This window comes from Notolabrus celidotus, chromosome 1 (genome assembly GCF_009762535.1).
Source record: "Notolabrus celidotus isolate fNotCel1 chromosome 1, fNotCel1.pri, whole genome shotgun sequence".
In the NCBI taxonomy this organism is placed as follows: domain Eukaryota; kingdom Metazoa; phylum Chordata; class Actinopteri; order Labriformes; family Labridae; genus Notolabrus; species Notolabrus celidotus.
In genome coordinates this window covers 33,176,463-33,308,728 of record NC_048272.1, presented here as the reverse complement: position 1 = coordinate 33,308,728, position 132,266 = coordinate 33,176,463, and the positions used below count along the sequence as shown (strand labels likewise).

Below are 132,266 nucleotides of genomic sequence, written 5' to 3'. Positions count from 1 at the left end.
CTTAATTCTGATTGGTCAAAACCACTTGACAACGGTTATTAACTTCCACTAACATGAGCAACACCAGAGCCAAACTGATCACACGTCATGTCAAATAAATCCACGGAAAGGAGTTCCAGCACATTCTGCTTCTGCTTGTTAACACCATAGAACGTAAGGTGAGGTAAAACCGTTAGCTTCCGTTAGCATCAAAACAATGTGGCTAAAAAACTAGCTTCAGTTAGCATGTTAAATTGGCAGGATATGGACATTTTCTTATTGGATCCCGTCCGGCAGTATTAGCAACAAGCGGAGCAGGTGAGAGAAACTTTAGGTTAGGTCTCACCCTGTCTGGATTCTATTTGCCATAACCACCTGCTAACCAGCCATACATTATCCCTTACATATGAATCACTTTCTGGTCACATCTCCGGACTTTATCATCAACAACATGTAGAATTGTGGATCATACAGTAAAGCAAGCCGTGCATGGAAACACAGGGTAGACCCCGTCTCAATGAAGAAACATTGACATCAAATATTTAGTATTTCTGTGCGTCTGTTACTCCATGTGTGCCGAGAGAGTCCTTAATGTTTCCCATGACTGTTCACACTGCCGGACCAACATGGACAAACATGTCTCCGTCCACCTCCTTACGTGGCCTGAGTGATTGGATCTGGATCTGTCCTCAGGATGCATCGACCTGAAGTTAAGGCCGTTCACGTTTGATCACGCATGGTGGATGTTGAAGCCAGAATCACTAAGGCTGGAGTGTTTTCTCACTTATTGAAACCCTCTACCCCCTTTACCTTAGCATAGCATTATGTTACTCTCAGTACCTGCATACATGTGTTGACTAAGCTCTAAGCTTGTTCGTACTTTAAAGTTTAATACTCTTATAACTTCTTGCTAAAGCCCATGCTCTGAAAAAGTACTCTTTATCTTTACTCCCTCCAGAAGAGTCAACCTTTTTCTCGAGGTTCAAAGTTTGGTGACTAAATAAAATCTGATTCTTCACTCCTGAAGTTTGAGGATTTAAAATAAGAGGCAGGATGAGGCAGAAGAATGTGGACTGAATTCCTCTGACAGATTTCTCCTCCAGCGACTGGCTGGTTGTTGCTGTTGATTATTCAATTACTGCTACAGGAGCACAAAGAGGGACTTGTGCTTTAAGCTGTCATCATCCCTTCCCACATGGATCCAGGAAACATGTTTACTGTACACACAAGCATCACGTTGAGACGGTCCTCTGGTTTTTCAGCTTATCATGAGTGTGCTTACCGGGGTTTTATTTCATGCTGTACAAACAAATACAAATCTGCCTGAAGTGGGGAGATTACAGATTGATGAACAAACAGTACCCACACTAAAAGAGATTGTCCTCTTTTTATTGGGACATGTGGAAATGAAAGCTGGTTAATCATTCACTAAGACTTTGTACACTGACTTCTGTTTCTTGTGTTTCAGATCACACACTACAAACAGTACCCTCCGAATATCAGCAAAATCTACTCCTACTTCGAATGCAGACGCAAGAAAGGCTCCCAGTTCAATGAAGTGGTGTTCTTCGGTCTGCAGTACCTGATGAAGAAGTATCTCACAGGTACATTCACATCTCCTCTGAGCCAAGAAATAAACACAATCTGTGCTTATTCTCACGCCTAGAAGAAACCAGGGACTACTTTTAAACTAGGTGTTTAAACTTAAAGTGTTTAGTGAATCCAGCAGCATAGCATTGTAGTGACTTGCTGTGTTCCCTAAAGGCCAGGTGGTCACAGAGGAGAAGATTCAGGAGGCCAAGCTCTTCTACCAGATGCATTTCAAACAGTCCGTGTTCGATGAAGAGGGCTGGAGGAAAGTCCTGGAGGTGAGCATGTTCACTTTAATTCTGTCTAGATGGATTCACAGAGTGAGAGAGGAATTCATGATCAGCTAATCTTGTGACAGATTCATGATGGCCGTCTACCCGTCCGGATCAAAGCCATCCCCGAGGGAAGGATCATACCGAGAGGAAACGTGCTCTTCACTGTGGAAAACACTGATCCCAACTTCTACTGGCTCACCAACTACATCGAGGTAAAGGATTTTAAACACTAAGAAACAATCAGACTAAAAGTAAAGAGAAGTTTGACTGTGTGAATTATTTATATACAATTTATTTGATCAAAGCACAAAAAAAACACACCCTCCTCTGGATGCGTTTTGTGCCTGGGTTCATATTTTCACCTAAAGAAGCGTGCAGCCCAGTTACTTTTAACGCCCTCCAAGAAGACTTGACTTTATTCACTCTGATGGATGAAACCAGCCATGTTCTGTTTTAGCTGATGAGCATCTTTCTGTTTATTGTATTTAAGTCTGAAATTTCCATGGTTGCACGAGCCCGGTAGTCACGTAATTTGCTGTGATTTAAGAGTAAAAAATAAACCAAAGGAACTAAATGGTCCCTGATGCCCCATTGTTGTCTGCGTTTCGACAGAGGGCTGAATTCCCGAAATGATTATGCAAATCAAGCCAGTGACGTATGGGGAGAAAAAAAGAAGTAATTGCACTAAACCATCAAACCAGTAGAGGGCAGTAAAACAAAGACAAATGCCATTTATCAAAGATGACACCATAGAAGGAGGCGGACAACAGTTAGCCTGTTAGCATTTAGGAGACTGAGCTCATGCTGTTTCACATTGTGCTGTATTGCGGATAGATTCACTGACTAAATGTGGAAACTCTCAGCCGTTTGTGACTTCATGAGTCTTTGCATTAACTTTTAATATGATTGCATATTAATATGATATGATTGTCTTTGCTGTTTGTCTTAAAAGCAACCCCGGTATTTTCCTATATGATCAATGTTTGTATCAGCTATATAAAAACGATAATAAAATCTCTCAAAATATCTTAGTTTGTATAAAACTGGAAAAAATATTTTCACTCGTAGGCCGCCATTGTTCTTTGCGTCGCAATGATGTTTGGGTAGTGACGTCATTTGGTTGCAACAGACTGTTTTCTTCATGCGTGTCAGCTGAAGCATGTGATTCCTGGGTGCTCTGTGAAGGCTCTGATGAACTTATGTTATATTCCGGATCAGACTGTACAGTGGCTGACTGCCCTCGCTGAAAAAGTCATCGTCTGAGAGGAAAAGATCCAGAGACTGGCTGTCCTCCTGAAACTGTTTTTTCAGCTCATTTTCACAATTAGCAGCATAAACGTGGTCTTGAGTAATAAGTTGGTGCGCATCAGCTGGTCACCTTACCGCTGCATCAGATGTGTGTTTTTCCGTCTGAGTTGCGACATCACTCTTATTTGGAGAACAATGTACACTTACGGACTGCTGTGTTGACTGATCGGGGGAGTCGTCGTCAGCTTCCTCCGTGATCGTGGTAGTGGTCGTGGTCGGAATCGTTCCCGATGGTTCGCCATCAGAGGCTACATCTGCAGGTGCGGGATGTTGACATCCCCGCAGGAGCACATCCAGCGTCTCCTGCCTATGGCGTTTCCTCGAGTGGACCTCACTCTTTTCCCGAGGGCGTTTTGTCTGTTTATGAACGAAAACTGACGGCACAGCATTTGGCTTCAGTCTCCGTTTATAACTAGCAGCACCTGTGAGCTCTTTCGCCAGCGTGGGTCGGCTAAATGCATCAAATGCATCTGGAGTGAAGTGGCAAGAACATAGCCGCGGGTCCTTCGGAAGTTGTGTACGTCCACAAGCAATTTCCCACTCCTTTCTTCTCTTTTTGTCTCTTGGAAAGCTGTATAGACTTACACCAGTCCCCTTGTTTCCCTCCGACTGGAAATTACACCCAAACGCAGCACAGTGTGTCATTTTTATGGTTTTCGCATTCCTGAAAGCCAGCGAGTAAACACGGCGAAAACCAGAGGCTCGGCAAGACGCAACCATTACACGTCATCAACCCAGCTTGCATTGCGCTAGTAAAACAATGGCTGCACCCCTAGGTTAGAATATGTTATAAATTTCGCTCTTTAAAGAAATAACAATTATTCATGTCTATTTAACAAAGCATTCTAGTATGAGACAAACATTAAAGCAGATTTATGCCTATTAGTCCCCACAGTCGGGGTTCCTTTTAACAAACCGTGTGACTTCTAAAATAAAATGTTTGAATAAGCTTATTAGTCAGACAACATATTCCTTAGTAGCGCCATCAAAGAATAAACAGCACAGTGTTTTTCAGAAGTTGCAACTGGTCAGTGTTTCTGTTGGGAGTTCTTTTACAGGTTTACACAATCTAAGATATTTGCCTTTAGATTTAGAGATCATAGTGGCTGCTCTTTTGAATCAGAAAAAGAAAAAAAAAAAGCCTTCAAATAATATTTTCGCTAAATTCTGTTATAACATAACTACAATGTAAACATGAACAAGAACATTGTTTTTGGCTGCTTATGCCTGTTGTTACCCTGCTGTAGCTTTAAAGTAACCTCTTCACATTTTCACAAAACAATAAAAACCAATGCAAAAACTAACACTCCTCTTCTTCTGCATCTTTCTTTGTTGTTTCTGTAGACGATGCTGGTCCAGATGTGGTATCCCATTACCGTAGCCACCATATCCAGGGAGTTCAAGAAGATCCTAGCCAAGCACCTGAAGGCCACGTCAGGGAGCCTGGAGGGCCTGGACCTGAAGCTGCACGACTTCGGCTACAGAGGCGTCTCCTCACAGGAGGTGGGGAGCACTTTTATTCCCTCTTAAAGTTTAATGAAAAACACGCACCGAGGCTGAGGCAGCAGCACTAATGGAGCTCTGCAGCCTCGTCACTGCTTTTGATGTTGTGCTGCATCTGAAAATGCTATGTTTGAAATACTAAAGATTATTGAATCACCTCTATCCCGAGAAGTTCATGAAACTGTTTTCACTGAAGATCTGAAAGCAGCTAATCCTCCTCTTGTGATGTCTCTTTTGTACATTTGGCAGAGTCCTGCTGGTGTTATCACATTATTATATGATGTTTAACATAAACTGATTAGATGCTTAAAGGTTGATTTCTGAGTTTTATAAGAGTCAGAGGAATTAGCAGTTTAATACAGTTCTCAGAAGCTCGGGGATAGCTCCATTATTTCTAAATCACAAAGCTTTAATAAAGCGTGCTGTTTTATTGATCACATAGTGTGGTGACATCAACACAGGTTACATAATCCCACAACAAATTAGAACCAGTGCTCATTTCGTTAACGAGAATAATGACGATAAATGTTTGTCAACGACTCATTTTTTTCATGACGAAAACGAGACCATGACGAGCTAAACTGCATCACTGATAATAAAAACTCTGACGAACGTATGTTTTGATTTTTTTTTACGAGACGAAAACATTAGTGGCTGTCCACCGGACATTCCAAATCCATGTTTCCCCTTGCTGTGCGTCTAATTTTTAAAGATAAAAGTGATGCACCCCTGTGACAGGCTGAGTTATTATTTAAGGGGCGCAGTGTTAGCTTGGTCTCTACCTGCAGCAGGAGTGCTGTGTGAACCAGCTCTTCCCTCCTCCACACATCTGTCTCATCTTCATTGAGGATTTTTACCTCTGGTGTACGTTAGTGACCAAGACACAACTGGGGAACGTCTGTTTAATCTTTGATGTTTTTGCTGTTATTACCGTAAAAAGCTCTGTGTCTACAGCTTGATTTATTCCAGTTTGGTGATACATCAGACACATTTAGTAAGTTTTGATCAATTCCTTGGCATCAAAGATGCAGATGCATTTCAGAGTGCCATGAACAGACTGTCTGTCCAGTGCGCCTGTCACTGCAGGTGCATTCAAGGACCGTTGTAAATGTGCAATAAAGCTCTTTCATGGCATTTTTCTGTAAATCAATAGAATCAAAATACAGTTACAGGGACAGGCTGAATTATTTAACTTAAGATATTACACAAGCAAAAGTGTTGAAAGAGGGAAATGTTGACAATTTTAACACTTGGAAATACCCTGTTACCAATATCTGAACACTGATTAGAAACAAATGCAAACATTCTGTAAATAACACCAGCTGACGTGTATTCAAAGAGGTATTTCTACTTCTGTGTGGCGGTGACATCACTGTCTTACCCGTCAGTTGATGATCGGGACGTCCCTGAATGTGCAGACACAAGAGCAAGAGTTCACCTGACAGTGACACACATACAGATGATCTCTAATGACTCAACATAACCAACCACAATTAAACTGAAATGGAAACTTGGACTAAAGGAAAGTGAAACAAGTGGAGCAGTCTCTTGTTTCAAGGACACTGTGTATATTTATTGTCATGTGACTTGAAGGAAACACACATTTCCATTCTCTCACAGGTCTGATTCTCTCAAAGTGAGCTCTCACAGGTCTGACTTTTAAGACAATTAAAGTGTTGTTTTGATCATATTTAAACAAAGCAGCGTTGGCAGCTCCTAGATCGTAAAGAAAGGCCGTTATTAAAGTAGACTGGGAGCCAGGTCCAAACCTCAGGATGTTTTTTACTACCTTTTTTTCACTAGTATTTCCAGTTAGCCTATACCATGGGCCATCCAAAGATGATAATGAGCACTCTCAACTCTGAGCCGTTTGGTCATGAGGGGCCAAAAAACCCCTTTTTTGAAAAATGCTCCTGGCATGATAATGTAAATATAGAAAACAAGGTGTTAAAATTGCATTCTTTGATATCCAAGTATGAAATTTGGCATAGAGTATCCTGACACATAGGGTAAAGTGGCAAAATAAGAATCTGTGGCTTACTGATTTTAGATTTTAAATTATCACCCACAAAATACACAAAAAGACTATAAAAATAACATCTGTTGGATGAAATCTCATACGAAATGCTCACTTTTGAGCATTATACGGTCAATGTCACTGCCTCATTTGTATTTAAAAAACTGCCCAACTTTGTAAGCTTCAATTAGAGCTCTAGATGACCTCTGCATCTTAAATATTACACTTCCTATGGCCATAAATACTTCACCATACCCCAAGTCGGAGATCAATCTGTGTGTGGGACTTTGCAGTGGAGTTTCATTGCATAAAGAAACACATCGCTAACACTCATTCTTCAGCCTGAACAGAAAGCAGTGAATCATGATTGTCAATCGCTCCTCTCACTGGTAACTGAACGCCTCATTATCAGCTCAGCTCGGCTCTGATGGCTGTCAGAGGAAGCCAAATGTTTCAATCATTAGTAAAGACGCTTCAGAAAATGTTTGCTGACAGAAGTTCTTCACAAATAATGATCTTCACTGGATTGATAACAATCCTGTAAGTCAGTTAGGAGACAGAGAAAACCACACCAGGCGAATGTTGAGTAACAGGAAAACAACATAGTTGTCTTTGACCCAGTGGGAAGGACTCCAAGATGATTTTCTCTGCCATCTGTGATCATAAAGAGTTTTGTATGCAGCGTAATGTAAGTCATCTCCTCCTTGTCAGGAAAGACCATGTTTGTTTTGTTTTCCAGACATGTTTCAGATCATAGTACCAGACCGGTGGTTGTGGATTTAGAAACATAGCCTGTGTCTGCTTTTGAACTGAACTCTGAGAAAGTGTTTGCAAAGTGACTCAAGATTTCCTCTGTGTGCTCTGCAGTCTGCAGCTTTAGGTGGAGCGGCTCACCTGGTTAATTTCTGCAGCACAGACACGGTGGCCGGGCTGCTGATGGCTCAGCGGTACTACAACTGTCCGATGGCCGGCTTCTCCATCCCGGCAGCAGAGCACAGGTATCAAACACAGCGCACACACCTCTACATGCCTTAAACTGCTGCTGCAGGGTGGATGTCCGAGGAAGTGAATGTCCTTTTTGTACCTTGTCCATGGCAGAGGCTCTAGCTTAGTGCTTGTATCTTCACACATTATAACCTATATTAATAACAGTTATCTCTTTCCTGCGCGTCGTGCAGTACCATCATCTCCTGGGGACGGAACCGGGAGAAGGAGGCGTTCGAGCGAGTCCTGGACCAGTTCACCTCAGGACCGGTGTCGGTGGTCAGCGACAGCTACGACATCTTCAACGCCTGCAAGCACATCTGGGGGAACAAGCTGAAGGAGCGAGTCATGGAGCGCAGCCAGGACTCATATCTGGTCATCAGACCGGACTCTGGAGACCCGGCAGAGACTCTTATTGAGGTAAACAACAGGGCTGGATTAGTCTGGATCTTACACACAGTAACCTGATATCATCCTTTACTTCTTAGATTTACAACTTCTGTGGGTTTCAAATATAAACATTATATACCTTTCCACATTATTTACTCTTTTGCTTTAAGTCACTTTTTTTTTCTCTCTTTCATCAGTTTAGTTAAACTTTAGACTTTTTTCATGCTGAATGTTTTGTTTCGCACCTTTTAAAGCACTAAACTGTAGGCACTACATGTGAACAGCTGTCCTGTACACTCAGTAAACATGTGAGTGAGTGCACAGACTCCCAAAACTGCATCTTACTCCCACTATTACTGACACTTTTGGTAACCTCCCCCGCAAAGCCTGATCACATGCACTACTTCTGTGAAATAAAAAAAAACATAATGTGGTCTCATATTTGGTTCAGCTATCAGGAAGGTGTTTTAAGTTTAAAGCATGTTTGGATGGGAATCAGCTGACTGAAGGTGTTGCGCACAGCGGAGACGCTCAGCTGGGGTCTGCAGCTGATTGACAGGTCTTCACAAGCGCTTTTTTTCTCTGACGCCTGACTGATTCTGACCCGGTTCCACTCCCAGCTGACGCCATGTTCACATGCTTATTTTTCTCAATAAGAACAAATAGACAGAAAACTGGACCCCGTGAGTCTAAAATATGTTCCTGTTCAGTTCCCTTGTTGAAACCTGAGCCTTCACTTTTATGACTGTATGTCCGCGGAGATCATGAGCCTCCTCCACACGTTGATATTCAGTTTGTTTAACATTTTGAACACCTCAATATGATCTGTAGCTATTCAATACTGTCAGTTATATACATTGTGTCATGAAGGAAAATTTGATTTAGGGGAAAAAACGTAGCAGGCATTGTTTTTGACATGAAAACGTTTACGTCTTTTTTTTAATGATTAATCGATAATTGATCGTTAACATTTCCAAATATCAATCACAGAAAATACATGAAATTTACATCCCTACTGCAAACATTTGATTAAAGCCTTTAGCCCTTATTGATAATTACTCATCTTAAGTCAGTGATTGTAAACAGCTGGTCCTGGAGTTCCTCTGTCATGAATCTCCTGTAAAAGACGTTTTGAAACTGTTTCTCCTTCATGACTCTTTGTTGAATTATTTACTATCAAATGATTTCATGTTAGTTAACTAAGATTGTAAAAGCCTCACACTTCTCTTCTTGGTCGCTACACGTCTGATCCTGAATCATTTATTTGTCACGTGTAGGTCATCAAGATTTTGGAGGGTTGTTTTGACTGCTCTCGGAACTCGATGGGGTACAAGGTGCTGCCGTCTTACCTGCGGATCATTCAAGGAGACGGCATTGACCTCCGATCGGTAGATGAGGTGAGAAGATGTTAAACTTCCTTACATCATTATTTAACACGGAGCATTTATGTTACCCTCTGTTGCAGATTAAATGTCCCTATACACTGTCTGTCATTAACACAGCAGCTCCAGGGATATTTAGAATCTTCATGTTTAAGTAGGACAGTGGTGATGTGACAAAAGACAAACTACACCAACTTTCACAGGGATTTCAGAACAAATGTGCATTGTCAGGAGAGTTTGAACATTCCATATGTATCCATAGATCCTTAAGAAGCTGAGTGATGAAGGTTGGAGTGCGGAGAACGTCTTCTTTGGCTGTGGCAGCGCTCTGCTCCAGAAACTCAACAGAGACACGCTCAGCTGTGCCTTCAAGTGCAGCTACGTGGAGAACAACGGCAAAGGGGTGAGTGGAGGGACTCTGACTTCATGTGAAGTCAGATACTTTACTTTTATGGGAGATTTTTAAATTCAGTTTAACAACGTCTCTGATTGTGAATACATTATTGTTAATGAGTAGAACCTGCTGAGTGATATAACCAAACCCTTCATAGACTGAATGAAGGCTGCAAGCTTGAGTGATGCTTTTGCAGCTCTAACTTATTACACAGAGGGAGGGGAGGATTGATTAAACACACTAAATAGATAAGAAGACCAAACGTGCTTTTTGTAGGACACAGATAACACATGCTTTACAGCGTCCTGTTTCAGCGTGCTTATGAGCATTTAAAGCAGATCATTTCACTCATTTTGCTTGTTTGTGTTTTTTCAGATGGACGTGTACAAGCAGCCGGTGACCGACCCATCCAAGGGGTCAAAGAGAGGTCGGTTATCACTCAGGAGAAACTCTGATGGCTTATTGGAGACGATAGAGAGAGGCGCTGGCAAACCTGAGGAGGTAAGAACCTACATTTTAAAGCGATAGCTTGTTACTTGTAAGTATACATATCACTTTCTGCACTTTTTCTTTAACTCCCATTTAACTGCCTCTTTGCCCTCCATGTTTAAATCTACTATAACCATCCTATTGTGTGTGATTGAAAATTGATCAGTGTGCGCTCTCCGTTCCTTAGGACCTGCTGGTGACCGTGTTTGAGAACGGCAGCCTGGTGAAGGATTACTCCCTGGAGGAGATCAGGAAGAATGCTCGGCTGACGGATGACGAGTTGAACCCCGTCCTGCACAACCACGACCAGGAGCTGCTGCACAATCACATCATCAATGGCGTTCATTAGAAGGAGCACAAAATGTCTCACAATGCAAACGATACGTCAGTGTTTAACACGGGTAACCTGGGACGAGGACTGCAGAGGTTCTTAAAAAGGCAAAGGCAGAGCACTGAACCAGAGTGGAAAACTGTCTCTTATAGCAGTCTCCACCAAGCACCACCACCCACACATCATCCTGAGGAGATTCATTCATCTTCATTTTTCACTAACACTCAGCCAGCAAACTGTCATGACCAACTCTAAGGATCAGGGTCAAAGATGATACTCTAGAGAAGGACTTAAAGAGTGTGACACTGCGGTATTTATTAAACTACAATATGTAAAGACAGCTGCTGATATGCTGCAGCCAAAATTAGATTTATTTATAGTGCCTCAATTAAAGAAGACAAACAGCATTTAAGACAACACATATATTAACAGCCACAGACATGAGTAGAAACAGTGTTATCAGTTTGAGTAACAGTGTTACATCATCAGGTGAGGGTTACATTTAGTGTTTGATAATATTTCATTAAAGAAGTGTTGGCTTCATAAATCTAGTCCTTAAGTTTGTTCAGTAGATAAATTAAACTATCCCAACGCCGACCAGTCATGCATAATAAAGTTTGTGGTTCAGTTTTATTACAGTTTGGACTAAAACATAAATATAAAAATTTAAAGCCATACCCTGTGCTTCAGTTTTATACACAGCTTTTATAATCTAACAGTAAGCACAGATGAGAAGCGCTCTGTATTTGAAGGGTGCTGCCAGGAGTGGACACAGGCCCGTATTGATAACACCACACAGCTCGTGTCCACGTCCGAACCTGCTTTTCATCCGTGCAAGTTATTATTAACTTTTGATAAAGTCAAACATCACGTACACCTAAACATAATTATGTAATCACATTGAGTTACAGATCTAATATACATAAATAGATCAGCACATAAGCATTATATTACAAAGCATATCGCCCACAGCAATGATATATATATTGAGCTCTAACACAGACTTTCTTTTGTTATCTTCGTTTCCTGTTGAATCAGTTCTTCCCCAAACTCTGGTGCTTCTATATTAATATGCAGTAAAGGCACATTGCACTACACTGCCGTCTGTTTGTGTATCATCTGTCAATTTTATGCTAAACGAGAGCACAATGAGTCAGTTAAGATTCTGTAATGCAGAAGCGATGCCATACAACTCTCTCATCTGAAGAAGTGACAACGTTTAGGAACACCTCATGTGCTTTTAGATAAATCAGATGCCTTCTAGGTCATAAGATTGAAATATTATAATTCTAAACACAATGATGTGTTGATATTCATTCAATTAACAAAATGTTTAACTGCAATTTAATGGATATTTCATCAAGATTTACTTCAAGCTCCTGAGAGGAGATTTCAGCTGGCTATGAAAGAAAAATTGAATGTTGATGACCTTCAAAAGCAAACAAGACCTGCGGGGAAAAGAGGATTATTTCTTTCTTGTTAGTTTTGATGCTTGAATCTGCTGCAGGGAAGATGATAGGTGGAGTGATTAGCAGCATTCTGCAGAGACCTTTTAATAAGAGATAAGAGATGCTACTTAACCAGAGGGGGCGCCAAAATTCACACAACCTGAAAGTTCCTCACAGGTGCTTTAATTTGATGTATATGCACTGCTAGATTCTAAATGTGTCGGTGTTAGATGTTCCATCTATATGTAGAATATTACACATAGATAGTGGAAACTAAGACGTAGAGTGAATCATTTTGTTGAAGGTCAAGTTTGATCGTCTGAGAATTTGTGGATTGATTTTGTATCTTTATGCACAAATAACTCCTCAACCCGCCTCGTCTACTTCAGCTTGAAGAATTGAATTTCCCAGAATGCCTTTCAACAACCTCTACACCTCTATTGAGACTGATGTAGCGCATGCACATGGCCAACCTGATTGCCAACCTTATACATAATGTATGATATTCTGAAATGTATCTGTTTTGTTTTGTTCTGGGATTTCAGCGATAGAGAAAATACTGCCGATTCAACAGCAATGTGCCAGTTTGTCCATCACAATAAATGCAAATGATGACAAAAGTGCTGATTAATGCAAACACCAGCCAGTTGTTTTTAGGGTTTGAATAAATAAATAGATGCCGGCTGCTTTCAGATTGATTGTGAGGAGAATACGTAAATACTAAGCTTTATTTTTATGCATCAAGCGAATAACTCCAAAACCACTGCTGCTGTCGTCTGGCTCTTCTTTTAGTTTGTGAATGTTCTCATGCTCATTCTTCTGTTAACACGTCCACCCAATGTTTGAAATATTCAGAAACAATGTTCACTTTAAACAGCTGAGTGTTCAGCTTCAGCCTGTATGCTTCATCATTGTGTTGATGAGCAGATCTCACAGATTAGGATTAAATTGCTGATGCAGTTTGTCACCATCATCTGACCCCACGTGGTCTGTGTTCTGAACAGTCCTGGCATGAATCATGTATGTAAGTATATTTTTGTAAATATTATTTTGGAAATGATTTGTTTCTGACTGATCTGTATCTTTTAAATGTTCCATAGTTTGATTTTGTTCATTTTAAAAACAAATCTTTTGTAAGATTAAAAAATACCTTTAACCCTTTCAAACTGACGTGAGTTATTCTTATAAGATTAGACCTTTTAAAGAAGCTGAAGTTGATTCCCTGAAGTGACCGTAAAGAACTTAAACTGTGTTTTCTTGTAGTTTGAAATGCAGGACAAACAATAGTTTTCACCCTCTGTGCAACAAGTTTATTTTAGTAGTCCCTTTTTGTCTTCTTTATTTTTTAAGTTATATTTTTGAGCATTTTCACCTTTAATGGATAGGACAGCTGAAGAGAGAAGTAATGTGAGGAGCAGAGAGTGGGGGAAGTCCTGCAGCAAATGGTTGAGGCTGAAATCGATGAATGAAATGAAATTCAGTTGTTGCAGCAACCCAGACATAAGTACAATCAAGAAGAAGTTTAAATTAGTAAAATAAAATAAGTGACAGGTTGACCTGATGAGATCATGGTTTGGTTATGACAGATGAGCTGCCCTCCTCTGCTGACCTCTCCAGTGCCGGAAGTCAGAAAGGTAAAGCGGTGGCTCGATTTTTGGCTATTCTAATGTTGAAACAACTTTTGGAGTTTTTCAAGTTGCTCTTTCCTTTAAATTATGAACTCCATTAGATCTTTTAAAAATTCATTTTCTGATCAAAGTGTTACTTTTTAGGCATTCAGTGGGTCAGGTGTGTTTTTTTTTTTACACTTATACTTTTACTACACTTATACTTCATACAAAATATATATACAGTATATCAAAAAAGGCACAAACGGAAAGGTTGCTTTTTTATACAACTAATCCCAGTAAGGTTTCCAGTGCCCTAAATGTTCAAACTAAACCTCTAAACAAGTCTATCTACAGGTAAATCAAGTCCCAGCAGGCACCTCGGATTACAACTCCCATCCCAACTACCGTGGAAGCATTTGATAATCGTAGATGTGTGTGTGTTTGTGTGTTTGTATGTTTGTGTGTGTGTGTGTGTGTGTGTGTGTGTGTGTGTGTCTGTGTGTCTGTGTGTCTGTGTGTCTGTGTGTGTCTGTGTGCACAGAGAGTATGAGGGGATCTATGAGTTCACCGTCATTTCTACAACAGAGGTTTGGTGTATCATTAATCAATACAGGCTCCACAAGTGAACAACATGGTTTTGTATTAAGCTACTGATAAAAGCAGGTTTATAAGATCTGAGGGGTATACTACGAAGCCGGATTTGCGGTTATCGAGGTAACTTCAGGGTTAACTCTGGATTTTCAGTACTACGAAGGTGTTTCCCGTCTTACCAGGGTAGATAACCATGGTTACTCATGCTGAACTCCTAACCTGCTCCGGAGCAGGTTATGGTCAGGATCAGAGAAAACTCCACCCACTAACCAATCAGCCCGCTCCATCACGGAGCTCTGTGGGCTGATCGCGAGGGGAGGGGGGAGAATAGACCGGCAGGACACTTTGTCTACCTGTAGGATTATATATTATATAAAATACTGATGACAGTTATTGTTTATCTTTCCTTACATCATATATAAACAGTCTGAAGTCAGATTATTCAGATTAAATCGTTTTACTGCATTAAATATAAAACTGCTCGGTTTTATCACTTTGAATCATGTTCTCATTTTTATTAGTCCTTTAACCACAGCGCTCAGTTTGATACCGTCAGGGCTGCAGCTGAAATATTACGCCTAAAACTGTCACACACGAGACAAGATGAAATCAGAGAGAGAGAGATCACTGTCAGGAAATAAACAGAATTATTATTATTATAGTCAGATATCTATCTGCACTAAGATGGGAAATAAAACGTCATTAGATAATTCACTCTGTGTTTTTGTATTATCCCTCAGTTCTTCCTTCATGTTTCAAACTCATCTGTGTTGAAGTTAATCTGGATTATGAGTTTAACTTCTTCATATTTTTCTAATATCAGTGCAGTGTTTGAAATTCATTTCGATGTGCTGACGACAGACTGTCCGTGTCTGTGATTGGTCACATGTTGCCTTCTCCGCCCCGTTCATGTGAACGCGCTCAGGGTAATTCTGGATTGACTCATCATGTTGATAACCAGCTTCGTGTGACAGATTAGCGCGACCTCCTCTGTCAAGTTCAGTGAAGCCGGATCAGGAGAAGATATCTAGGATATGCTGAACTCGCTTCGTAGTATACCCCTCAGGTAGTAGAGTAAATTAAAGCTGCACTTTTTAATTAGGCCACAAGAGGGAAGCAGCAAACAAAGCTTGAGTTTGTGCAGAAACAGGATAAAACACACTACAGTCCTCAAGGCAGTATTTTCCAGTCAATATGTAGGCGATTGTATGAAAAAATATATAAAAATCTAAATCATGTTAAGTGCTCACTTCTGTTAGTGAGTTTTTTTTTCTGACCTCTCCCATTTGACATACAGTGATCTGTTAAATGGTATCGTCACTGACCTTCCTGATTCCTGATTTTTCTCAGAGCTGCTGAGTGTAACAGGACTGTGCTGTTACTGATTTTTTACACCTGCAACTGATCATCTGCTTAAAAAGCTCAACACTAACCCAAGTTTTAAAAACTGATGGTACAAACACCTGAGTGTTTTATTGAATGTAAAATTGAATGAGCTGAGGTGAGAGAGTTTGTAGACACACAGGTGTTTGTGTGGTTTGGTTGACGTCCACTCCATGATAGAGTAACAGAAGGAGCTCTGATCTGTGAAAGTGAAGACAACAATAAATTAGTCTTTCAGTTCATTCAACTTAAATCATTCACCTCCCATCCAGTCCCCGTCACCACAGGTGTGCCACAGGGCTCTGTCCTGGGGCCCCTGCTGTTCATCATCTACCTCCTCCCCCTTGGTCACATCTTCCATAAACATCATATTCACTTCCACTGCTACACTGATGACACCCAGCTCTACCTCTCCACTAAACCTGACTCCTCACTTCCACCTTCTTCCCTCACTGATTGTCTCTTTGAAATAAAATCTTGGTTCACCTCAAACTTCCTCAAATTAAACAGCAATAAAACTGAACTTCTTCTAATTGGCACAAAATCTACATTAAACAAACTCCATAATTTCTCTATTTCCATCGACAACTCGCCCCTCTTCCCCTCCCCTCAGGTTAAGAGTCTGAGTGTCATCCTCGACAGCACCCTGTCCTTCACCTCCCATATCAACCACGTCACCCGGTCTGCATACTTTCACCTCCACAATATTAACCGTCTCCGTCCTTCACTCATTCCCCACTCCACTGCCATTCTTGTTCACAGCCTGGTCACCTCCCGTTTGGACTATTGCAACTCCCTTCTGTTTGGTCTCCCTCACAAAACCCTCCATAAACTTCAACTGGTTCAAAACTCAGCCGCCCGTATCATCACACGCACCGCCTCCTTCCACCACATCACACCCATCCTGCAACAGCTCCACTGGCTCCCCATCACACACCGGATCAACTACAAAATACTTCTCCTCACCTTCAAATCCATACACAACCTCGCCCCTCCATATCTCTCTGACCTCCTCCATACTGCCACACCCGTCTGCACCCTCAGATCCTCCTCCATCCACCTCACCGTCCCCCCTGCTCGCCTTGTTACCATGGGGAGCAGAGCAGCTGAAGGCTCTGCTCCCCAGCTCTGGAACTCTCTCCCACCTGACCTCCGCAACACTGACTCACTCACACATTTTAAATCCAAACTCAAAACTCATCTGTTTAAACTGGCTTACTCCATCTGACCACAACTCCTCTGTCCATTCACTTAAAACGTTTTAAATTGTGTTTTATTTACTGTTTGCTATTTAAACTCTGTTTGTTTTTAATGTTGTAAGGTGACCTTGAGTGCCAAGAAAGGCGCCTATAAATAAAATGCATTATTATTATTATTATTTCAAAACTTGGCAGAAGAACTTTTTTTAAAGTAAGATGTTTGATTCAAAGTAACAGCCGTTACGTTGCTCTCTTCAAGATCACCTCCAAAAAATGTACCCCTCAGAACACAGGAACTTGTAATCTCTGCCTTGATTGGTCTTATCTCATAAAGGCAAACAGTGTCAAAAAAGAACTTTAAAAAGAAGAAAGTAACTGTTTCGGACAGAGGTAGAGGAGCAACTCCCATATTTTGAACCTACAACTAAACCACTCATACACTGAAAAATAACATTTACTTTCCTAAAATATGATATTTCTATTCACAATAATAATATCTCATAACTTGTGTTTGAAGAAAATTAAAGATTAAATGTGCTGCTTTTGCATAGATAGTTCATGCGTACAAGTACAATTATTCTCATGGGTATGATTATTATTTTTACTGATAAGACGAGGTTGGTGAGAGGAATATTTTTTACATTAACATTTAACACATGTTCATCAAAATGAACAAAAAAAAAACAATAAAACACAAGGGATAATTAAATAACAATACAACAAACCAAACAAACAAAAACAAGATCAACTAAACAGAACAAAAAATAGAACTCTACAGACACTAACTCACTCATCAACAGACAAGCTCGACCTCGATCATTTCATAATTCTTCTTTTTTAAATAAATGTTATGTGATCAAAAAAATAACATCAAATCTTTCGACACAATTCAACTGTTGCACCATTCTAACAAGTACATCCTAGACATGCTATTTAAAAAAAATCATCATCACCTCGTTGAGTACAGTAAAAGGAAATTCCAAAGAGAAATTATGAACCAAGTGCGTATAATACTTTACCCATATGTTTTCAAAATTAAATACTTTGGCCTTTTCAAAGACTTGTGTTTTTTTCAATTCTCTGAAGCATTTGTGTCATACTTTTTCGATTTTCTCTCTTGTTCAGTAAATTCTACACATTATTTTCTATTGGATTAAACGCAAATTTTCATTGACTGACAAAAAGTGATTAACACATTAATGCATCAGTTATTGTGACAATTACTTTTCCATATGGAAGTTAGGCCTATAGAAAATGATCAGTTATGGAATTATCAAAAAAGTATCTGTTTTCTATTTTCTTCCCCAAAATATTTGTATTTTCAAACATCTGACTTCTTTTTTTCAGAGAGGAGAGATTTCCTCTACATCCTGACAGCTCAGAGTTTAATGTTTAGTTGCCTGCTACCTTTAAGACTTCGTGTGGGATATGTTTAATTCAAAACATTATTGATTTACTACACTTTAATCAAATCAATATCTAGAATATAAGATGAACATGTTTCCAAAATACCTGCTGAAAAAAAACAAGCTTTGGCATATGCCTCTCGTGTAAGTTTAGGATAAATGAAGAGTTTTTCATGAGTTGAGGAAATTCTTCTTTTCAGTCTGCTCTTCTCTGATTGGTTGGGTGTTTCCATGGAGATGACGGGACACTTGGACGGACGGGACCCAGGGGAGCTTCAGCGGGACTGAAAGTCACACAGCTTTATGATGGAGAGCAGAGCAGTCGTCCTCAGGGACACTTAGACATTCCTCTGTGTCCTCTGGTCTTTATGAAACAGTTTTATGAACTTGGACACCTGATGTGATCTTAAACGTGAAGTTTCTGTCCCTCTTATGTCTCCTCTGTGAGTGGACCGGACTTTCTCTCTTTGCCTCTGAGCCTGGATGTTGGAGATGGAGGCGGAGAGCTGTTTACTCAGGCTGTTCGTCCTGCTCTGCTTCATGGTTCTCCACAGCTCGGCCATCGATACCGGTAGGATCATACACACTGGAGACAACATGAACACTTCTCACTCTTTATTAGCGTCTCATGAACGTGACGTTAAAGAGACGCACACGAGACGAGTGTGCGCAGGGAACGTCTCCTTGCGTCAATGCTCATTTTGACGAGCTCGTGGTTCTTGTTATGTTTTCTTGAGGGTAGTAGAAGTTTTGGTAACCAGTGTTAATCTAAATGTAGGCAGTACTTCTTTAATTATGTTTCAATTAATTTGCAGCCTAATTAAATCCAGATCTGAAAAACGCTTCAATGATGGAAACGATGGGCCTACTTTTGGCAACTTTAGTTTTATGAACTACGAATATTTTTGGCCATTAAAGCTAAAGAAAGTCTAAGTTCAAGTTAGATATTGTTTTCCTTACTTAATTCCTTCATTCATTCGAAAACAAAATAACGATGCATCTCAGTCTTTGCAGTGTGGTTCCTCTGGATTGTCACCTCTATGAAATATTTGGCTTTAAATTCCAGATTGGGAAGACCCATATTGTTTGGGGACAGTGTATCACAATCCCTTTCAAAATGTTCAACACATAATGTAGACTTGATCTAAATCAAAGCCAAAAATGGAGTTGATCCTAACCTTTTCTCCTTTTGGATGTCACCTCATCTGATGTGGGTTTTACTTTCCCTTTGTCTGATGATCTTGTATTTTTCCAAAATGAATTGATCTGTCTTTAGCTTCACAATAAATCCCAGTAACCCAATGATGGAAACAACCTGAACTGTGCAGAAAACTGACAGGGTTTATGCCAAATCTGTAAGACATTGTATCGTTTGGTTGCTGCCTTCTCTTGAATTCTTTAAACAGGATGAAGCCAGTTTGTTTCTGCTCTCCTGATACTTCTGCTGCTCATGTTTATAAGACTCTCCCTTTATGGTCCCTTGGGTGTCTGCATTGTTCACACATATTAACAGTTACATCCAGACTTCTTTAAACTGTCTCTTAAATGCTCTTGTTACTCAGCCCTGCATTGCTTCTTAAACATATATTCTTGCTGTAAAACGTCAAGTGCAGTCGGGAAAACGGTTCTTAATATTTTTAGTTTTCTGTACTGATCACCAGGCTGATCATTAATCAATACAGGCTCACATATGCTGAGCATTTTAAATTTAAGTTTGTACTTTTACAGTTTCTTAAATGATTTTGTCTGTAGCACCTAACAGACATAATTTTCTTTCTCTTCTCTTCAGAATCATGAACTTATTCCAGCATGCTTAAGCTGTGTGAGAGTTTCAAGGTTACTTTAATTAAGTGACATTAATTAGGGGGACTGAAAAGTCTTCATTGCTTTAACATTTTGACAAAAGAACGTTAAAAACTCAAACAGGATAAAGAGTATGTTCAAATATCAGCACGTCATAAATATCTGCTCTATCTAAATCTGTACAATTCATGGTTTTGAAAATGAGCAGCTACTGATAGCTGTGATGTGAACTCTCAGAGATGGAGTCAGTATGCAAGAACTATAAGCTCTGGTGCTTCTATGCTGTCCATATTTATGGTGCTCATACTTTATTACCTACTTTTAAATATTAAAACTTGTATCAAACCCTCTGAACTCTGAAATTTAATAGGTCCATAAAAATTGTCCATGTTGGAATTTAACGTATTGTTTTTTTCTTCCAAACATTTCATATTCATCAAAAATAAACTTTCAAACCCAAAATACAAATCTTTTCTTACTTCATAAACTATAGAAGAAAAATATTACTTGATATTTTGTCAAATGTTCAAAAATGTTTGCAAGAACTGTCTTTTATTCCATATTTTTTCCCCTAACAAATTAAGAGTGATTCACATCACTACATTTTGTAGAAAGTAAGCTCTGCCTTACTTCATTTTTAGATTGCATCATATTCTCTAATCACTCACAAACCAAGCACAGCTCATTCTCACAACAAGGCGGTCCATTTAAACTTGTCTTCTCTCTTATTACTACATAAAGCTGCTCATACTCTGCTGCTGTTTGTAAAGCGTTGCCTCCACCCCCCCCCCCCCCCCCCCCCCCCCCCCCCCCCCCCCCCCCCCCCCAGCCTCCTCATTTCCAGTCTCAAAGCTTTGTTTTTAACCTTCATGCTTTTGAAAGCGATAGCATGCTGCTTGGCTAACCCGAGGAGCATCCTAAAAAACGATCGCCATCTAGCAATTAATGAAGGTTTGTGTTAGTTCATGCAGGACATGGAAGTCATACGCCTCAGCTGCTGTCAGCTGTCAGGCTCAAGTTTGAATCATTGTTTCCACACAACCAATCACAGCTCATCCTAACGATGAGGCCATCTATTAAAACACTTCTTCCCTCTCGTTAATCCCTGCAACAACTTTGCTGCCCACACTGCTGTTGCTGTTGGTTAAACGTTGCCTTCTCCTCTTTAGTCCAATTGTCTGTTTTACCCTTGTGGGGGATTTTTGCAATGTACTCCCTGAAGAGCTGAAGCAGACTGCTTGGCTAACCAGGGGAGCGCTAAAGCAGAGCTTATAGCGACAAGCAAAACTGTATTTCAATTTGGCGATTAATGGTTAAATCAATGACGAGAGTGTTCCTGACTTAAATGCTGATGTGAATGCTCCCAAATGAAACTGAAAATGATGTAAATGATGTAAGTTATGCTTTAGCTATCCTGGTTTTTATGTTGGATCAATATGAGTAGGGTAAAACAAACGATCTTTCAGGATGAGATTGTGAGCGCCCCCTGCAGCCTGTGTGTTGTTACAACATTTTACTCAGAGTTATATAACTTTATGACATCATTAGTGAATGGAGGTCAAGGCTGATGTTGTTTATTTTACACAGATTTGAGCAGGACTCTGTAAACGATCACACGGCTTGGTTTAATGGTTGTAACTTGTTGCACAGCTGTGATGACGTTTGTTAACTTTGAGTCTTTAATTCTGATTTGTGTGTCTCAGTGTGTGTGTGATATGAGTTCGTCCCATATGGCCCCGCTCCTCTGCAGCCTTCTCAGAGGAGATGTTTGTTTTTCTTTACTGTAACGTCCATAAACCATGTCGGCCTCAGGTTCAGTGTTCAGTGATTTAATGGAAGCGTGTGTTGAGTCACCAGTGTGAGGAGAACACATGGATGTACAGTGAGGCTGCTGCCCTTTTCCACACAATACTCCCTCAGAGCTATTTCTCACTACAGTCTGTCACCCTGGACCCTCACCCTCTCTCCTCCCTGACTCTCCTCTTTCAAATGGACTCCTTTTTATGGTGAGCGTGTTTAAGAAGAATTGACTTTTCGGCCTGCAGTAATCTTTACAAGGGACTTGGTGTCCTCTGGTCACCCATTTTTTGGACGGTGTCCCCTGAGGTTTTTGTATTTTCTACCTCGATGCAGAGGGGCTGAGCCGTTTCCCACCAACAGGGGCTCCGGGGCTTTAGGACATTCCTGGAGGTCAGAGCGGGAGGATCTGGTTGTCTCCCCGGGAAACCAAGCTAATAAACTCCAGGGGTGGTCGTAAATTTTCTCATTATTTGGCCTGCAGCCCGGAGGCAGGGGGTGGTGGACGGCTGGGTGGGGGATGCTGATGCCGGATCTGCCCACCCATCTGTCCGGGTCCTGCTGTGGATGAGCTTCAGCCCCCTCTCAAACAATAAACGTGCTCATCACGGCTGGGTTGGCAGAGCAGGTTTACACGGAGGTGAACCAGGATATTAAAAAACATGTCGAGGAACTTTCTCATAGATCCAAATGGCACAGACATCTATTGTTGTGTTATGTGGTGTCTTTGTGGGATGTCATATAGTGGTTGGTGCTGCCCCCTCACAGCAATAAAAGGTTCCTGGTTCTGCCATCAGGCATAGCAGAGGCCTCTGTGGAGTTTGTATCCTCTCCCTGTGCATACATGGTTTTTGTCCAGGTACTCTATTGAGCTCATAAAGTAGCAAAACTATTTGAATGCATAAATAGATCCACAAATGTCTTTGCAGATCTGCAAATAGGACAAAGATTCAAAGTATTATGGGTCACATGCCAACAAGCGACCAGTTGGGTGGCCCGTTGTAGCAGTTTGGACTGATGATTTGTGTGTATTTTCAGCTCTTGGTGTAAGAACACTGATAGCTATGTATGCATTTTACAAATGTGTGTACAAACAGTATTTCTATATATGCATACGCATTGGTGAATATCTTGTGGATCTACATATTTGTGGATTTCAATGCACATTTGTAAACAGTTTGGCAACAATTTTATATCCATAGTACTCTGGCTTCCTCCCACAGTCCGAAAATATGACCATTGTGCCCGTAGGTGCGAGTGCATCTGGTTGTCTACATGTGAGCCCCGTACCTGCGATTGTCTCCAGCTCCCCATGTAACCTTGAGCGGGATAAGCATTTAGATAACTGGTGGATGATTGATGGGGAGGTTGTAGAAGAATAGGAAGACGGATACATATTCACTAGCCTACTGTTCTGCCTGCACAAACATAAAAGGGGGAACATAACAGAACACAGTTACACATTTTAAATATTTTAAAGACCTGCTCAACCTATAATGACAGAGTAGAAATAAAACTGTTATTGTAGCTGAGAATACAAATACTGACAAAACCCACCAGAATTATTCAAACTGAGCCGGTCTGAAAGTATTCAGTGATTCTGTTTGAGATCCCCCGCTCGGGACAAGATGTTATGGACTTTCATTTCCAGTTTCAGAGTTACAAGTTTCATCAAACTGTAACTCATCACTCGGGAAGGTGGAGCAGTTTATTCATGTTCAAAAATGACGTGTTCTGAATCGACCCACAAGGTCCAAGAGTAAGAACAATGAATGCTCATGGTGGACCATGTTGTACCTCTGTAAATAATACAGCACAGAGTATGATCTTAACCCTTCTCTTAGTCTCTTGTGATAACTTGATTTGGCGCTGAATAAACAAACACTGATTGATTAAAATCTAAATGTGCACATTTCAGAGTCTCATTGCAGAAATGCTCCATGTTTCCTTCTATCTCTGAGGGATCTGTCTTTGTCTTTTCAGTGAACGTGGTCGACTTCTGTGGTCAGACGATCCGCGGTGATGGTATGATTGTCAACTCACATCAAGAATCCAAGAAGTATTACTTTGTGACCATATCAACCGACTGCCACCTCACCATGCAGGCCAGCTCCCCCAAAGACAAGGTCCAGTTCCACTTCCGCTTCTTCCTGGTCTACAGTTTACTGCGAGTGGCGCCTCTAAGCCCCGCCCCTGTCTTCCCAGAGTCTCCTCGTGCCTCCGCCCCTTTGAACCCCAGACTGGAACCTACGTCTGGTGAGAGCACGGGGGACCCGTGTCATGCTGGCTCATATGTCCAGTTCTATGATGGACGGGACAAGAACTCTCCTCCCCTCGGGCCTCCCCTCTGCGGGAAGAGCCCACCACGTCCTGTTCTATCCACAGGAAACTACCTGACCCTAAGGCTGGTGACCCGAGGGACGCAGCCCAGAGTGGACTTTGTAGGGGACTTCACCTCCTTCAGACTGGGTAAGAAGACGTCATTCATTCCACTGATGCTTCGTTTTTTACGGGGGCTTAATGAGATGATTGTCAAAAGACGTAAAGAATGGAAAATAAAAACAAGCTACAGTTTGAATCAGCTTATCTATTTCTTTATTACCCGGCTGTGTTAAATACTTAATATACATACACATACATATACACATGCATATACACATACACATACACATACACATACACATACATATACACTTACACATACACGTTCCCCCTCTGCCTGTTGACACTGTGGTAAAAATGTTAGTGTGGTCTCAGGCTGGTCTTGATAGTGGGGAAATAATGACTGTTAGCAGGTACAGATGTGAGAGCAGCCTGAGGAGCAACTGGACCCAAACCATCTCTGAGAGGGAAAAGTGGAGCAACATTCTGTCCTGTGATCCAACTGGACTGCAGGACAGGATGACCCAGCTCGTGCTGGGTTTTTGCTCACCCTGTCAGGATTCAAATTTGCTTAACCATCTTTTCACTTCACATAATTCCTTACTCCACGTGAAATGATTCATTAACTTTTGAACAGTGCTCACTATCTGTTGGAGTTCTTTCTTTTGACACACATGCCTGTATAGATTATAAGGAACTATAAATGTGTTCTCCACAAAGTGCATGAAGTTGCAAATGTGATTACTGCAAAAGTCTTGCTCATGCTTCTATGCATTCTCCTAAAGACCCACCATTGCACCAGAAAAAGAGAGGGAAGATGAATAGTGATAACTAGCTAATGTAGATGTTGATATTTAAGCTTTGATGTTTCTTAAAAAGGTTGGAAATGCATCTTGAGTATTTGCTTTACCTAACAATAAACTCAAAGAGCAGCCATATTTTCTGCTTTCTTCAAATACCAATCAGAGATTATTTAATTTTCCTAGAACTCTGGAAAGTTGTTGTTTTTTTAAAGCTATATTTTGGGCTTTTGTGCCTTTATTGATAGGACAGCTGTAGAGAAACAGGAAACATGGGGAGCAGAGAATTGGGGGAAGACATGCAGCAAATGGTTGCGGCCGGGAGTTGAATTGGCAACCTCTGCGACAGGGACTATAGCCTCTATATGTGGGGCGCTGGTGGCCTAGCGGTCTAAGCTCTGGATGCTGTAAAGGTTTGATGGTTCACTCAGATCCTTCTTCTCCTACATTATCCCCTCCACTTTTATCTGTCTTTTCAGGTTTCAACCAATCAGATTGCCGCAGTGAGCCTTACTTCACCTGCAGGAATGGGAAGTGTATCCCTCTTGGTCTGGTGTGTGATGAAAATGGCATCGACAACTGTGGGGATGGAAGTGACCTGGAGGAGAATCTGACTACAGGTTGTAAAGGTCAGTTAGGAGACACAGAGACACTGAGATGAAATGTTTATAAATAAATTCACAATATCATAATCTCTGCAGCATGCCAAAAATCTCTTTAGTTTGAACCTGTGTATAAACTTGTAAAGGAAAAGCTGGATGTTTATTCCCATTCATTTATCAGTTCACCTGAATTTGTTTTCTTCTTCAGAGGGTCAGCTTCTACCTCCTGAACCTCCTACCGAGATTGAAACCCAACCCCCACCTGTTGTGACTCCACCCACAGTGCCAATTGCTTCACATATGAACTGTGGCATGCTAGACAGCACACCCAGTCATGAGTCAGTAGCAGGTGAGCGACCATTTCAACGCAATGTTTCTTTAAACAGCCTGTAGAAACTAGCTGTAGTACCCCCTGCTTTTCTCCTGCAGGCGGGTTGTTGCTAAACAAGTTGACTAAGCGCTCATTTGGATGCAAAGTGTCCTGCTGAGCAGGCATAAAACTAATGGAGCCGTCCATTGAGTTGTTAATTTCAGCTAAATACTCGTAAACCAATAAAAGTTGATGGATTGTCAGGGCGGAGAGCAGCCTTTTGAGTGATCCGTCTCTATTCCAGTGTCAGAGGAGCAAACAGAGACTGACTGAGCCAGACTGTCAGAGTTTGATTGCTTTTAAGACCCAACCAAGTTCCCTCTAAGAAAACAGCTATTCTTCTGATCCAACTGTTCAACAGAGAGCAAGAGGGCAGGATTCACATTCATCTGCTGTGCAAATTGGCAAATGTTTATTAGCTGAGAGCCATCACAATGTACCCCAGTCTGCCCGGAGAGAGTGAGGCACCACAGGCTGCAGGAACAGACTGATTCTCTAGAAAGCTGCTTTCACAAAAACTGTTAACACTGGAAATCCAAACAGTAATTGTGCTCCAGACTAATCCATATACAGTAAGTCATTACGAAAAGACCCAACATCATGACAGGGTTAGATCCAGTCCCATCTTACAGACAGGATTCAGTCTGATCTCATCTTAATCCACCATGAGCAGAGCACTTTGCAGCATTTAGCAAGTTACAGTGGCAAGGACAAACTTCCTTTAACAGACAGAAACCTCCAGCAGGACTCATGTTAGACACACATCTACTGAGACTGAATTGGATCAACAATCAAGAATGTCAAAAGAGTAATAAACTCTGCTGCTGCTCTCTCTGCCTTGGCTACTCATGTATGCACATGAAAGTGAGGGGAGGTATGCTCTCCCCGTCTCAGGTTTTGCTATTCCACGTACGTACATGGAAGGGCAGGGAGCTTTCAGAACAGTGCCATACAGTCAAATATAACTTATTGCATGCAAACTGTATAAATGTCTTTGATGAAAGTGGTCTTGACTGAACTGTTATTGTTGTTGAAATAAAAAACATGCATAAGGCTTTTCAGTATTTGCAATTTAAACCAAACAGCAATACTATATATTATAGGCAACAAGTTTGAGTGAAAAGAGTAATAAAGTCAGCTTGGAGTTGTTATTTTTACCATACTTTATCTAGCTTTAGCTTTAACCTTACAGTACAGACTGTTTGTCCTTCAAAGTTTGAAAAAACAGGCAGAAAACAGTGAAGACTGTGACAAAGTATCAGCATTTTACAACATGGAATAAAAACATTTTGCAGCTTAAAGATAAAAAAGACAGTTTTAGTTGCACATGAGGCATAAATAAACAAATTACTGTGGACTTGTATTAGGCATTGGAATAACTGGGTCTCGCTTTGGGTCACATGGCATCGCAGGTTGTTTGACCTAAAATATTGGACTGCTGGTGTTTAGAGGTTCTTTGCAGTTGTCATAACCTTCTATTCCTGGGGTTAATATCAGTGCTAGCACTAAATCCAAGGACCAAGACTTGACTCAATAAATGATAACTGCTGCACAAATGCAAAACACCTACACAGTTTTGTCCTAAGGGAACAGAAAGAATGAGACAGTCAAAATGTGAGGATGCCTTCATACTCTCAGCTGTGTTGCACTACCCCATGTAGTCATATTACTAAACATTAGGCACTATTTAGTAAGCAAGGGCTCTTCTAGTGGTTGTCAAAAGAAAACAGGAATGTATTTTCTCAGGGAATGGCTGTCTAATAAGATCTAATGACCAAAGTTTTTTTTTCTATGAGCAAATCCCATCCAAAAATGTGTAAGTCTATCTCTGGTTGCTCCTGACTTCCTGTCCTCTGTGGGTCTATGCCCAAAACTCTGAAGTCATAACTCTTTGTGTAAATCTAAAAACATGTATTGATACAGGATTAAGTTTGCATTTTAGGATAATGACTATTCAAAGATCCACATTTCCTCATGTTTAGTTGTAACGATTGATTTCGGTCATTGGGAGAGATCCTTTTGTTGAAGTTGGTGAGCACCACTGCTGACACTCAGACCAGAGCCACTGTGGCTCGTTAGAGACGGATGTAGTAAAAAGTTACAAAGGACTGAGCACTCCCTCTTGGACTTCTCTTATTTAGACAGTAAGAAATCAAAGCAGAGAGGGCACCAGAGGAAGGCAAACACAGAGGAGACAAGTTAGATATCAGGCAGACAGACAGTCCTCACAAAGTGAGTAAAGTTACTGCTTTGTCTCAAACCTGTGTAAAGAGAATTGTATTTTTCCTCTGCTACCCCCAGACTCCCCGGCCTCCCTGCCCCTGCTGGTCCTCTACATCCTCCTGGGCGTGGTGGCAGGCGGCGTGGTGACCTGCTGGTGCTGCTGGTCGCCCGGCTGGTTCCTTTGGCGCATCAGTATCTGTCGATTCCTACCCTGCTGCAACGTTCCCTGCTCGTCCTGCCAGCTCTGCGCTCAAAGCTGCCTGCACGGCAAGGAGCACCGATTGGCTAAAGTCACACCACACACACCGGTCAACGGGACCTCGGCAGGGGTGGCTGCAAACGGCAACAGTGCAGAGGAAAATGTTACTGTGGCCACTGTTTAGAGGGACGCCAAGACGTGAGTTTGTCATGCTGATATTGATCAGAGATGAACATGACCAGACAACGAAACAAAGACTCTTCTTCAGTTGTGGTCAAACTATTTTTCTGTGCTTTAAACATTCTGCATGAGAGAGACTGCTGTTTGTTTGTCATATAAAGGTGAAGCAGGGTACAGTGTGACTATGAACTGTATAAAAGTGTGAATGTATCTTTAAAAACAGTGAAAAGGTTTCTCGTAATCTCTTCAAAATGTTCACAGAACATCTCGCTCCCGTTTTCTGATGGCAGGACATTCTGTGAAGACACTGATCATGAAGTCTGTGCAGACTTTAATGCTCTGCAAGTTTGGAAAAGTGACAAATGTTTTTAGTCATGTACTCTGTTCATAAAACAAGACAACGCTGCTTTCCTGCTCTTCCTCAGAGTGACTGTTTCACAGAGCAGGCCAGTACAGAGCACTTTAAACCCTCAGCTTTGACCAAAACTGTTCCTCAGTCGCCTGCTGAGACGACGGACTCAGAGTCACCCACCTGGTGACAACAGCTGCTCTCTGTGGGAGAAATTCCTTCAAACTTTCCACTCCCCTCTCAGCAGTCCTCTTGGTCTTAATGTGAAGTTTGGATAATGGAGCACAAAGTCTCTGCATGTTGAGGCAAAAAAAAATGCTGTGGTATCATTGTATTGTCTTTTACTTTAAAAGAAGTGTAAGTATACCTGAGATTGTTTTATAAACTCTTACTGTAGCAACTATCGATCTGATCTACATTTCAAAATATAAAATATTTATTTTTCAATGTGCGACTAAAATGGTGAACTGGACTCAATATCAGATCTTTCTTGTATGAGCATATAATAAACCTAAAATGAGCATAAAGTCATTGTACCTTGAAAATATTAACAATTTCTAACACCACATTTTACCTTTCCTTTGTTTCACTGTCAGCTTCTCAAGATGAGAAGAAGTGTGAACTGAGTATATTTTTTGTAAAGTATGTGAAGTGAACAAGTCGTTTCTGTTTCATACTGTACATTGTAAAGAAGTAATACACTAAGTGACAGAACTCTATCTGTAAAGTGCTGCCAGTGTTCAACAACAGGTCAAGTGTACATGGTCTTTGGTTCCAAGTGTGTAAATGTAAATTCTATGTTTGGTTATTTTACTAAACTCAATGTAAATCAAGCATTACATTTAAAATACTCATGAGCTGATTCAGTGTAGCTTCTAAGCAGAAGAGGATTTACATCATGAAGCCATTTAAGTTTTCCTCCATGGCTGCTGTTTGTCAATAAAACAAGGAGATGTTTTAAACTTTGGTGTTATGAAATGTTAGAAACATGTTCATGATTTCATATTCAGCACAAACAGCAATAATTCTACAAGCTTTAACAGGTGAAAAGTAGGAGTTACTTTGTTCATTGTGTTTATAATTTTGAAAATGAGACTACAGATTGGACATAAAGGTCTTGTTTAGTGTAACAGACTGAAATTTGGATGTTGATGCATGCTGATAAAAATTTTATTTTGTATCCTTCCTTCTTTACTTACGAGCACTTGTTGTTATCTGTGAACTGTTGGGTAGTTAAATCATTGTTTTCTGCTTGTGTTTTTCCCATAGACTGTATACGAAATAGACGTAGTATCTGTGACGCCACCCATCTGTTTCTGAAGCACTGTTTAAAAGCTGATCATTGGCGGTGCCATATTGGAAATGTTGAACTCAACCTTACTTCTGTTGAGCTAGTGGAAGGTAAAGAGGAGGTCCTTCAGTCTTTTCGCTAACAGCTACAGGGTGCCCGCCTGTCAATCAAGTCAGCCCTGTCCTTATTTTGACAAACTTGTACGTTCAATATCTTAAAAAATAATAAGTTATAAAAAATCCACCCCTGTACAGTGTGTGCTGATAGAGAAATAAGTTATTCCGACCTGAACTAAATTTACTAGGCTGTAAACATTTTTATTATAGCTGTAAAGATTGTCGTTTTTGAATGGGTGTTTATTTGGTTTCCGGTCAAGCAGTCGCTGGATGAACTGCAGATTTTAGCATCTCCGCATGGGCTTCATATTTTAAGACCAAAGGTTGCAGCCTGGATTTACCCCACTCACAAGTGTTGAAGCCCAGAGTACCTCAGGGCAGCGTGCTCAGCCCCCTCTGGTTCACCCTGCACAACCACAGCCGGAGTTTGTGACATTGAGAAGTGACTGTGTGCAAAAGTTTGCAGATGACACCATCTTTATATCTGGAGATAACTAGTCTTTGAGAGTGGTGCACAAAGAACGACCTGCTCGATGTCAAAAAAATGAAGGAACTGACTGACAATAGGAGGAGGAGGTCTCTGTTGATGATTTAAAACCTTCAGTAACATCATTGTGTCCCAACTTATCTGTTTGCTTTTAAATATATGTTATTATTTTCAGAGTTTATTCTGTGCATATGGAGTGCTTGGTGTGTTTTTGTTCTCCACCCGCCCTCTGTCTTCTTTACCCTCTGCTCACCTCCCTCAGATCTGCAATCAACACACCTGCCTGCCATCCATCTATCACCTTCTCTCTACAAGAACCCCGCCATTCAGAGTTTGTTTGTGTCTCAAGTCCAGCTCAGTGTAGCAATTTACCTGTCTTTAATACTTCTCTTATTGGTTGTCTGGCTTGCAGCAGTTTAGCCCACAAGTTGGCCACTTCCCCACAGAGCACTCCCTCACAGGCTTGAACCTTCACTATCTCATGTAAGCCTTGTTCAATAAAATATACCTTTTTAACACTTTATACCTGTCTGTGTCTGCTTCTGATGGTCACACAGCTTTAAGGTTTATTGTTATTTTTATGTGTATGTGTTTATTGAAACTGTGTCTATTTTGAAGTCATATCAGGCGCCTGGCTTTAGGGACTGGAAGTATCTTAAAGCTGCATTCTACCAAATGCCCAAAAGGGGGGTTCCCTAACCAGCAGTGATATCTCATGATTACATAACGCCAAGGACAGACGGAAAACTGAAGACCTAACAAAATGGTCTTAAAACGCTGCAAGAGTTTTGTAGACAACTTCCTGACAAGTTGATGGTCCCAATTTCTGGTTTCAAGTCTTCATTAGTCCATCACTTTGTAAAATCTGGTCCTGTTTAGAGTGAAATTGAAAAGAAAGTGAGGTATGCATGAGGCTGCGGCTATCTTGTCATTGACAGGGAGATACCACAGAGATCTGGCATCAATGACATCTTCCACCCTCTTCCCATATAGAGTACATCAGACTCACTACATCTGCCTTCTTCTTCATGCACTCAGATTGATGCTTGATGTTTGGGGCAGCCTGTGCTCATGCATCTACCAGTCAAACTCCTGGATGTAGGAGCTACATAACCTCTCCTCCCTTCCTCTGAGTGGCTTTCCTCAGAAATCAGTCCATATGCTTCGACAAACTGTGTTTCTGAACTGCAGGTTGCCGGGCTGCCGCACATTAAAGTATGCAGACTACTTTATCAGTCTGCTCTATGCTCAGACTGTACAGGAACACACGTGCAGCTGTACATCCATCGCACACACAGCAAGTCTGTATACATTTACCCAGCCTACACACACTGAGACAGGCATGTATGTCACTTTGTGGAGAAGGTCAGAGCTGCAGATGGATGGTCTGCCAACAGGACCTCTCTCACATGGAACTGTTCATTTACATTTTTAAAAAATGTTTAATTAAATTGTTGCCTAACGATACAAGACGGGTGAGAGACATGACAATACCATACACAATATACAAAAAGGGGGTTAAATTATTAGAGATACCCAAAATTAAATAATTATAATAATAGGTAAATACATTAAAAAAATAAAGATAAAAATAAAAAGGAGGGGGGGACTAGTTCACTAGTTCAGTGGGCAAGTAAGAAATTGAGTTAATATAGATAAAGAGATATAATACTACAACTACTACTACTAACAATAATTAAAAGTATTAATAGTAATAATAATAAAATAAATTAGTTCGATTTGATAAAAAATATAAATAAATACATAAACAAATAAACACAAATATTTTAACTAAATAGTAAATAATTATAGTCATGATAGTAATAATGTAATAATAGTACTAATCATAATTCTTAGTATCATTTACACCTTAACCTTAACCATTATCAACTCTGCTTCTTCTTTTCACCCTGAAGTCCCTCTGTTCCCCTAAGTTCAGTGTTTTTTTTTTGTTTGTTTGTTTGTTTGGGTTGTTTTTTTTAAGATTTCTGTGGCCCTGTTCTTCTTCGAAGACTAACATGCACATACTGTACTTCTTAATTATAAAAACCCTGTTTTATAAATGCTACAGACAAACAAACTACTTTGTCTAGTTTGTCACACTTGCAGTTCATTTGTAACTCTTAAAGAGAGACCCATTCATAACTGGCCGAGAGACAATTAGCTCTCTGTGTGATACATGCAGGTACTGCTCACAATTCAAAGCAGGATGTAATCACATTGTTATCTGCAGGTCTTTGCAGCCCGTTGTTCCTCCCCAGACTCAGACTCTGGTTGGTTGGCTGACTCGGAGGAGGACTTGGCAAAGATTCAGCAGCTTCACACTGTGTGTGTTGCCTCTAGTCTCCACTGGCAACCTTTCAAGTCAAACTTCTGTTTCTTTGAAAGAGAGAAAAACTTCAGCCACTCTTTTGTCACTCTGCTTTGACCTTCTGGTATCGACCTTTTGACCCCTGGTTAAACCCGGAGGGTTCATAGTTTTGTCAAAGGTGTCCACACAGGGCAACCTTTCAGCAGCTGTGTCAATATCGGGAAATGATTTTTGACCTGTTTTTAAGTAAAACACTATTTACTTTTTCCCCCCATGTTTGCTGAACATATTTAAAGGGGATTCTTGGATTTTTGAAAGGGGGTCCATTTCAAAGTTTTCATGTGTAGATGGAGCGATGCATGTATGGAAGTTAAGACAGGCAACCAAACTAAATTCACACTTGACATGCATCATTATCACAATCCCCTGACCCTCTCAGTGTGGCCGTCTATTTAAACTAACTGCCTCCACTTTGTCATTACCACTGCTGCCCTGCACAGGTTCCAGCAAACCAGTTCCATATGCTCCATTCAAAGAGTTGTAGTTCCTGTCACTGGTGAATCTACTAAAGGCTCTTCGTTGCCTTTATTCTCCGTCTGAATCACCCACGGTTACGGCCAGTTTAGGGCATCTAGGATGAGAGGTTTGAACCGATTCAGCCGCCGTGTAGTCCATCGATCAACCTATTCTTGGCTCAGAGAGTATCGTGTTGACTCAGGGTTATATTGGCCTCCCACTCATGTTCACGTGTCACACTGCATTGTCCCTTTGTCTGTGTGCTATCTCAGTGAACCATGCTGCAGGATCTGTGGGTGACTCAGCTGAACCGTCCTGTAAACCCATAAAATCTGCAAACCCCAGGAGGCTCAGGGTCAGGGTCAGAAAACACTGAATCTGAGTGATGCTTTCTAAACTTGGTGCACAACTGGAGCTCAACGATAAAGCTTTCACAAGCTCATGTTTTATCTCATGCTGTTTCTGAATGAGTTTTTACCTTTACAGATAATCCCAATCCTAACTACCTCACAGTGCAATAACAGCATACTAAAATAACAATGAGCAAAAATAGAACGATAATGTACCATGCAAATTACATATATTTCTTCTGTAGTCTCGTAACTTGTTTTATAATGTGTGTATAGTGACTCATGTAGTGATTTTGTAACCTGTGGACTTCTGCATTGTGTTGTGATTGGAGTTATTGCTGCTGTGATATTGGGATGTTCATTCTGTCTGTACCACTTTTCATTCTGCTAAAAGTTACAGTCAGACAGGAGCTCAATGTAAACTCCACAGGCCACTCTGACTCCTCTCCCACAGGGGGATGATACAAAGGGAAAGAGGGGAGGGGGCAAAATGGATAACCATGGAAGAATAAAAACACATTAAAGAGGGGCCTGAGAATGAATGCATGTCATGTCTTGTCTTGTCTTATCTCATCCTCTATTCTTTTCTCTTCTCTTCTCTTCTATGCTATCTTAACCTCAGTAAAGAAAAAGTGCGCGTGAAGAGGATTTTCCCTCTGAAGGCCATTAAATGGTCAGACTCAAGAAACAGATGCAGCATAGAGCTGATCAAAAATGAACTTCAAATATCTGTAAACTGTGACTGCTTGAGTCAGTCAGGAGCAACAAAAGGTATGGAAAAAGTACATTTGTTGAGTCATACTCCTCTTTTGGATTTTTTCCTTTTGCCTGTTTTTTGATGTAAAGAGACAAATTGTGGTTTCTTTTAGGTTTCTTCATATGAGGTTACATAATGATACAGTAAGGATTAAAGGGAATTTACACACTTTCTGTATTTCCAGTTGAATCAGAATATGAATATACACTAAATTCACACATCATGCTCACACCACAGTCATGGCACCGTGCACCTGTCCAGTCCTTATTTAGTAGTGAGAAAGTTGGCAACCCTGATCACTGATGACACTGCCCGCTAGACAACAAGTAACAGAATATTTAGAATAATTTATCTTTCCACCAACACATTTAAGGAGAATTCAACAAGACCCTACCACCTGATACTGGAAACAGACGTGACTGTGTCCTCCTAGGTAGCATTTAAAGGCATTAGCACCTTGGTATCTTAAACAAGGACTATCAGAACAACAGCAGAAAGCGATGGCAATAAGACTTCGGGATAATCTTGGTTGAAAAGGTTGTAGAAAACTAAAAAATGAGAGATACGCACACCCATGAGATGTGACAAAAATAAAATAGAGCCAATTAATGTACCACTATATTCAACCATATCAGATGTTACCAGAGTATTTGTAAAAAAATAAATTAAAAAAACCCATCATTTTAGTAAAACAAAGGTGTCTCTAAGGACTTGTTTACTTCCGTGCTCAATCGAAGGACTAATTAAAGTAGGCAACAGTTGAAAAAGAAAAACAACCGATAGGGAACACAGACTTTGTAAAAAATGAAATTTATTGGTATGAAAAAAACATATATTTACAATATTTGCTCATCATGCGCAGCACAATATTTACATCAATCTTCCTCTACTTGAACACAGTACGTAGGTCAGATCAAATACATCCGTCAGACATTAGGGGGCGCTACACAGCAGCTTACCACAGCCACAGAGACTTTAACAACATGCTGCATTCAGGTACTCTTCAAACACTCTTGAATACATAGATAAAAGTCCTGACTTGTATGAAATATGAACAAAATGGACCCTGAACACACTCCCTTTCATGTTTTCCTTTCAGCCAGCAGAATCAGAGAAGCTTGTTTTGTGGAGATGAATAATGAGTGTGTCATTAGTTTGAAGCTTGTTCAAGTTTCACACTATTTGATACATACTTGATTTCTTAGTGTTTGATTGAGGTCAAGATGAAGGGTCCCCGTAGAGCTGCAACACCCTATTAGAGTCAATGTATAATTCATCTCTGACATTGTATTGCTGAAGTGACTTCCATGCTCTGATGACAGTTTTAGAGCCCTGAAAATAATCTCACTTTTGATGCGTACCGAAGGCATAAAGCTTACAAAGACATTTTCCACTCGCACTTAAATGCATCATTAAGAAGCAGCAAAGGCAGGTAGCTTGGCAACTTTGCATGTAGCTGTCTATGAAGCTTCAATCTACGTTGCATAGCTCGGTGCTCTGGCAGCAGCAGTCGCCTAATAAATATCTCAAGTCATTTGGGGTCAACCCTGTTAGCTTTAGGAAGCGTGCAGTCTGTTGGAAATGCTCCTTTGGCTGAGTCCTTGATTCTTGGACAGAATCATGCTCTTAGTTGTGACACCCTTGTCTTCCTCCTCCACCTCCTCCTCTTCCTCCTGGCCGCCCACACCGCGCTGTAAATCAGCCTTAACAGTTCTCTGCTCCTTGGCCAGCATTAGGAGCATCTCTGCGTCTATGGGTTCACCAGAGGAGAAGGGGTGACACACGGTTTCCACCAGGCCGATGACCGTCCCCAGGACTGCAAACACAGAGCCCACCAGGTAGACCTTCAGCAGACCCCGGCTGGGTTTCTGACTCAGCATCTCTTTGGCGAAGGGGATCAACTCCTGTAGACTTCCCATTTTTAGTAGTGCTGCTTCAGTTGAGACACAGTGGTGGTGGCCTAAAGTTGGATCAAATCAAAGAAAAAAGATATTTGAGAAACAAGTCTTTTAAAACCTGCAAAAATAGAAAGTTCCAGTTGTTTTCAAGATGCAAAATATATTGGTTATCCATCACCGTGCAGTGCACGCAGCACTTTTTGGTTTCTGAAGTTGAACTTCAAGTTTTAAGTTCAACTTTTAATTTTGGGTTCAAGGAATAGTTGATCCACAACTAGGCAAAATATAAACTCTGAGATTTGAGACAACTCTGCAGCTGGTTAAGCACGGGCCATTTAAAATGCAATTAAATACATAAGACAAAAGATTGATCAAAAAGAAATGCTAACAAGACAATATACAAACTAAAAAAGTCATGCAGTTATCAGGTGTTTTACATGCAAGACCTCACTATTCAAAAAAAGATCCATATTCACTGATCTCAGATTTTTAAGCTGAACATAAGCACTTTCAGAAATACTTCTTCAAGACTAAAAATAAAATACTCACTGTGATGTAGTTTGTTATAGTCACAGGTTCTTTGCACTCATGAGTTCCAGTCTGTGAGTTCACACCTTTACTGGAGGCTGTGGTCATTTATAACTCTGCTCCCTCCGCCCACTCAGTGACAGCAGCTGAATATTCAGTCACGCAGGCACGTCTCAGTGAGCCAGGACGATCGGGCTGTGAGCCAGAAACTTTCACCCAGTTGTGTGCAGGCTCACTGCACAGTCAACACTTACTTTTGTTCTTACTAAAATTCCACTCAGGCTTCATTAGTAGGTTTATATTTGCCACCGTACTTGTAACAAAATATGCATTAGTCTCATATATCATGCTGCTAACTGGTGAAGTTGTGCTGAGGTCTTCCTGGCTCTACTGACTGCAATAACTTCACTTGAACAACTTGTCTTATAGCATTTAAAAATAAAACACTGTGTGTGAGCTAAGCACTAAAAACCAGAATCAAACTAAGTCGTTGGGCAGTGATCTGCAGTTATGTTTGTTTCAACCAATCAGGATGCTTGTAGTATCAATAAAATTCAATTCCAAACCTTTATTTATTCTCGAAAAGACAATGAAGTTTTCTTTATTTCCAATGTCGTTGAGATCACAGGCACATCAGAAACAATGAAACACACACTCATTCACAAAACGATAGATTAATTAAAACAGATACAATTTGAGACACAGTGGTCGGAGATCAAGTCAAAAGAGGGAATAGATATCAACTTTAAAGTCTGTTGGGGGGTATTCCATGATTTAGGGGCATCAATGGAGAACGCTGACCTACTGAGTTCAGTGTAAACTCGAGGGTCTTTCAGAACGAGCCAATCAGAAGACGGAGTTATGTAGCCATAAATCCTCTCCAACAAGTTTGTAATGTAGGTGGATAGCTTTAAGGGCCTCAATAATACACAAATAATAATGTTTGTTTCGCCTCTGCTCAAGAGAAGGCCAACCAACCTTCTCATAAAGCAGGGGTTCCCAAAGTGTGGGTCGGGACCCCTTTGGCGGTCGCAAGAAAAAAATGGGGGGTCGTGAGATGTCTTCCAGAATGTTTTTTTTTTTTAAGTGATCTAAAATTACTGTATTTTACCAATTCTAGTAAAAATATTGAAAAAAATAGGAGCTAAACTTTTAATAAAACCTTAAAAATAGAAAATGTAATGAGTTTTCAGCCTCTCTTTTTGCCAGATGACTCCTAAGTATAGGATTAAGCAGTTAATTATCAAATGTAGCAGTAGCAGAAGCTACTTGTATGTTTTCTGCCCACGTCCCCATAAAGGCTCTGTATTAAGGTGGTTTAGATAAAAGGAGGTTAACTAAATAAGAGCACAAAGAAAAAAGAAAATGAGAACAAGCTCATTTTGATTATTGATTTCGAAATATGAAAAAGAAATGTGTTGGCACTTGTGAAACACTACTTTGAAAACAAGAGGCACATCTTAAGTCTGATGTGTTAAGTCCATGTGAATCCACCTCTGTTTCACACACCTGTATGAGGATTTCACAGCATTTGATCACATGTGAAGCTCGATCATTTTCTCTCTACAGATAACCAAAAAACAAAGTTCGATAGTCTGAATGCCCATTGAATTAAATAGTGACTTTAAATCTCCTTTCCAGGAGAGTTCCAATAACTCAAACTGAGTCCATTCACATTTAACTTTCACTTACTTTTATTGACGGCACGTAAAAGAAAAGAGAATAATGATCAGACTACTTGGTCAAAGGTGAAGGTGGTATCAGACATCTAAAAAAAGCACAAAAGTAAACACGTGCTGTTCCTCTGTTTTGTTGCCAGGTTGGTGCATTGTGGGTAAAGTTGGATTAAAGCCATTCAGGTGACCGGTCTTTTGTGCTCTGGATGGTGGATTCCATATGAATCCTCCACATCGACAGTGAAAAAATCAGGGGAAAGGTTGTGCAAACCTTGTCACCCTGTAGACCGTCTGCAGCTGCAACACTTCCTCTGTGATCTGTGGTCAGAGGGGAGACAACGGTTTAGGACGGAGTGATACCCGAGCGTACCACACGTTCTGAATCATCACTGTGTGCAAGCTGGATGAGCATGAGGACATGTGGGGGAACAATAGTACGTGATTCTTTGAAGGTGTCCCAGACTAACACGTTGTTTGAATGTCATCATCTGACTCTGATTAGAGGTCGTGCATAAACATATAAAAGAGGGACTGTCCACCATAAAACTAAACTCTTTACTCAGAACTATCCTGCTATCTTTGTCAGCAAATTCAGTTCCTTTTGTTCACAATGCCATTGGAACCTTTGATATGCTCTGTTCAGTGCAGATTTACACCAATACATGTAAGATTTCAGAGAGTTTCTGCTGTACTCAGGCTCATTTCCATCAATATGTGTCGTATCTGTGCATTTTCTGCTGTGACGAATCAAACTGACCATCTTCATTCAGACCGTCAGAAAGATGTCTGAGTAAATTTACCTCCTATAGGCCAAAACATCAAACACCTAGACTCAGTTATATCCACTGCACATGGACAAATAGAAGGCAAGATACTGTAAAACACAGAAACATAGAAAACAGGAAGGAACAGTTGGCAGAGGATACATAATTGAGTCATCACTGAAGACACAGGGTGGGAGTGTTACAGTGAGGAAACATCCATACGATGAGTTTGTGGTTGTGATCAAGGAACCATGCTCTATGTAAGATCTCATGGTACACACACATATGGAACAATGAGTATACTTTCTCATTAATCCAACCACACAGTACTCTGCAACAACTGCGCCTCCATGGATCAGACTTGGATGTCACACACAACCCACAAACGCTCGTTTGGATTGAGATCTGGAGAGTTTAGAGACCACTTCAAGACCTTGAACTTGTCGTGTTCCTCCTTGCTATAGTAACGTGAGGGCTCGATGTGTGGTGGTTGGGTCACTCTATTAATAAGACACAGCAGGATGGGGACGGATAACTTTCTCAGGAGCACTTTACTGAAGCCACACTGGATCGTATAACATCAATCACATGTCACAGAACCAACCAACCAGAGGCTAGGATGACCAAGCTCCAGGTAAACATAATAAGAACCAGACAAGAACATCATAAATACACACATAATAACTTTAGTAAACTTGTAAGTAAATAGTCCACTGTATAAATAATATAAACTCATTTTAGCTCTAACTCAAATACATGAATTAACTCAGATTTTGAAAATGACTTTCCTGTTAAAGCTTACACAGCTCCATGGTCTGATATTCACATGTCCATTGTGGGCACTGTCAGTGGTGGACAGGGTTCAACATGGACACCCTGACCAGTCTGAAGCTACACACCCCCACACACAACAAACTGTGATACTCTGTGTGCTCTGACACCTTTCAATCAGAAGCAGCATTCACTGTATCAGCTCCGGTAGCTCTTTTGTTGAATCAGACCACACAGGCCAGCCTGCACTCCCCAGGTGCCTCAATGAACCTTGGCCACCAAAGACCCTGTTGCCGGTTTGCCAATTTTCCTTCCTAGGACCACAGACTCCTGCACACCGGAAACAACCCACAAGAGCTGCAGCTCTTCAGATGCTTTGATTCAGCCAGCCATCACTGTTATCAAAGTCACTCACACCCTTACACTCACAGATTTATCCTGCTTCCAACTCATCAAGGACAAAATGTTCAAACACATCCCACCCACTGACAAGTGTGATAATCCATTTTATTCTATTCATTTATCAGTGTTCACAATTTAATGTCTGATTTATACCTCCTAAATTTCCTAGTGCTTTTATTCTGTATGAGCAACTGCACCGCTCAAATTTCACCTTAGGTAATAAGAAAGTATTTCTGTTCATTAAAAGCGTTAAAAGATGCCCTATACTTGGGAGAGATATCTTAAGAATATAAATGAATCTGTTTGTTTCCACAGTTGTAACTGCATACATAAAGATGCCACACTTTTTGGTTTTAACAGCTTTTACCTTGACAAGTTGTTGATGTCAAATTTACTAGAAATGTCTTTAAAGGTTGATATAAACATCCTCCAGAGTCTAATGTCACATGGAAGCTGTAGTTATTGTGTTTTTATGGCAGCAGTCTGCTATCCAGGAACAACAGACCTTTGAACGCTGCAATAAACTAATTATTATAATTAAGTTTTAATCAAGATGTATAAAAAAATTACTGAGATCAGCCATGGAATTACAAATCTCTGGAGGTTGTAGTTTTTTAGGAGGAATCACATTTTTATCTGGGGAAAAACATTTTAATCTGGCATGACTTGTTCATATTATATTAGTATCGTCCATGACTCCTAACCTACTCAAAGCTTATCATCACATCGTGTCATTTCCTGCATTGGCCAACTTCACTGTTTAACCTCGTTGTTTGGAAGCAATGCCTGTATTCCTCACAAACCAGCACATCGTTGTAACTAGGTCATAAGAGAGAAAGTTTCTGATATTGATCTTATGGTTTTAGAGAGCTTAGAGAAAGGAGACCCAAAGAGCAGACGGCTACAACCTTTGACAGACACTTAGCTCACGTGCTTGTGCTCAAAGTTTTATTGATCTGGGTTTGTAAACAAAAACAGTCTTTTACAGAGTATTTAGTGAGGGTTGGTTCCTGCTGGGGGAAAGGTCACAGCTGTTAATTTAATAAGGCTATTAGCTTTGAGGCATTGCCAAAAGGGCAATAAGTCTAAACAGATACACACATATTATACGTTAATTATAAGATAAGTTAGTCCAGAAGTCAGTAAATGCTTCAGGCAGACTCTAAGAAACTATACGGCCAATAAATACTTAATGATGCAGGAGAAGTGCAACAGTGGGCGAGTGTTTTGTTTAAGGAAACCAGAGATTATTTAAGAAGTGACAGTAGCCACCTTGATGTCATCATTTGGTTTGGTGGATAGAGTTTGAAGGTCTGTCTCAGAGGCAGTATATAACCATGGACAGATCAACAGCTACACCGAGTGCAGCCAAAACTCTTAGAGCTCCCCCTGGTGACTGGCTGAAGTATTACTCTTAAATCCAACCTCATCCATTATAGCAGAAGAAAACTAGAAAATGAAGATACATGTGGAATACATTTTTCTCAGGCATGCTATATGTGAAATCAGCATGTTGTTGTCTTGCTGGTTTATGTGTAGGTGTAGGTTATTTTTCTGAGAAGTTTGGCTTTCATTTGTAACTTTGTGTTAAAAAGATGATGGATTAACAACAGTAAGAGAAGGCATTGAACTTTCCATAACTGAGTATCTGCTTAAGACCCACACAAGAATCAGTTCTGCTTGTCGGTACCCACCTGAGGGATCTCCAAATAAAAAGTGTGCTGCATGTGTGTGCCTTGGCTCCACCAGCACAATATGTCAGCTCCCACTGAGGAGGTATTTTGGTTTCACATCTCACAATGGGAGGAGATAGACACACAGTCAGTGGGCTGTCTCTGAATGTTTAAGAAGGGGGAACCAATGGGGGACATCACTGAGGCCATGTCCATGTTTGATACAGTCAGTTTGGATGGACTCTTATGAGTCAGCATAAGTGGCCTTGTAAGGAACAGCAACGTTTTGCACGTCCCTTTTTTTTCTGATGCGTGATTTCATGGGACCACCAGGACCAAAGTATGTTTCCAGCAGGTTAAACACGAGCTGTTCAATGCAGCTTCTTGCCAAATTAAAGTAACTTTATGAAATATAGGTGTTTGCTAATATAGCTCATTTTGTTTTACAACTAACGAGGAATAATGTTTAGTTTTAAGTAGTGCTTGGCTGTAATTTGGCAAACAAAATAATCTTGGTAAGGGTACCAGTGACGAGTAAAAGTGTGTTTGATGGGTTTTGCAGAATCTAGCTCATTAGATATATAAACTATTGGACAATAACGTAAAAAAATATAAAATAATATATATGTAGCTTCAATATAACAAAGACAATTACATAGGCTTTCTCTTTTTATCATGTATCAAAATAACTTTGGATATGATTTGGTGCTTTAAGAATAAAAATGTAAGAAGTCTGTATTGTGGAAAAAGTACAAAATACTTCTGAGTACCCAGAGTCGCTGTTATCTCCTCCACCCTCATCGTTTTATCTCAGAGAGGTAGTTTACTCAAAGAGCTCCTCCTTGTCTGGACGGAGAATAAGTCACCGAGCAGTTTGTAATATCTGGTTACTAACCACCAACATGTTGCCAGATGGAAACAGCCTCTTGATCAGATCTATCCCTGCTGTCCTCAGTTTACACAGGTGTATCTCTACCTTTAGTGTTAAAAGAGAGGAAGCACCAGGCAGCTACCTGGAAATAAATCACAGCTCCATGAACAATCTGGAGGCATGATTGTACTTGTCTGAGGCTGTGTGTGCTCTGAAGCCTTTGTATGCGTGCGTGTGAGGTGAGTCAGTAGACACACCCTGTACTTGGACTTAGTCAGTGTGTCTGTAGAGAATGGAGAAAAACATAAGGTGTGTGCTCAGCTGGCCCTCAGGCTACTATTTCTCCTCCAGAGGTGACGATCAGGAGGACTGCTCACAGTAACACACAGCCTAATGGAGCTGAAACACTGCCTGCAGGGCATCGAATGTCTGTGTGAGGAGGGAGGAGCAGTGTGTGTGTGTGCATGACACCATTTAACCACAGAAATGTTTTTTTTTTACTGTATGGAAAAGACCATAAAATAGTGTTTAATTAGTGTTTTTCTAATTTTTTAAGCAAAATAAATAACAAAACTCTTCATTCTTCTGCTCTCTGTGGTCATTCATAAGTAATATGACTTTTTGGACTTTGTTGAGGCAGACACGCTCAAAATCTGTGCCAAATCTTTATCAAAAACTCTAAGAACAGTCTCACCTACTACTGATACTGTAAAAATATATACAAGGGATGTGTTATCAGTTTTGGCCGCAAAAACACAAGAACCTGCATACTACTGGTGAACACTACAAAATGTATGCACTGTATGGGTAAACATCAGCCTTTCATAAACAATTAAAACCCTTTTTGTGGGCTTTGTTGGTTCTGATCTCTAAAAACAACATTCAAAACATGGTTGCTATTGTTATATCATTTGAATTCAAAGTATCAAAAGTATTTATTTATTTATACCAGTTTTAATTGATTATGGCAACGTTTTAAGAGTGACCCCTGTTGAGTAAATGTTTGGAGTTTAAAGTTCAGTTTTTTGCAAGTTTCAATCATTTTTTGACAGTGGTGCATTTTGTGAAAAGACAAACTTGACGTTTTATAGTCCAGGGAGTGAGTGAAATTTCATGCAGAAGACGTAATAAATTGGGTGCACTAAACACAACTCATATATATGAGGTGTTTGGCCATAATTATTTGAGAGGTGTGACAAAGTAGAGTTTTTAGTAATTGTTAATTTCACATATATTATGAGTGCAATGTAATAAGAAATTAATACTTCCAAAGCTTGTTTGTCTAACACAAATTACAGGTTCTACACGTACTCAACATGAACAACATGTCGATGTTATAGCTTACAAACATCAATATCCTTTACTGGTGATCGACTAAATGACTAAACATCATCATCCTCGCAAGTCAGCACCAGAATTACTGGTTGGTCGAACAAATTAAAAATATCTTTATTACTGCAGGACCAAAATGCCAGTCATATGTTCTGTGTAAGCTGTAGCAACTATAACTCCAGTAAATGCCACCACTATAATGCTCTACTACCTGGATGTAAACAAGCACAGATAACAGATGTCATCTTGTAGCGTGGCGTGATTTGTCAGTATGTTGATCCAGTAATTGGAGATAAAGTTGTATGTCAGCTGTATCTGGTTAAACTGATGTATAACCACTTGACCAGAGCAATGTGTGACCAGTACAGGTATGTGGACGTTAACCTGCAGGGGAGGACTGAAGGATGGTGGTGCAAGCTCTGCTAACGGTAGTCACACGTAGCAAACCAATTTGACATTGTTTACCTGCAGACTCAGGTATCCTGTGGTAAGCAATGTTAAATACATGGTGCTCAATGTAGACTATTTTCAAATGTTTTCTTACCTTAAGACGAGTAAGTTCTTCAAAATTTTAATTTCCTTTAAAACAACCAGGAAACACCCAAACCATTTTGTAAATGACACAATGCTTGTTGCTGTCAACTGCAACATATGGAAGCTGTGTGATAAACTTGACAACAACAAAAAACAAACAAACAGAGAACTCTCCCAACATCTACTTTTTGTTTTTGAGCAGGTACACCCATCATTCATCAAAATGTTTTTGGTCATCAGCAGCAACTTTTTCCTGTGCATAAACATGACACTCATCTCAAGGTAAACTATAGTTTGTCATTTATATACATACTTCAAAACTTTTAAATTAGAACTAAATCAAGTCTGAAATTACAGTAAGTGTGGTATAAAGCCAAGTTTTACACAGTGAGCATAATGCTAACATTAGCATGCTAAACCAATGATAGTGTTACAGCATCCAGTAATTAGCAGGTTCAATGTTAACCAAAACAAACCCCATGGTGTTGTAGTATATTAATGATAGTGTGGTGTTGTATGTGTGTTTCATGCTCTTTTGTTTAACTCCTGTAGTTTTGTGGCTCATTAAGCTAATGGAGAAAAACAATGCTAACAGAGTTCAGCATAAGCTAACAGGAGTGTCAGCAAGTTTGCAGTGAGGTCTTATTTAGACAAACACTGATAAATGTTGACACTCTGATTATAAGAGATTATAACTATCAGGATGTATCCTCTGAAACCCCGAATGTCTTTAATACAGGTTTGTTTTATGTCTATCCATCAACAGGAAACATGTGACTCAGGTCATCTGAGCTCAGTTGTAGTTTTCGATGTGAGATCAAGAATGTGTTTTATCACACCTAATTTAGTTTGTTTGTTTGTGGCTCCTTGGTGTCAGTGAGTGTGTGTGTGTGTGTGTGTGTGTGTGTGTGTGTGTGTGTGTGTGTGTGTGTGTGTGTTGTGTCTCCATGTCTGTATGAGGGTGTGTTGATTCATGAAGTGAAGGGAGTGGAGGGGAAGGGTGTGACTCTGACACACACTGTATCATACCGTCCAGGTGAGACGGCGTTTATAAAGCAGCCGCCAGCCAGCCAGCAGCACTCACATTAATAACTGCGATAACAGGGCTGATAATATCACAGACCTACAGGTGAGTGTAACGTGGAGGAGCAGTCAACCAGCTGGGATTGTACCTGAGTGATTCTACCTGCTCATTTACCTTTTTTTTATCTCTTCCAGAACTTTTCAGAGGAGGAACACAACATGAGAATATTTTTACTTCTAGCTGGTAAGATTTACTCCTTTTCTTCACTTTTCTTTGAGAAATAACAGAGCATCTTACACCTGATCTTTAAGTCTTTAAATCATGTGGAGCTGACAGTTTGCAGCTTTATTATCACAGTTTTCCTCAGGGAACAGGAGACTAAGCTTACAGGAGAGTCTGCTGTGTTTGTTTGGAATGAAAACCGGCATACTCTTGCTTTCTCGGGTCATGATTGTACACGTTTTGATAGCCCTGAAAGGATTTCAGTAGACCATGTCTGTATTAAGCTGCTCCACCCTGAGTAGTACGCTACTTCAGGTACAAATACTAAACACTGGGATTTATTCAAGTTTCGAACAAAGCAGTACTAAATATTTTAACTTGTTAAGATTACATGTGATAATTCACAACGCGGCATCCTGTTTGAAAACTTTAGGTCCATCAAATTGTTCAACCTGAGGAGTCAGACCACGCTGAGTTTTAAAGCTGACATGGGAAACTTTTATAGAAAGGATTTGAGACTGATAAAAAAGGATGTTTTCTGCCTCTTTGATGGACTGTCATTGCTCCATCCTCCAGTCGTGTGTCTGTGGTATTTGGCCCGCTGAGTATGCACAGTAGCTAACCCAGCTGTTACTTCTCACTCAACTTCGCATTTTAAAGAAATCACTGTTTTTTAAATCAGTTTTCTCTGCTCAAGGAAAATTAAACTACTGTATACCTGATAAAGCTGATACAGATTTCACAGCCACAAGAGTCATGTATGACCTTGTTCTAAGGTCGAGATGTCCTCCTGCAGTTCATCTCTTTAATTGTAGCCTCAGGGAAAGTTAAAATCAAGACTGAGCAGCGACAAAGCCCTGTCTGAATAATAAGCTGATTGTGTAAGTGAGCTAACCTTGATGAAGTTAAAAAAGAGCCTTCAAACTAGATTATTTAAGATTTTAAGATTTTAAATACATTAAGAGTTATGTGTTTCGCGTTTACATACACAGAGAATTTGTTTCATAATGCCATAAATGCGCTGACTTTAATCCCACATCAACTGGTAAAAACTCGGCTAATCCCACCTTTTCTAACCAGTAGTTAAAGGATTCATACTCTGCTGTATTTTGACGGAGTTTGACATTTATGATGGATGTGTGCACTGATGCTATTGATGACTGATGTGATCGTATAGTAATATTTTCTCCCTCCTCACAGCCATTGCTGCAGTATCACAGGCCCAGACGGACTGCTCTCGAGGGGCTTGTTATCCACCCACCAATGACCTGCTCCTGGGCAGAGCTCACCGGCTCCACGCCACCTCCACCTGCGGCCTCACAGGCTCCGAGGTCTACTGCACCCCGTACCAACAGGTAGGAAACAGTCCTTTGATTAAGAGTGTTTAGCCTCTGGATTTCCAGATGCTCGTAGACTTTTGGCACTGAACATTAGATTATTACCTTGTTCAGGGTTGTTTTACTGCAGGTGAAGGCTGCTCAGTTAATTCCTGGATTCAAACAACAGTTCATAAGAGCGGCAAAGAGATAGAGAATAAATTTAAGTTATTGATATTGGCTTATAAAAACTAAAATCAGCCAGATCAGATTACAAACACACAGTCGCTGCCTCAGCTGTACACCCGCACCATGCATGGGTCTGTACGTGAGGTTTGCCTCATGAGGAGGTGTGAAGGTCATGCTGAGCAGGCTGATGTGCATGTGTCTGTGGTGGTTTTGGCTGGACCATCAATTTATGAAACAGTCTGCTTTTAGTGCCAGAGCATCGTGTTGCAACTGTACTCTTTGACCAAAGTCTGAAAAACCACCACAAGCTGACCATCTGCAGGCTCAGCAAAAAACTCTCCATGCTTTGTTTCAATGCTGATTTTGAAATCACTTTTTAACTTGGGAAAGAGGGGCATGCAGTAGGCGAGAGTTGAAGTTCATATTTCTGCCGAGAAAGGGGAGAAGAGTTCCTCTGATATCAGATAAAAATCCTGTGTTTGAAACACAGACCAATAATTTATCATCCGGGGAGCCCTGAATTTACTGAATCTGTCTGGATCGTCCTCACCAAATTTCTTCTTTTTATTTTTTACTTCTTTTTTTTTCTTTTTATCAAGTTAAAATTCCCTTTTGTACCTCTGCTTTGCAGTTTGAGTTCCCTGAAGTAGAGAGCTTTTGTTGGATGTTTTTAAAAATAAGTCAACAGTACAGCCTTTCAGTTTTGTCATGGTTAAAAATGATAAGAGGAATGGTGCAACCTGGACCAAAAGGGCAGCTGAAGTCAGGAACTGGACCGTCGCCCAGCAGAGGCAAAAACTGCTGCACGTAGACTTTGATGTTTAATGTTAAGTCCTTTTTTACAATTAAACTTTCAGTTCAAATGAATGTTGTAGAAGTAAGGAATAATTCTCATTTAGAAATAATAAGTCTATCAAGCTGGAGGAAAGCAGAGATTCAGAGTCTGTTAGTAATGTAAATGTTTTGCACACCTTTGCATTCAACACTTTGAGTGCCTCTCATTAAGATCTTCACTAAACCACACAATCCAAATCTAACCCAAACGAGACAAAGCAGCAGTGATACACAGGAAGGATCACCTATGTGTTTACGTTACATAATTTCCATTCCTGACAGGGTGTGTAGTGTTGATTACGCCTCAGGGCATGGATATCTCACCCTCCGATTGATCAACACTTTCCCCTTACCTGAGCCGCACCTTGTCCAGACAGGGAGGGGCAGGAAGACTCAGCAGCACCTCAGAGCTGACACACAGAAACAAACACACACGCATGCATAAGTGGCGATAAAGAGTAAGCCTTACACAGATGAAAGCTCGCTCAGAGCTTGTCAGATCTTGTTAGGTATGCTTCACCGCTGAGCCACTTTTTGAAACAAACAATCAAACCAACACTTTTAATGAAAGACTCTCAGACAGACTCACTACTCAGTTCAGAGCGCTGGCTGCTTTTGGTTTTCATATCCTCTGGAGACCAAGACTGTATTTGATGTGTTTTCATAGAAATGTGGCCGTCGATGTACCACATGTCCTGAAACTCCTTTGGTACCTTTTGAGTCCTGTTGATTTGGGAATTGTAATGATTTATGTTTAAAACCTTCAACACAGTCCTGCCATTGTGCGGTGAACCAGGTCAGCTTGTTGCTTAAGTAAACATGGACTTAAAGAATTATGGTATTACTAATCCTTGGTCCTAGTTTTACCACATATTTCCACATCTGCATGAATGACAGGCACTCAAACGTTTTCTGATACTTCCATTTTGCTACTGAGAGGCTCCGATTGTTAGAATTTCCAACATTAAAAGTACAGTCTAATCTAGCTTGGTTTATCTATAAAGCTTAGTTATAATCAGAGATCACATGATTGGTGTACCTTGAGCCTTGTTTGAAGTTTTGTTTGAAACATTGAAGGTTTGCAGTCTCTGATATTAGTGGAAATTGAGTAATACTTTTCCTTTGTTCTCACTAAATCTATCTTTAAAAGGTCGATAACAGAGATCGACTTTTTTCTTTTTAAAGCAGAAGCAGCGTTTAGTTACACAAATATCTGCAGAGCCACCAGACTCCACCGACAATTAGAAACTTATCTTAACATTTTTTTGAGTGGGTGTGTTCACGGCTTCCAGTGCTTATGCATTCAGCCTCAAGTGGACACTCAAGGAACTACAGTTTTAAACACTTCAGCAACAGCTTGTGAAATATTGTCCTGTTTATGGGATCCAAGCTTAAACAGAATATACCAAAGTCATGTAGCAATACAGAGACACTAAATGATGATTGCAGTGATAGACAAGTATTCTGCAAGATAAAAGAGGTTTGTTTAATGGAGTCATCTAGCTTTGATGAGAGTGATGTAACAGCTTTTTCAGGGTGAAATAAATCAGCTTTCTTTGAAACACAAAGGCAGAGACAAATGAAATGATTGTTCAGTTGATGCAACACTCAGCCGACCATGACCTCAACGCAAACAGTGTGTGTGTGTGTGTGTGTGTGTGTGTGTGTGTGTGTGTGTGTGTGTGTGTGTGTGTGTGTGTGTGTGTGTGTGTGTGTGTGTGTGTGTGTGTGTGTGTGTGTGCATGTGTCAGAGGTGATGCTGCGGAAACTTTGAGAAAAAGGCCACATTGAATCACTTTTAACCTACATTTCTAAAGTCAGGGAGCATCTCACTGTCAAGTGACAGACTGAGGTGGTTACATGGACACCAAGACACTGTGTGACCTGAGATAAGATAAGATTCAGAGTTTTGTAATGAGTAAAACATTTACTTTCAAAACTGAATGCATTGAAGTTGAGCTGTAGTGAAGCCTGGTTTGAGATAATTCTAAACATAAACTACATTATTATTAACATTATTATAAACTACATTATTGTATGGCTGAATTTAGTACAGGACTCAGTGAAGCTGTCCGTTCGATGAGTTATCTGTGTGTTAGTTTATCTTCTGGCCATTATCTTTCAACCATTGTCCTCTTCTCTTCACCTAAGAGGGTCACAGTCGTGTCAGTCAGATAAAGTTTCTCTAAACCTTTTGACCAACCTTTCACACCTTCAGCCTTCATCAGAGTCACGTCATTTAAACCAAGGGCTATTGTTTCCTATGAAACACGGTCACGCCCCACACTAAGATGGCCCAAACGAGCAAACACCAACCTATAAACCCATCCAAAATGAACCACATGAGACATCATCAAACAGCAAAAACCTGAGGATTTATTATAACAAACACGTGAAACAAAGATCAACTTCGGACTAAATTAACAGAAAATGACGACACAAAGGAATCACAAAATCCTGATCTGAGCGGTCAGAACACAGCAGTCCTCACTCCAGAAGCCTCCCTCTCTGACCCTTTGAACTAAAGCCTGAGTTCACCTTGTTGCTTATCACCTGAAGAGAGCTAAAGAGAGAACAAAAGGAGAAACAGAGCAAACTGTAACGACATGAATTCACATAAGAAGATGCTCACACTCAGTACATGATGTCACTCAGGACTTAAATCACGGAGAAGAGTATAAATCCTTTTCAGCACTAAGTCAGTTGGATTAAATAAATTAGTTAATATCTATGAACAAAGAGCACTTTATTCTATCAGTAATTCACTCATAAGCATTAAATTATATTAATTTGGGACCCAGGTTAAAGACAATTGAAGTTTCTCTGTCAGGGATTCTAAGTAACCGATAACTATTGTGTCTTCTTCACGGGTAACTTCAGTTTGAGCAGTCTAAGCCGGCCGCTTTCATTCAGCTAAATGCAAAATGATGCTATCATGAGTGAGCAGGAACTTCTACCTAGTGTCGTAATGTTTGTCACAGATGGGTTTCTCAAGAAGCTGAAAGAGAAACTAATTTAAGAGGCCACAGACTTTTCATGGACAGGGATAATCAAATCAAGGACAGGATGGAGTTTAGTGAAGGAAGCTGAAGGATCCAGCTCCATGAGGGAGAACAAATCTAAGAAATCCTGAATGTCACGTGGTATCTGAAATGGAGGAATGTGTTAGGACTGAAAACAGTCTTTTCCTCACATAGGCTGCTGTCCTATCTGCAGGAAAAGCCAACAACCATCTTGTCTCAGTTATATCTGCTGCAACAAATAAAGAAATGCACGAGGAACACTAAACAAGCACATATATGAGCAACATGGAAATTCAAAACAATTAAAGGCAAACTTAGATACTAATAACAGAAAGAGCTGGAGCATAATGGTCCTCAACATGGTCCTTTATGAAAATCGACTCACTTTTGAAGTCAGCCTCAAGTGGCCACTCAATGAACTGCACCTTTTCACACCTCAGTTCTGGCTCTGTTCCTCTCTCGGGGGGGGTTGTCGCTGGATTAATGCACAAAGCTGGAAAAACTGTATCCAGGCCAAATTTTTGAACAGCAGCCCAGGGAACTTTCCCCTACAGGGACATCAGCCAACCTGTGCCCGCATGGCAGGCATGTCCAGAGTGCCCAGGCTAGTGGACTAGCTGTCATTGCATATAGACTCAGTGTCTCATAATTAGATAAGAACTCATCAGGAGAGAAAACAGCTCAATTACTGACTAAAAATCCACCCCAAAACACAGATTGGTCTCTATCTGCTCACTTCTACTAATAACTGATTGATTATCTGCTCATGTATTAAATTCAAAGTCTGAATTTCCTCACATTTGGTGGAAAATTAGGAGAACACTGTGTTTCACAATAAAGTTTTTTTCCCTGTGGTCCAAAGTCAAACTACTTTGTGTCCTTTACACTGAATGTATAAAACAACAAAATGAGATTTAAACTAGGCCTTGGTCTTTGTTCAATGTGGGTAAAGTTCCCCTGAGTTGATGACTAACTTGATCAAACATGGTAACATACAAGGATTTTCTGAGCGACCTGTGCAGTGACACAGCTTATCTACCTGGCACAGAGACCAGGCAGAGACAGATTTAGAAGTCAGTCTTCAGTCCATGGGTCAGTTTCAGAACAAATATTTGATACCAAAGTTACATAACCCCAAACTAACATGCATCTTATTTAAACATTATAATTAATTCTGTTTTTCTTTCTGCTTTTGTCTCTTCAGAGGAGGATGAAGTGCTGTCCGTGTGACTCCAGGGACCCTGACGGTCCACTCGCCCACACAATCAAGGAGGCCCTGGGCACTGCGGCACCAGACAGATGGTGGCAGTCCAAGAAAGGTGGGGTTATCAAATGATACTTTATTAGTGTCAAAAAACATATGCATTACATACAGTCGGCTACATTAATGCATCACATCCTGCACGTTTAGATACATAGATTTAAAAATACTTTGAAATACTCCATTATGATGTCATATTTTTACAACAAAGATAACATATTACAAGCTATGTTAATGATAACATATCCAGACCCTATGGCGAGCATTTTCCCTTTCACAGTGAAATTAGAAAAACACTCAACACATCTATTTCAGCAACAGGTGTACTGGAGAAGAAAACGTCTTATAAAATAGATATAACTTCTGCAACTTGCAAAAAATACACAAATACTGGTGCAAGGTTTTGGTACTAGAACTTCGATATGCCTGATAAAGCTCATCGCCAAAATGATGCACCAATTGATATATTTTTTGTGAGTTAGACAGTTAGATTTTATCCAAAAACATTGAAGTGACGGTAAATACAGAAGCTTTTCTTTCAGTTTTAAAGCTCCTGTGAGGAACTTTTGGTCTTTCTTGATTTTTGCGCCCCATGTGGACACAGCAGTCCTGTTAATGTGTAAGGGGTGTGTTTTTTTATTAAAAATATAATCCTGCTGTCTTTTAACAGTTGATATTTCTCTTACTCTGAATATTTGCTGCAGAAAATGTGACAAAACTAACAACCTGTTAATCTCTTCGTTTGACACTCATCAGGCGGCAGTGTTTACAGGTATTTAAAAATAAATATAGAGACATAGACAGTCTTAGCACTGACTGTTTTATTTGAAGCTCATAAAGTAGAGAGAATATTAATTTTAGAGTGTTTCATAACCAACTCCTCACAGTAGCTTCTTCTTTAAGTCAGGGTTTAACATCTTAGTTCCTCTGAGTTTCGTGGAGGGAGGAGATCAGCCATCACATTTTGGGAGTGTGCCGTTGAGACTGAGACACAAGAGTATTTGTCGTAACTTGTATGTCAGAAATATGTATTCTGTCATTAGTAAGGTTTGTGGATTGTGAAATATGTGTCAAATATTTATTGGGGTTAATGAGCAGATCAGTCCTGATCTGCGCTGATGTTCAATTCTTCTTCAGACTCAGGACTCAGACTCAGCCAGTGCACTCCTGCACTTAGAGACTAAAATACAGAAAATCTATCAGTGAAAAAAAGAAGGATTTTCTTAAGGAGTGGAAAACTATACGTCATAGTTTACATTTTCTCCTACACTCCCTGTTGGTTGAAATACACTCTGAGCCACTCTGTCCTCAAAATCAAAGACCATGTAAGCTTCAAACTGAACTGAGGAGCGCCCTCTGCTGTCAGGACACAGAAAAACATCATACTTATTCAATGTGTTTCCTCATTAATGAAGCAGTGAGTCTCAGTCTCATCATCACAAGTGCTGAATCTGATGGAAATGTTTGTTTTGTCTTACAGAGGTGGAACCAGTCACTCTCCAGTTGGACCTCGACAACCTGTTTCAACTGGACAACCTGGTGCTCAGTTTTAAGGTGTGACGCTGATTAGAGTTTGATGAATTTCATGCTGTATCTGTCGCTGTATAAAAAAAAGCTAATCACATTTAGACATGTAAGTGGTAAATCATCTCAACCCCTTAAATCTCTTCATCAATCATCTTCCTCCCTCTGCAGGGTCCTCGTCCCAGTGCCTTCATCGTAGAGAAGACTCTAGATAACGGAGCAACATGGAAGCCTGCGCTTCACTTGGCTGCAGACTGTCGAGAGTCTTTTCCTGGCATACCAACAGCAACCCCTGTTGACCTGGATCAAACATACTGCTACACACTGCCCCCTATTGGAGATAATCCGTACCAAGACCACACAGTAAGGACGCCTAAAAAACAAAAAAACAACAACGCTATTTTTTTATTTGCATATTTATTGTCATTAATACATGGGAATTGTTATTATATTATAATTTTTTACTTTATTATTATGTATCTAAAATATTTTCATTTATTTTATATGAACATATAAATTTGATATGTTTCCTTAATTTTGTCATTCCTTTGTTATTATTGATTGATATGAAGACAGTATCAAATTATAACGATTATTTATATATTTAAACATATTCATTTATGTTTGCATAAAAGCACCAAGGAAAAAACTATGTTATACAAAAATCTATAAAATTAATGTAAAAAAAAATTATTTTGGAATATATAAAACCAACAAATAGATATACATTTATCAAAACCAATGCCTAAGTACACAACAAAAAACAATTTAACTGTGCAAGAGCAAAGAAAAAGGTAAACTGTGACGGAGGAAAAATAAAGAAATCTGAAAATATGTGCGTCTCTCCTCTCCAGGTCCAGTTCAGTCCTCTGCGTCAGTACGCTTATGTTCCAGTTCCCAACAGTGAAAAAATTGAAGGTAAGTTTCTTCAGTCTACTTCCTGATCACGACTGATAACAGACCTCCCTGAGACTGTGACTGACAGCCCTCTCTCCCACAGGTGTGTCAGGGATCACAGGGCTGAGAGTGAAGCTGCTGGAGCTCGGAGAAGTCCCTCATATTCCAGGCAGAGCTCTCAGTAAGTTTTACGCCCTGAAGGACATGAGGGTGATCGGCACCTGCATGTGCCACGGACACGCCAACAGATGTCTGCATGAAAGCTCCGGCTACCCACAGTACAACAGCATAAAGGTACGTAAACAACAACATCTACTACTTCCAAAATGATTTCTGTGAACAGGGTAAAACCATGGGTGTTCAAATGACGAAGGTGTGTCGTCGAAAGGAGAGAATCATCACGAGTAAGCTTAGCGCCAACATTGAAAATGCTGTCAGGGAGAGCTCTGGGGTGTGAAAGTCATGCCTCTGGTACCAAAGTGAAGCAGCTATATTTGTATTTATCATCTTCTCACAAACTTTTTTTCTTCATTTGCAGGTGAATCATCAGTGCGACTGCCAGCATAACACAGCAGGTGACCACTGTGAGCGTTGTGCTGACCTCTACAACGATCTGCCCTGGAGGCCTGCAGAGGAAGATGACACCCATACCTGCCAACGTAAGACTTTAACAAACATGTTACACAAAACTTGACCTCAGTGACCCACGATATCAGCTCTCCACTGTTAAAAACTAACATTTTTGTCCTGTAAGAAGACGTCATTATTTATTTTACCTTCCCTCTCCCCTCAGGCTGCGAGTGTAACAACCATGCCCAGCGCTGTCACTTTGACCAGGATGTGTACGAGGCCAGTGGACGCAGGAGTGGAGGTGTGTGTGAGAAATGTCTGCACCACACCACAGGTCCAAAGTGTGACCAGTGTGCCGAAGGATACCAGCCGAACCCCCGCAGCCAAATGGACCGCCCTGACGCCTGCATACGTGAGTCACAGGAGCTCTGTGAACTTCTTAATGTTCAGAAAAATGAAGTGGATCTAACTTCTGATTGGTGGCTTATGTTCATGTGTCTGTTGTGCTTCTTCCAGGTTGTATTTGCAGTGTAGAGGGGACGATAAATGGAGGCCAGTGTGATGACAGCTCAGGTGACTGTCTGTGCAAAGCTAATGTTGAAGGTCCCCGCTGTGACCGCTGTAAGAGAGGATACTACGGCCTGAGTGCCTCCGACCCTCTGGGCTGCTCCAGTGAGTCATCAAACTCCTTTTTAACCCCACAGTCTGTCTCCTGAGACTTTTATTGCTCAAACTCAAGCTGTAACTTCAAATAATCAAACCTTGTCCTAACTTTGATGTACCCTTTGCTTCCCAGAGTGTTCCTGCTCAGAGGACGGCTCGCTGTCAGATGCTTGTGACCCGCTCACCGGACAGTGTCTCTGCCGTCCCCACTTCCACGGGCGGACCTGTGAAGTGTGCTCTAGAGGCTACTGGAAACCAGCCCTGTCTGGAACCTGCGAACCATGTGGCTGTGACCCCACCAGGGCATATGGTGACATCTGTAACCAGGTATGTACCCACGCATAGCAAGGTTCATGCATGTTTCTGCTTATTGGATAAAACCTCCAAAAGACCCTCCTATATGGAGACTTTGGACGGTTGCACCACATAGCAAATGGTGCAAACTGTATTCAGCAGTCAATCGACATACGCTTATGTTTTGCCTTTTGGCTTCACTAGACAATCCCAGCACAGTGGAAAAAGCTAATTATAGCACAGAATGAGGACAATAGCGTCACTCTCTCTAGAAAAGATATAAGACACCAGCATTACATGTTCATATTGGTTGTTTTTCTTCTGTTTTCTCACTGAAAAAGTCATCTGATATCATTTTGGTTTTCTGTCTCTTCAGGCGACGGGTCAGTGCGAGTGCAGACCAGGTTTTGGAGGCAGAAGATGCACCGATTGTCCACCCAACTCCTACGGAAACCCTCTGGTTGGCTGCCAACGTAAGTGTGATTAATTCATCTAGTGTTTAAATGCATTTCACTAGCAAGGACCACAACATCAACAGGATTGACAGTTATCTATTGATTTATTGGAATGCTGCTGTCGGTTCAGGGAACATTATTAGTTGATATGCCTCAGCTCCCAACCATGACAAACTCCTCCTAGGGCCCTATGTATAGTAGTAAAGGAGGAAGGAAAGAAGTTGCGAGAAAAAGGGTGAGAGGAGAGATGTGGAAGGTGAGAACAAAAGGGAAGGAAACAAAGCGTAGTGGAAGAGTGGTCCTGCTCCTGAAACTTTGCTTTGCTATGTAGCATCACTTAGTGGCTTCATCAGACACATACAGTGGCTCCATTGGGGGTTGTAGTTTGGTTCACTGTATGACTAAAGTAATAACAACTCAATGATTACAATGATACCGTCAAGAAATTATATACAGACAACTTTGTCTCTACTTTCACCCAGTAGAACTGGAGTAGTTGTCTTGATGAATGGAAAGTCTGGGATTTGCACACATTAGAAATAGTGCCATCCACTCTCTAGAAATACAACTTCACAATGCATCGGACCATCAGCTTGTAAATTCAACTCTTTTTGAAAGCAGGACTACTCTGCATGGACGGACAAATGAATATGCATTCAATTTGAGTACATTTCCAAAGCATGTAGCAACAAGACACTGTCAGCCTGGCAGTGCTTTTAGGTTGCATTTCAGCCTGGACGGGCGCTTTTAAACTCCACTCCACTTTTTTTATTGCACATGTGCCCTTTTAGCATTCACAAACAGCTTGCAATTCTCAGGTCATGTGCAATATATCTCTTCAGTGAAGTGATAATGTAAGAGTGCACATAAGATGCAATCTAAACTGAACTATAACACAGTTCTGATCATAATTTTTGTCCCGTGTTAGTATGATAGAGTGCTTTAGGTCATCACCTCAGCTAAATGTCAAACAGTCTTCATCTGAATACTCCAAGAATTCTTTAAACTAATCTTAAACATAAGCTTCTGTTTTGCTGTTCTTATATATTTCTTGTCCTCTGATTTTCTCCTCCTGCAGCCTGTAAGTGCAATGCTGAAGGAACCATTCCAGAAATGTGCGACAAGACTGGCGCCTGTTTGTGTCGACCCGGCGTCACAGGGACTCGCTGTGACTCCTGCAGCAAAGGACACTGTGACTCGTTCCCCGCCTGCGAGTCCTGTCCCTCCTGTTACTTCACCCTGGACTCTCAGAGACAGAACTACAGTTTGCGTTTGGAGAAATTCACCCCCGGCTTCCCTTTTCCTCCTGGAGGCACTGGTGGTGGTGACCCTGCTAACTTTGGGCCCCGTATCCGCACCATGGAGGCCACTCTGAACCAGATCAAAGACTCCCTGGCACTTCCAACTGTTAGCTCTAAACAGATTGATGATGCTCTCGCTGAACTGGACAAGCTCGGGTAAGGGAATACCTCAGAAATATAACCTGTTTGCAGACTTTCCACTGTGTTGTAAATCATTTCTGTCAGATCAAATCCTGCTGAGTCAGAGTTTCATTTCTCATTCTTTCCCTAATCCCAAAACCTTTTTCTTTTTCTTACAGGGCCGAGCTGGACAAGATTAATGATAATCTTCCACCTCTGGAAAAGACTCCTGGTCTGGACTCAGAGCTGGACAAACTGAAGGCTCTGCTGGACCGCCTCAATGTGGAGTACAGAGACAAGAAGGCTGCCGTGGACAACACCATCAGCCCTGACAACTCAGGTGAGAAACACAGACACAGCAGTCACAGTATGCAGGACTAAGATGGGGGCACAAATCATGAAAAAGCACTCTGAATTTGTTCTTATCATAGCAAAACATCTTATCATCTTTCTGTCCCCTTCAGGAGCTTTCAACGCCATCAAGAACGCTTACGACGAATCTACAGATGCAGCTAAAAAAGTGGACGACACCAAAGACCCACTGAAGGAGTCATCTGATAACAGAGACGAGACTAAGGATCTTTACAACACGGTGCAGCCAGCCAACACCAAAGACCTGGACAAACTGAACAAGGACATGGCCACCAAACCGAACCTCACGCCTGTGGCCAAAGAGGTAAGCACCAGGACTCATGAGGCTGTGACATGTCCTTTCACAGGGAGATAGATACGGTCATGTGGTGGAAACGGCTGCTTCAAAGATTGTTAAATATTAAAGTTAAACAGGAAATAACATTGATAAATCCTTCCCGCAAGATTTTCTTTGCATCAGAGGCATCCTTAAATTTACTGCAGTCACTCACTGATTCTTAACTGCTGAGGGAAGCACAGAGGTAAAAATATATAACACCATTAGATATCAGTGAAATTATTTATGTCCGTTTGAGCCAAAACTCTGACATTAAAGAGGATGAATATGATAGTCCAACCTCAATCATACGACAGAGTATTAGGGCCACGTTGTAGAAGAAAGAAAACATGAGAATTTGAGAATAAAGTTGTTTTTTTATGATATTATGGGACATCATTTCAGTCCTCAGTTTGCCCGTATTTTATTTTGAAGGGGAAGATCAGAGAGCAGCCAGCCGCCTGCACTAAAACGAGGAACATGGAGCATCTTTGGAAGTTTTACTTACGGTTTCATAAATGACTGAATACATCTTAAAGAGCATCCGCACTGCACTGTCATAAAAATCACAAAGATTAATCACAAACTGAGTCCAGTATGAAGAAGAGCAGGCTAATATGCAGCCTGTTCATGCTTCTGCATCTGCATCAGTTGCTCATGAAAGTTAAGCAGGATTAGTTAATACTTTTAATGCCCTTATACTGAAAATGTTGAGTTATTATTTAACAGAGATTCTGCTGCAAATACACAAGAATTGTACCGCTGTATCCTGTACGTGTCGTCTGTTAAGCCGGACATCGCTGCAGTACATCACCTCCTAATCATGGTGCATGTGTTTGTGTCTTTCAGGTGTGTGGCAGTGTCCGCACAGAGCCCTGCACCCCTCTGAGGTGTGACGGCGGAGACCTGTGCCCACCACCGGGGACGCCTCTGTGTAAGAAGGGAGAGAAGTGTGTTGGCGCCCTGCCTCTGGGCAAGAAGGCAGACGCTGATGCTGATGACGTGAAAGACAAAGTTGACAAACTGACTGAGAAGATCACAGATGCGGCAGAGAAGGTGAACACACACTCTGACGATATATTTTATGTTTCTGAGAACATCAGAGATAATCATGCAGTTATTTAAACCAAGACTCTTCAGCATGTATCTCCTTTTGTTTAACAGCTCCAGGATGCGCAGGAGAAAACCAATCAGGTGCGAGAGACCGTAGAGAAGCTGTCCAATGGAATGAAGAGGCCAGAGATGATCTGGAGGGAGACTTACAGGAGACTCGTGATGTTGTGAAAGAGCTCAGAGACTTCCTGGAAGGTAAAGGACTGATTTCACATTGTTTGATGTGAAGTCAATGCCTAGATCAGTCACCCGTTTAGCCGCTAACTATTTCTGTCTGTATCCTCATAGACCCGGCCTCCAACCTGACGCACATCAAGGAGGTGAGCGACTGGATCCTGAACACCAAGCCACCCCAGAGCATCCCTGATCTGAACAAAAAGATGGAAGAGCTGAAGAATCTGGCAGATAATCTGCCGGACAGCACGTCTGTGTTAAATGACGCACAGCCTCAACTGGACACTGCCAAGAAACTCCTGGACGACGCAAAGAAGGCCAGGTCAGACCACTGTTCCTCATGCCTTGTGCAGTTTTAAGCTTAGCACATGGAGAGCTTTAGAAGAGATGTGGTCATTTTCACAAAACCCATTATTCTTGGGTTTTGATAAGAATAAGAAGTCCCAGTTTGAAGTGTACATGTTTTTGAAATTGTATTTAAGTTGTCCTAAAAGTTAGTACTAAATGCAGCAAGGAGTAATATTTCTGGGATTCTCCTCTGACCTCTGATTGCCCTGTGTCTTTTTTTTGTCGCACTCATTTGAATTGTTTCTCCTCTGGTTGCATTCACAGGGACACGGCACTGGGAGTAAAGGGAGACGTGGACAATGTGCTGACAGGTCTGGGCACAGTGGAGAACTCGATGACTGACCTGGAGGAAAAACTGCAGGACAGCATGGACAAGATCGACGACCTAAACAGAGACCTGTCAAATGTAAGATGCTTGAAAACATCACACAGTGAATGTCATGGAGACTCATCGTCTGCAGGGTGTTATTAAACTTTAAATTGTTCTCTTCAGGCTCAGGACCAGATAACTCCAGCAGAGGAGACACTGGATGATGTAACAAAACTGATTGCGCCATTAAAACCTCAGCTGGACGACCTCAAAAAACTGCTGGACAAAATACGACCGACAGCAGAGGGTGCACAGGACGATGCACAAGACGCTTTAACAGAAGCAGAGGATGGGAAGAAGGTGAGCGGCGTGGTGGAAATAGGAACATTACTTCTGCAGAAGGGTTGGTTATGAACTAGGTCTACGTACACAGAACTGAATTTTAAAGTAGCTATCAGTCTTCAGTGTCTATAAAGTCACTTGAAAGAGCCTTTTTTTAAACCAAAAATCAACCCCACCGTCTTTTTTATGTGCTTTAGTGATTAAAATGATTTGAAATAAAAGTAAAGACCTGATTCAGGAGTAGTTACCAAAAATGTAAGATTTTATGGCACAGCCTTTTGTAGCACCGTGATTATTTCTAAGGTCAAATGATGCATAAAATCAAAACAGAGAGCCAAACTTTGAATGAAACTGCGAGAAAGAGCGTCTTCATGAATGTACTAATACAGTTTCCTCTGTGTTTCAGGACTTGGACCCTCTGGAGGATAAGCTGAAGCTTCTTAAGGATAAGGCTGCAGGCACTCTGCCGGGTGAAGAACTGGGGCTGGTCGGGGATCGACTGGCGGCGCTGAAGGAGAATGCTGGAAATTTGGCCAACACGACCAACGACATGTTGAAAGATCTTGAAGGTAAAACACTCTACAGCTCTGTCGCAGCGTCCACAGAGATCACAGAGTGTCAGCTGACAAATCATCAATCGCATATTTCTATAAACTCAGTTACATTTCCTGTGACATGTAAGAAGCATGATGCCTTTTGTTATTTTTCTTCAGCAAACTATCACAAAAATACATCTGATCAGGAAACATAATGTTTCTTTCTGATATGCTGGTTTCTTAGTCTTCATTTAGACAAACACAAACATACAATAAAAGAGTAATTTCAGGTACTGACGCTCTCAGACTAACTTTATCTCAGTGGCTGCTGGTGCTATACCTAAATCCAAAATACATGTTGTACATGGGCCAAAATAGCCCTGTTATGACAGCGTTAGACTGAAGATCTAGAGGTCCCTGATTCAATCCTGGGTCTCTGCAGGAAGTTAATGTTTGCATATGTGTAACACGGGGCGGCTGTGGCTCAGTGGTAGAGTTAGTCATCTGTCAACTGGAAGGTGTAGGGTTCGATCAAATACTCACTTTTATTGGCACATTTGACTTTTGAAAGACAAAAGTCAGAAAATACAGATAATGCCATGTGCATTATGAGGATGAGGTCAGCAAAGATGTAAAGGGTGTCACTTTGTCCACAGGGGGCGCCAAATCTGACACAAACATACATTTCTTCACAGTAGCTTTTGAAGCTTCAATTATGAATATGAGGGGTAAAAGAATTTGACCAACAGGGAAATAATCTAAAAGAAGAAGTGTGTCCAAAATAATAAATAATAAGTAGCAGCACCAAAGGCATCACAACTCTAATGTGCTCTCATGTGTCACAGCCAGCAGTAGAGTATCTATTAATAGCCACATGCCATTACAACTTTGGTATTTGTTTGTGTGTTTGAACGCCAGGTCACTCACTCCACTCTTTATCTTTTTACAGGTAAGGCAGATTCCCTGAAGACACTGCAGGACGAGATCCTCCAGAAGTCAACAAAGCTTGAAGGACTTGATACTAGGGTCGAAGAACTGTTGGCAAAAATTCGAAAGAAAGCCCACGACCTTAGGACCTGCCAGGGCTAAGAGTCCCGTCAGCGTCTCTGTCCTCAGAGCGTCATCATCAACACAAACCAACCTTCAACAACATCTGCTGTTTGAGCAAATCTTCATCTTACTGCTGGAACTCTTAAGAAAACAGCTGTAATTATATGGGCTAGAACAACATAGAGAATGTGCTTAGTGACGTAAATGCTGCTCTCCTTTAAATATTTCTCATATGTTTATTCACCGGTGTCCTACACATTTCAAAACATACATTTCACTTTTCAGACTAAATTGTAACATTTCTTTGTAGATTGTTCAGAAAGTATTAAAGATTATTGTTATTTTTTTTAATTAAAAGGATAAAAAATAAAACTTTTTAAAGGTATATTACATTCTAAAACTTTCGTCTGTTTCTTTTCCTGTTAACATCACAACATTTTTAACTCCTACATGTCTGGAAAAGCTTTGGTATTTGGTTATTTGTGATGCTTAAATATGAAACTAGAACAGAAAACATGAATCATTTTTACATCTTTTTCTTTTTTTTTATTTATATTTTTGGAGTATTTTTTTACCTGTGTGAGAGAGGACAGCTGAAGAGAGACAGGAAATGTGGGGAGTAGAGAGTGGGGGAAGACGTAGCAAATTATCAAGGCCAGGAGTCGAACCAGCGACTGCTGCGACTAGGACTATAGCCTCTGTACATGGGGTGCACGCTCTAACGGATAGGCTAACCAGTGCCCCAACACACTTCCTTTATTACACACCTTAAATGCACTATTTTCAATTCTGCATAGGAACCCATGACAGCATTAAATCATCTTTTCATCCTGCTTTTGTAAAATAACTGGTATTATTAGATCATTGAAAGTAAATATGCACAAACTCTGTAGACAAAAACATTGTGATGTTGTGTTTTTTGTCATTTTCATTATTTTTAGTATTACTGTATGTGTATAAAAGGCCACTTAAGGCCTCTCATTCTCTGACAGCTCTGCAAAGACTCCACATGCTCCACTGTGAATGTTGCACCAGAATTTTTTTATTTGTCACAAGTGCAGAAAGGGTGAATGTTACATTATTTATTTGTCTGTTTGTCCAGAATCCACAGTATTTAAATAAAGCCTTGTCAATACTTTCTGATTTCTGTGTAAAGTTTTGTAAGAGTCCTGCATCGTTGTGATGGCCAGACTCGACAAATACCTTGAAGACTAAATAAATTTGTGCAGGAAATAATACAAAAAAAAAAGATACATGTCTGTCACTACATTTGTGAATTCAGAATCATATATAACATCACCATTGTTGACATCAGTTTGTGGCACTTAATGAGTTCAGTTTTTTTGACAACACAGCAGCTTTAGAGCATGTCACAGGAAACACAGCAGACCCCCGGTCGCTGCGAGTCAGTGACTCCCCCTCACAGTAAAGTTTAATCTCTTACACAAAAAGAATTCCCACCCCGGGTTGTGTCACAGTGTCCAGCAGTGTATACAAATACAGTATCTTAATGCAGCAATACATACAACAAATTAGAGCCGGGTCAATCTCAAAACACCTCAAGTATATCCTTAAAAAGCGTTCACACTGTATTCCCAATGTTAGCTACCTCTATGGAAAATAAATACATGGTAAAGTGTATATAATGGGATATATATGACTTGTTCAAAGTAATATACAATACACAATTGGAGAATATAGATATCACCTTTGGAACAGCTTTTTTTTAGAAAGTGAATTCCTTCATGTGCCTGTTTATGTGGTGTTGACTGAATAAAGACAGACATTTTTTACAGTGTAGATAGCACGTGTCTGTCCGTGGTGTTCTCTGTAGCCAAAGACCACAAAAGACATGAAAAAGCTGATCCGTAGATGAACAGACGCCTTCATGCCAAGACGGATGAGGGCCACACATCCAGGAGATTGACTGAAAATAGAGGAAATGTCAAAAATTAACAACAGATCAATTTGAATCCTGTAAAAAACATCTTAACTTACTCTGAGGTAGAGCTATCTCTTTACCTGCATGAGATTCACCTCAGGTCAGACAGCCAATCACATGACAGAACACACTCCAGACTGGATAGCTTGGTCCTTTCCCTCAGCCACAGCATTCACACTACAAAGCAGGACACAACAAGGAGACATTTCAGCTACGCAATGAAGAAGAACAGGAAGTCACAACAGCAGGTTTCATCCAGCTAAAAATAGGGCAAAGGTAATTGCTGAGACTGAAAAAGTTATTGTTTTATGAAAAATATATGTCCTCTTTCAGTTTGATGCAAGAAATACGGTTAAAGAAGTTACGACAGGGACAACAAAACACTGAAAAATGTATAATACTAAAAAACTGCTGGAGGAACATCTCAAACTAATGAGGTTAATGATCAACAGGTTAGTAACATGACTGGGTATAAAAATGACACTCCAGAGAGGCCGAGTCTCTCAGAAATAAAGATGGGTATAGGTTCACCACACTGTGAGAGACTGTGTTAGCAAATAGTTCAACAGTTTCAGAATAAAGTTCTTCAGAGTAAAATGACAGAATGGGTGGATTTCATCGTTTACAGTAATAATATCATTAAAAGATTCAGAGAATCTGGAGACATCTCTGTGCAAAAGGGACAAGGACCAAAACCAGACTGGATGCATTATAAACAGACATAACTCTGTAGTGGAAATTACTGCATGGGCTCAAAATCTCATGCAAAACCATCCTCTATGAACACAGTTTGTTGCTGCATCCACCAATGCAGGTCCAACCTTTACCATGCCAAGAGGAAACCACATATAAAACTAAAATGAGGACGTATTAAAGATAAACTGAAAAAGAAAGGAGTTGACATGTTTTGCTTTGAGCACAGGGTCCATAAAATCAACACAAAATCAAGTCTTTACAGTTTCTTTACTCAGCTGCTCGTATTATTTGTTGTTTGTATCACAAAAAATTATGTATGTTGCTTTTTAAATGCACTCATGTGGCACAGACATTGTGCAATCACCTGTGGGGTATCTCAAGGCTCTATCCTTGTACAATGCATGATCTGCTGAACGCACCAGATAAAGAACTGCCAATACTTTTCTGAGAGATATTAATCTCATCGTTTCACCATGATTTAGGAATATTTGAGTTTAAGAAAACATGGAATCAATAATCAAGTCAGTTAACTATCCTGGTTTTCAGGGGTGCTATTTGATGATAAATTCATGGGGAAGTGGCCCCCTAATTTAAGGTAAAGAGAACCTCTAGAATCACCTTGACTGAATTTACCTTTACTGGTATTAATTACTACATTTTTAAAACATCTCTTATTTAAAGTTCTTAATTTCCCTCTCTTCTTGCAAAGGTGTTGCTGTAGCTCTCACCTCTTCGATGGCCTGAGAGAATCTTCACTCCCCGAGCTGACTTCCCTCGAGTCATTATCTGTGAGATCAGGATTACTGATGGGTACAACAGGATTCCCATTAGGGTCAAGAGTGTCGGGCTCATCGAAGCAGGGTTCCAGCACATCCAGGTCGTCCTGAGAGCCTAACTGTACAGCTAGGTCGGGCGTGGAGCAGGGGGAGGGCGAGGAATCACTCTGGGACAGTTTCTTCATGTGATGGATCACTGTGGCCGCATTGAACGCTCGCTGTGGGAAAATGTCACAGAGAAAAGAAGGTTATACCGCTGCAGCACACTGACTTGAACTTGGAAGGATAAAAGTCTGACACAACAATAGTTTACTGTTTTCTAGGGATGGGTTCTCGTGTAAACAGCCTCTAAAACTGACCTCAAGTGTTTGAAATCTAAATTAGAGCCTGCAGCGTCACTCACCTTCCACTTGGATTTGGCAAAGTTCTTCCCCAGCTGTTCACAGACAGACTGATAAATGTCGATGTCCTTAGCTGTGTTTTCAGCAATCCTGCAAACAAGATAATAACATGATTTAATTTGAGATTGAAAACATTCTGCATAACAGTGTTTGTATGAGTGTGTAGAGAAGAAGTGACTAACCAAGGATGCCTGAGTGCCTGTTCGGTGAGGAAGCGTTTGCTGGGGTTCTTCTCCATCATATTTCTGATGAAGTCTTTGGCTGTTGAGACATAACATGAACATCTCAGTACTACAACCTGCTGCAAACATACCATAAACAACACACACCTGCACCTACAGGGACATTATAGACGTTTCCACAGATGTTTCCAGATGTGTACACAGGAGCCCTTATGTTCTACGCTTTGAATATTCAGGTTCTGACAGCACCGATAAACACTGAGGTACCTCTGCTTCTTCTACAGCTTTAATAACAGTCCTTAATGCTCACATTAAAAATGCAAATCATCAGCAACAAATATTAAGAACATTAAATATAAATAGCTTAATATTTAATATATGAATGCCTGAAACAAACAGAGATACTTTGAGACAAAATGTAAAGAGTTGTACCAGATAAGGCCAGTTGTCAGAAAATGTTGTGTTTGAGGGACGTGAGGGTTAAATCATTCTGTCGTTTGGAGTTATTACAAAAAACAGCAGTGACACGGATATTTGTAAACGAGGGCAAAGCATTTCAACGTTGCTGTTTTGGTAAAGGTCATCGCTAGAGTACCTGTCAACCACAGCTTACAGTTAAATGAACCTGTCTTTATCTGTTTAACTTTAAGGGGGGCATTATTTACGAAATGAGCATCATGTTATATCTTGGACTAGAAACTATCAATCAAGGCCGGGAACTCATTAAGATAATGTTCATTGGGTTAAAAAATGAAGTGATAAGTAGGGCTATTTATTCCAAGTTTAATTTAATCTAACTGCCTTTTTATAACCAGCAGAGTCGCCCCCTGCTGGCCATTAGAAAAAATGAAGCTTTAAGACATTTCCACTTCTTATGTTTTGTTTATCTACAGTCTATGGTTTCTTCTGGACTGGACCTGTAGCAATGGTTAGCAACATCATGGTCATGGTGCAGCCACACTTAAAGAGAGGTTTTCTACATCTCCTCATTAGAAGTTAATTCATCCTCCAAACTCTTCCAAAAGTTTCCAATACTGTTGCATTCTTATTCAGGTTTTTTGAAGAAGTATTTAAATCCTAAATGTTCTCTTTAGGTAAGGAAGCCTTTTACTTAATGCCTTCGGCTTTAATCCCTCAGGCAGGCGAGAACTGAACTTTCCCCATTTAGTGCGGACTGTAACCATAACTGACCTGATCCAAACAGGTCGCACCGATATAGCTTTCCTGAAGAGGTGATGTAATGAGGCATGCTGGCCTGAATAAGGTTAAGCTCATAGGATAATGAATACTGATCTATACTTAGCCCAAGTTGAGGTTCACTGAAGCAGTGACTCCTTTTTAGTGACAATTCATGACAGCATCCTGTTACTGTAATCATATGCAAGTCCTCTGTTAGGTCACATTGCAAAATGCACAACGAACTCTGTGACAAAAATAGCTGAATCCTACCAAAGCTATGTTGACGCATAAAGACTATGATTCATTCTTAAATAGAACATTACATTTAATCTCATAGTTAATCTGTGTTGTCTCTTACAGAGGGGTATTGCATCCACTTAAATGGCTGAGATAATTATCTCGAGACAAGTTTCTATGAAAGAGTAAAAATCTGTGCTTCCAGCTGTTGTCTTACCTGACTCAGAGATGTCATCCCAGAAAGGTGAATGAAACGCGTACTCCGCTCTCATAATCTTTGAAAACAGACGAGTCTCGTTATCTTCGAAGAATGGAGGGTAGCCGCAGAGTCTGTGACACAGAGACAGCAAACATACTCAGGTAAACACCTAAACCTTTTGTAGATCCATCACATTTACACCTTTATTGTAAACTGGATGTCTTTACTTCAATGTTTTGACAGCTTCACATAGCAAGAGAAGAAAGCACCAAAGAGACACGAACAATGTGACAAAATCAGAAGATGATATAACTTAATAAAAAAAGACAGCACAGGATGACGTGGCAAATTAAAGTTCTCTTGGAAAAATTTTTACAACAACCACCTAGATAAAAATAAATACAAAAAATGTTTTGATTATTTAAATATTAAGCCAATACTAACACTTTTTAACTGACCAAATGCAGTGCATTAAATGTATAAATTAAATCAATGTCACATTTTTGAAAGTAGTGCAGCAGTATAGTAGCATCATTTAAAATCATAGCAGTTTGAGTTTTCTTTCCCTTTGCTCATGCACTGTAGTTGATGTTCAGTTTGTCAATAACATACTGTACATGTTAGTTTAGGTACATTAAGGTTTTTATTCTAAATAAACGTCACCATGAAGGCTTAAAGGCGGAGATTTTATCTAGAAATACAAGTTCCTTTCAGCACTCCGGTTTGTGACACAGCCTGTTAACAGAAATGTACTCACAGGATGTAAGTGATGACTCCAATGGACCAGCAGTCCACTACTTTATTGTAGGGTCTCTGCGCCAAAACCTCAGGGGCTGCAGAGAGATAAACAACAGTGGCTTTAATGCAAGTGCAACAATTCACTGTCTGAACAACCATACATGTGCACTGCATCGCTACAGATGTAGAATGAAGCCATGAGGGAGTGTGAGGGTGAAGAGCATGGTGCATTGTGGTCACTGTTTAGCATATCGAACTATTTTACTCTGCTTTTCTCTGAGGAAGTGCTGGACAAAGACACCAGCTGAATAAAGTTTGAATTTCATAAGCTTCTTGGTGTTATTTAGAGAAAATAATCATTCTGTAGCTCTAAATCTACAAATTAAACACGATTCAAAGAGCAGGAGAACTGTCTGAATACAGGTGAAAAGGTCCTGGTTTACTCACCTACGTATCCTGGGGTCCCGCACGCTGTGGACATCACGCCGTGCTCCACTGCCTTAGACAGACCGAAGTCACTGATCATGATCTTTGCATTCTCATCATCGTTATAGTACAGCAGGTTCTCCGGCTGCACAGAGACACAAAGAGAGAAAGAAAGGTTGATTACACTGCATTAGATTAGATTAAATATACTTTATTGTCCACAGAGGTAAATTTGCCCCGGACAGTAGTGCAAAAGAGGCACAGCTCAGTGCAACTTGATGCAACATGCCAACAAACATAACAGACAAAACTGGTGACCATACAAATAAGAAGAAAATAGAAATACTAGATAAATAAGATTCTTAAATATGCACAGAGATGAAAAAATTATAATAAACTTGATACTAAAGGTTCAAAGGGAAAAAAGAAGAAGAAATCTCTGTTCAAGTCTTTTCCTTGTTAAAAAGTATGATGTAAATATCACATAGTCAATCAGATTATCAGCTACCAGATATATTTATTCTCCATACAGTGTTTGCATCAGTGTGTGTGCATGTGATTGTGACTGTATGTGTGTGCCTTACCTTTAAGTCTCTGTGTACGATGCAGTTTTCGTGCAGGTAGCTGACGGCCTCCAGCACCTGTTTGATCACTCTGCTGGCATCCTTCTCCGTGTAAACCCCTTTGTCTATAATACGATCAAACAACTCCCCGCCTGAAACCCTGCAAACACACATGAGTGTACAAAAGACAGTTTAAAATGAGATTTCCTTTCATCTGGTATGACAGAGGGATACACTCACAGATAAAGATTCCTATCATCTAATAAATCTTATCTAATCTTTTGGAAACTCATTCCAACATCACAAACTAACTTTCCTGTCTGTTGCTTAAAACTCTGGAAAGTTATATCAAGTAAATAAACTTCCAAAGGGACAGAAATGTAACAACCGGGAGAGGAAATATTGTACGATATATTGTTTTTGGCAAACGTTACAGCCAGGCTTACTTCAGTGAGAACAAGCAGTGAGAGCTGAGATGTAACCCCAAGTCTCTGCAGGCATCCAACATGTTAGCTAACACTGCGTGGCAGTGAAAGGACAGCTAAGCGGTTCTTCTTAGTTTAGCCTCATCTACTTAGGAAGAGGGGAAGTTTCTAAAAACTTTACAGATCCTAAATCAGGATCGGATCCTTAACGGAAGAACTGTGGTTCAGGCTTTCTTCCTAAAACAGGTGGCATTACCCTTCACTGTTACCATACACTCAAGGTAAGATCTGCAAGCTGGGACATTTCTGTGAGACAGTATCAGACTCACAGTGGCATCAAAAAGTAAAGGAGGCACAATCTATATACTTGTATGTTATCATCAGATCTCTTTGCACACATCATGAAACCAGTCATCAATATTTTGTTGTGCAAAAGAAACAATTTGTGAAAAAGACAATATGATGACGTGAGTCCACTCACAGTTGCATGACGAGGTAATAGTGTGTTCGGGTCTCATAGAAATCCTCCAGTCCCACCACATGATCGTGCTTTATCCTGAAATAATAGGAAAGAGTTCGCAGTGTTACAGCTCTTATGGTGAGGATTTTAGCATATGCATCAAAGAGTGATCCTAATGCATCTTTGATTTATCATTCAACTCATCATGTTCGTTTCTAGTGGGATTAGTAATCGTAGAGCTCTTAAACTTTACATTTTAAACATATTGCTCAAGAAATGCACTTAAATCTTGCTGTTCTATAACAGAGGACAAAAACAAACATATCAAAGTAAAATAAAAGTATTAGAATCAACAGAATCTGTAGCAAACAGCAACAGACTGATCTATCGTCTGACAGCAGCACCACACATTAAAACATCATCCAAAGAAGTGTGTAGCAACTGTGCCGTCTTTTTTCTTTTAGTGTTTCAATGATCAGATTTTTTTTTATCCAATTGTGCAAATGTGCTTTTGTCATGCTTTGCGTACAACTGTGTTATAATCACAGCCCTTAATACATTGTTCCGATAATAGTTACAGTCTGGTCAGACTTCTCTGGACCTGGGCTCTTTAAAGACAGACTGAAGTAAAGTGGAAAACTGTCCTGTGGTCTCTAGATTAAAAAAAACATTCTTTTTGGAAATCATGGACACCTTGTCCTCTGCTCTAAAGAGGAGAGGGACCACCCGATTGTTGTCAGTGCACAGTTTTAAAGCCAGCATTCCATGGTGGTAGGGGGTTCTTAAGAGTCCATGGCATGGGTAGTTTACAAATCTGTGAAGGCTCCATTAATGCTAAACAATATATACAGGTTTAGGAGCAAAATATGCTGCTATCAGAAAATACCTTATTTGGGAAGATGAAACATATTTCACAAAGATAGAATTTCACTTTCAAAACTCTAGAAACTGGTCTCTTTGATTCTCATGCTTAACAGTGATTTTTAAAGTTGTTGCTCTCTGTAACAAACTAAAAACCCTCTTTATCAATGCGACTGAGTATATCTGTTTGTGTTTTACCTTCTCAGAACATTGATTTCATTTTCCAGATTGCTATGAATGAGGTGTTTCTTCTTCAAGCATTTCAGGGCGTACAGGTGTCCAGTTGTCTTCTCTCTCACCATGTACACCTCTGAAAATGTCCCCCTGCAGGAAAACGACACAGAAAGAGACGTGTGTAAGAGACAGTCAAAGTTAAGATGTCAGCCAAAACAAATGCCCCAAAACACATCATACATATCAATAATAATGCAGCAACTCGACTACTGTATGTAGACTGTATATCAACATATTTCCCCTTAAAGTGCAGAGAACGCCTCTGTGCTAAGACTTATTATTATGCTGACTCTTATTGCGATGGTCTTGCCGTACATGCAGACACCAAAAGTAGCTCTTTGAAAGTGTTAACATTTATTTGGCCAAAAGAAAAATACTTTATCGTTAGTTAAATGTAAAAGATGACTTATTTACTCTGGTGAATGTTTTGAAAAGTGCATACCCTCCTCTACTGTATACAAGTGTATAGAGCTTTAAATCATCTCGCTAGTCATGAGACATTCAATACAATTAAAGCTTCTTCTTATCAGCCTGTCCCATCAGTATTAATGTGCATTTAATTATTTTAAAACCTTATTAGTTGGGGAAAAATGCCTCTGATATTATTGTCCACCCTTTGATTGAGTCAAGTTCAGGATTTTTTCATTGCTTGTTCTTTGACATGAAGTGAATCAATAAAATGTCTTCATCTTTCTTTTTTATCTGATTTTCAGTGTCTCATTATTTAATTCATTTATCCTAATGTAGATGATTATGTGTGTTATTAGTCGGGTAAAACAGTTTAGGTCTGTTGTTTGTATCAAACAACCTACAACATTAGATCAATAAGACGGCCGTTAGTGTCTAACACAGGCTTTCTTCACATTAACCCTGTGTAACCCAGGCGGACCAGGACAGTGTTGGCTCAGATTCAACATGACATCTTGTTAGGTCTGCAGCCAAAAAGCAGTCAGGTCATTTCCACATCTTCGTCACTTTGTCCAACATTTGAATCAGTGTGTCAATGTGATTAAATTCTGTCATACACTAAAATAAACCCCTGTGCATATTCTGGTATGTGTTATTTCATGTTAAGTTATAACTGAGCAACAGTTCAGAAACTATTTTCTGATTCAAAAGTTGTATAATGGATTATATGTGGGTCTAATCATTTTTGCCTTAAAACACTCGACAATAAAACAATGAAACATTTCAGAAGAAGAAATGCATCACATGAAAAAGCAGGTGATATGATTATTACATTAATCTGATTTGCCTCTGCTGTAAATACTGGGTGTACCTCACAGATCTAAAATAACAGATGTGTTGACTCAGACACGTTTGTACCTCATGTTTGCCCGAACACACACACCTGCACCTGCTTCTACCACCACACCTCCTATACATGAAGAACACCCTTACACCAATATAGTCAGTCAGACTCCTAATCCTATAACGAAGTGGTGCTAGGATGTTCCCGCACTGCTGCTCTGACGTAAGTAACCTACTCAGACACACACACACACACACACACACGCACGCACACACACACACACACACACACACACACACACACACACACACACACACACACACACACACACACACACACACACACACACACACACACACACACACACACACACACACACACACACAGGAGCTTGAATCATTCTCATGCAGTCAGACAGAGAACTTTAAGTAGCTTTCAGGCTGCAGTATGGCTCTGTGGAAGTGACACCTTCAGTTAATGAAGCAAACACCTGTTGCAGGTCAATACACTGAGCAAGGATATGCCTACAGTAGATCTCTGGAAACTATAAAGTTAAGTTTAACATGACCTCTTGATAAAAAATCTATGGAGCCCCGGAACTCCTGCAAATTTGATCATTTTTATTCGTGCGCACAAGAGAATTAACTTGTGAACACCAGATATTGAGTTGTGTGGGATTTTGGTCGCTGTCTCTCGCCATGTAAGATGAACAAGGCAGAAACATTCACTCTTGACTCCAATACAACATTTCCTCTGATAAAAACAGAAGCATGATATGTATCTTACAGAAATCTTTGGAGTGGTAAGAAGCTAAAGAAAACACAGAAAGGAATAATTCAGCCAAAATAATCACCTGAGCTAGCTAGTAAAGCATAAAATTGTGAGCCGTAGTAACTCTACAGCAGATCCATGTCATCTCCAAGTGTTTGGAGGTTCTCCCAAACATGATTAAATAACAGTTTCACAAAGATAACATGTGTGGACAAGATAATCAACTTGGATGCACAAAATAAATGTTATAACTAAGGCTGTTCTACGTTAACTCAATGACACGATAACACGATAACATGATAACGTAATTTCCTTGAACACCACTGACAAATTAACGCCACATGTTCTGTGATTATGACCCTCAACCCGCCCCGTGTGAAATCAGGAACCAGTAACATTGTAAGCAGGCAAGCAGAAACAAACATCCTTACGCAGAAATGGATAAACAGGTCTTTTGATCGTCGAGCCCTGCCAGATGGCTCTCCAGTCAAGACCAAAGTTGTTTGTTTTTACCGTCAATGTGAAGTGAATTACCACCAGAGTACATCGGGTCTTAACTACCACTTGAAGCTGAGCACACAGATGATGCTGAGAAGAGCCCTCCTGTTGCAAACTATCCAGCGTGGCCTTACTTTCCCCGATGTGAGGTCAGATACAAACACACTGTGTGAGATTATCTACTTTGTGTGCGAATCCTAGGAAGGATCTTTGAGTGAAGGGAAATATAACTGATCAATGTATCTGTTTGTTGTTGTGATACATGAGGTCTATCGTTTGTGCTAAGCTGCTAAAATAACAGGGAATGTTTAGTTGACCTTTACAGGTGTACAGTTGGACACTGCCATTTTATTAGTATTAATAAGTAATGTTACATTTAAGTCGGTGTGCACATCTGTTATTGCTTCTTGGGCTTATGTGTATCATGTTGTTCTCTCAGCAGGTTTTTAAGCATGCAGAGCCTTTGAGGTTATTCTGGAGAGTTTTCTGGATAGTGTTTGATACCGTTTTGGATTGTTGCAATAATGACACATATATTCTCATAAATCCAGCATTTCATCCACTCACATGTTGATAAGAGTAATAAAAACTCAAAAAATATCCCTCTAAAGTAAATTTTGAAGAGATAAGAAAAAATGTGCGATTAATCATGAGTGAACTATCGACAATCATGTGATGAATCGTAAAATTGTAATCATTTGGTTGTTAGTTATAATGTGAAGGGGCTATGTACAAATAGGTTTATTATAAGTATTACAATTTTTGCATTTTTAGGGAACCTACTCCAAATCAAAAAACAAGCATGATTGTTTAAACTTACCAAAATTTTTTTCAGTTTTGCTTACTTTTTCATATTCATATAAATGCTGAAATTTGAAGGTGATTTCATTCTTGATTCTGTTAAAACATACCCTTAACTCAAGTTAAATAAAAGTTACTGTGAAGACATTTCAATAGCCAAATTTTTCTTTTTTTGAGAACACCAGAAAAAGATTATCTTTCCTCATATGTATGTCAATTGTTTCATGTGCCAAAAATACCAGGATGTCCACATCTGAACATTCACAGTGTGCAGTTTGCAAGCCAACATGCTTATTTTGCTGTTCTCACCCACTATCCTGAGTGCATTGGAAGACAGACTGCATCCACTCAGCTGATAAGATGTATATAAATGTCCAAGGCATGATGTTCTGAGAAGAAGAAGATATTCTTTATTAACCCCAAGTGGAAATTCAATTTTGTTCTCTGTTATTGATCATGCTTTACACAGACCAAAATACAAACCCATATGCACAAACAGGACCCTATGAGCATGCACTGATGGAGAGACATACTTCGACTTTAACCATCCACTCGCTGGTTCCAAAGCAAAGTCCCTGACAGACTGAGTTACTGCAGACCCCATGTCCATAGAGATGGAATATGATTGGAGGTAGCACCAAGAAAAGATTGGCTTTTTGTTAAAGGGGCATTTTTCAACAAAGAATTGCACATCCATAAGGAGGCGGATAAAAATAAACCTTAGAGGCTCGAGCTGAGAAACTGTCAATTCAATTTCCTCAGTCAGACTATAAAATGGACTGCACCCACCCTGACCCCGGTCTAAGACATTGTTTACATTTGCTGAGAGATGTCTTTCATGACTGATAAATTGACTTTGACAAGTTCAATCAGTGGAATGCCCCTTTAAGTAGAAAATTAAACGCTTGAAGAAAACAAGGTTTGTTCTCAGTAATCCATGGTGATGATAGGTAAAGCTCTGAACTTTTACAAACCATCTACATACAATGTCAGTATTAATACAGCAGCAGATTGAGGTGAATTAACTACATACTGTCTTCCAACAGGTTAACAATGTCATGTCCCTCATTAGCGGGCTCAGCTGTGAGTGGATTACACAGACAGTGTAAGAGGCCCCATTGACAAAACAGTTTCAGTGAGCTCATGAGAGGCTTATCCTCACCATGTAGACCAACCTGAGCAGGACAGACAGCGGCTCACATCACTGAATTTAGCACGTCCACGATCATTCTCCACACTCTGTTCACATAACATAAGAGCTGAGTCAAAACTTAAAGCCATGTAGTCCTCCATGCATGACTCATACTTCCTGTGGTCATCAGCTGTTCCCATCCCCTGGTCATACCTATCCAATACCACTGCAACACACCCTCATTGTTAACCTTATTTTGAAATATGGCTTTCTCTTCCTCAAGTTCATTCATGCCACCTCCTTCCAATCGCCGCCCAGCCTTCACAGTTTCATCAACTTCTCCCTCAGCCTGAGATGATCTCATCAGCCAACACCTGTCGTCTAGACTGCACAGGGGATAGATCTGCTGCAGCTCAGGGCAGTCCGCCTGTGATCAACGTATCTCCCTGTGGAAATCAAGCGCCAAAGAGGCTCTGATGAAGAGACTCTGCCGCATGATTCTGGTCCTGTGTTACTCAGGAGATCCAGAGTTTAAGGGAGACAATGTTACAGCAGCAATATTCAAAACAAGGAGGAGCATGGGGTCAATTGTATCTTCAACAATCCAGGTGTAGCCTTATGCTAGTCCCAAGTGGGACTGTGCCATCAAGCTGGTTGCACAGTGGGATCTGACTGAGGATTGAGGAACCTTTGGTTTGTATCCTCAACTTTCCATGTTTCATTTTGTCCATGAGGAGTGACACCCAAAGCCACACCTACAAATGGAGCCACCTGTATACATGTTTCAGGATGGGCCTCCTGTAAATGACTTCAGTTTAGGGACTGATCCTCCTCTCTGGACTCCACCATGTCTCCCTGTGGAGGTAAGAGAGGCTGAGAGGGCTGGTTTTGGACTACTTCCAGAGGATAGTTGTGCTAAGATGGCAGACTAGTGGGCTGACACATTGGGCATCATGGCCCATAGTTCATATTGGCCAAGAAGGACCGTTTGTCAATATGGATCTGTTGCTTTGCAATAAAAAAGAAATCACAGGAATATGAAATGTCTATGACAAGATTACAGCCACTCATTTCATATAAAACCACAAAGGAAACAACATATTTTACAGTTTTAAAGCAACCAGAAGCACATGCTTAGCATCATCTGTGTCTGCTGTCTGTTTCTTTTTACATTTGACATCTCACAGATCAAGTCTCCACAGGCCTGCTGACCAAAACTTCTGGAGTCTGGGCTCCAAAAGAGATATTTTAAATCATTGATATTCCTTAATTGTGATATTATAGTTGAGGTTCTAATCTACTAAGGAATACATTTCTGTGATTGTTACATGAAGCACAGATGTGTACATTTTTAAAAAGGAGTCAATGCAGCAGAGTTACTCCCCTGTTTTAGTGATTGACAAACTAATTGAAAAAAGGCCCTAACTCAAATAAGAGTCTATCCTAGTGTCACAAAAACATCAACTATGATTTGTAACTTGTTGTGAAATATCAGTTTGGTGTAGCACGGTACGCAGCTGACCCCTGCACCATCAGGTGTCAGTCAAAACCTGGTTCCTTGTCACTGAATTTAAAAGGTTCCAGCATCATTTAGATTGAACATTAGTTCCTTGTAGATAACAAATCTCAGTTTCCAATTGAGATTATTTCTAAAATATCTCAACATACAGCGAACATTTTATCATGACAGCCTTTAAGGTGCAAACTGATGGTTTCCAAGAGTACCCAGAGTGCCATTTTCAAGTCCCTTAAAACCTTGCAAGCTGCAATTGACTGCAAATCTCATTCACTTCCATTCCTCAAGCACACAAAGAGCAAACACACTTCTCTCTCTCTCTCTCTCTCTCTCTCTCTCTCTCTCTCTCTCTCTCTCTCTCTCTCTCTCTCTCTCTCTCTCTCTCTCTCTCTCTCTCTCTCTCTCTCTCTCTCTCTTCTGTCTCTCTCTCTTCTGTCTCTACATTATTTTAAAAAGCAGTACTTACGATCCCATCTTTCCCATGAACTCGAACACTTCCTTGATGTTACTCGTGTTTTTCTTCCAGCTGCAGATGATCTCTTTCCGCCCCATCTCGGCTCTGACGTTACCGTAGACTCCTGAAGGAAATAAGATTGGAAGTTATTTGGATTCTTTAATAATAATAATAATAATAATAATAATACATTTTATTTATTAAAGCGCTTTAAAAGATTCTCCAAGCGCTTTACAGGAAAATAAAATTATACAATAGAAAAGCAAAGGAAAACAGTGCAAAAAAAAATAGCAAAGAAAAGCAAGGCAGCAAAAATAAAAACAAAACAAGAAAAAAAAAATCAATCAATTATAGTTTAAAAGCCTTTGTAAATAGGTGTGTTTTGAGTCCGGATTTTAATTTGGTAAGTGAGGGAGAGAATCTGAGGTGTTGGGGGAGAGAGTTCCAGAGGGTGGGGGCAGCAACAGAGAAGGCCCTGTCCCCCCAGGTTTGGTGCTTGGGTTTGGTGAGAGGGTATGAGGAGGTTGGCGTTGGTGGGTGAATGGATGGGGGGTTTAAAATGTTGTCCCTGTTTAAGATCCTGAAAAGATCTAAAATGCATCAGTACCATTATTACACAGCTCTATGAAAACCAAACACTTGATATTTCAGATCTTAGTTAATCTCATTCTGTGACCTGTAACATGACCAAAGTCCAACAGAACGCAGGATAAGGCTCTTTGTCAGAATATACGACCTGTCCTACACATGCACAAGACAACATCAATATAGACCACGGACTGTATAAAACATGGACGTAGTCAACAGCAGTCGCCATATTGGAAATACTGTCTCAACCTAACTTTCGGTCGACCTAATGTGAGGCAAAGAGATTGAGCTGAGGCGGGCCTTTAGCCTCCTCGCTAACAGCTACAGTGTGCCGACCCATCAGTCAAGTCATGCCAAACTCTTAACCTTAAAATCGTAAAAACTACTGAGGTATAAAAAACCTTCACCCCCCTGTACAGTGTGTGCAGTTATAGAAATTAGCTATTCAGACCCAAACGTTTTATGCAACAGGCTGTAAACATGTTTATTTCTACTGTTAAGATCTCCTTTGTTTGAATGGGTGTATATGTGGCTTCTGGTGTTTCTGGAGACAGCCTCAAGTGGACACTCGAAAAATTGCAATTTGTAGCACCTCTGCATTGGCTTCATGTTTCAAGACCAGACTTTATCACTTTGCAAATACATTAAAGGTACCACTTTATCCAGAGGGGGTGCCAAAATCAACACAATCAGAAAGTTCCTCAGAGGAGGTTTAAATCTTTACAGCTGTTTTCAGACATGCACTCTGGAAAACTTCAAATTTCAGGAGAGCTGCGGGTAGAAGAATGCGTATGTGTAACGTTGTTTAACAGAAACATGAATTGAGAAAGACTTTTAAGAAAGTAATTGTGTAAAACTTAGACTGGTCTGATTTATCTTCTGTTAATTTGAGTCAGATTGTATTTGGGAGAGATGTCAGAGTTTCATCCTGACTTCAGTCCAGACCAGTATGATCATAAATACAGTGAAAGAGTTTTTTTTTTTTTACCTTTCTCTGCCCCTCACCTTTCACTGTACCACCCTTTAAGATGTGTCAGCCACCATCCCCTCATGTCCTGGTTACATAAACTGCTGCATGTTCAAGACTGAGGTCAGTGCTCACTCGGTAGGCTAAAGCTCGTTTGTACCTATCAGTTACACAAGCCTCAGAAAGGCAGAGGATTAGAGAGTTAAGTAGCCAGGTTAATCTTAATCTTACAGCCCTCCTGTACTCCTTCCTTGTGTCTGTTGTGGGAACAGATTAGCAGGTGATTTTCAAACGGGACACAAAACTGGGTCGTTTTCTAATCTGAGCCTCAAGGGGCCGATGCACTCTGGTTTCCAGTAGTATTTCATAAATGCACCTACATCAGGCAGCACAGTCACACAAAATATGAAAATGATGCAGTCACTGTCTACAGAAATCATTGTCACATTTATTTTTCTAATTTAGATAAATTCTATATAAGCCAACATTAACAGGTGTATATTCTCAGTTTCATAACATGAATCCAATTTATTGAGACAATGAAGAGCAGAAAAACGAATTAAGTTCAATTAGAAATCTCCTTAACCCCATATTCACGCCCGCCCCTTCTTGTCACAGTTTTAGATTAAAATAAAGCAACAATGGGATATTTCACAGCCACAAAGTTCAGCCAGTTTACTGGATTATTTGCACTTTTCTGTTTCAATATTGTAAGCAAACAAGTTCAAGTCAAATTTCAACTTTTGTTTCTGCTCGGTGGCAATAAAAACTCTTTCTTGAGGTCTTAAAGTTAACATTATCCATTTCAAATTGTAAAATAGAGATGAAATGAAACACTTTAAGAATATCTATGATTAAAGAGGGATTCTAATGATACAATAATATTAGTACATTTGATCATTTGATCTGTTTCTGTCTCTTACGTGACTCCAAGAAACATAATCAAATCCACCACTTTGTAGATGTGTCAATTTCCAAACTTTTTTAGGTTAAGTATCATAATAACAGACTAATTTGAAGTGTTCTCTTTTAAAAAATACAGTAAACTGAAGATATAAACGGAGACGACATCAGTGAAGGAATTAATGTGGAAACTGGAGCACCAGACGAGAGAGCAGGTGCTAGTTTTCCATCTCTGTTGGTTCTATTTAAACATCAATTACAAAGTGAGCAAATACATTAATTCAAATAAGAAACAACCTTAATTCATGTTCACAGCTTAATAATCCAACAACAAGACTACATCTAAATCTGAATCTGGGGCTAAAAAAGTGATAAATGTGTTTTTTACCTGAGGAGCGGTGCAGAGGTGTTGGAGTTGAGGTATCTTTGGATGTACCTGACAGCTTCCAGTGAGCAGCCGCTGTTCACGAGCACAGGGGGTGGAGCTTCATCCATTCATTAGTCTCATTAGTCTCACGACTTGTTGCATTCAATGACACTCTGGAACTGCTGGAAATCACAAAGAAAGACGTTTGAGCTATTTGGTAAAAAAGAACTAAGCTCTTATATTATCATTATTGTTAAAAACAGATTGTTCTTGACCGTTTGGTAGATTTTTCTCAGTTATTTTTTTTTAAATACGATTTTTATTACAGGCTGTACCTCATTGTATTAAATGTGAAAGAATATTTTTAATTAGGCAAAAATAGATAAAGTAGTCTTCTTCTTTTGAATATTCCCCAAAGCAGTTTAAATAATTAACATTTAATTTTACTTCATTTCACTTTTTTACACACCAGAATAAAAAAAACACTGGAGATATCTGTCAGTAGATATTCATTTTATTATCTGTTCTGATTAAACTTCAGTTAAATCCCAAAGGCAGCCTATATTGATCAATGCTACAAGTCCTGTGTACTTCTCTTACTAAAAAACGTTGTGTTTATTGTTTATAGCTTTATTTCTGTTTATTAATTTATTTAATTTTTTGTTTTAAAGAAATGTTGCAAAATAGAAAACAATACTATCTTTGCTTACAGAGACAAATCTTGCTATAATGAAATCTTAATGACTCTGAGTTTGACTGCAGATTATCTGAAAAGTGTATATTACCAGTCTTGTAATAAAATACAAATATTGGTAACTTTTTTTTGTCTGCTGAGTGAATACTTTGAGTATTTCGACATTCACATTCATGCAACTACTTTTGACAACAAAGTCTGATGTGAACTGTTTTTTTCTGTGGTGCACATGTTTTCCATTTACACTGCACAAGGACACGCACGATCAGTGTGATTATCTCGCACACATGCAGACAGCATAGGCCTATGTGATAATGATTACAACACCTCAGCATAAGGCTTTAGCTCTACGGGTACAGCCTCTTTCTGATGATGCAGAGAAAGTAAGTGCTTTGTTTATGCAGACACAGACGCTCAGCTGTTCAGTGTACGTGTACATATGCTGTTAAGTCTCAGGGACATGCAAACTTCCCATCTGCTTCAAGCTTTGGAATGACAAGATATAAATGTCCAACTCTTCACATTGAACTGGTTCGTGTGTAACATTAAAATCTGCACAGTCAGTCTAAGGTGTGCAGTGCAGCAGCAAGGGTATTAAAGCACAGCTAAGCTAGTTATATCAGCAGCTAATGCAAAGACATACATCAGGCCATGCAAGCTAATTATCACTTTCCCTATTTATATTCATACTCATACAGACATTATGTGAGTGCAGACTGGAGCCTATGAACATATCATTGATATAAACATTAGAGGCAAGAGTTTGGTCTTTATCAAACAATGCTGGGCTGCATCAAATATGAAAACTGTGAATCTAAAATAGACACAAGATACTTTTGCCCGAATGAAAAGGGTAAGATCTCGGTAAAGAAACCCAATACATCCTAACCTCTTCACCAATATTGATGATAAGTTACATACATAACATATCACATTGTTTCCATCAATGAACACCACAATTTGTACAGCACTGCCACACATGCAGAAACCTTTTTGGGATCAGAAGCAGAATCAAACATTAAACCTCCCCTCCATGTTGCTTGAAATGGGTTGAATCATTTTGCAAACTATATTTGTGATTCCTAAAACTGAAATCATGAGGATTAGAATAAGAACAATAAAACTTGATGTGCTTATGTGCATGCACCCCTGCTGCGGTGAAATGTTCTTCATTTACCTTCCAGCTTGATATGCGTTACATCATGAGTCACTGACATAACATTTAGATTAAAAGCACTGACCTGATGACTTCACTGACACGATCACAGCTTGAAGGGAGCTTCAGATGTTAATGGACTTAACACCTTTTAATGTAAGCCAGAGAATTATCATCAATTGATCAATATAAAATTAAACATTTAAATAGTATAACAATAATAAACAGTGCATGGCTTAAAGTGCAAGCTTCACCAACGATAAAAAATAATTGAGCTTCACTTAAAGCAATCAAGACAGTTCCAAAACTTCTGTTTAGAATATAATATAAAATAATATAATATAATATAATATAATATAATATAATATAATATAATATAATATAATATAATATAATATAATATACAGCATATAATATCTCCTGCAGGATTTTGAAGAACATTTCATTTCTTAAATTAAATCCAGGTACGTGAAAATGAAACTGAAGTTCTGTGTATCTTTAAAGTTTCTGTCTTCGAGCCTCCTGTATGAGGAAAATATGATCTCTTATGGTAGGAGGTTAATAACTTCAAGCCGCTGTGAGCAGTTTTAAATGGTTCCTCGCGGGAGCTTTAAATTGAAGCAATCAAAATGTGCCAAAGATCTCTGTGCATAACTTAAAAACAACTCACTGATGAAATGTCAGAAGGCTCCTGTGACAAACTTTGTGTTTTGTTCAGTTTGGCCTCCCCTCTGGACAAACTGGAGGGATCTTCTGACAAAACTAAAATAAAATCCTTTTTCTTTCATTTAAATGCCCTTCATACAACTCTCTATTTAACTTGCAAAAAATAAAACACTGTTCTGCAGTGTGTTGTTTTTCACCTTCCTGACACCAGCTACTTGACAGTACAGAAAAAAATTATATTTTCCTGATGGTATCATTTGCTTCTTTAGGTCATAAAGAGGTGTCATTAATAATTTCAACATGTTTTATAACCAGATAAAAAATTCCTCATATTAGATTTTCTTGTAGGGATTTTTTTTGTTTTTTTATTTACCTTAATTAAATATACCATTCTTGTTTAATGATTTATGTCTTTTCAGTTTTACCTCTTTATCCTACTTCACAGCATGTTATGAATGTCGTGAATGTCTGCCTATTTACAGTTTGTGCATTTTAATTTTCTAATTTTTTGGGGGGAAAGAACAAAGATTGCTTATCAATTACAGCAAAAAGTGAGAATGGAAGCAATAGTAAAAGTCATGAGAGAAAAAATAATCATAGAAAGACTAAGCTTAAGACACACAGGGTTAAATAAAATGATGCACTTAATAGGAAAATTGATTAATCAATTAATTTATTTCTGTTGGGACCCCTTGAAAACCCAAAAGTACATCCCAAGGGGATCTGTCATAATAATAATGTCCTTAAGGAAACATGCATCAGGTCTGTGCCAATGTGGAAAAAAATGTTGAACGCGTAATCTGTTATTACCAGGGATACATTCATTCAGGTTACTGTAATCAAGAAGCTTTTTACTTTTCTGAAAAGTGTCTAAAATCAGTTATTTCACTTTTACTTTGGTATTTTTTGTGAGAGGTATTATACTTCCTTACAGTTAACATAGCATCAGTTACTGAGTAAATAAAAAGGGCAAGAAAGATACCAGCTTTTTATCAGCTGTGTGGCTGTCAGCTGATGGGCTGCCACCAAGTGGTCAGGTGGACTAACACGAAGCAGAGGAGCAAAACACATGCTGACATCACAACAAGAACAGCCTGCTCTTGTATGGTTGTAAATACGGACACAGGTAAGTTCTTTTAATGTAAGCCAGAGAATTATCATCAATTGATCAATATAAAATTAAACATTTAAATAGTATAACAATAATAAACAGTGCATGGCTTAAAGTGCATGGCTTAAAGTGCAAGCTTCACCAACGATAAAACACCTCGTTCCAAACACAGTAAGGGGATCAGTGAGACACAACCTGATTTACATCAGTATCCAACCTAAGAGTCTACAAACTGCAACACTAAAAAAAAAAAAAGATGCAATAAAAATACACAACACTCTCACCCTCAAGTTGTCGTTGTCAACACATTACAATCACACCTTATGAGTCTCCTGTTGATAATGCCTCAACAATTATCTTAGGAAAATATTATTTCACACTATTCACTCCCCAAACCCTGGAGTTAAAGGAAAGTACTTAGTCTTTCAAGTCAATCTCAAATAAAGTCCTTTTAACTTTGACTTCATAGCATTACTGAAAAAAACAGAGGTTTTAAAATACAAATGGTTGGTTATTTTGGGTGAGAAAACTGACAACAGAATTATCATAATAAGGTTAGTTACTGTATCACCATTACTGATGCATTAATGTGTAAATCACTTTTTTGTGCACTCTCACCAACCTCGTCTAACCGATAAAAGTAATATTTCTACCCATGATAATAATAGTACTTTTATGAATTCAGAACTCAAAGAAGCACATTTCTTTTTTTATATATTTTGTTGTGCTTACAAAAGTTATTTGTTTTTATTGTGAATAGAAATCTCATATGTAGGAAAATAAAGGTTGTTGTTAAGTGAAAGGGATTTAGTGGTTGTAGTAGTTTCTATTCTTTTTTATTCTTATCTTTATGTATCTATTTTTATTTTTCTTATTTTTACTTATTTTTACTTATTCTCGATTGTGCTTATGTCTATGTTTGTGCAACCACCGAATTTCCCCCGGGGATCAATAAAGTAATATCTTATCTTATCTTATCTCTGCTCAAGTAAAATGTAATCAAAGTAAGTGTACTTTTACCTGAGTAGATTATCTTAGTATTGCTTCCTACTCTGTTTATTGCAAGAAAGGGAATTTCATAAGGTGTTTTCCCTCTTTTGGGGGTTTTATCCGTCAATAAATATTTTCTTCTGATAGACATAGGTACCTTTTGAAGTTCTGGCACCCACATTGTGGAACTCTCTTCCTGTAAATATTCGTTCAGCTGTCTCTATTGTCCCTTTTTTAAAACTCTTAAAGACACATAAACAGGCCTTCGACTCACCTTGTACAGACTAATGTTTTAATTATGCTGTTGTCTGTTTATTTCACTGTTTTATGATTAAATTTTGATTTGAATCTTTTTCCTGTGAAGCACTTTGTGATTTTATTCTATGAAAGATGCTATACTAAATAAAATGTACTTACTTACTTACTTCTTCCTACCCTCCAGTATAATGAGTGGCAGTAACGCACCTTAAACGCCAGTCGCCGTCAGCCATTAAACCTTCAAGAAGAAGAAGAAGACAACAAAGAGACGTCGTTGACGTCACGAATTGACGTTGTGTTGATTTTGAGCGGAGAAATAATATATTTATTAACTGACGTAAGGCGCTAAATCTAAAATAAACCGTGAATAAAATGTGAAAATTCATGAAATATTTTGATGAAGCAGCAGCACGTATGAAAGGTTCGATGATATTTGACCTTACACAATAAAGTGTTTCCGCAGCGTCAGGTAGTTAAAAGGAAAAAGCAGGAAAAAGAGAAGCTAACGCTGCCGGTCGAGCTAGCTTAATCTGAGCTAGCGAGCTAACATTAGCACGAGGCTAGTTTGACTCCTGATGTGACTCTGCAAATACATGTGTGTCATAAACTGGTTTATAGTGGTCTGTGTGGGTTAGCGAGGTGTATGTGCCGCGTTTACGTTTAATAGAGTAAGAAATAGACTGCCAGTACGAGCTGGCTGCTAGAGGTTGCTTCGTAAGAACACAGCTATGTCCTGGTAATGCTCAGCCCTTGTTAGCAGACTATGTTAGCATCATGGAAACAGTCTAGGGTAACAGCAACACTGCTTCTGTTTTTAAGACTCAAACATCTGCCTGTGTGCTTCACGTTGTAGGAGTATGGCGCCCCGCTTGCAGCTGGAGAAAGCGGCTTGGCGTTGGGTGGAAACGGTGAAACCAGAAGAAATCAGACAGGAGCATATCGAGCTAGCATATCGTGTCAATCTCCCGGCCTGCAAGAGAGGAGCCTGCAGGTACGATCTTCTCGTGTACAAGACTAATGTTTCTCATTGAGGAGTATCAGCTACACATGCTGAGATGTACTGTTGATGTAACTGGCTTTTTGGTCAGCTTTACAGAGTGATAAAGTGTGCATTAGCAGGCTGATTTGTTCTCTTACTGCTGGACAAGCTGTCATAGTATACAGGTCAACACTGGGGTTTCCATAAAGGCTCTTTAGAATCCATCTTAGTATTAAAGATGATTGAAAAGATGAATTAAACAGTATTTGTTGCGCTACCTTGCACAGCAGAAATTGTAGTAATATTAAGAGAGTACATAACTTCACAAGTTGAGCCAGAGTAAACATACTCCTGGTCAAATATTCCTTCAAAACAAGTGAATGTTTCTCAGTCAAATTATTTCTAGAGTTAAATTACTTCAGTATTTTCTCAGCAAAACATTTCAGTATTCAAATAACATTTTAAAAATCTCATAACGTTGTATTTTACAGTCGAAAATACATGGGTGCATATTCTGTTTTGTTATGTTTATTTAAAAAACAGTAATGACATTTTTAAACTCGCATGCTACAGCTCTAAAATATTAGGAATGCCCAAGAGTATGTGATGACAGCCAGGCTTTCCACAGCAAGAAAACTGCCAGATTGATACCAGTTTGCATCAACATGCTAAAATGTTAAACTTAGATATAATTAAAATGTTGAAATCCTGTAGGCGCTCTGTGGGATGTGTCATACAACACTACTGACGTGATCATATCAGAGACTGCCCCTCTTAAGGTGTAACATGTAGAAAAAAGACCGTACATTACTGTCTTCAAAACCACCAAATTTGATAATTTGCTGTTCACAATACAAGCATACTTCTTAAAGTGTGGACACTGTGTAAAATAATTGATAAAAGCAGAATCCTATGGTTTACAAATCATTGAAAACGTATCTTTAATTGAAAATAGTGTAAATACAACATAAAAAAATGTTGAATCTGAAAAGTTGTATTGTCTTCTGAATTATTTTTTTTATGTTTATTTAGAAAACATTATTTACATTTTTTAAAACTCACATGCTACAGATTTACTACCCCCCAAGAAAATAGGACAAACAAGCCATAGAATAAAAACAACAACTAAGTTACTACAAGCAAAGACAACAAGTCATCAGCTGACTTGAGAGCAAAAGTAACAAGAACGTTCATGGAAATGTTGTGGAGTCAAGAGTATGATATTTGATTTTCCAATTTAGTGGAGTTCATAAAATTACAAAAAAACCTGCACACTGTCAGACATGCAAAAAATATTCATTGGCAACTTTTGGACCTAGACCTTCATCGGGCAAAAAGGTTTAAGTCTGAAACGCTGCCAAATTTTATGAGCTTCTCACTCCACCTGTCCCATGAAGTAGATGTGTGAAGCCCTTTCTTCATGCTTCATATGTAGTGGAGGTAAAGTAAAAAATCTCCTTAAAAAAATAAGACTTGGGTAAAGTGCAGATACTCAAAAAGATGCACTTACATTAATTTGCTGCTGTTCATCACTGGTTATGTGCAGTCAATAATCACAGGTCAATATCATCTAGATTAAACTTTGACAATACAACCACCGGTTTCAAGAAGGTTCATATTTTATTTTCCTCATCAACTCATCAAAAAAAAAAGTTTATTAATATGTTATTCTGTCAGGTCTTTAGACTGTGTTCTGTAAGACTTGTGTCTCTGCAGATGAGAGATGTTATAAAAATGTCACTTGTTCTGTAAATATAAGGTTTTAAATTTTACAAACTTTATTGATCTCCATTATGGAAAGCTTGTGTTTAAATGTTTCAATGGACTTCAGCCTTTCTGCAGACAAATAAAAAGACAACAGAGCTGCCTAAGATCCATTAAAGCAGCTTTATGTGGCTTTATAAAGTAAAATTCACTTTTTCTTTTTCAACCATTTTAATCTTTTATTCTCATAAAGGCAGTACACGTGTTACAAATTAGTATTCTCTATAAACACCTTAGTATTTGCACCAGGTGGCTGGTTTCAGTTTGTCTGTGCATGATGTATCTGCCCCTGACAAATACACAATAACTAATACCAATAACAATACGTTTATATCTTATTCTGACTGAAACTAAAGCTACCGCTCCGCTCTCTTCTCCAGAAGGAACTGCAAAGGAAACCCGAATTGTCTTGTTGGTATTGGTGAGCAGGCGTGGCTCGGGGAGATCGATGAAAATGCTTTCCATAATATTGATGACCCAAATTCAGAACGTCGAGACAAGGTGGGTCAAAAGTTTTGACTTCTGTGGAGACTCGATCATTTGAGCGGGGATGGAAACTGATCTAAATGTCTCTCTTTTTCTGTCTCTGCTCTAGAACACATTTGTTGGTCTAACCAACCTAGGTGCAACATGCTACGTCAACACATTCCTGCAAGTGTGGTTCCACAACCTGGAGCTGCGGAGGAGCCTCTATCAGTGCCACAATTCCCGAGCCCAGGAACACAACTCTGACTCGGGTACAACGAGAATTTAACTACTTTGGATGCATTTAATTAAAAACAGTTCATAAAAATCAGCTACAGATATTATGGAGTTTTTGTTGTCATCACTGGCAACATTCAGTCTCTCTTTCCCTCTCTCCCTGTTTGAAGTACTTGTAAGTGTAAATTGCTGACATAAATACTGCTTATTTAGGAGCAGATTTTTAGTATAATGAAAAAAAATTTTTTCTCTTCTGTGTCTCTCTCAGATTATGAGCCTCAGTCCATCTGTGAGCATCTGCAGTATCTGTTTGCACTCCTGCAGAACAGCAATAGAAAGTACATCGACCCTTCAGGGCTGGTCAAAGCACTGGGCCTGGACACAGGACAGCAGCAGGTAAACCACAACATGAAACCCTGCAAAGTGTCACAACATCACCTTACGTTACCTGGCCATTTTCCCAGTTTAGGCTGGGATAGATTATTGATATTTATTTGCCAAGCGTCAGATTTTTGTAATTTCCCCCTGCCGAGAGGATTATGCTCAGAATTGCTCACTGTCTCTTCTCTGAATCCATACGCTATATGTCATTGATCACCTGCTTTCATCTTCTGTAAGTGATTATCTACGTTTTGCTAAGTACAGTAAACCCAGAGATATTGAGTCAGCACCTTTTTCATAGTCTATCTTTTCATCACCATCCATTGAATTCCAAAATGTCTCTTTCAGGATGCCCAGGAGTTTTCAAAGCTTTTTATGTCTCTACTGGAGGACACACTGTCCAAACAGAAGAGCCCCAGCCTGCAGAACGTCATCCAGCAGCAGTTCTGTGGACAGTTCTCCTACGTCACTGTGTAAGTCTGGCCAGAACTAAAACCTCATAAAGGTTTATCCCTAAGGTCCCACTGAAAACAAACAATCGCTTGATATTCCAATGTGCTTCATAGCTCAAATCATTTACAGCCAAGTCAACCAGAGACTGCTGTTTTAGCAGACAGTTGCATCAGTTAAAATAGAGATGGATGACTTTAAAGTGTTAGGATGGACTTTTTCTTTCTTGGCGCTCCAGATCTGACATGACTGTCATCCCTCATCCTTCATTGTCCTTGGAGTCAGAGTCCTTGTTTGAACCTTTGTAAATAACAACAGATCTCCCTGTCGTCAAACTGGCTTTGTGTAGTTCCAGTTTGACTGTGATTGTTGAGCATCCTCCTGAGGGTTTTATTACCTGTGAGTTCTATGTTTTCACTTTTCTGTGTCCTTAAGACCTTTTATTGATTTTTTAATAGATTTTATAGATTTATAAAATGCATAGTTAAACTGCATATTGTACAAACTTCTTCCCCCTCTGTCCTCCTACCTGGAAGCCGTCTGGGCATTGAGATCCAGCTACTGCACCACAACGAATCCCACCATCCCTTTACACTTGTAGTCTTCATTGAGCCCAGCAACGGCGTATGTGATTTTGCATTGGCTGTGGTGTTGCAGAAGCACAAGGGGCATAACGTGTGAATAAACTGCATATGCTGCACACTCACATACAGCACTGTTCCACCCTGCTGATTCAAACTATTACAGTGACTCTGTTACGCCTCTGTCAATGCCGGCTGAGTAACCATTATGCCTCTGCATGTTATATGGGGCAGATCAGGTGTAACAGAGTCTGAACAGTCCTGTTTCCAACATGTATTGTAAGAAGAAGGGCTAGAGTTTCTTACTAATTTAAAGATATACATTTTGTAATGACAAAGCAAGAGAAAGCGAGTAAGATAATTAGGCAAGTAAAAAAGGGTGGCACCAAGCGGCAAACTCCGGTCTCAAACGATGAAGCCAATGCGGAAGTGCTATAAACTGCAATACATCGAGAATCCGCTTGAGGCTGGCTGCAGAAACACCGGAAACTACATAGATATGAATGGGAAAAAGACGATCTTTGCAGCATTAATAAACATGTTTACAGCCTGGTTCAAAAAACGGCTTGGCCCTATGAAGCTAATCTCTCTAATGGCACACACTGTACGGGGAGTGAATTTTTTTCTAACGTGACGGTTCAGAAGATATTAGGATTACGAGTTTTGCCCAAATAAGGACATGACTGACGTGACTCCCGGTCGGGAACACACAGCCATTGGCTAAGAGGCTCACACTACGTCACACTCTGCCTGTTTGAGTTCCGCATTTCCAATATGGCTGCCGCCGTCGATTTGCTTCAAAACAGCTCTCAGGAACAGATGAGTGACGTCACGGATACTACGTCCATATTTTATACAGTCTATGGGTGGCACATTAAAAAAACAAACAGGAAAACATTAGGTTTATGTGATTGACAACTATATACATAGTAACGGTGTTACATTGGAAAGAGAGAGAGGGAGGATGCTTCTTTAAGCCTAGGACTTCTGAACTTACTCCAGATAAGGTCTGAACTAGGGATGTAAATTTCAAGTATTTTCCGTGATTTATCTTTGGAAATGTTAACAATCAATTATCGATTGATCATTGAAAAAACGTAAACGTTTCCACGTCAAAAACAATGCCAAATGCGTTTTTTCCTCTAAATCAAATTTTTCCTTCACAACACAATGTATATAACTGACAGTATTGAATAGCTACAGATCCTATTGATGTGTTCAAAATGTTAAACACGCTGAATATCAACGTGTGGAGCAGGCTCATGATCTCCGCGGACATACAGTCATAAAAGTGAAGGCTCAGACTTCAACAAGGGAACTGAACAGAAAAATATTTTAGACTCACAGTGTCCAGTGTCAAGCATGTGAACATGATCAGGTGTCAGCCGGGAGTGCAACCGGGTCATAATCAGTCCGGGGGCAGAGGAAAAAAGCGCTCGTAGAGACCTGTCACTCAGCCACAGCCCCCAGCTGAGCGTCTCCGCTGTACGCAACACCTTTAGTCAGCTGATTCACATCCAAACATGTTTTAATGTGAGACAACATGATGTTTGTTCCACGTGATAGAAAATCGGGAAAAAAAATGTGTTCGAGTAAGTTCTCAACAATCAATGAATAGATACTCGATTCATTGTGGACATCCCTAGTCTCATCATTAATACTGAGATGGATTGTAAACACACTTTATGGAAACTCCAGTGTTGACCTGCATGCAAGGGAACAATCAGACTGCTAATGCACACTTTATCACTCTGTAAAGCTGATCAAACAGCCAGTTACATCAACAGCATATCTCAGGATGTGTATCTGAAACTCATGTTTTTTTTTGTGGGATCCAGTGAGCTACGAGGTGATCTTTGAAGGTTTCATTAATTTTTCATGGCTCAGGACTTAATGTTCCTCCACCATAGAGCGTGAGTAAGTGGGGCAGTATCCCTCTCTGTCAGCAGTACTGCACGCCTGGTCAGGAGAGAAGTGATCATAGCCTGCTGCAGTGTTTTGGATGTTTTCTGCTTTGGAGATAAAAGTGAATTCTTTCTTTACATAGAAACGAGGCAAACATCCCTGGATGTCCTCAGATTACTCCAGAAGAATGTCTCTATTTCTTCTCCTCTTACATTCCTGCTCAGTGACGTCCAGCATACTGTACGATGATTAATGTCACACACCAGACAGCAGACTGGCTTTGTGTCAGAACCTCTTCTTTTCATTTCGCCCCATGACTTCTTTTAAACCATCTCTATGTCGGGCACCTTAGGAACCTTACAGCTCTACAGAGCTCCGTTTTGAGTGAGGTGTCAGGCCCCGGCTCATAACTTGGAGCAGTGAATAGGTCTGTCGTTCAGTTTTTCACATTAAATGAGTAAGTGATCTGCATGAAAAGGACATTCACTTTCAGATGCACCTTTTCAAACGTCACATATTTGACTTGTCTGTGTCAGAAAATGCAATAAGATGCAGCAGTGAAGAAGGTGAGGGGAAGTCTTCTTGTTGCTCAGAGAGATTCGCTTTTTAAAAAGTCACACTGTCTGGTAAATAAATCAGACGTGGGGCCGATGAGGGGTGAGAAGAGGTTTTACAGCTGCTTGCTTACATTTTTTCACGGAGCAATCAGCCTTCTTGGTGTCCAGTTAAAGGTGGAAGTAAGATCTCAGGTATTTTAACAAGGCTTGGTTCAGTGGAAGTAAAGGTTGTCTCTTTACTGGAGTCTATTTGGACTTGGACTTGGACTGCAGTGAGCCCCAAATAATCTACTGGAAACAACAACAGCATGATTCTAGCAGAGATGTTTGAGGCTGCAGTAAAATCTGTTAACCTGCTTGTGTTGTTTCTTTCCAGCTGTAACCAGTGTGGGCGATCTTCTGCACTGCTGTCTCGATTTTATGAACTGGAGCTGAACATCCAGGGCCACAAGAACCTCAACGAGTGTGTCACAGAGTTTCTGAAGGTAGCTTTCACATTATTAACACAAACGCAGCATCCTCACCTCTGACAGAAACCCTGTGCTCGTGCATAAAAGCAGTGGTAACTCAAATAGTTCACAGCTTTGTTTTAGGAATGCTACTCAAACAGCTCTTCTGTCCTGTAGGTGCATTGTTGAGTGTGTTTGTTTGAATGTGTATTTTCACAATGGTTACCATGTTCCTTCTCTCTGCTTAGGAGGAGAAGCTGGACGGGGAGAACCGCTACTTCTGTGAGAGCTGTCAGAGTAAACAGAACGCCACCCGAAGGATCAAACTGCACAGCCTCCCTCCAACTCTCAACCTGCAGCTCATGCGCTTCGTCTTTGACAGGTTGTTATTCACCGTTTATAAAAGTATAGCATCAAAAATAGACCTCAGAAACAAAATACTTATCTTAATAAGTAGCTATTCAGAGTGCTTTTTACTTCAAAGCAGTATTTTTATTATTTGTGTTTATGAGGTTTTAACTAACTTTTCTCTTCTTCTGCAGACAAACAGGCCACAAGAAGAAGCTCAACACCTTTATCAGTTTTCCAGAGCAGCTGGACATGGGGCCTTTCATGGAGGGAAAACAAGGTATCAACAGCATCATTTATAATACACACACACACACACACACACACACACACACACACACACACACACACACACACACACACACACACACACACACTCTCACTCACTCACTCACTCACTCACTCACTCACTCACTCAGGCACATTGTGCATTTTAGTAGATACCGTCCTCTTCGTATCTGTCTGTTAATGCAACAACCAAAACCAAGTCCTTTATTTTGAAGTCAAGAGGAACATTTGAAACAACTCAAACCCAGAGAAGGTGTCAGATTAGATGATCTTTCCTGATGATGAACGACAGTCAAAACAAGTTTTCTAAATCCACACACTTATCTTCAAACAGCTGCAGACTTTTAACTCTCCTTTTATTTGTGTTTCCAGACCAGAAGTTCGTCTACGAGCTGAGTGCGGTGCTCATCCATCGGGGCATCAGTGCGTACTCTGGCCACTACATCGCACATGTGAAAGACGCTCGCACGGGCGACTGGTACAAATTCAATGACGAGGAAATCGAGAAGATGGAAGGAAAGAAGCTGCAGCTCGGCATTGAGGAAGACATCGGTGAGTTGTGCTTAATAGACACTTTGTAGTTCTGCATTTTTATAATTTTACTAAAACGTTCCTGACATTTAAAAAGGAACATGGCATTTGTGACCCTCTTACTCAAAGATGTTTCTGCCACTTGAAGAAAAGCCAGCGTTAAGGTGTTGTGTTATGAACTGAAAGGGAGATGCTAATTATTATGTGCATTACCTTGCTAACTCTTCATTTTGACCATAGTCTCTGTCTGAACCTGCCGTAGTCTACATTTAATTCACTGTTAGCATCTCCCTGAAGGGCTGATGTTAAGCTCAGGCTCTGTAAGGCTCCACAGGATATCATGAACCTCTTGCACCAGACAGGTGTCTAAGTTGTCTCTGCAGCCTGCTCTGAGTTTTCCTCAGACACCTTTAGACATTTCTGGAAATTGTGCTTTCCTATCAGTACCCTTGTATATTTCATCCAGTGTTTTATCTCAGTTTCTTTTTGTTTTACTTCATTTCATGTCTGTTTCCTGTTTCTTACGTTGAGACATGTTGTGGCTTTTGTCATGTTTGTAAATATAAACACTTTCTGAAAGTTTTGGCTCCTCCCTCTTCATGTTCTTTGTCTGTAGCTGAGACAGTAAAATCCCAAACACGAAAGCCAAAGTGCAGTAAAGGCTACCACTGCTCCAGAAACGCCTACATGTTGGTGTATAAAGTCCAAGAGGAGGAGGGCTCCGATCCCCCGATGACCAATGTCGAGGTTCCAAGTGAGTATGACAGTTTTAACTAATTTACTATTTTACATGTGTGTGTATCGTGTTATTACAAACACTGTAACCACACACTGTCGCTGTCCTTCTCCCCAGCCTTCCTTCAGAGGTTGGTGGACCAAGACAACCATAAATTTGAGGAGTGGTGCTGTGAGATGTCTGACATGAGAAAGCAGAGCGTGGATAAGGGCAAAGCCAAACACGAGGAGGTCAAGGAGCTGTACGAGCTTCTGCCTGCAAGAGATGGTAAGTAAGAGCAGTCCCTGATCACCCAGGGTCCAAAAACAGAGCGTTGTAGTTCTTCTGACACCACATCATTGTTTCCAGATAATCTGTGTTTCAGTAATAACGTGTGAGGGATTTAGTGCGTATTACATTTGTATTACTCATGTTGTATGAAGGTTATGTACAATGTTTTCACAGAATAATCCTGGTCCCTGCAGTCGGTGGCCCTGTGCCTGTTTCTGTCTGATATCCCTCTCTGCCTTTCTTCCTCAGGTGAGCCGTATGAGTTTGTCCCCCTCGAATGGTTGAAGAAGTGGCTGGACGACTCCACTGCCACAAAAGAAATCGACACCACCCTCTTCTTGTGTTCTCACGGCAAACTTCACCCGGACAAGGTGGCTGACTCCAAGAGGGTTTCCATGAAAGCTGCTCAGCTCCTCTACGAGCGCTACGGTGGAGGGCCGAGACTGGACGGTGAGTCAAACGGAGGCTCTGAGGTCATTCTGCAAAAACAAAGTAGTGCAACCATTTCTGATTAAAGAGTTACACAGCTATGGTATCTTCCTGTCAGGAATGTCACACACTGACTGTATTTGTGACATTTTATGAAACATGTGTTTGCAGTAAAATGTGAAACTTTGTGCTCAAACTATTTAACTGTAGACATGTATAGGATCCAGATTGCTTCTGACACGGCATCGTTGGTCTTCTACTTTGATACAAATCTCCCATCTGTGTGTTTGTTCAGACTCTTCTCTGTGCAGAGAGTGCGTTAGTCAGAGGTGCAGAGTGCTGCGGCTGAAGAATCAACTCAATGAAGACTTCAAAGAAGTCTCTAACCTGGTCAAACGAACACTCAGGTAAACACTCACACTGAGTCATGTTGGGATGAAATGTATGTACAACACTTAATATCTCTCTGATTACAAGATAAATGTCAATTTCATTTATGAATAAATGTCCCTTGAGTCTTATCTTAAAGTCAAAACAGCAGTTTGACTGTCAGACAGGAAACATTTAAATCAGGGCCGTCAGACAAGTTTTTAATCACAAAGAATCACAAAATATATAGAGTTAACTGTGATTAATAACACTTTAAATGAAATATTTAAATTTCCATTATTTTGCATTTTAAACAGGTAAAAAATATTCTTATTATTTATTTATTATTTTTGAACATCTTGAAAAACAAATTTAAAAAATAAAGATCTATGTGCAACATAGGATGAAGTACAGAACTTTACGAGTCCTATCCCTTTCTCCATTTTAAATTAGTCCAGTTAAATCCATTAAACACAGACTGAGGCATTCAAACAACACCAAAGAAAACGTATATTTATAATTACAATAGCAGTGCAACAACAAAACAAATATACACTACCAGTCAAAAGTTTGGAAACACCTTCTCATTCAAGGGTTTGTATTTAATTTAATTATTTGAAACACTGTAGATTAATACTGAAGACATCAAAACTATGAAAGAACATATAAGGAATTATTTAATGAACAAAAAAGTGTTAAACAAAGCAGAATATGTTTTATATTTTAGATTCTGTAAAGTAGCCCCCTTTTTCCTTCATGACAGCTTTGCACACTCTTGGTATTCTCTCAGTCTGCTTCATGAAGTGGTCTCCTGGAATAGTTTCTAATGAACATAAGCCTTGTCAAGAGTTCATTTGTAGAATGACTTGCCTTCTTAATGTGTTTGAGACCATCAGTTGTGTTGTTCAGAGGTAGGGTTAGTAGCCTACATAATGGATAGCCCTATTTGATTTCTGTTGTAATCCAGATTATGGCAAAACCAGATTATTTCATAGTTTTGATGTCTTCAGTATTAAACTACAATGTTGAAAATAATTCAAATAAATAAAAACCATTGAATGAGAAGGTGTGTCCAAACTTTTGACTGGTAGTGTATATCTTGAGTAGGTCATTACACAGAGCAACTACACTGCTAGTATTTCCCAGTGTGATCAGTTAAGCTCCTAAATTGACTCAGCTGTTTGCATTAGTGATAAATATCTGTGAATATCTACATGTGTATGTGTGTTTGAACTGAAAGCAGCAGAGACTGAGGGGAGTGTGCTGTCCCAAAGAGCAGTGGTGTCGTTGTTTTCCATCACAGCAAACAGAGACAGTGGCTTTACTACGGTGTGCTGAAAAGGACAAAATGGGATTTAAAATTATTTTTTATAAACATTGATTTTCAGACTTTAAGTGCGTCACAGTCGACAAGTTAATGACAACCCTAATTTCACTCACCCTTAACGACTAGTTTTAAAGGCTGATTCAGGAGTTACACGAGACGATGAGACAGTGAATTTCCCCTCACCATTGTGTGTGTTTTCATGTGTGTGTTTTTTAGTGATGAGGGGTACTGGGTGGGTAAAGCGTCCCTGCGTAGCTGGAGGCAGTTGGCTTTGGATCAGCTGGAGGAGGATGAGCAGGAAACCAAACACAGTAACGGACAGACCAACGGACAGGGACCACACACCAACAACAGCAAAGGTATGAGGAGCGGATGTGATGTAGTGTCCCCTCTCTGTGTCCTGAGTTTGACTTCATTTATCTTATTGTTTTTTTTCTGTCTGTCGTTTGAGTACAGTTTGTTATGTTTTAATATTCAACATTGATGATTAGCATGATTTTCTTTAGGAAACCTGATGAAGTGAATATTCTGAATTTACTTCACACACAGTTTGTAAAACTAACCCACCCTTGATTATGCTGATAGGAGTAATCGTAGTCATGAAGGTATTTCATCATAAAGCAAAGCAGATATTCAGTGTCAACTGTAGCCCTAATGTGTTGACACATCAGAGGGATCAGGCTCAATGTTTGATTGCTTTCTGTAGGGATAGACATTACAACAAAGAAGAAAACAAAGTGGAACAAGTAAAGGTAATCAATAGACAGGACTGTAATGTACACGAGTATGTTTATGGATACTGTGCCCAAAAACTGGTGATAAAAGTTTATCCTTTAACAGTTTAAGAAGTCTGAAACATGAAGGTTTTCACAGTCATGGTGGAAACGTCAGGGCATCTAAAGGCCAAACCTCTTCACACTTTCACTCCAATGTGGAGATATTTCCCTCATTTGAAAAACTGATCTTCTGATGGCATTGCAGCATACACTCATAGAGGGACAGAGTCCGGAGGGTTCAGGGTTATTACAGCCTTTACCAAAGTGATAGACACACTGACTTTACCACCTTGTAGCTATGGTACCAGCAAAAACATCCATTTTTGTCAGAGCTGGGTCAATCATATCCTAAAAAGACACTCAGTACGTTTACATGCACAGTTTAGTCGAGCTATGGTTCTAGCTCAATTAGGCGGTTTAACTGGACTACTGTCCTCGTCCCAATTTACAAGCACTATGCGTGAATCAATTTATTGACAAAAGTATGTCCACCTCCACTATGAAGGTGGCGAAATGCAGCCTTTCAGCTTGTTACGGTTGATCTATTATGTCATACACCAAAATAATCCACAAACAAGTTTGGAAGAGGCCAACTGGCTGTATGTCAAACAGCTCTGTACCTTTCGTACGAGCGATGTAACAGCTTCGTCTTGTTTACTTCCCTTCCTCTTCTTCTCTGGTTGAGGTTCTGTTCACTACCTGGCTTCCTTCTGCTCACTTATGCTGTTCGACCTCTGGGTGGGTGAAAGCCTGGCGTGCAAACTGTGGAGCACATGCAGAATGCTTAGGCTAGTTTGAGTCCAATGAAGACATGCAAGAGAAAATAAAGCCCCACCTGCATTATCTCTGTCTGTCTCTGTTTTTGAGAACCTTGACTTGAAACATGTAACTTCAAAGTCCGGTTTTAGTTGGACTAAGGATATAAATCCATTTCTCTAACAACACGTAAACACACTGAGTCCCTGCCTGGTTAACGTGGACTTGGTTTCTCTGGTTGGTAGTTCAGTAGTAGGTAAATGAACAGCTCCTGTGAGACTTACTATCTGGAACTGCTTGATTACAGAGTACAGCCAGGAGCTCTCAGAGGGCACCGAGGATGAGATGAAGACTTTCAACGAGGACATAGTCTGCTGTCATGGTACCGCCTTATCATCTACATTTATCTTGTTGCATACACACTCCTGGTTTCATATCTTTGTGGACCGCTGACTCTTTACCGTGTCTCTCCTGTAGGGGGTTTGAGTATCCTGGAGACGGAACGTAAGCTGGTGTCGTCTGAAGTTTGGACTAAGCTGAGGGAATACTTCCCCAAAGCCCCAGAATTCACCAAGATCCAGGAGTCCTGTCAGCAATGCGTGGTGAGTCCACATGAAGTGTGTTCAGACTACACTGAGGGGCGTTGGTGGATTAGTGCTCGAGTTAACCTCTTTTTTTCCTTTTGTTCCCCAGACATTAGAGCAGGAGGAAAAGGACAACGAGGCTGTCAGTAAGATGATGGCCCTGGACCAGAAGAACCAACTTCTCAACCTCTTCCATGAAAAGAACCGGCCTGTGCTCACCAAATGGCCTCAGGTACAAACCAGGCTGTCGGTCTGCCAGAGTCATGTGACTCTTTCACATTTAAAATGCTGTTGAAAGAAGCCAGATGAAACATAAGTTGGTCATTATGTCATCACTCTGCAGTTGTTAAAGTAGAACAATTACACTGACTTACAGAACATTGGAAATATAGAACTAATGAGCCTAAAGGCACTGTGAGGAGTTTTAACTGATTTTGAAAAAGTGTCACTCTTAAAGTGACGGCGCTTTATTATGAGATATGAGATAATCAGCAACGAGGTTGGATATTTTTTTGAACTGAGCTTTAGCGACTGTGTTCAGGTTGGATGTTCCACGAAAAAGCAGAGTCGTTATTCGTCATTAACAAAGATCTGTATTGATTAATTTGCTTCAACTACAAATGCTCACTTGAACAAGAGCCACAACTTTATGACTGTGGGTGACGATGCTCATGGGAAATTAAGCCTTCATCCTAGATAAACATTACTGATTTCATCCAGAGGGGTCACCAGAATCAGCACAACATGAACACTCCTCACAGCGCTTTTAACTGTCAATAAATACATAAAAAATAAACAGTACAAACAAAGTGCAACATGAATGATCAAACACATGAAACGTGTTCTCAGATTGTGTTCAATCTTCTCTCGTTGTTCCCTTCAGGGCACAGATGTACTTTACATTGTTCCTCTTTTCTTTGTTGACGAGTGGAGGAAATTCATCAGGTATGTTTGCTCCAACAAAACAATAAACACATGTATTTATTATTGTGTTTATTGAATAAGCTCAGCCTTCCTTATAAGGCATGTTGCCTGAATGTCAGATGTGTTAAATGTAATGAATTTAAAAGTTTGATTGAGTTTGCATCAAGTTTGACTCTCTCACCTCTGAACCTGCCTGCACCTTGTGACCGTCAGTGAAATTGCATACCAACCTTTAAAACTGTTAGAAATAGAATACATTTTGTTGATTATACAGTGTACAATGAAATCTGAAATGATTCCACTTAAAGTGCAAAATATTCAGGCATCCACAGTAACACACATCATGTGTTCACGTGAGAAAAAGAAAAGAGAGTGTGCAATGTTTATTGCATGTTCAAAAATTATGGTTTTTTTTTTCTTCACCTTTGCAGGAGACCAACCAAATGCTCTCCAGTGTCTAATGTAGGAAACACTCTGCTGCTCTGTCCTCATGGAGGTTTCATGTTCACCTACGACTCGCTGATCAATGGAGATGCACAACAGTGAGTTCTGTTTATTCAACTTGAGAATAACTGCGACCGTTTTTAACCACAGAAGTGTTTTAGATTTGTGTTTCCATCAGTTATATTTATGTCAGGATAAAGATAACTGTACAAATAATGCAACTTTACTGCCCACACTCATAAGTATATTTAAACCTGAACCCAGTGAAGCAGCATTTCTCCTTCATTAGATATGATCAACAGTCTAAGTCAGTGTGTGTGTGATCAGCAGATGCTCTTCATTTTCCACGAAACACAAATCTGAATCTTCTTAGATTTTCAGCTTTTACTTCACTGTGCAGGTCGCATGAATAAAACCAGCCCTGAGTCGCCGTATGACTGCGTGAACGTTGCCTTAGTCTCATGTCGTGCTGTTTATCCTGCACAGTATAGCTCTGCTTTGGCCTGGCGAATGGGAAGTGATCAGCAGGCTCTTCATCGTGGACCAGCCGATCTCCATCCACTGCTTCAACCAGACCACACCCAGCGGCCCCTCCACTCAGTACACCACTCAGCCTGGTGAGTGAGCACAGTTTAGGATGAAGTTTAAAACTTCAAGTGTTTACTGAAATGCCCTTTCTTCAAGATACTCAAAAGAACCCTGGGCTATATTTGTACATGCATAGAAATGCTGGAAGTCCTCCAGTAGATTGCTTCAGCCTGCAGCCATTAGACGGCCTGTAACAACGGCTGCAGCACCATCTCTCAGAACAAATGCACCTGGTGAAAGTGCTTCCATGTATTGTGCTCGATCCTCCCTGTAATGAAGTTACAGATGACAGGAATGTAAATATGAGCCTGTCAATGGAAGAAAAAAAACTTCCGGTAGAAGTTGGCACTTTTGCTGTGCAGGAAATATCAACCCGGGAAATGTAAAACTAGGACTCCAGTTATAAAATGAAGGGTGTCATAAAAAGGTTTGTATTGCAGGTTAGTAGAGGCCAGCAGCTGTAGTCATATTGTATTACAGATGTTTTAAAGGACTCTTCAAGTGACTGATCTGCAGGGACCAAAAGTTCTGCAACAGTTTGAATTGAAAACCCTTTTTAATGCACTTCATAACACTTGGATATTGTGCGAGGGTCTTTTCCTTTTTTGCTCTTCATGTCCCTGACCGATTTGATATTTGTGTGTTCAGATCTATGTTGGGAGTGCAGAGAGAGCTTCCTTTTCCAGCAGCAGAGAGACCTTAGAGAGTACACACAGGCAACTATCTACATCCGCAAAGTCATCGAAGATAAGAGGGTATGAAAAGCTGGACTTTGTAGGTCATACAACCAGAAACGAGCTGCATTTATTCACAACATCACAGAACAGACAATGTTAACATTAAGTCTTTGTCCATCCACAGATGATAAAGGAGGCAGCTCCGGAGATGAACGCCAGCAGCTCTGAGGCAGAGGAAGAGAGGGATGACCATCTGAAGATGGATGGAGAGAGAGATCCAGACTTCAGCCAGGTGAGTTCAGAACAGTGCCACAGCTGGACACTCGACTCTCTCATGTTACTGTCTGTGGACCCCTTGAAGGATTACATGAATGGTCGTGATGTCCTGTAAAAATAAGTCAAGTTTCTTTTTCCTTTTCTTTTTTTCCCCTCTGTCTTTATTGCAAATCTTGTCTTATAATTATGCTATGAGAGCGATGAAGAATAAAAGCCTCACCTTCTGTGACTTGCAGCTTGAGACATGTTCTAATGATCAAATACATTTCTTTAGTCAGAAGATGGAACAAAGCGACTAAAGCTGAGTGACGGCAGTGCAGCATCAACGGCCACTCCTCCAACCACAAGCTTGACCAAACTGGGAGGAATCAGGAGAAGCACCCGGCACAGGAAGCTCAGAGGAGAGAAAGCACTGATAGTCTCAGCCAATCAAACACTGAAAGAGCTGAAAATACAGGTGAGGACTGGAAATGGTAGCTTGTAAATGAAACAGGAAGTCAGGAGTATATTCACAAAAGTATCTTCCTCTGTGTTCCCGTCCTCGCAGATTATGCACGCCTTCTCTGTGGCTCCGTTTGACCAGAATCTCTCTATCGATGGAAAAAGTCTGACGGACGACTCGGCCACGCTGGGCAGTCTGGGCGTCATCCCTGAAAGCATCATCTGTCTAAAGGTACTGGTGCTTTTATTTTCTTAACTAAATCTCCACCTCTGAGGATGTAAGGAGTGAGGATGTAGTCTTCACTCTCATTGCAGCGTCTGGATTGTGGTAACAGACAAACGTCTCCTCTGTTGTTTCCTTCCAGGCTGATGAGCCGATCGCAGACTACGCTGCAATGGATGATGTTTATCAAGGTGAGAGGTCTTATCTTTATCTTGAATTCAGCTGCTGTTTTAATGAAAACAAGCTACATGATGTTCAGATGTTTTTTCTCATCCTGAGTTTCTCTGTTCAACAGTGAGAATGCCTGAGGAGGGATTCAAAGGTGAGCATTTGTTTACATCATTTTCCTCGGAAGGATTTTACTATTAAATTTACTGATACATTAAAGCTGACAGAGACGATCCTTAATGTCACTCTGAGTTCAGCTCATTATGTTAAACGTACTGCTGAAAACTGTGACTTGGACAGAATCCTAAATTTAGACTTTCTTAACTGAAGTGTGAGGAGCTTTAAACATTCACAAATCACAAACACAAGAGAGGAAAGGAAGGGGAAAAAAGCTGAAGAATAACACTGATGATTAATACAGGGCATTGTTTGCAGGGGGACACAGTTATGAGGCAGCTTGCAAAAAATGCAAATATCAGTCTTTAATCTTTGGATATATGGGCAAAGATATGACATTGCTGTTTTAACTACTATGCAAAAATAGTATTAAATTCACTGTTTGGGTCTTAAATTTAATATCTGAAAGTGTGCAGCATCCCTGAAACTGGATCAGACTCAATTGTGAGTATACAATTGTGATTATGAACAGTGGAGTTGCAGAATTGTGACACTCACTGAAATAGCAGCAGAAAGAAAGAAAGAGAAAGTAAAGTAAACTCAAATGTCTGTATTTGACCGCCCTAGTTGATGTGAAAGACAGGATAAGATATTACTTCATAGATCCCCAGAGGGAAATTGGTTGTTGCAGCAACACAGATATAAGTACAATGAAGAATAAGTATCAATTAGTAAAATAAAATAAGTAAAAATAAAAATAGATAAATAAAGACAAACACAAGTAGTTGTGTCTGAAGCAAGGACAGTAGGCCTAGCGCCTCATTATTTATTAGATTATTTATGTATGTAACAGACGTGTTTTTAGTATAATCCTCATTGTGGTTCTGTCACTCATCTCTTTGATTTTTGTTGTTGCTTCGGTCTGATGTGTTCTCTCCCTCTCTGCAGGAACGGGGCTTCTGGGGCACTGAGGAAAGCAGTCTGTAGCAATGCTTGAATTTGACAGATGTTGGATGGGAATTTTAAAAAAGCTTGAATTTGTCAAGTGTCCATATATAAATAAGTGCTTTATCTTTTTTTTTTACGTTTCGAGTAGGCTTTCTTTAATAAAAACTGTGACTCTGTTGCAAAGCCGCTGTTTTCTCTCCGTACGGTGAGCTGGCCTTTGATATTTAAACTTCCTAATCATTCTGAAGGACTGCGCGGTCGTGGTTCAGCCTGACTCATGGAAACGGGCTGTAAGCAAAGTGGGTCAGATATTAACTGAGGACTGCCTTCAGTTACAAGTAACTCAAGAAGTTCTGCTTTGTTTTTGACTCTTTTAAATTATGACAGAAGAAAAATTCATGTCTTTCCATCTTGTGGAAGCTTTTGTTCTCTCTGCACAGATTTCAGGTTTGTCAAAAGAATGCACGAGTAACTATATTACAGATATAACTGCTCTTAAATGTTAGAACATTTATTACCTCTACAGCAAGTCTATATCCATATACTCCCTGTGGCATTTAGAGATACATAGCTACACAGTATGTACAAAGGCTTATTTCTGCAGGAGCTTCAGCAGTGCAAACCTCGAGAGTTGGAAGTGAGAAACAGAACGCACACGGTGGTATGTCCTGTTCTTTTCACTGTTATTTCTTATGGACAATAAAGTTATTTTCAAAGCAGCCTGACCTCACATCGTCACAGTTATTGGATCAACCTAGCGGTGATTACAGCTCAGCTTACCTGTGCCTTCAATTTAATACATCACAGACTGAAATGGTTCATCTCAAACTGTAGCTATGAAGCAAGAACTGTGGCAGCAATGTCTCTTTTTGGAAGTTCTGTTTATTGACCAAAATTCAATGACATAACAATCGGCACACTTTAATATTTTTTCAATTTTTACATTTTTTTTTAAATATAGAAAAGAAAAACATAAAAATGAGATTAGAAAAATTATACTCCTCAGGAGAAATAAGGTGCATGCATGCATGTGTACAATTATTCATATACAAACGTGTGCATGTCCATAAGTACGGCAACAACATCTCTGACAATTCAAGAACTCAACAGACTAATTATTTTATAAGTAACTCAGGGTTAAGGATGTGTTGTTTTTACAGTGCTTTGTTTTTGAACATTTGATGATCACATCAGAAATATTCCAAATTTATAAGTGGCATAAAAATGTCTATATAATGTTCTTTGGTGACAGCTTTAATGAACTGTTGTCCTTCCTTAATAGAAAAGAATAGAATGTACTTTATTAATCCCTGAAGGGAAATTCAGGTGCCTGGCAGATGAAATGATAAAAATCACATAAAACAAGTCATTCAGGTGTCTGTCAGCTCATCTCACATCGGCGAGACAGTCATGAAGCCTAATGGCTGCAGGGGTGAATGATTTTCTGTATGGCCCAGTCTCAATGTCCACCCTCAAGCACCCACTGACTTTGAGGTGCGTTCCCGCTAAGTCCTTAAGGGCTCAGGGCTGTCCCACTATCAAAGTGTGTGAGGGATCTCTCTGACTTTTGGAGCACTTTGTGCCCACTTTCCGTAAGTGAGCATTTTTGTACTCCAGCTCAGGATTATCCAATTTGTTGTTGGTATCCAAACCTTTTATCACAAATATTATATTTCATTGTCTATCAGGTCAAATTAAAATTAATACTTTTAAAATGTTTGTAGAATCAAATGGTGTTATGAAAACTAACCAAAAGACAATTCTTTGTGATGAAATGTGAAAGTAAAGAATGTTTTCAAAGGCAAGATATGATATAAACTGCTGCCTGCAATATACTCCTGACATGTAGGGGGCAGCAGCGTGCCGCGATCAGGGTGACGTGAGACATGAAGAAACTACGACGTCGAAGAAGAAGAAAAATGGCCGCCATCACTCTCCATCTTCAAAACGGCTAATCTTTATTGCGACAACAGAGTTGTTCGACAGAGGAGTTTAAATAAAGAAACGGATCGTTTGAATAATACAAGGTAAACAGTCATTGACCGGAAGCTGCATGTTGTACAGCCGCTCGGGTCTTTGGATCCCGGTTCAATCTGAAGTTACAGATTAATAACGACTTTAAAGACCGAGCGTCGGTAATCCAGCTCGAGGTTACGTTAGCTTAAGAGGCTAAAGCTGACGGTTAGCTCGTGTTAGCGTAAACATGTGTTGTGTATTTGAGCTTTAACATGAGCAAAGAGGGGCAGATGTGTAATTAATGAACACGTTTTAATGCCCACAGGGCAAAGTAACGTAAGCTGTGATATAGGCTGCAATATAAGATCTGAAAAGCTCCTGTGAGCCATTACAGATAGAGGTGTGCTTTCCTCTGTGATGGGTAACCTCTCTCAAAGAGCAAAGCTTGATGCTGTCAGGGTTCTCATGGATCTTTGTCGCCTGTTTATTCATTCATTTACTGTTAAATATATAAACATAACATCATAAACAAGATCAGATCAAATCAGACAAGAGGCAAGTCATGAATGCTGATGTAAACAATAACACTACAGGGACTCTCAACATTGCTGTAGACTGTTATTCTGATCCAAGCTGGTACTTCATCAACAGAATCATATTGGCCCTAAAATAGCTACAGGACTCCTATTTCACTGTTGATGATAAATGGAAACATACAGATATAATTAGATTATAGAAAGCAGCTAGCCTGTAGAAACTGTGCAGGAAACTGTTCAGCTTTATTGACATTAGACCAGTTTGAATGAAGTCCCTGAGCTAGATCTATTGGTGGAGAGAGAGAGAGAGAGAGATAAATAAACACAAAATAATTTATCTGAGGGGCTAGCAATAAAAATCAATGTGCATTTTTTTGACCGAATTATGAAAAAATGTCAGAATTTGTAGGTATAATTGTTATTTATTCTGAGATTTAAAATAAAAAAAGATAAAAAGTAATTCTGAGATTTAAGTCAGCAATCAGAGAACAAAGTCAAAATTCTGACTTTCATCTCAGAAATCTGTAATCCCAGATGTCGGACAGAATTCTGTGGGAAAAGTCGCAATTTTAGAGGACAGGCAAGCAAAAAAAAGAAGAAAAATCAAGGTGAACTTTTTTATTGAGAAAAAAAATCAGAATTCCAACTTTAGAATTAAAAAAAGAATAACAACTGTGGCTCACCCGCCCTTCCAATTTGTTTTAGTTGTCCCTATCCTTTCCCTAGTTGTGCTTGTACAGTTGTTATATAATGTTTCTTAGTCTTTCGCCTCCTGCCCACAACAGAATCACAGCAATGCTGTATCCAGCACAACATCAGTACATTATCATTTAAAGGTGCTATAAGGGACTCTTGGTTGGAGCTGATTTTGCGCCCCCTGTGGACCTAGTGGCACCTCATACATGTTTACTAATTTGTCCTGTACACGTCAAGGCAGTATAGTCTGACAAAATATCTCATCTTGCGTTCTTTTGATAGACAAATATATAACTATAATAATTGCTGGTGAGAAAGCTTTTTCTGTTCAACACTCGTGAAATGCCTCTCGTCCAATCAGAGTGCTTGTTGTATAATGCTCAAGTAGCACAGTCCCACATTACATCAACCAAAGTAAACTCTCAAATAAATCTGGTGTGTGTGTTTCTGTTTCTCTTCTTTTTAAACAGATGTCATCTCTCTGTATTCTGTAAAATGTTAAGACTTTAAAGAAATCAATGTCTGGATTAAGTTTGACATGATGTGTTCTCCACACAGGGGAGAGCAGAGCATCAGGCCCGCTGGACCGCCTGACAACATGATGGAGTTACCAAACTACAGCAGTCAGCTGATGCAGCAGCTGTGGGCTCTGAGGAAGGAGGGACAATTCTGTGACTGCACCATCCTGGTGGGAGACAGCCCCCACCGCGCACACAAGCTGGTGCTGGCCGCCTCCAGCATGCTCTTCAGGTACAGTGAGTGTTATTTCAAAATGAAGCGGTGGAGTGGTACGGGTACTCAGCAGGTCTTGTGTCACTTAAGAGAGTCTGCCTGTCATCCAGCACCATCACAAGTACACATTTTACAATCATTTGAAATGAAACAACTAAAAAAAAAGTGTAACGGTCAGAGTGGACAATCTTTTCAAAGAGTAATCTGAACTGAATTTGCTGAATCATGCTTAAACAAACAGAAACATGCAGCTGTACTGTCAACAGAAGAATCAGCAGCCCCTCCTCTGTTTTTCTGTGACATCTTTGGACTTTTAAGAACACATAGTGAAATCTCAGCTCTGTAAAACATAAGGTGAAGAAACGGATAGATTGCTTCTTATCTGCTGGTCATTTTGGAATCTGTAACTTAACTTCCCTCTCCTCTCTTAGGTCTTTATTGGACGGCTCAGACACCATCTCCATCGACACAGCCATGGTCTCCTCACAGGAGTTCAGCTGTCTGCTGGACATGATTTACACGGGGAAACTCCCGATAGGCAAACACAACGTGAGCCGCATCGTGGCTGCTGCAGACAGCCTGCAGATGTTCGATGTGGCTGTCGGCTTCAAGAATGTCCTCACCAGCCTTGTGAACCAGCAACCTCCAATCCCTTCTGCCCCAACTCCAAGTCTGGCTGTGATTAACAAACTCCAGGGTGTGAATCCTGAAGAGGCAGCTGTAACCAACCAGAGTGATGAGACTTCAGATAATAGGGAGCTGAAGGCAGAGAGAGAAGGTGAGGGTGATGCTGAAGACATAGGAGAGCCACCCTGTAAAAAACCCTCTCTGGAGTTCACCAAGGCCACAGGTCAGTTACAGCTGCATGAATACTCTGAGCTAAAAGTTCATAATACTCAGTCTTTGTACTTAATGCAAGCAAATACTGCAACAGTGACTGATACTATCTGTGTCTGTGTTTTCTCAGAGCTGGAGGAGGAGGAACAATCGTCAGAAAAAGTAACGGAAGAAAACAAACAGATGACAGTAAATGTCTCCAAAGGGACTGTCTCATCTTTTCTGGATCATTCCCCTCAACTTGTTGAGCTCCTCACCAACATGTCGTCAGTGCTGGAGCTGCTGAAGGAGGCTGCACAGAGCAGCCTGGAGGAACAGGACAGACAGGTAAAACAAGTCGCTGTAAAATATGAGCAGAGCAGGTTTTTTCTGGGGCCACCTTTAAAAATGTCCTTTGTTTTCAATGATGACCTGTGGCTGAAATTTTAATTAGTGCTTTCATCACCAATCCTATTGATTATTGTAACTTTCATTTTACCGGTTTGCCTAAAAAGTCTATGAGAAAAATGTTGCTGCCAGAGTTTTAACTAGGAAAAAGAAAACAGATCTCATAACTCCTCTTCTTAAAACTCTGTACTGGCTCCCTGTTTATTTTAGAATTTATTTTAAAGTTATTTTAATTGTTTTTAAAACTCATAACACCCTTGCTCTTCCACACATCACTGATCTTCTGTCATTTTATGTTACCCCCCGATCACTGAGGTCCTTGAATGCTTCTCATTTAAATGTGCCTCATGTTACCCTCACAAAGAGAGAGATATTTCTGTTTTTATGCACCGAAACTCTGAACTCTCTGCCTCTGGAGTTTAAAACAGCAAGCTTTCTGAGTGTTTTTAAGAGTAAATTCAAAACTTAGCTTTTTAAACTTTGAGTAATTTCCTTTTAGCCCCGGACTGCATTAAAACCATTATGACTCATTTTTTAGCATAATTTTTATTTCTTATTTTCTCATTATATCTTATTTTATTTTTATTTTATTTTTCTGGCATTTATCTGATTTTATTTTATTTTATTTTATTTTATTTTATTTTATTTTATTTTATTTTATTTTATTTTATTGATTTTATTTAAATTTTCTTTTTGATATTTATCTGATTTTATTTTATTTTATTGATTTTATTTTATTTTCCTGGTATTTATCTGATTTTATTTTATTTTATTGGTTTTATTTTTCTTGTATTTAACTGATTTTATTTTATTGTATTATTTCATTTTTTAAGTATTTCATATCACTTTCTTCTATCTCTGGCGTTTGTGGATCACTCTATCTGCAGTACATCCTGGTACTTCTCAAAACAAACCTGTCAGACCCCATCATGTGGATTTCTTACTTTAAGACCACCTTGTTCACAAAGAAGAGCCTGGAGAGTTCACCAAACATGGATGTACCAGAAGCATTTTAAGAGTCTTACATTTGTGTATTATGATCTTCTTTTATTGTATTCAAATATCTGTAGTTACATGATATTACATGCTGTGCATGTTCATTAATATGTGTATATAAAAGCCCAATTTAAGGACAAGAGCTGAAAATGAGCAAAAGCTCTGAACACATCAGTTTTACGCTCGGGATTTGATTTACAGTTAACATTTTTATAAGTTTCTACTTACTGAGTAATCAACACTAAGTTGATTAACGGTCTATAACTATTTAATGCAGTCCTGTGTTTTAACGTAAAGTCCTCTTCCTCTCTGTGATTGTGGAAACTAAGGATTCGCCTCTGTTCCTCAGGTTGTGTGTGAGTGCTGTGAAGACGCAGAGCCGAGCTCAGCGCTGGAGAATCTGATGAGCCGAGTGAAGGAGGGACCGCTCAGTGAGAGATCTCTCATCAGGCTGCTTCGCTCTGTGCAGCAGAACGCTTCCTCCTCCTTCCCCACAGAGCTCCTCTCTCTGCTGGAGGAGGCCGAGCAGACCTCAGAGGATGCAGAAGAAAACCAAGGAGGAGGTGAGACCAGATCCATATCACAACTGATTGTAGTTGATCCTGGGGAATTACTCTGGTGTGACAGGTAGAGGTCTCATGTGTCACAGGACTGACCTTTGACCTTTCCTCTCCACTGTACTCTGTCAATAGAGTCTCTGAGTGATAACAGTTCACTCCTTACTCTTACTATCATCAGAATCATATCTCTTCTGTTCCATGAAAGAAAAACCTCTTTAAAGTAACCCCCTCCATGTCGTCTTCATGTGTGTGAGATGAGTCTGGACGGACACTGACTTCTCAGGTCTTTCTCTCGTCTTTCACAGCAGACTCAGAGAAGCAGAACAGCCCAAAGAGCAAAGAGCAGGAGGAAGAGGGAGAGGAGGAAAACAGTAAGGATGAGACTGAAGAGGAAGAGAAAGTCCTGAATACTCAGACAGACTCTTCCTCCCCCTCTCCCTCTCCCTCCAAACCTTATCCCTGCCGCTGGTGTAAGAAAGGATTTGCCTACAAGTGTCGGATGCTGGCCCACGTGAAGCGCTGCCCACAGTCTAGAGAGTGTGAGCAGCAGTGTCCACAGTGCCCCAAGAAGCTGCCCAACCAGCGCGCCCTGCAGCGCCACCGAGCCGAGGCTCACCGCAGCAGCGCGCGGGCGAAGAAGAAAGTGGCCTGTGAGCTCTGTGGACGAACCTTTGCTCATCCTTCAGGTGAGAATCAGACTCTACTGATGTCTTCACACAACACAGATGATACAGGGAAGCTTTAAGGGTGTTTTAACAAGTTGTAGGATCAAACTCACGGTTATAGCTGCAATAAGCAACATAAACACAGACTTGCTACCTCGTATCACTCTCCCAAACCCCCTCAAACAAATGACACCAAACTACAGTCACTGCAAAATGTCTTTCCCCTCATGTTTGACTCAGAGGACGGAAGCACTGAGAGCCGATCGATAAACACCCCAAATGATTTTAAAAAAGGAGCAACAGGTTAATCTTTGTGTTCTAATCTTATCAAACCCCAGAAAGAGTTCAGCACATTTAATAACATCCTGTTAATTATTGCTAAAAAGTAAAAGTAAAATGAAAAGTAGGGAAAAACACAAGCAGTTCTGTTACGTTTCTGACAGTCTCTGTAAAACATGGAGGATATTTTTGTTGTCACAGTCAGTTTATTCGGAGAGCACAAAAGTTAAGTTTTGCGGTCAGTGGCTGACGAGTCACCAGCAGAGAGAAGAAGACATGGAAGACCAATACAGTCTGTTTATCTTATCTGAAAGACACGAACAGCTGAATGACAGAAATCAACTACACTGAAGAAGAAGACACGTGAGCGGTACGAGGTCCAGAGTTTGTCAAAGAAAAAGAAATGACAGAGAATAACAGAGCAGGACACTTCCAACAGGCGTCATTTATTTTATTTTTATTTGTTTTTAATTTCTTTATTTTTATATATACACTACCAGTCAAAAGATGGACACACCTTCTCATTCAATGTTTTTTATTTATTTGAATTATTTTCAACATTGTAGATTAATACTGAAAACATCAAAACTATGAAATAATCTGGTTTTGCCATAATCTGGATTACAACAGAAGTCAAATAGGGCTATCCATTGTGTATTAACCCTACCTCTGAACAACACAACTGATGGTCTCAAACACATTAAGAAAGCAAGTTATTCTACAAATGAACTCTTGACAAGGCTCATGTTAATTAGAAACCATTCCAGGAGACCACTTCATGAAGCAGACTGAGAGAATACCAAGAGTGTGCAAAGCTGTCATGAAGGAAAAAGGGGGCTACTCTACAGAATCTAAAATATAAAACATATTCTGCTTTGTTTAACACTTTTTTGCTCATTAAATAATTCCTTATATGTTCTTTCATAGTTTTGATGTCTTCAGTATTAATCTACAGTGTTTCAAATAATTAAATTAAATACAAACCCTTGAATGAGAAGGTGTTTCCAAACTTTTGACTGGTAGTGTGTATATATATATATATATTTTGGGGGGTCTTTTACACCTTTATTTTATAGAGGAGAGGATAGTGGATAGTGTAGGAAACTGGGGGAATGACATGCGTGAAAGAGGCTGCAGGCTGGATTCGAACGTGGGCCATCTGCTACATGGGTGCGCAACTTAACCTTTAGGCTAAGTCTGCACCCAAAACAGGTTGAATTTATGATCTTGTTCTTTCTGAGAAGAAATCTTACATTCTCTTTTTAATGGTGAGAATATAAAAAATTGTGTGGTAACCTGCATGAGATTAATGCAGTGTCTTTTAAAAGAAGGTTTCAAATCCTGGATGATAGGAATAAACCCAGCACTGTTGAGTGTCCACAGTGGAGTAAAGGTGTGTCATGCTCACTTATGAAGCTGTATTTGACTTACATGCACTGAGCTAGAGAAACTGAATTTAAGCATCTTTTTAGTTAAGTTATGAGAAAAGATCTTGAACTTGCTCTGCAGCTCAGAGGCTCGCTGCAGCTGCCTGCATCATTTAGCATACATGTGTTTCAAGGTTGTTCGTTTCATATCATGCTGAGTTGTATATTTCAAAGGATCACGGTGTGTCATGCTTCTTGTTCCCCCTCCACTCATATCTCAGGACTGATTTACCACAAACGCACGGAGCACTTTGATGAGAAGCCGTTCGCTTGTGAGGACTGCGGCGCGAAGTTCGGAGCCAACTCATCTCTGAAGAACCACATGAGGCTGCACACGGGGGAGAAACCATACCACTGCAAACACTGCGACACCAGCTTCAGTGTGGCCGCTGCGCTTGCATACCACACAAAGAAGAAACACTCCGAGGGTAACGCACGCACGCACACACACACACACACACACACACACACACAAACACACACAGACACACACACAAGGAACACACACCTAAACGCATAATGCCACTTGTAGAACTATAGTATTCAACTAAAAGTCCATAAACAGTCTTTTCTTCTGACTGCACTCTGCCATCCCTTGCTTCTTCATGAAAATCTTGTCATGTTCTGTCTTCTCCCTCTCTTCTCCCCCACATAATCTCTTGTGTTTTTTGTGTTCAGGTAAAATGTACGTGTGTCAGTACTGTAAGGCCACCTTCGCTCAGTCCATTGAGCTGACGCGTCACGTGCGAACTCACACAGGGGATCGACCTTACGTGTGTCGAGAATGTGGCAAAGGCTACAGCCAGGCCAGTGGACTCACCGTTCACCTGCAGACCTTCCACAGTAAGTCCACTAAACTGAAACCTTTTTCTCTTTTTGATGCCGATACTGAACAACAACCAAGACAGAGAAACAAAGACTGAGTGATAAAATGAATCATGGAAATCAGGGTTAACTTACAGAGGAGAGTTTGGACATTTGAACCACCAGACTCAGAGACAGTTTCTTTCCCACAGCCATCAGCACATTCAATAAACCAAAAACCAAACAAGGTTTTTCGCTGCTATTCCACACTGCACACTTTGCTGCACAGACACTTTTTACATATTTATTTATTACACTGTGACACTAAAACTGTTTTTATGGTATGTCCTGTCTTTATTGAATGTGTGTATTTGTTTTTGTCCGTGAGTGTCAATATTCATTTCGTTGTAGCGCTACAATGACAATAAAGGCTTCTGATTCTGATTAGGAGACTCACCTTCAGTATAAAACTTTGTTAATAAAAAAAAGGAACCTTTAACTAAAAACAAAAAACAGCTGAGTTAAAGTTAGCAACAGATCAGTTTGCAGAACCCCCACACATGCTGTGTTTGTTAAAAGAGCATCAGAGAATCACTGATTTATTTTATGTAACTGTTTAATTTAAAGGTTTAGGTTTTTTAATTTCAGAAGTATGGACTCAAAAATGTGTGCAAGACAACTTTAGAAAATATACTCAAGGTTTTACTCCAGGTTTCATCTTCTGCGGTTTCAGGACGACTCCTAAAACTTGCAACATTATCCATTTATTGTTTTGTAAAAATTCTCGTCATGTGTTATTTAATACACAGTTTGTAGTGATCATATTTCATGAATGAAACACATCAGTTGTTTTGAATATCGCCGGGCTGACCCTGGCACCATCGTCTGTTCTCAGATCTGTCGGAGCCTCATGACTGTCAGAAGTGTTGTCTCAGCTTCTCCTCTCTGGACGAGCATCGCCAGCACATCCAAGATTTCCACCCAAAGGAGTACCACAAGTGTCCCACCTGCAGCAAGGTGTTCACCAGCGCCGCCCTGCTGGACAAACACAAGAGCACGCACACCGGATCCAAGCCCTTCAGCTGTGACATCTGCAACAAGTCCTACCAGGTGAGTAAAAAACAGAACACGCCCAACCTGCTGACCCTCATATCTGAGTGTGTCTCATCAACATATCTCTCTCTCTCTGTTTCGATAGCAACTGTCGGGTCTGTGGTACCATAACAGGACCAACCACCCCGATGTGTTTGCCAGCCACACCCGGCAGCTCAAGACCCTGGTGCAGTGTGACCTGTGCTTCAAGTTCTTTCCCAGTACGGCCAGTTTAGCCAAACACCAGGCGGCAGAGCACCAAGGTGAGACCACGCGGCCTCACGCAGGTCACCTGTCTGTGTCACACGGCCTCACACAGGTCACCCGTCTGTGTCACATCACCAAGTTATTTACCTCTGAGACTGAACTTGAGAAATATTTGGCTGAGTCTGTGATCAATCAATTGATTTGAGGGTGAAGCTGAAATGTATGTTTGCTTTTCGATGATGAGGGCGGAGTGTGTAAGGCAGCCTGAAGATTCATGTTTCCATCATTTGCCTCCATGTTTGTGATGTCAATGAATATAATCTCATGAATAAATAACCCAGTTTGTCCTGACAGGCTCTGAGACGTCTGCGCTGCGTTGTCCATTCTGCCCGGCGGTGCTGGGCGGGGAGGAGGAGATGCAGGAGCACATCAGCAGCCAGCATGTCAGCCAGAGCAGTGAGGCGTTCAACTGCCCCCTCTGCTCCCTGATCTGCTCCTCCCAGACGGAGCTGCAGGAGCACCTGCTCTCCTGCCACATGGAGACCCAGGAGGAGCAGGCAGCTGGAGAGGAGCAGGAGGGCTCCATCTCCCACACAGTAAGAAGCTCTCTTGAGTTTAGAAACATAGTAGACACGGGCTTCCTCATACTTTACACCTCAGTTTTTATATTTCTAAATGCTCAAGGTCTGCATAGCTCCCCCAGATATACACCTAACCATCTTATACTTATTTTACATATTTGATTAAGAGATTTGTGAAACCTCTCTGTCCAATCAGGTGATGTCAGCAGATCCAGCAGCAAACGAGGGGACGGAGTCAGTGATCTCTGAGGAGCAAGCCCACCTGGAGGCTGCTCAGCAGGTGTTAGTGGCTCTGGCAGGAGGGAGAGAAGGTGGCTCATCAGCAGAGGTGGTGGAGGTGAACATGTTTGACCTGCTGAACAGCTCAGTCACCTTCATCTGTGGGGACAAACCATCGGGACCAGAGTCTTTAACCTGAACTCTGACCCTGTGAGGAACATGATCTGTTCATCTCTGTTCATCACATAAAAGACTGTGTGCTCAAGCTTTAAATGAAGTTGGTGTAAACGTTTTCTTCCCTGGGTTTTTTTTTAGTTCTAATAAATGTGGTGAGTGTTTTAGTTCAGGTCATGTACAGAAAACCATGTCAACATGTACGCCACACACGTGGCAGAGAAACAGTCTCAGCCAGGTCTGATAAACAAGCATGGTGTGTAGGACACATACTTGCGCTAAACTACATGTTCTATCAACATAATGAAGAAATGTTAGCTGTGATAAATGAAGCAAGCAGTGAATGTTGACTTTGAGCCTGTTGATCTGATTTTTAATGACAACATCTTTGATTTGTTTCATTGTTAAAATGGCAGTCTTGAAATACACCATCACTCAACGTGATGACAGCTTCCCTCAGCGTTAATATAGACGTGTGTGAGTCAGTAATGCATAAGACTTTAAAGTAATTTATTAAACTTTGAGACCAAAAATCTTCCATGAATGAACCAAAGTGCTTCTTTTTGCCAGCCAAGTCATCGTGACATTAGTTTGGTACGTGTGCTGTGTTTCATGAAGTGTGTAAACTTTGTCACCCAGGCAGCAAATATGTCGCCACCACAAGGAAACAATTAAATACCAACAACCTTGCAGATCCCAATAGATGCATTGGCTGGAGCTGCTTGAACAAAAAGCACATATAAAATAGACATACAGGCAACATTAATTATATATAAGAGCTAAAAATATGCAATAAGCTACTGAATGCCGCTCATACGTTGTCTAAGCTGTACTGCAGCCACACACCACTAGCTGGGGCTGCATCACCAGTTAATTGCTACTGTCAAGATGCTTTAATTCTCTACTACCTGGATGTAAACAAGCACAGATGTCTTCTCGTAGTGTGGCATTTTTAGTCAGTGTTTTGATCTAGAAGATAGAGATAAAGTTAAATGTAGGCTGAGTCCGGTTAAACAGACAAATAACCACTCAATCACATCTATGAGGAGGACTGAAGGCTGGTGGTGCTAGCTCTGCTAGTGGTAGCCACACTCAACAAACCACTCTTACATTGTTCACACACAGTCTCTGTGATCCTGTGTTTAGCTGTGTTAAATAAATTGTGCTCAATTTAGACTGTGTTCTGTTTCCTTTCCTTCTTACCTTGTTGGCTGGTCAGATAAACGACAGGAAATTAGTCGCTTCAGATAATCCCAAGACTTTATGAAAGAATAGAAGGTCTTTAAAGAAGTACTTAGCCCGTGGAGTGTTTACAAGCTAGGCCTTGAATCAAACGTGAAATCTGTCCTCGCCAGTCAGAAGTTTTCACACGAGTGAGACATTTGAGGGGAAAGTTTAGAGGCCAACGTCGTAGACCCAGCACAGAACAAATCAACAAATCTCTCTGGAGTGAACGCTCTGCTGTTAATGATGCTTCACTCTGCCTGTGATCAAAAGTAAGAAGTGTTCTGAATGAGATTTCGTTAATGCTTCTTGGGATACTCCTTTAAATGTTTTTACCTTCATGTCCCCTAAGACGCTTTGTAGATAAGTCTTTTAATAAGTAAAAAAAACGACACTGCAGTTTGTCATGTGTTTATTACAGAAGGTTCACAGGTAGCAGAAACAGATCATATAAATGCAAACCCACAACTCAGTCTGACGTCTTCAGTAACACTCTGAGCCGCTCACACAGAAAAGTCCTGAGAAAGAAGCTGAACAAAGACTCTGTTTGTAGTTTGAAAACAGTTTTGCTAATATTTAAAAAAAGAGACTCCAGATTTATGTTTGCATGAGCTACAAATAAATGATTGAGTTAAGGTGCGAGAGGACTGGTACATCCATTTGGTCTCAGTGGATCAGATTCTCTTACATCATTTTAAAGTCGTTCACATTCATCTCTCTGACCCAGTGTCTTGATTATCAGACGTCAAATAAAAGGACCTGCAGCTGCCTACGGAAGACCCAAGTGGACATACATCTGTGTATTTATCTACCCTGTTTTCTGTAATAAGAGTTCACTTCAGAGCTCGTTCTGTTTTTCATAATGTGTGGATACGTTCTTAACTTGTGACATTAACTGGAACTTGATGAAAGGTTTTCTTTAATTTCATTTTCATGTCTTTTAATTGAACTCTTCAGTGATGACTCTAGCTCCAGCTCTTTCAGTCATGAAGGAGGAGGTTGGTTCTATTTTGGTACCTCAGTTCTTGGAGGGATGGCAGATGATCCCTTCAGTCTTTTATGGTAAGCATAGGTTTGGTTGAACATTTTCTTTAGTAAAGTAAACAAAATAAAACACAAAGATATGGAAAGAAGACCAAAACTTGAAAACAGAAAGCGGTCACATGTGCACACAAACAAAAGATAACAGTATCTCAGGAGGAAGAGGTTCTACATGTAGCTCTTCATCTACATCTCATTGTTTCACATCCGATCGTCAACAACACACTGTTGCTCACATATTGATTGAACTTGTGAATATGCTACATGTACACACCTCTTAACGGACAAAAACTAAAACATAAAAACATCAGAAAAGGAAAAATAAATAACATACAGGCGGGAATATAACTAATAACAGCCCCGTCATAGCTGACGCTGTGTCATCACACGCAGCAGTAGGTGCTTCATCAGAAACTAGTCTGCGTACACTCTGTTAGACTCTGGCTGCAAATATTTCCATAAACATGGAGCCCTCAGTACGTGCTGGCCTTCAGTAGTCTTTAAGAATCACCTGTGTCAGGTGTTTCATGTGTGTACATGTGGAGTGTGGTCATCCTGTGTTGTACATAGTAACATTAGTAGCGCTTGACTGATATGTTGACCAACATAATCTGAATGATATGACAGATTATAGATATACACTATCATAATCAGACATTATGTTTTACATTATGCTCCTGTATTCAAGTATTTGTTGTAGTAAATCTAATGCAGAGTTGAACTCGGATTCAGTAACTTGCTTTACTTTCAGCGCTGTCTAAAGCATGTGATTCAAAGCGTCATGACAGCAGTCTGCACCTGAAACTACTGACATGATCAGATAATGTGAAATACTCCTTTGACTGAAATTTCTAATCCGAGATGTCCTCCCAGCAATAATCTAGAATCTCCCACAATGGTAGAGCTCTAGCGATTGCTCTTTGTGAATATATATATGCTTCTTACTTCAGTCAGAGCATGAAGACGTCATAAATGCAAAAATATTTAGTACTTAAAGCTGCAGTTCTTCTACTGGCCACTAGGGCCATGCTCTAAGTAAAGACCATGTATAAGACGTGGACACAGCCTTAAAGCTCCTGTGAGGAGATTTCAGCAGGTTATGAACATAGACTGTTCCTGAGCATTGTTTTGAAGCCAATCGTAAGCGGCAGCCATATTGGTAATGCTGAACTCAACCAGGCATAGTGTGAGGTAAAAAAACGGGGATTGAGCCTCCTAGCCAACAGCTATGTGTTCCCGCCTGTCAGTCAAGTCAGTCATGTCCTTATTTGGGCAAAAACTCATATCTTCTGAACTGTTCCGTTAGAAAAAAAAAATCCGCTTAGTTATGAAGCAGACTTCAAATGAACACTGATGCCTCTCTATGAGATACAAGGCCAAACAGACCCTCAGGAGAATCTTGAAATCTTCCCACCACAGAGATTCAAAGTGAGGGAAACGTCTGACGGATGCAGAAAACTGCAGGATGATGCTTTTTGTAATAAATAATTACTGACATGTTCAGGACAAATTCAGCAAAGAGAGAAGATGTAAGCTTTCTCCACACGGGGAGCCATGAACGTCGAAACGTCCTCCCAGGAGCTTCAGGGTCAGAAGACTGAAGCCTCAAATCTGTGTTCTTTTAAATGACCAGCAGGGGGCGACTCTAATGGTTCTACTGTTTGAAACTACATGTAGAAAATGTAGCTTCTCTCCGTTATTACCTGAGATAAAAGGCTCAGTTCTTAGTTTTTGGTCTTCCTCAACACACTGTGTTCTTAACATATATGTTTTAAATCAGGATAAAATGTATAATAAAGGAGTCCAGCACTCATTAATTCATTGTAAGTTCAGTCTAAGGAGTAGATAAGTTTATCAGTGAGTACATTTTGTTTAAAGCCTGTTTCAGCTTTTTAAAGATATTGTATATATCTGCTAACTTTGGATACATCTCGCTAACCGAGCCAGCGCTAGTCTTAGTTGATAAGTTGTGTATTTGAACCCCTTACTGCTGTCCAGCTTCGCCCTCTACACAACACAACAATGGATGACATCACTGAGGCTTTTTCCACTTCTTATACCGATCTGTGATTTTAAAGCTGGGGTTGGTAATCAGATTTAGATACACTTTTTGTTATACTGGTAAAAATGATCTTTATGTCCTGATGGCAATCAATACATAATGTATTCTTAAAAAAGAGTGAAAAAAAGCTGCTATCTACAGCCGGAGTTAACCTGGGAAAACACCAACCAATCACCGATTTTTGGCTCCCCAAATTTTAAACCAATCAAATCCTGTCCAGCCGTTCTGCCCTCCTCCTGCGCGTACATTTCCCCGGCGTGCACTCCTCCGAGTCCCCGTCTCCTGCCTCTACTTCCCCTGACTTTACTGACTGCCCCTCTCGCTCGTCCTCGGGCCTGTCCCCTCTGACCTGATGAGGTACTTTGCTCAGGACTGTAGTCCGGATCAGAGTCTAAAAAGCTCTCACCAACAAGCAGAATAATTAATGACGTTCAGTAAGTCCTACAGAAAATATCTATTTATTGTAGCGTCCGTCCGGACGCTGTAGTGATGACGAGCCGATTCGTGAACACGTTTAGTTTTAATAACCGGTCACTGTCGGTCGTGATCACGCCAACCAACAAAACATAAATCAATGTTTGAATGAATGAAGAACTTCTCCTCTTGTCTCTCCTCTCTCCCACTTACACACTCTACACCTCTCCTGATGCCTTCACTGACCGTCAACACTGTAGGAATTAAGAACATCTACACTGAACACGTTTAACAAACAGTAGAGTTGTTACAGTATTATATGTGTTATAACTTTTCTCCTGATATCGTGTCACCAGTACAACTGGATAATGCTAGCATGATAGTTGTGAGTACTAACAGCAGCCATGTTTGTTTGTGTTTTTAACTTTCACTATGATGATGTTGTGGTGAGGACCGGTTTTGAATCAGTCACCATCATATGGTCGAGAATCAGCGGCGCTCGTGCATGTGAGCGGGGGGGGGGGGGGGGGGGGGGCGTCGTTTTGGAGGAGCTCCGAGGGAGGAGGGGAGGGGTTAGACGGAGTCATGAGGAAAAGCTACATTCAAATTCATGCTGGTTTTCCGAGACTACCAACCCTAGCTTTAAGCAGACCACTCTGACAGATAAGGATGTCCTGGTTTCAGTAACTGCTGTGTTGTAGTCCATGTTCTCCTCTTTCTCATGTCTAAAGGAAAAGCAGCATGTGGAGTTTTTTGCTTGAGTTTTTTCATCTTCAGAGGCAGCTTCAGTGGAGGACTCCATAGGATCCCGTGTACATCCAGGTACATGGTGAATCCAGTATGGTAGCTGAGTGCCTAACGCTTTGTGCACCCTAGCTAGTGATCTTCTTGCGGGGCAAGTAGGCGTTGGTGATCTGGTTCATCACCACAAGGGCGGGGAAGAGGGGCAGCAGCAGGAAGGCCCACCAGGCGATCCCTCTGACCGTAGCCTGGAACCAGTCTGAGAACATAGCCAACACCACGGTGACCGTGGACAGCAAGTAGACCACCAGGCCGCATGTGGCGTGGTACAGCTTCAATCTGGGTGGGGGGGCGGAGAGATGCAGCAGCTTAGGGAACTTCACACAGACACCGAATGCCGCCTGGAGGATGGTGGCGGTCAGGGTGCTGACGCCAAGTATACTGTGCCAGGTGACCAGGTGAGGGAGCTCTGACACGTTCTTACTGGCCACCATGAAGCCCACCCCAGTGCCCGCCACGATCAGAACCAGAGCCTGACAGAACCAGTGGAGACAGACTTTGTTCTTCCGAGATTTGCAGCAGAAGGGAGATCCTTCAGCCGAGAAGAGGAGGATGCCTTCAGTCAAACAGAAGCAGTACTGTAGGATGAACAAAAGATAAACAACAACAAACATCAGCAAGAGACAAACCAGAGAGGACAGAGAGGACAGAGAGGACAGAGAGGACAGAGTGGACAGAGTGGACAGAGAGGACAGAGACGACATGTGTCAGTCAGTGTGCTGGGGTCATAGGACAGAGAGGACATGTATCAGTCAGTGTGCTGGGGTCATAGGACAGAGAGGACAGAGACGACATGTATCAGTCAGTGTGCTGGGGTCATAGGACAGAGAGGACATGTATCAGTCAGTGTGCTGGGGTCACATGTACGCACTGTCCTCTTTGATGTCATTATATTAATTATTTATCTCTAATTGACTGTAATTAGCTTCTAATTCACAGAAATCAAACTCCGGTTTCCACACTCTCTCTGAGTTATGATCCATCTTCTCTGTTTTACTGCAGCTGTTTACCTCAAAGTAAACACACTGTTGCTTAGCAGCGGCCTCCAGCTGCTCATTTTTTAGACACCATGGTTGCTGTCCCTGTGTACGATGAGAGACACTATGAACAAGATCAACTCAACTGTAACATCCTTCTGTTCCCTTGATGCCATCAGTGAGGAAATATTTTCCCATCTGCAAGACTCAAGACTCTTACAGTAACAGTAAAATGTTTATATTCACATGCAGAAATATTTAGATTATGGCTCTTACAACTGAAAAGACGACCGCGACAAAAATGGAGCGATGAGCTAGTTCAGGTAGGGGACTCGAGATGCTCTGATTTCACACTTACGATGCCTCATTCTCACAATCACCTGATAAAGTATCCTCTCAATGAGGTGGTCTATGTAAGATGCATGATTTCTGGTGTCTGCGCTCAAATGCCCCACCACCTCCCCAGCATCCACCTGCAGGCTCAGACTATATGGAGTTTAAGGGGGGGTTACTGCAGGTCAAGTTAATCTGAGAGGAGTAATGAGGTCGGAGCCTGGACGCAAAATATAATGTTCTGCTTCATTAATAGAGTTTCTAAATCAGCATGAGTTGACTGCACTGTTTACATGCAGCCAGGGTGTTCAACTTTTCAGCCCGCAAACCCAAAATATAAGAACGATGCCGGAGACTGGCAACCCCCCCAACTGTCCCTCGAGGAGGTTAAACATTGCTCACATCCACACGCAGGATTTAATAGGCCAATCCTAACACAGACATATTTTACTGTAATTTTTCAAAGGTTAAAAAGCAGAATACAAGTAATCTTCATGTTTAGACTGCGGCAGTGAGTGGACCATATTCAATAAGACACACAGGCTGGTCTGCTACCGATATGAACATGACGCTGGGTCCTCAGTACGGCAGTGAATTAACTTGCAGCATCTATCATAATCCCCTCAGTGATCACAAAGCATGACAACAAAGTAGAGAAGAAAATTATTGACATTTTAAATTTGCATGGTTTTATCTCAGATTAAACTACATTTTTTTGTACATATTTCTACAATAACTGATATGCTGTTTACGTTCTCTGCTTTGTCGCTGCTCATAGCTGAGTTATTCTTACTGTAGATTACTTTATGGTTATTATATCAAACATATGGAGAGAAGTACCCTGTCAACCAGCATATTTGCAGCAATGTTTATTATATGGACTGTTCCTGAGAAGCAAACTGAATGGTTAAGATCTCCAAGGTCAATCAATCAATCAATCAATCAATCTTCATTTCTATGTCACCAAATCACAACAAACTGTATCTGAAGACTCTTTCCAAACAGAACAGGTCTAGACCGTGCTCTATGTTCTATTATTAACCCAACATCAAGCCAGGATAAGATCCAGTCCCCTCTTACAGACAGGACTCCGTCTCATCTTAATCCACCATGAGCAGAGCACTTTGCAGCATTTAGCAAGTTACAGTGGCAAGGACAAACTTCCTTTAACAGGCAGAAACCTCCAGCAGGACCAGACTCATGTTAGACACACATCTGCTGAGACCGAGTTGGGGTTGGAAAGAGGGATAGAGGAGATGAAGAGAGGGAGAGATGATAGTGATGAGATGAATAGTAGTAGTAGATGGTGAACATAATAAAAGTGAAAACTGGCCGTGCATGTAAATGTATTTTGCTGGGATAGCTGTCAGTGAAAGAGGATGGTTAAACACACATCATGGGGATACAGAGCTACAAAAAGAGAAGCCTTCTTAATATTCTTAAAAGCCTCAAACAAATTTAACAATCACAACTTTTTGATGCAGTAGCTGTTAGGTTATAGTTTTCTTTTCAGGGATATAAAAATTGAAATCAAAAGTAAAATCAGTAAGTGGATTTTGGAGAATCGTGACTTGTGTCTGTTTATTTTGTTCCAAACTGCTTCTTTTTGGATTCCGGGCATCTGTATTTGAATACTGATCAAAACAAACCCTTTTCATATTTAAATGAGCATGACAGGATTAAATGTTTCAAGCAAACTTTCTGCTCACAGTCTGAAATATGTATTGTTTGAGCCTAACCCCGGTGTGTGTGTAAGTGTGGGGAATCAACAAAGCAATGAGTCAATAATAGTCTTCCATTGTAAAGAGAAAAAGGGGCGCATCAATCAAAAGTTTGCAGCTCAAGTTAAAGTCCTGTATCTGACAGAGAGAGGCGTGATGTGTGGACAGCTCCACATCACGGCTGAAACTCTGTGATGACTGATGGATCACGCTTCACCACCATGACGGAGAAATGCCTGATGGAGAAAAGCCCGACATAAACGTGCCTAAGACTGCTCTGACAAACTGGTCAGTCTATAACACAATAGCTGACACAGCTAGTCAGCATTAGCACTCCCTCCTCCTCCCCACCCCTTCTATCTATTATTCACAGTGGAAAGAAGACAGACACACAATGAACGCAGAGTCTGAATGACTAACGCACGTACACTGAGAGGACTTCTTATTCAACTGGAGGAATACTACTGAGGTGTATCTGTTATGAATCAAGCATATGAATCATTACTGACACGTCTGAAGTGATATGTAAGACTATAACCAAGTGACCACACTCACATTACATTAATCTCAAGTAATTCTGTAAAATCTAACTCATAAGGAAAGACAGAAAAATGTGTCTTGCAATCGATGTGATGATTTTAAAATCTTAAGCGTATAAGTTTCCATATTCTTTTTTTTTAAGAGAGAGAGGACAGTGGAATGAATCAGGAGTCAAGCGCATAGACTGTATAAATAATGGACGTAGTATCCGTGACGTCACCCATCTGTTCCTGAGCGCTGTTTTGAAGCCAATTGTCGGCGGGAGCCATATTGGTAATGCTGAACTCAACCTAACTTAGTGTTACCGCCTGTCAATCAAGTCAGTCATGTCCTTATTTGGGCAAAACTAAAAATCTTAATATCTTCTGAACTGGCGCGTTATAAAAAAATTCTCCCCGTACAGTGTTTGCAGATAGAGAGATTAGCTACAAAGACCCAAGACATTTTTTGAACCAGGCTGTAAACATGTTTATTAATGCTGTAAAGATCATCTTCTTTAAATGGGTGTGTATGTGGTTTCAAGTGTTTCTGCAGCCAGCCTCAAGTGGATTCTCGATGAATTGCAGTTTCTAACACTTCCACATGGGCTTCATATTTTGAGACCAGAGGTTGCCGCTTGGTCAAGAGGCCAGAGTAAGGAAAGATATGAAGGAAAGGGGCTACAAGTTAGATTTGCACCCGGCCAACCCACCTCAAGGACAACAGCCTCTACAAGGGGCGAATGGACATAATCACAAGGCCACCAGCGCCCCTAAGCGTCTGTATTTCTGTCTAAATCTGGAGCGTGGCGGGATGAAACCCAGAGCGAAAGAGATCAACAAAACAGTTTGAGAAAATTTGATTACACAAAAATGTTGTGCCATATAAACACAAGATCAGTTGATTCAAACTAAAGCTCATTTTTCAAACAGAAGCTGAGATTATCATTCAGACTCCACCTCGAGCAGTCACCATTTCTGTTGATCTTCTTCTTTGGTGTCTATTTTACATACACACAACCATAAATGAAACCAGTTTCATTTCCCTATTTATGCCCTGAAATACAGGAGTCCTGACAGCCTGTAACAACATGATGACTTATCAAACCAATGTTGAATTAAACTCTGGTAAAGACAGTAAACACTACACCACAATACTAAATACACATCAGCTCATGTTTCACAAATTCTCAGTTTGTAATCAAAGAAGAACGTCTAACTGTCTAAACACAGGCAGAAGTCTGACACTGATGCCTTCAGTAGATAAGAGGCAGGAAAAAAAGTGTAAACTTGTGTTGAAAATTGAAGCTGAGAATTTGTTAATATTCACTTTTCATATTTCATCTCTTTTCTTGTCTGGTTATTTATCTTTGATCATTTTGTTCCAGTGAAAAGAGATCAATCAGTATACAAACCAATCAATCTGTGGGAAATGTCAAAGTGAGAGATGCATTCAAGCTGCAGACCGATCAAATCGGACTTTAAAATACATCAGAGGATCTGCAGCTCATTAGGCAGCTATGCGTAGCTTCAGACTTAATCTTCTTAAAAAAAATTCAGTTTTGATTCATGCATAGCAGAAACAAAAGCAGTTGTACAGAGAAAAGTAAAAATAAGATCAATACAACTGAGTAAAAGTAACAAGTCACCGTGACGATGGGATGTTTATTGGCCATTGTCTTAGTTATCAACTCATTTTAGAGGCTCATTAACTGAAAATGAACAAATTCTTACACCAACTTGGAAGACAACGTTGTAGCTTGTGTAACTCATTGCATGGTAACAGTATGTACGTGTGTGTGCGTGCGTGTGGGGGTTTGTAAACTTACTGCAACAGACATGCACACTGGATGCCAGGAAAAGAGACCTGGAACAAAAAAAGACTGTTCAGCATCTAAACATCCCAAACTTTTCAAAGGATTGTTTTCACAGAACCAAGATCTGTGTAACTCTTTGTCATGTTATTTATTCAATTTCTTCTGACATCATGCAAATTACAAAAAAAATTCAACAATGTTTAGGATCTGATATGGAAAATCTACGGATTAGAGAGCACATCTCATCAGACATGAATAACCTGAACTGCCAGACAGACTGAAATGAGCTTGATAAAGTTCTTCTGGTGGTTTCACTGTTTAACAGAATATCTTTCACTGGTACCAGCTTCTTGCATGTGAGCAGCTTTTTCACACAAAGCAGTGCATTAATGTAAAACATTTTCGAAATTGAAATACTACTATTAATGTGTATTCTGTGTTATTGAGGATAGCTTAAAATGGTATGCCTAGGCAATGTCAAACCCACAAACTAATATTAATGCAGTATTACTATCATAGAATATATAATATACGGAAAACACTGATGCATTAAATCCCTGATGTTTTCAAGTCACTAGGAGGATACAGAGTTATATATCATTTCATTAGACTAACAACATGTAAGTGATCAATAGCTAACACTATTAACTACGCATATTGGTTACATGGCATGTTGATATCTTGATTGTGATTGGTCGATATTCAATAGAAGCGGTCTGTTATATCAGACTAGTACACTGTTATTATGAACAACTGGTGGTATTTAATTCATAATAATAACATTGTTTTTTTAATTAATTTAGTTGATTTGAACTGATTAATTTGCCACGTGAAACTTAATGGAGGAAAGAAGTTGACATGTAAAAGTTAATTTAACTTAAAAGCTATTTTCACACAGCTAAAAGCTAAATTGGGATGATATGTGATGTTGTTTATAACACGTCGTACAGGTTGTTGGTGTTTTTATGCTTAAACAGAGCAACAATAATACACATTTGAGTTTCATAACAGAACATCTAGCCTATTTAAAATAAGACAGTCCTCACTTCTCATTGTAAGTGATTCTTAATCTGGTAGTGTTATATTTAATCCCAACTTTTAGAAGCACTCACTGGTTCCGGGTCTGGACAGCAGGGAGATGATGATGGTCAGCCCGACTCCGGTGACATGAGCCGCTATCACCGCCACCCTCCGCATCCACACATACAGCCAGAAGTCCCGCATCCCCAGCCCCTCTCCCACCGGGCTGTACTCCACATCGGACCGCATGCTGCTCAGCCGCGCACCACTACACCTGCCGGGCTACCTGCAGACGACCCGCGCGACGAGAACAGGTGCAGTGAAACGGAGAGATGAGGCACACGCGCTGTGGAAGCACTCCACGAGCTCCATTATAGTTTGGTAAGAAGGTGAGAGCTGACCTGAGGAGCACCGGACCGGACACATAAACACACACTACCTGTGTTTAGTTACAAACAAACAATGACGACTTACGGTGTACGCCCTATCACAATAAGAGTCCAGAAAAATAACGCTCATCCCAACGGTACCAAATATATATTTAATCGCGGTGAAACTTAAGGAGAATTTTACTAATTACCTTTTTAAAATCGTTTTGTCTTCATTTTTTGAATTATAATTCCCAGAGCCTTCTGTATAAAACCCGTGTATGATAGATTATTTTATTGTGGAAAAAAAGGAAAAATCGATTAATTTCCGGTTTTAGTGTTTTATTTTTGAATACTTAACTAAATAAATTGAAACGTTAATCCCCGTTAATAATAATATAATCCGACTGTAGATGAAATAAAAAAAATGTTTGGTGAGTTTAATGTAGAAACATAAATAATCCGCTGCTCTCTAACGCGCTCTGTGACGCACGCGCTCTGATAGGATTCGTCCGTTTACTGTCCGTTGGCTCGAAATGTAAGTCACGTTTTCTCCACTAAATGAAACCTTTGAGCCGTGTGAAGTTATCCAGTGGGGTCTGTAACAAGTCCAAAATAACTGCGGACTGTCAGCTTCGTACTTCTACTCTTGACTACTGCTCGTGTTTTGATTTTACTTCCTGGTTTGACGACACAGATTATGACGCAGCGATGATCTGCTTCCATTTCCTCCCTTTTCTTGATACGTATCTTTCTCCTCTGCTAACTTCACATCGGATTAAACTTTAGTTTTATAATTAATTTCGGAATCAGGGACGTCACCATTGAGCCACACCAGTACTGTTAGGACTTTAAAAATATTTAAAAATTGTATGAGTCTAAAATCGATGCTTTCTTTACTTCTGTCTACAACAAAAAGGTTTCTTTTGACTACGTTGAAAATTATTTCAATTGTCTTCTATTATGACTATTTCACATCTGAGACCGATCAGGGGGAGCGGTGAGGAAGGGCATGTGCCCTGCTTGAATCTGATTGGCCAGACGAGGTGACACACCAAAATCCTAGAATACCATTGGCTATCTGCCTCGTCAGAGGCGGGACTTGTGCTGTGTTGTGATGGTCACTTTCTATAGATTTTAATGCAGCACATATTCTTTTGTGGACACTTTAAATTACTGATTTGGAAATATCTTATTTCTAAATCTGTTATTCTAAAGCTATGAGGAATTAAATTGTATTGCTTTGTTGTTTTAGAAATATACATACCATTATAAACGCAACATATTTAAATATTACTTATGTACATGTATGAATGGCATTTATTACCTTTTCTGTCTCCAGTAACTCTATCAGTATTAGCACAAATATTTGACTTCACTATCCTGTTGTCTGTTGGTTTGGGGATTCATAAGTGCCCAAGGTATGAGTAACTTACACAGCTGGGAAGGCACCATTAAGACCGAGCAGTATATACAGGATTTTGAGTAATACATGCTGCCATCCAGACAATGCTTTTTTTTCAGGGTAGACCTAACATATCTCAGCAAGACAATGCCAAACCACATTCTGCACGTTACAACAGCATGGACAACAGCAGTAGACGAGTCTGGGTGCTAAACTGGCCAGCCTGCAGTCCCAACTTGTCACCCACTGATAACATTTGGCACATTATGAAATGAAAGATACGTCAAAGGAGACCTTTAAACTGTTGAGCAGCTGAAATCCTGTGAAAATGGGATATTTCACTTTCAAACTCCTGAAACTGGTCTTGAGAGGTTTTTTTTTTTAAAATGTGTTGCCGACATCAAATTTCAAATGAGCATATATTTGTAATACACAATAAATATTACCAGTTTCAATATTTGATATGCTGTC

At 40.2% G+C, this 132,266-nt stretch overlaps 8 protein-coding genes and 1 long non-coding RNA gene across 24 annotated transcripts in view; 5 read left to right on the top strand and 4 right to left on the bottom strand.

Annotated features, from left to right (window-relative positions):
• Positions 1 to 13,256, top strand: part of nampt2 (nicotinamide phosphoribosyltransferase 2) — a 23,578-nt gene extending 10,322 nt beyond the window's left edge. Inside the window, exons 2-11 of the mRNA XM_034690859.1 lie at positions 1,448 to 1,583; positions 1,744 to 1,847; positions 1,928 to 2,056; positions 4,497 to 4,655; positions 7,540 to 7,670; positions 7,851 to 8,076; positions 9,324 to 9,443; positions 9,691 to 9,831; positions 10,198 to 10,323; positions 10,499 to 13,256. Of these exons, the coding sequence (XP_034546750.1) occupies positions 1,448 to 1,583; positions 1,744 to 1,847; positions 1,928 to 2,056; positions 4,497 to 4,655; positions 7,540 to 7,670; positions 7,851 to 8,076; positions 9,324 to 9,443; positions 9,691 to 9,831; positions 10,198 to 10,323; positions 10,499 to 10,660 (1,434 nt within the window). The 3' untranslated portion in view covers positions 10,661 to 13,256. The remainder of the gene's footprint in view (positions 1 to 1,447; positions 1,584 to 1,743; positions 1,848 to 1,927; positions 2,057 to 4,496; positions 4,656 to 7,539; positions 7,671 to 7,850; positions 8,077 to 9,323; positions 9,444 to 9,690; positions 9,832 to 10,197; positions 10,324 to 10,498) is intronic.
• A 2,473-nt stretch (positions 13,257 to 15,729) lies between these two features.
• LOC117820426 lies at positions 15,730 to 16,692 on the bottom strand. The gene is made up of 2 exons (XR_004632739.1): positions 16,641 to 16,692; positions 15,730 to 15,875 (listed from the first exon to the last, which is right to left on the bottom strand). It is a non-coding gene; the product is annotated as an uncharacterized LOC117820426 (long non-coding RNA).
• A 1,722-nt stretch (positions 16,693 to 18,414) lies between these two features.
• Positions 18,415 to 28,814, top strand: ldlrad2 (low density lipoprotein receptor class A domain containing 2). 2 transcript variants are annotated; one of them, XM_034695726.1, is made up of 6 exons: positions 18,776 to 18,850; positions 23,863 to 23,904; positions 23,985 to 24,348; positions 25,541 to 25,690; positions 25,872 to 26,012; positions 28,335 to 28,814. In XM_034695726.1, exons 2-6 carry the CDS (start codon positions 23,902 to 23,904, stop codon positions 28,637 to 28,639), a joined length of 963 nt encoding a protein of 320 aa, XP_034551617.1. In that variant the 5' UTR covers positions 18,776 to 18,850; positions 23,863 to 23,901; the 3' UTR covers positions 28,640 to 28,814. The 2 variants fall into 2 exon arrangements, with proteins under 2 accessions (XP_034551543.1, XP_034551617.1); XM_034695652.1 differs by having other exon boundaries at positions 18,415 to 18,850; positions 23,863 to 24,348.
• Positions 28,815 to 35,605: 6,791 nt separating this feature from the next.
• LOC117816974 (G0/G1 switch protein 2-like) lies at positions 35,606 to 37,357 on the bottom strand. Its single transcript, XM_034689390.1, has 2 exons — positions 37,260 to 37,357; positions 35,606 to 36,772 (listed from the first exon to the last, which is right to left on the bottom strand). The coding sequence occupies exon 2, from the start codon at positions 36,729 to 36,731 to the stop codon at positions 36,369 to 36,371; it is 363 nt and encodes a 120-aa protein (XP_034545281.1). The 5' UTR covers positions 36,732 to 36,772; positions 37,260 to 37,357; the 3' UTR covers positions 35,606 to 36,368.
• A 7,866-nt stretch (positions 37,358 to 45,223) lies between these two features.
• On the top strand, positions 45,224 to 63,889 carry LOC117811977 (laminin subunit beta-3-like). Its single transcript, XM_034682491.1, is given in 25 exon segments — positions 45,224 to 45,543; positions 46,298 to 46,390; positions 46,480 to 46,528; positions 47,708 to 47,862; positions 53,074 to 53,188; positions 54,611 to 54,684; positions 54,826 to 55,017; positions 55,509 to 55,572; positions 55,655 to 55,845; positions 56,090 to 56,210; positions 56,345 to 56,533; positions 56,638 to 56,793; positions 56,918 to 57,111; positions 57,455 to 57,551; positions 58,612 to 58,990; positions 59,134 to 59,294; positions 59,419 to 59,630; positions 60,492 to 60,698; positions 60,807 to 60,873; positions 60,876 to 60,950; positions 61,044 to 61,251; positions 61,542 to 61,683; positions 61,771 to 61,947; positions 62,336 to 62,498; positions 63,415 to 63,889. Coding segments are annotated over 23 exon segments (3,504 nt in total). The 5' UTR covers positions 45,224 to 45,543; positions 46,298 to 46,390; positions 46,480 to 46,503; the 3' UTR covers positions 63,555 to 63,889.
• A 648-nt stretch (positions 63,890 to 64,537) lies between these two features.
• LOC117812025 (calcium/calmodulin-dependent protein kinase type 1D-like) lies at positions 64,538 to 87,228 on the bottom strand. Of its 7 annotated transcripts, XM_034682557.1 has the most exons (15): positions 87,118 to 87,222; positions 84,019 to 84,081; positions 82,105 to 82,265; positions 79,271 to 79,382; positions 72,799 to 72,924; positions 71,761 to 71,835; positions 70,876 to 71,014; positions 70,313 to 70,436; positions 69,885 to 69,960; positions 69,146 to 69,258; positions 67,513 to 67,591; positions 67,333 to 67,420; positions 66,882 to 67,147; positions 65,538 to 65,634; positions 64,538 to 65,442 (listed from the first exon to the last, which is right to left on the bottom strand). In XM_034682557.1, exons 4-14 carry the CDS (start codon positions 79,354 to 79,356, stop codon positions 65,571 to 65,573), a joined length of 1,236 nt encoding a protein of 411 aa, XP_034538448.1. In that variant the 5' UTR covers positions 79,357 to 79,382; positions 82,105 to 82,265; positions 84,019 to 84,081; positions 87,118 to 87,222; the 3' UTR covers positions 64,538 to 65,442; positions 65,538 to 65,570. The 7 variants fall into 7 exon arrangements, with proteins under 7 accessions (XP_034538448.1, XP_034538456.1, XP_034538465.1 ...); XM_034682565.1 differs by lacking the exon at positions 84,019 to 84,081 and having other exon boundaries at positions 87,118 to 87,228; XM_034682574.1 differs by lacking the exon at positions 84,019 to 84,081 and having other exon boundaries at positions 87,126 to 87,222.
• On the top strand, positions 87,207 to 106,671 carry usp48 (ubiquitin specific peptidase 48). 7 transcript variants are annotated; one of them, XM_034682541.1, is made up of 28 exons: positions 87,207 to 87,295; positions 87,812 to 87,949; positions 90,085 to 90,202; positions 90,297 to 90,438; positions 90,672 to 90,799; positions 91,133 to 91,257; positions 94,654 to 94,762; positions 94,975 to 95,108; positions 95,269 to 95,354; positions 95,735 to 95,914; positions 96,510 to 96,647; positions 96,747 to 96,896; positions 97,149 to 97,349; positions 97,624 to 97,735; positions 99,241 to 99,383; positions 100,864 to 100,938; positions 101,034 to 101,158; positions 101,250 to 101,372; positions 102,024 to 102,085; positions 102,496 to 102,606; positions 102,995 to 103,125; positions 103,745 to 103,851; positions 103,958 to 104,065; positions 104,324 to 104,506; positions 104,597 to 104,722; positions 104,856 to 104,904; positions 105,009 to 105,035; positions 105,947 to 106,671. In XM_034682541.1, exons 2-28 carry the CDS (start codon positions 87,816 to 87,818, stop codon positions 105,967 to 105,969), a joined length of 3,150 nt encoding a protein of 1,049 aa, XP_034538432.1. In that variant the 5' UTR covers positions 87,207 to 87,295; positions 87,812 to 87,815; the 3' UTR covers positions 105,970 to 106,671. The 7 variants fall into 7 exon arrangements, 6 of the variants coding, with proteins under 6 accessions (XP_034538432.1, XP_034538417.1, XP_034538409.1 ...); XM_034682526.1 differs by having other exon boundaries at positions 90,082 to 90,202; XM_034682518.1 differs by having other exon boundaries at positions 87,251 to 87,379; positions 90,082 to 90,202.
• Positions 106,672 to 107,841: 1,170 nt separating this feature from the next.
• zbtb40 (zinc finger and BTB domain containing 40) lies at positions 107,842 to 119,268 on the top strand. Of its 3 annotated transcripts, none has more exons than XM_034693343.1 (12): positions 107,842 to 107,973; positions 109,693 to 109,884; positions 110,298 to 110,716; positions 110,834 to 111,030; positions 112,436 to 112,649; positions 112,955 to 113,332; positions 115,239 to 115,445; positions 115,696 to 115,860; positions 116,717 to 116,931; positions 117,020 to 117,176; positions 117,475 to 117,716; positions 117,898 to 119,268. In XM_034693343.1, the coding sequence occupies exons 2-12, from the start codon at positions 109,733 to 109,735 to the stop codon at positions 118,117 to 118,119; spliced, it is 2,568 nt and encodes an 855-aa protein (XP_034549234.1). In that variant the 5' UTR covers positions 107,842 to 107,973; positions 109,693 to 109,732; the 3' UTR covers positions 118,120 to 119,268. The 3 variants fall into 3 exon arrangements, with proteins under 3 accessions (XP_034549234.1, XP_034549220.1, XP_034549226.1); XM_034693329.1 differs by having other exon boundaries at positions 112,952 to 113,332; XM_034693335.1 differs by lacking the exon at positions 107,842 to 107,973 and adding an exon at positions 108,018 to 108,127 and having other exon boundaries at positions 112,952 to 113,332.
• Positions 119,269 to 119,713: 445 nt separating this feature from the next.
• LOC117819890 (cytochrome b561 domain-containing protein 1) lies at positions 119,714 to 131,225 on the bottom strand. Its single transcript, XM_034693407.1, has 3 exons — positions 130,115 to 131,225; positions 129,015 to 129,052; positions 119,714 to 124,214 (listed from the first exon to the last, which is right to left on the bottom strand). The coding sequence occupies exons 1-3, from the start codon at positions 130,269 to 130,271 to the stop codon at positions 123,708 to 123,710; spliced, it is 702 nt and encodes a 233-aa protein (XP_034549298.1). The 5' UTR covers positions 130,272 to 131,225; the 3' UTR covers positions 119,714 to 123,707.
• Positions 131,226 to 132,266: the final 1,041 nt, after the last annotated feature.

What these genes read in the sequence shown, in the direction of transcription:
- LOC117812025 (XM_034682565.1), bottom strand. Translation starts at nt 79,356, where the DNA reads ATGGGGCGGAAAGAGATCATCTGCAGCTGGAAGAAAAACACGAGTAAC. An exon ending in TTGCCAAATCCAAGTGGAAG is followed by an intron (nt 67,148 to 67,332) that starts GTGAGTGACGCT and finishes ATTTTCCCACAG; the next exon opens with CGAGCGTTCAATGCGGCCAC. An exon ending in TCTCTCAGGCCATCGAAGAG is followed by an intron (nt 65,635 to 66,881) that starts GTGAGAGCTACA and finishes CCTGCTTTGTAG; the next exon opens with TGTGAATGCTGTGGCTGAGG.
- LOC117816974 (XM_034689390.1), bottom strand. Translation starts at nt 36,731, where the DNA reads ATGGGAAGTCTACAGGAGTTGATCCCCTTCGCCAAAGAGATGCTGAGT.
- zbtb40 (XM_034693329.1), top strand. Translation starts at nt 109,733, where the DNA reads ATGATGGAGTTACCAAACTACAGCAGTCAGCTGATGCAGCAGCTGTGG. An exon ending in GCCTCCAGCATGCTCTTCAG is followed by an intron (nt 109,885 to 110,297) that starts GTACAGTGAGTG and finishes CTCCTCTCTTAG; the next exon opens with GTCTTTATTGGACGGCTCAG. An exon ending in AAAGAAGAAACACTCCGAGG is followed by an intron (nt 115,446 to 115,695) that starts GTAACGCACGCA and finishes TTTTGTGTTCAG; the next exon opens with GTAAAATGTACGTGTGTCAG.
- ldlrad2 (XM_034695652.1), top strand. Translation starts at nt 18,763, where the DNA reads ATGTTGGAGATGGAGGCGGAGAGCTGTTTACTCAGGCTGTTCGTCCTG. An exon ending in CTTCACCTCCTTCAGACTGG is followed by an intron (nt 24,349 to 25,540) that starts GTAAGAAGACGT and finishes CTGTCTTTTCAG; the next exon opens with GTTTCAACCAATCAGATTGC. An exon ending in TCTGACTACAGGTTGTAAAG is followed by an intron (nt 25,691 to 25,871) that starts GTCAGTTAGGAG and finishes TTTCTTCTTCAG; the next exon opens with AGGGTCAGCTTCTACCTCCT.
- LOC117819890 (XM_034693407.1), bottom strand. Translation starts at nt 130,271, where the DNA reads ATGCGGTCCGATGTGGAGTACAGCCCGGTGGGAGAGGGGCTGGGGATG. An exon ending in GCTGTCCAGACCCGGAACCA is followed by an intron (nt 129,053 to 130,114) that starts GTGAGTGCTTCT and finishes TTTTTGTTCCAG; the next exon opens with GTCTCTTTTCCTGGCATCCA. An exon ending in CAGTGTGCATGTCTGTTGCA is followed by an intron (nt 124,215 to 129,014) that starts GTAAGTTTACAA and finishes TTCATCCTACAG; the next exon opens with TACTGCTTCTGTTTGACTGA.
- usp48 (XM_034682501.1), top strand. An exon ending in GGAACACAACTCTGACTCGG is followed by an intron (nt 90,439 to 90,671) that starts GTACAACGAGAA and finishes TGTCTCTCTCAG; the next exon opens with ATTATGAGCCTCAGTCCATC. An exon ending in AAGTCATCGAAGATAAGAGG is followed by an intron (nt 103,852 to 103,957) that starts GTATGAAAAGCT and finishes GTCCATCCACAG; the next exon opens with ATGATAAAGGAGGCAGCTCC.